General features: G+C 32.8%; 3 protein-coding genes across 3 annotated transcripts in view; 2 read left to right on the top strand and 1 right to left on the bottom strand.

The window, feature by feature from the left end:
* Nucleotides 1–18410: 18410 nt before the first annotated feature.
* On the bottom strand, nt 18411–53394 carry LOC143258549 (sodium-dependent transporter bedraggled-like). The gene is made up of 15 exons (XM_076517681.1): nt 53377–53394; nt 44122–44720; nt 40871–41002; nt 39879–40031; nt 39520–39586; nt 38232–38367; nt 37623–37754; nt 35688–35791; nt 34605–34723; nt 33604–33872; nt 33203–33334; nt 27990–28092; nt 25613–25731; nt 24195–24395; nt 18411–21836 (listed from the first exon to the last, which is right to left on the bottom strand). Exons 2-15 carry the CDS (start codon nt 44654–44656, stop codon nt 20451–20453), a joined length of 3588 nt encoding a protein of 1195 aa, XP_076373796.1. The 5' UTR covers nt 44657–44720; nt 53377–53394; the 3' UTR covers nt 18411–20450.
* A 21081-nt stretch (nt 53395–74475) lies between these two features.
* LOC143258548 (uncharacterized) lies at nt 74476–82717 on the top strand. The gene is made up of 3 exons (XM_076517680.1): nt 74476–74653; nt 75679–76207; nt 81021–82717. Exons 2-3 carry the CDS (start codon nt 76151–76153, stop codon nt 81450–81452), a joined length of 489 nt encoding a protein of 162 aa, XP_076373795.1. The 5' UTR covers nt 74476–74653; nt 75679–76150; the 3' UTR covers nt 81453–82717.
* A 47647-nt stretch (nt 82718–130364) lies between these two features.
* LOC143258547 (uncharacterized) overlaps nt 130365–136912 on the top strand; it is a 6800-nt gene continuing 252 nt past the window's right edge. The window contains exons 1-2 of the mRNA XM_076517679.1: nt 130365–130648; nt 134548–136912. The exon at nt 134548–136912 is cut by the window's right edge and continues 252 nt beyond it. Coding sequence (XP_076373794.1) covers nt 134557–135096 — 540 coding nt within the window. The 5' untranslated portion in view covers nt 130365–130648; nt 134548–134556 and the 3' untranslated portion in view covers nt 135097–136912. The remainder of the gene's footprint in view (nt 130649–134547) is intronic.

The following is a 136912-nucleotide window of genomic DNA, read 5'->3' as shown; positions in this document are numbered from 1 at the left end:
TATGTAATTTTCATATCCATCGTAACATCGTAACATACTTTAGAAAAAATTATAGCTTTCTGAAGCGTATGCTACTGAAGAATTTTCAACAAAAATAAACGAAACTCTTGTTTCGTACGACTTACCTAGTTTTAAATAAATACATACTTAAAGCAATTATTGTCAATACGCAGAAACATTATAATGATGTATAGAGAATCGTATGTTCTAGTTGTGTGGATGTCTTGAAGTAAAGAATCTAATAAATAAAATTCCCTCTTCCATGAAAGTATTCACCAAAAAGACTTATTTAACACTTATCGGACGCATATTCGGATATTTCTATTGAGAAGCATCGTAAGTATCATGGTATGCTGTTCGTATTATTGTTCCTTGTAAACCCATGGCACTCCACGATGGCTTCTTAGCCTAAATATCGGCGCCACAACTGCAAGCTGACTTCTTTATACGATGGTGGACACGAAAAATGGACGGCTAGCCACTAGTTTTATTGGATAATTCTTCATCTTCGAATCGACACCCCAGAGGGTGCCAGCATGTTTCTTATAGGAGAGAAATGGCAAATCGAATGAACTAGTGACAGATGTGCCGAATTTCAGTCACCAGCTCTCTAAAGGGTATGAATATTTTGTAATGCTTTCAGAGTCTTAGTGTATCGTAATTTTGAGTTTAACAAAAACAAACCTATCACGCTTAATGACGCCTCGATGAACTATGATATCTTTGATTTACACCAGTGGCTTACAGTTATCCATGATGGTACACACGGCTATCGTTATTTTAAAGGCAAGTCATATGCAAGTGAGTTCATTCTCGAAAAATAAATATATTTAATCTCGGCTGATAATATAACAAAACAACCAAAAACGTTAGAAGTAGTTTTTTTTTAAGAACCACGTCTTTATAGTAAATTACAATTTGTTTGTTCTGATTTGTTCAAAATTTACTATCTTGTTTGTTTTTAATCACAAAGCTACACAATGTGTTATCTGTACTATACCTAACACGGATATCTAACCGCTATTTTTAGCGTTTGTTAGTCTCCAAGGGTGCCGATGAGCCACTAAAAGCTTATCTTGCCTCTAAGGTTTGTATTCTCAGGCATATTGGTGAATCTTGGTGTTCTGGTAATCATCGTATGGGAATTAAATATTCGAATTTCTTTAAGTTCCAGTCATTTAAAATAAAATTTAGCATTCGAAAGTTAAATAAAGATTTGTTATTCGAAAATGGTTCCAAATGCATCGTGAATGAACTGTATTACTCTTAATTAAGAGAAACAAGTAACTTCCATTTTCCCAAACTTTTTCATTTGTTGTTCATATCGTGGAAATATGAGCTTCACAAAAACTGATACGTCAGTATTTTAAATGCTTAAAGGTTGTATTTTATTATTCTAAATTTCTTTTAAAATAAAAGTTATAAGTACATTGGGGGCGTATTGTTATCTCCATTCATATTTCTGTGTTGTATTATGTGTAAAATATCCTTTGAAAATTATGTTAAAATGATTTTATGTAAATGCCTAAGGTCATTACCCCCTAAGAAATCTAGTCTTCTTGTCACCATTCCCTGACAGTTTAAAACTGGTTTTAGTGTCTTTTTTTTCATATCAAGTTCCTTTGGATTTTCTGCTAGTGTGTCAGATCTGATTTTAGTGTGAACATCATGCAAGTTTCCAGTACAAGGCGAGGACCCCCAGAGTTGAGCTAATTTTGTGAGCTATAAAGTTTCGCTATCGAGGAGAGTCAGCAAATATACCGCCATTCGTTATCTTTGTAAGTCAGCTGCCAAAAAATTGAACATAGTGAGGAAAAGCATTGGACCGCACACAAGCATTTCTTTGTAGCGAGATATCTGTCATGTGCCTCCCTGACTTTAGAAGCCTCACATAGCTTTATTCTCCGTACATAGCCACTGGGATATCGTTCTAATTGAATAGAATTTCATTAATCATGAACAGCCCCAGTTTGTCGAACGCATGATGAATTCCGAATCTCTTGAGACAGATCATCCGTTAGGCAACCATAGTCAAAGACATTGGCTACTTGTGTATTCTCTAACTACAGTAATGTTACTTATCTCGGGCTAGTCCTTATCAACCAAACTAAATGACCTCTTTATTTGGTAGTAATTGACAATAACGATGCGAAAGTTTTAATGAAATGCTTATATCAAAACTAGACATCACAAGGTGTTGCCTATATAATTTGTTGATGCGAAAATTATATATATCTTTTGCTTGTATTGGACAACCAAATACATATCACACGTTGGTCGTGTAATTATGTATTTCATCTCAACTGGTCATGAAATATTATGAACCCTTAATACCTATTAGGGTCTAAATGTCACACAACTTGTAACCGTACCAGTGTTTTTAAAAAGTAGAAAAGCAAAAGAAATCAACGAAGATAAGTTAAAATGCAATTATTAAGAACTGAATGTTGTTTTCTTATGCATTTTTCTTGTATCTAACTAGAAGAATTTTGTTTGCTTGCGCTAACTAGGATATTTGTCAAATTCTCAGTTCATATACTTCCTTTTTCTTGACAGAGTGTAAACTAACTTGAAACTTGTCGTTTTTGAGTTTCGAATCACTTTTTTTTACAAACTGTCAAGACAAGTTTAAATTTATACTTTAGTCTATCCGTAATTCTTTTATGAATAGGACTCAGCAGATAGACCGATGTGGCTTTGTTATAACAGAACATACATACAAGAAAGCACTCATTTACACAACCGCCTTCAAACATGTGGTTAACTATCGGTCAGTTACTTATTTCTTTCTTTGTGAATCTGACGATTTTACTCTACATTGTGCTTTCTCTATCCATTCCAGCCGTTTTTAACGCATATGATTTCGGTAAATATTACTTTTCACTATCTTCAAATGGAGCCTTCTGCAATTCTAGTATAATGGCAAGTTGAAGTTGCTGAGTTGAAATGTTACTGCGCGAGATAACTAAGAATAGTTGAAAAGGTGAAAAATGACGAAAAGTAACTGTAAATGAATTTATTTAAACTAGTATAGTTATTTCACTAAATATACTGAGCCTTTGTAAACAATACGTTGTGAAACAAACAAGAAATAAAGTTGAATAATAAAATTACGAGTTACTATACCTTCCCCAATCACTTCTGTTAATTTTTCAGCATCAGAATGTTCACTGAAGCATTCTCACATTCACATGAACCAAATTGAACTTGGATCCACATAATTCTGTCCAGAGTGTACATAGTAGATTAGGCACTTGAACAATTGGGTTGCGTTATTTTCTGATTATTGAAGTTACCTCCTCACGCTGTAGCGAATGTGGAATGTGACTGGCTGGTCTATACTGGGTTTTGTATGGCAACGTAATATTCAGCAATACTTCTTTCATCAGCCATTAGATATCCTTTCTGTCGCTGAGCAACAGCCGTTTATTTTAGGGGTATGCTTGTCTCGGTTTTTATGCTTTTCTCAAACTTACCTGGTTGTTGTTTCCGTACTAATATATTAGCATTCAACTTTTATATCAATAATATGCTCTATCTGTTTGTTTGTTTTTTTGGAACAAAGTCACATGGAGCCATCTGTTTTGCCCACCGCGAGGAATTGGCTACCAGATCTTAACACTACAAGTTCTTAAACGTATTTCTATCTCACTTGAAAATTAATACAATACGATAATATATCCTAAGTTTTAATGTATTGTATTTGAAACCTCTTTCTCAATATTTGCTTTTAGTGACTTACTATGTTAGACATTATTTATATTGTCGAAAACAAAAAGTTTTAATATGATACACCACATGGCCCAAAGTAAGAGAACATCCCTTCTAATTAGTGGGTTCGGCTATTTCATCCACACACATTGTTAACAAGTGCATAAAATCAAGCATACAGCCATGCAATCTCCAAAGACAAACATTGGCAGTAGAATGGGTCGTACTGAAGAGCTCAGTGACTTTCAACATGGCACTGACACAGGTTGCCATCTTCCCAACAAGTCAGTTCATCAAATTTTTGCCTTGCTATAGCTGCTCCGGTCAACTGTAAGTGCTGCTATTGTGAAGTTGGAACATTCAGGAGCAACTACAGCTCAGCCACAAAGTAGTAGGCCACACAAGCTCACAGAACAGGACCGCTGAGTGCTGAAGGGTGTAGCGCATAAAAATCGTCTGTCCACAGTTGCAACACTCACTACCGAATTCCAAACTACCTCTGGAAGCAGCGTCAGCACAAAAACTGTTCGTCGGGAGCTTCATGAAATGGTTTTCGTGGTCGAGCAGCCGCACACAAGCCTAAGATCACCATGCACAATGCCAAGGTCGGCAGGAATAGTGTCAAGCACACAACCACTGGACTCTGGAGCAGTGGAAACGTTTTCTCTGAGGTGACGAATCACGCTTCACTATCTGGCAGTCTGACGGACAAATCTGGGTTTGGTGTCAATCCCACTAATAACAACTTAGATTTAAATGTATCTTATAGAAACGTAGAACTTGTATTTTGCCCTACTTGTATGGTCTCAAGACTGTTTAAACAAAACGAATTTGCTATAAAATGAATTTAACATGTCTGCCGTTTTCTGTCATCGTTTAATAGCTTGATAATTTAAATAAACAGCTTAAGTTTGTTATTCGATGAAATAGACAGGACCAGTCTTGTGTTGTCTGCGGAAAAATAATCTGCATAAGATTGTTTAGACTATTACAATATACATGAAATCTGAAACATCTGATAAATATAATAATAATTTTGTATGGGAATAGACAAAAAATAAAGTACTATAACGATTTTTCAACAAAATTACAAAAACATTAAGAGCATCCAAAGTTTAAGAATTCATAACACCCTATGTGTGTTAGAAAGCTTAGAGTAGGTCATTCAATTAATCATTTTATCTCTCTGTAATGTATCATCAACTCCCTTGAATGAAGAAAAAACAAAACATATAAATTACTCATTAATTGCGTTACAAATTTAGTTCCCGAACAACCGTCCTAGACCGACCAACTCTATGTTTTCCGGTTTCTCTACAATCCTATTCAATATGACCATCTATTGATCTCCTAACATAGAGAAGCAGACTCTGATCTATTTTTCAGCACACGTGCTAAGCATTTCCTTTTTTTAATCCTCTCTAGTATGTCCCGATTTCTTTCAACAAGGAAAATCTCAAATGTTTCCTTTCCTTATCCATGCAGGAACCCGATCAAGAATGTCTGCTATTATTAGACTTAAAGAGAAAAACATAACGTCACGTTATTGCATAATGTTCATTTAAAAACATTAATGCATTGAACTAATAATAAGTGTGTTTCTGTTTTCAGAAAGCAAAGCTACATCGAGCTATCTGCTGAGTCCACCGAGGAAAATAATAATAAAATTTAGCGTAATAGAAACAAGAAGTTGTATCTCCTGGCTTGTCTTCACTTCAAGATCTTAGAAATATACGTTCACATTTACTGTGAACAAAATATATATCACAAAATCAAGTCAATCCCATTCCTACATGATGCATAAATGTTGGAACTGAACTATGGTATTAATGCGAATACCACACGAATGAGACACACCCTTTCTCGATAAGTTGCCAGTCCATCGCAGAATGATCTTAGGTACCTATTATACAACTAGGTATAATGGAGTGAGACATAATCCTTCTCGATAGGACTTTAAGTTAAATATAATGTGGTGAACGTTTTCTTATTTGGTTTGTTAATAAGCGCATTTAAGTAATTGAGCCTAATAAGGTAGAAAATTGTGTACTGACCTATTACAAAATAAGAACAGAAGTTTATTTATGCTCATTCTGATGACGTTTTTGAGACTGAATGCGTACAGTTTGAAATAATATTGAATGTAATTAAAATCAATTTTAAAATTTTGTATGAAACTGTGTTATCTGCCCTTATTTATATATTTAAATACACCAGCCGATGTATCCGTTCAACTTATACAGAAGACATAGAAGTCTCGTTAGTGATATGAGAGTGGCAGATCAAATAATGATTACCATATTTCTTCCTTGCAAGGCGTTAAGTTTAGGGACAATCAGTCTGGAGGTTCTCTAGTTATAAGCAGTCAAACCGGAAGATATTTCTCAAATAATGGCATATTATCAAATTGTAGTAGTAATTTTGAGCCGTTATGCGAAGATGTTAGATATTTTGTTAATGCTGGAAAGAAAAAAAAACTTTCTAAGCTTAGAATAGAATCAGGCCATCTATATTGAGAAAGTAGTGATCTAAAATGGTTTGCTTCCTTAACCACAATGAGTAAGACAATAAATGGTTTCTAGCCAAACTGAAATACAATATCGTTAATTTAAAAAAAAAATAAGAGTTTAAGAAGTGTTCAAAATATAACCAAATGCCAAGCTCTGATTGTAATTTTGCAGTGTATGCGGTGATTGAAGTTGTAGATATTTTGATTACGTACACTATTTTGAACAAAGTTGTGGTTTTGTTCGGCTGTAAGCAATAATGTAGTTTCACTGTAAACAATGAATAATTTCCCAAGCATAATTTTGGATAAGATTACGGCTTCAAAGAGAAAGTTTTTCAAAAAAAGCACCTGTTAGAGCATCACTATACTTAAGAGTCTGTTGACAAGTAGGAATTGGTCATCAACAGTCATGTTGCTTACATCTACATGTACGTAGAGAGAAAGAGAGATTTGGTAACAATAAAAGCTCACAATTATTAGACTATTAATTTAATATCCTCTCACCTCCGAGAGAAGAATATTCAACTTAAAATCTCAGAATAATTAATATAACCCCCTACCTCATATAAAGCACATGCCAGAAATAGGAGAGTCTCTCTGTCGTTGAAATATTTGTTACGTCGTTGTCATCACAGAAAACAAAAATGTAGCGTTTTTAAAACCAGGGTATACATCCTGTAATACTCATTGTTTATTACCAATTAGATGCTGTGACTATGTAATATCTGTTTCACAAAACCTGAATAAAACAATTACTTAAACAAAACTCCTATAAAGTAAAAAAAAAAAAAAGATCAAACGGACTGTGACATTCGGTCAGTTGGAATATAAAACACCCAAGAAAAGACCAACTACAAGTAATGTAGTTTACAATATATATATACGCATCGATAAATTATTCAGTCTACCACATGTCTGGAAAGTTAAGTTTAATCTCCTATGAATCTTTTTTATGTAGAAAAATTTCGTCTGTTTATATAAAACGTTAAAAGGTCATTAAAACAAAATCTATCGCTGTTTGTTGCAATTCAAGACAAAATGTTACAACGAATCGTAAATACATTATAAATTATCTGTATACATCTACACTTAACCAAGCACATCTTCTCTCTCTTATGAAACGGTGTCTCCATGTATTTTTGTACTTTTAATACTTTTAACCTAATTGTATTTACTCGGGTTTCACGGTCTCGTTTTTAACACATGTTTTACAGAAAGTAACGATCTCCTTTAGCATCTGGACCCATTTAAAATAAACACCTACATCTGTTCAGTTCTTCCTGTAGAAACTTACCAATCCTCAGTAAATTCACGGATTATGTTACAAACGCTGCCCTCAAACCCACAAGGAATGGTACTCTCCTATTTACACAATATCCATTTCTGGAGTCCGATATTTGTTCTGCTGAAGAGGTCAATGAACCAGAGTAAAAAGAGTTTGCCTTTAAATAGCAATATTAATTTCATCTTGTAAGTATACAAATTATTTTTTTTATAATTTGCTATCCCACTCGTAACAACACTTGTTTTATTTTTGTTATATTAATAGTACAGTTTGTTTGTTTCCCTAGAACATTAATGTTGCGTGATATGTACGTTATAACCTATTTTAAGGACTAATGTTTCGAGAGTGAGATTTTTAAAGTGATGATATTTTTGCCTCTTTATTCACAGTTTTTTCCAAAACTTCTTGGTTTAGTTGATGGAATTTGAAAATATTTAGCCACGTTTATATTTGAAATTATTCCAGCTAAGATTTGGTTTGCAAAATTCCTTTAATTTTATAACTATCAGAACTTACTCTACACGTTTTCACCAAATATCTACATGTAATCAAATAGCAACAGATAATTTGTTATTTTATCTGAACTATGGACTTCTTTAGTAAATATGATTTCTGACATAAAACTTTTGAAACTTATATTTTTTGTATCAGTAATGGAAATTTTAAATAAACAGTTATTCCTTATAATGACTTGCAAAAAAAAACCAATTAACACCAAACACGTTGTATCGTACTATACCAATATGTTTATAATTTTCCTCTTTTACATTTTCTATAGTCGTAAGATCTTTAAAGTGAGCACAGAACATTACTTACGTGTCTAATTGTCATCTATGCTTTAATTTTTTCTGGGTTATAAATGCATAAAATCTTCCCAAACGAATATCTCCATGGATGCTTGACTATCCTGCTGTGTTAATTTATAGTTTCTCAATGTTAGTAACAATCGAAGAAATTACTATTTTTCAAAAATCTTGTTGTGGTAGTGCACTTTTTCTGTATACATATAAATGTAGAGCTGCTTCTTTCTCATTATTTCTACTCTACTGGCATACATTTTCCAATTAATAGGTATCAGTCGAAGAACTGATTGGTTTTTAACAACAATCCTGCTACAAGCACTTTCTAATGTTACTTTCTCACCAATATTATTATATTGACATACATTTTCCCATGGCTATGTATTAGTCGAAGAACTGACTGATTGTTAACTATCCAGTTGTATCACAAATACTTTATAAATATTACTTCAAACTGACTGTTTATGCGTTGATTATCTTAACTAAAATAGATACATACGAAGACAGTTTATAGCATTACTAACTAGTAGAGATGTAACGAGGAAGGATGATAAACAAGCAAACATTCCAAAATATGAAAAAATAAAGTAACAGATTATAATAATTTGCACAACTTTATAAGATATTTTACACAAAGGTTTGTGTTTTTCTTATAGCAAACCCACATAGGGTTATCTACTCAGCCCACCAAGGGGAATCGAACCGCTAATTTGAGCGTTGTAAATCCGGAGACATACCGCTGTACTAGCGGTGAGCTATATAAAAGTAGAGAAATGTGTAATACGTTAGTTCTGGTTAATATAATAAACAAGGCGATTAACCTTGTTAGCCTCCATCCCACTAATCCTCAAACATTTCTCCCTTCGCCAGACTTTCTGGTTTCTCTTGCTTCAACAGTGCTTCCTGCTCATAAGAAAAAACAAAAGATATAATGTATTATTTCTGGTCTCTCTTTGTGCATGGAGCACATTCTACACTCCAGCTGTTGAATATCCAATATTCTTGCTAATAACGAACATTTTAGATACCCATTTAAATATCGGGTAACACAAGTCCAATAGCGACGTTCTATTAAGAAGATAACCAAAAATTTTAATGGAAAGTCGTCTTACCTTCGATAACCTATTACTGAAAATGTAACTACATAAGCACGGTTATTGCTTTATAGTTAATTGGTTCAAATACCTAATCTCAAACAAATTATTTCGTAAATTTAGACCACACCTAAGTTTAAATTTTTCTTGTTGTTCCTCTAATTATAGGTAAATGATGATATGTAAGTCAGTGTTGGAGTATTGTAATATGCTAAGTTTCAAGAACCTCCAAACAAGAGGAAAACTTTACTCTAAAGGTGAGAACATACCCATTATGATGTAAATGAAAAATAAACCTCGCATACAAATTCCAATTTGTGACAAATGCTCTGTTGGTGACAAATGTTCAAAAATTAACTTACTTTAAATTAGATAGGAAATATATTATTAGATGTGTGGTATATTAATACCTAAAATGCATATACGAGTTGAGTGAAATATTTAAGAGAGGGTATTATATGACAAAACTAAAATTCAATAAAGCTTATTCTGTCATTACTTTATAATTGTATTCCATCGCTTATTGATCCACCATTACATAGAAATACGGTGTCTTCTCTTTGTGAAATGAGAAAAAATAATATAATTTTAATTGTAAGTTTGAGTTTCGTTAATTTGGCACCGAAACACTGCAGACTAACTAGGCCAGAGCCAACGTGCGTAGGAGAAAAGGGTCAAACTACCATACTAATATTCTAGAAAGCCTAAAAGTTTTTTTTTTCTGAATTTCGTACAAAGCTACTCGAGGGCTATCTGTGCTAGCCGTCCCTAATTTAGCAGTGTAAGACTAGAGGGAAAGCAGCTAGTCATCACCACCCACCGCCAACTCTTTGGCTACTCTTTCACTAACAAATCGTGGGATTACCCGTCACATTATAACGCTCCCACGGCTGATAGGGCGAGCATGTTTGGCGCGACGGGGATGCGAACTCGCGACCCTCAGATTACGAGTCGTACGCCTTAACACGCTTGGCCATACCGGGCCATAAAAGGTTTATTATCATCTGATTACTTCTTAATAAGCGCTTGATTTTTTTTTGCTCTCTTAAGTTTCGAGTACTTTCGTTTTACAATGTTTATTTAGGCTAAAGCTAATAACTTATTTTTTTTATGTATAAAATTGTTTTTACAATATTTTTGAAAAGGACCCTGCTTCTCTCTCTGTATTTCTGGCTACACCCCTACCAGAAACTGATATTCCGAAAAGTAAGCTTTGTGACAAGTAACTAAAACTACCAGATAAAATATATTTCGTTGTTTAAACCAGTAGTAGTAGAATTCAGTCTAATAACTCATAATGAAAGCAAAGAAGAATATGTCAAAATATGTCAACCTAACTATATCTGTCGTACTTATGCCGACAAGGCTTTTCGTCAACACTGAGAAACGTATTGTCATAATGTAATGTTTGTTTTATTGTTTAATAGAGTAGTAGCTGTGTTGGAATTTTAAGATGTAATTATTATTTTGGATTATATAGATAAGAGTGGGATTACTTGGTTATTCGTGCCAAAGATACCATTAGTGAGAGATATATTTATCGTAGATTTTATTTATTTTACTTGTTATTAATTTGTACTTTAATTTCTAGCTATTTTTAATACCATGTACATATGTATCTTTCGAAATGTAACATCTACATGTGCTTTCCGGAACTGTATGTTTATGCTAGCTCTCTTATTTCAGATGAAATCACCCGTTTGTTGGTTTTTCATCTTAATTACTTGTGAATCTAACTAAGTTCTAATTTTACTTTTTTAAAACTATACTGCTTTACTTTAAAAAAATTAAATATTTAAATAGTTGTACACTTTCAATCTGAAAATAAACAACGTTTTGAATAATTCTATGTGCTTTAACAAAAGGTAGCTACTAAAGACTCAAATAACAAATAATAATAGTTAAATAATTGTTTATAAAGTCCATAGTGGCGTAGCTGTATGTCTACGGACTTATGTGGCTAAAAGCCAGGTTGAGATATTCGTAGTGGGCAAAGTACAGATTGTGCTTTGTAACAAAAATATTTAGAAATTATAATTACATGTTTTTGTTTCATTCCTTTTGAAGACTGCAAATGAAGAATTATTTTCAAACAGTATTTTTAAAAACAGTAAGAGCTTCAAATGAAAACAAGTTTATGTACTAGCCCTGAATAGGCTACAAAGGCAAAATGGAGGCTCAAATGAAAGTTCTCTTATAGTGGTCTGAAGTGTAAAGGTCTCTTTTTCTTTTAAGTTTACTAACACAAATATAGCAAAACGCGCCTCAATGACATTTATAACCTAAATGTAATCACGCAGTTACTGATGTAAAACAACCATACAGGAAAGTAGCGACGCAATGACTCTGTACAATAAACTATACAAGAAAATAGCAACACCTTGACTCCTGAAAGAAAAGTATATTGGAAACCAATACACTCTTACCGAAGAAAAATAATAATTGTACGTGAATGTAACAACACAGTGATAATTAAATGAAACCTAACAGAAAAAAAGCAACATATATAACCCATAAAAGATAACTATACAGGAATTTAACAGCACTGTCACTAGTCATGGATAAATAACTGTTAAAAGACTCCCAAAAGAAATATTCAGAAAGTCACAAATATAAATGTGTCTCAAACTAAAAACACACTAACTCAAAGATACCTTCACAGAAAATAAAACAATTATACAAGGAAAATAGTTAAATGAAAGTAACAGTATAGTTACTTATTAGAAAAAATTATATAGGAAAGTAATAACACATCACACTTGAAATGCAAGAAATTAAGAACACATCTACTCCTAAAAATAATGAGTTAGTAAAATAGAAACACAGTTATTACCGAAAAATAACTACATTGGGGAAGCTGGAACACAGCTACAATTGAAATATATTTATACAACAAACTAAGAAAACTGTTTCTTCACAACTAAAACTATTTAAGAAAGCAACAAGTTAGTAACTCCTGAAACATACTTATACAAGAAAATTCTGTTCTAATGACTCTTTTAAAAACAACCATTCAATAGATTACAAACACTGTGTGTTGTGAAATTAATCTATTCAAAAAGTTAACAAAAGTGTGTTTCCTGAAAGGTAACTCTTTAAGAAAATAACAGTATAATATCACCGAAAATATATTTTACAGGAAATTTAAAAGACAGTGATTCCCAACGATAACCATTAAGTAAAGTAAATTTGATAAGTCCTTAATAAACGTAATACTGCAAAGACTGCTAAAAGAAAGCTATGTTGAAATATAATAATAGAATTAAACCTAAAATATAATTTCTACAAGAAACATAAAAATGCAGTGATTCCTGAATGACAACTATTTAAAGCTTAATAGGACTTAAAGTTCTGAAAGTTACCTATTCAAAAATACAACAAATTTGTGACTTTTAAAAGACAATTATAAAGGAAAGTTTATAAAGGAAAGTAAAAATACAGTTACACCTTAAAGGTAAAAATGTAAAAATACAGTTGATTCTTAAAGATAACTAACTAGGAAAGTAACAACACAGTGATTACTGAAAGACAATCAGTCAAGAAAACAACAACACAGAGACTCAATACAGACAACTGTAAAGTAAAATAACAACAGGTTAGCTATTGAAATGTAGCAACACAGTTACATTTAAGATATAACTACAATAGAAATTAAAACTAAAGTTAGTTACTACTGAAAGAGAGCTGTACAGAAAAGTAAGGTTACAGTTATACCTAAAAGACATCTCAATAACTCCATGAATATAATGGAAAAAATATCATAATTTCTAAAAGATAATTATTTAGGAAGACTATTAAACAGTGTCTTCTCAAGTACGTTTCAACAGAAAGACTTCCCAAAAACAATATTAGAGGAAGTTAAACACATTTAACCTCCAAATATAAATAATACAGAAACTTAATAACACATAGAAGTAGGAATGCAATTACTCATGACAGACAGCTGTTTATAAAGATAGGTGCAGAGTACATTTTGAGAGTAAAACTGCACAAAAATGTGACTAGTGAGTCTTGAAAGATAACTATTCAGTAAAAACAAACAACAGAGTAGCTCATCAAATAAATTTCTTCAGGAAACTAACAACATAGGCACACATAATAAATAACTACTGTTGAAATTTGCAGAACTATTGTGCTTGAAAAGTAACTATTCAAAAAAGCAACAGCAATTTACCTTCGAATTATATTTATACAGGAAACATTCCTGAAAGATACCTTTCACAGGAAAATAACAACTCTCTGGCTCATGAAAGACGATTACTCAGAACAAAACAGTGCTATTACTCCGAAAAGGTAATAATTCGGGAAGGTAACAACACACTGGTCTTTCAAAAAAACAAAAAAATAAACAATTAAGAAAACTAACAACAAAGAGAATACTGAAACATAAGAAAACAAAAAAGTCATAACACAGTTATAACTGTTTATTAACTTTAGGGTATTGTGTTACATAATAGTGGCAACACAATGTTTCTTGAAAAATAACTACACATTTAAGTACAAAACACTGTCTGCTGAAAGGCAATCCATGAGAAAGGTAATGCACAGTGGCTTCTGAAATTTAAATATATCATACTAAAATGATCTCTTGCTTGAATGTTGATGAAAAACCTTTTTATTACCAAAGAGCAACTCCCAACGTTGCGGAATTTTTATCCTGTGTGCATCTAAATTTACAATAGGGGTCACAATTTTACCGTTTCGTCTCCGTTTCCCGTGAGGGAGAACTTTATTTTTAAACATTCGCAGGATGCATATACGACGTCATGAATACATCACACGCACATCTAAGGTACTATAATAATACTATCTGTTGTATGTCCATGCAAATACTTCACAGGGTGTAAATGGATCTGTATCAAAATTGGTGTGGAGGTTCATTAGCATTAGATCCATGGGGAAATACACAAAACATTGCAATTGTGCATCTTGCGGTTTTCTGTTTTTATGGGTGTTTTTTTTTTATTTTATATAAAGGAAACAACTTTTCATGTCCTAAGATAACCTTTCATTAATCACGAATTTATATCACTTCCGTGCATAGTACGGGTACCCCAGTTAGTATGAAATACCTATTTGGGAAAGTTACAAAACAGTGACTTCTGAAGTATAGCTTTCGGGAAAGTAGCAATTCAGTCACTCCTGAGAGAAAACTATTCAGTAAAGTAACAACATACTAACTCTTAGAATATAACCAATCATAAAATCAACAACAAATTAATTTCTTAAAGGAAGCTATATAATGAAGTAAGCATACAGTGATTTAAAATCAAAACCATTCAGAAATGTAAGAACCTAAATATTTCTAACAGACAACTATACAGGAAATATTACAACACAGCTAAGCCTGTAAAATAAATATACAGTAAGTAGGAACACAAGGACTTCTGAAACATATTCATTTAAGAAGAAAACAACACTGCTATTGCTCAAATATAAGTATTTAAAAAAGGCAATAACGCATTTAAATCTGAAATACAACTGTGTAGAAAATCTAAAACACAAACATAAATATAAACATATTTGAAAATTACAACACAATTAATTCTAAAAATTTCAAAAAGGTTACTGATAAATGATAGTTATACTAGAAAGTAATAAGAAGTGACTCATAAAAGGAAACTATAAAGGAAGTTACTCATAAAATGAAACTATAAAGAAAGTTACTAGTGAAGAATTACAATGCATGAAAGCAATGACATGATTGCAATACAAACAAACAAAACTATACAGGAAATGTATAACATAGTAGCTCCAGAAGGAAAAAGTATGGCAAACTAACAACATATTTATACCTGATATATATGTATACATGAAAATAAGAACATAGTTATTTCTAAAAGATAAATTTATAGGAAAGTAACAACTCATTAACTCCTGAAAGATAACCATACAAACATAATACCACTGTGACTTTTAGAAGATAATTATTCAAGAAAGAATAACAGAGAGAGTCTGAAGGACAATTATAAATGAAACACATTAACTTGTGAATGATAACTGTGCACGAAATGAAAATACAGTTGTTCCTAAAATATAATTATTCATTAAAGTTGCAACACAGTGGCTTCTGAAATACAAGTAAATGGAAAAGTATCAATAGTGATTCCTAAATGTTATTTATTCAGAAAAGTGACAACAAAGTGACTCCTATCCAGAAAATTAGCAACATAGTGACTCTTGAGAGCTAACAACATAGTCACTCCAAAATGTTAAGAACAAAGAAATTCCTGAAAAATGGCTGTTCAAGAAATTAACAAACTTGTAACTCATGCAAGACAATCTTTCAGAAAAGGCACAGCACAATGGCTACAAAAAATAATTAAACAGGAAAATAACAGCTCAATGACTCCAGAAAAATACGTAAGTTATAACACAGTAACTTATGAAATACAAATTTTCAAAAAAGTCTTAACACAGTGACACGAAACAAAACAAACACAAAAATTACAGTACGGTCGTCACTTCTGAAAAATAACTATACAATGATGTAAGAATACAGTTATACATGCGATATATTCATACAAAAAAGTTAGAAGACAGCTACTTCTAAAAGATAATTGTTCCGGAAAGCACCAAACTGTGACTCCTAAAAGATAACAGTACAAAAAATTAAAACACTGTGACTTTTAGCCAACGACTATTTAAAAAAGTAACAACACATTTATATCTGAAAGTTAAATACAAATAAAATTAACAACATAGTTCAGAAAAATAACAACATGGTGGTTGCTGAAATATCACTGGTTATATACATTACAACCCAAAGACTCCGGAATGATAATTGTACAGGAAAGTAGCAATAAAAAGACTCCTTAAAAGATAACTATGTAAGAAAGTACTAAAGGTAAGCATTCTGAAAGATAATTACAAAAAACGTAACAACACAAATGTCTCCTGAAAGGAAATTAACAACACAGTTACTTCTGTGATATAACTTTTTTTACCTAAAATGAGTTTCATCATCAGAAAATAATAAGTAAACTCATTAGATATTTCTTACTTTCCATTCATCTAAAACAATTTTTGTTTACTTTCTAAAGAAGGTATTTTTGTAAACCTACATATATGGATTATGAAAATATTCCAACTATGCACAAGACAAGAAAAAATGTCAAATTTTATTTATCTGTTGTTTTTTCCTTCTGAAAATATCTTAACAGAGGATAATTTGATAGGTGTTTGTAGGTCCTTTCTGAATTAAATAATCTTTTTAGTAGTTCCCATGTGTAAATATTCCAATATTACAACTTACGGTGCTGAATTAAATAAAAGCTACGGAATCTTGTTCTTTTGAAATCAGAATGATTTTACTGGTACGGAACACAAGACTTGCATTACTTAAAAGTCAATTACTAAAAGTCAGGTGAAAGATACTCCAAAAGATACCTAGTTTAATTAATTTGAAAACTGCTTACATGTTCAGAAACAATGTTAACTTTTATAATAAAAATTGTAGTTTATCTAATGTTTACAATATGTTTCAAAATACAAACTAGATTTACTAAAAATCGTAATCATTACCTGTACTGTTATTTCATTAAAAGATATGGAGCATAATCGAATAAGGGTACAAAAGCTATATAGAGTGTTAAAAAAACTGTAAAAAATAACAATAAAATATATTTTGTAAGAAGAGGATTTCTGTTGACATATCGGTATAACACTTTTTTAATCATATACCTTGAAATCGAAATGTTCTAGGTATGTGAGAAAAAACTTAGGCAAATATCCAAAATATTTTTCACTGTTTTATATTGCTAATTTAGTAAACATAGTATTCACTAAATCCACTTAAAAATACCATCAATAATGGACTGAAAACTAAAATAAAAACATCTGAAGATATTAATTAATAAGGTTTACTTGCAAATGAATCTGATATGTATTTTCAAAACATCGAGAGGATATAAAAATATTTTACTTCTAAAAATAAGATCACAATGCTCCAGTGTAATCTATTGATGACAGTGTCCTTTATGTAAAAACCGTCACCTCAGTTAGATAATTTGGTTAGTGTAATCCGCTAATGGTTTGGTTTGTTTTAAATTTGGCGCAAAGATACACGAGGTGTATCTACTCTAGCTGTCCCTAATTTTGCAGCGTAAGAGTAGAGGGAAGACAGGTAGCTAGTCACCGCCACTTACTCTTGAGATACATTGTTTTTAACCAACAAATAGTGGGATTGAATGTAACAATATAACGCACCCACAGTTGAAATGCCAAGAATGTCTGGTGGGACAAGGATTCAAACCCGCAACCCTCAGATAGCAATTCAAGTGCCCTAACCACCAGGCTATTTTGGGCCTAATCTACTAATAACAGTGTTCTATTTGTGGAAGATGTGACTTCAGTTAGACGATTCGTTTAGTGTTATCTACTGATGACAGTTCTTCATGTGTAGAAACGGTTATCTCATCTAGACAGTTCAGTGTTTCTACGAGTGTACAAAATAACGTAGTAATGCTGGAAACAAAGGATCGCCCAGTACAACATGCAGTTACAGCCTGTGATCAAATGGCAGCTAACGAACAATTCAACATCGTTGGTAAAGCCAGTAAAGAAAGAGAAATGAGGTTTTAAGATTCTCTGGCAATAAATTAAACTACTAGTTTAACTAACAAACCGCTGAGAATATTACATTAAACTCTCTTTCTAATTGGGTTAATATATATTTAGTGTTATAGATTTGTTTTTATTATGTAAATGTATGATATATTTTATAATAGACTTTACTATAACCTACCTTCTACATTACGTAAATCATTATTATATTTCAGGTAATTTTAAAATGAATTACACAGTTAATCTTTTTGCAATTTGGATAAAAAAGAAAGATTTGTTTGCTTGTTATTACGCAAAAAGCTACACAAATGGCTATTTGTGCTCTGCCCACCACAGGTATCGAAACCCGGTTTTTAGCAGACATAACATTGGGTCGCTTAGTGGCGAAAAAGGAAAGCTAAAATACGATTATTGAATAAGTAGCAAAAAATAAGTAATCAAAGTAAAAGTTTTAACCAATAACTTTATGTGTTTTGCTTACATATGTCAATAGATAATATCTTTCTAAATTAGTTTCTTTTACTGTCCTTAAGTCCACGATGATAACTCTCAGAAGTTATTAAAACACATATATCGACAGGAAAAACTAAGTACGTTGAATATTAATTCTGTTATAAGCAACCTTCTCAATTTCTAGAGAATTGCAAAAGTATTTTTACCCAAACGAACAGTGCTATTTAAAGCGTAAAAAGAAGCACTTGAATACAGGCAAACCTTTTTCTTATCTTTCAAAAATGAGCAACAAGTGAAATATGTTTTTTCACGTTACTGGTTTAGTAAAGATAAGCTAGATATGTCTATGTGTGATCTAGTGGTGAATGTATAAGCATTCTCTTCTCAACTGTGATATGTACAAATATTTAGAAAGAGAGAAATGAGTATGTTATATTAAAATAATTTTAAATATCCAACTCAGCATTTTACGTAAACCAACATAATTGACGTAAAGTCTTGGTGGAACAGCACTTACCTAAAGTACATTATAACACTATTTGGATTGTGATAATAAGAGATTCGAAATTTTCAAGACTGAGATATCCCTTATACTTACTGACATTGGAAAACAAAGGGATATGAATCAACTTATTCCACCAATGCCATCAGATTGAGACCTGCAACAATTCGTATCTTAGACGTGGTAAGCGAAATGCGACCTTTTATATAACACCTAAGAGTCCACCAAGCAAACGTCAGTGATAAAACTGTCCAAGTGTCCCAGGCAACAATAAACATAAACCAAAAGGATTTTCATCTGGAAAAGCGACATACGTTACGTTATAAGTTCTACGACATTCAATTCAACCATCTCATATGCCAAATAGTTAAAGATTGAAAATGATATTCATGCTATTCCACATGAAGACATACCAGTCAATTAGCCTATGTAGTTGTTTATTGGCGACTAGGCTGCTTAAACGGGCGTTGAGAGGCATTTGTCCTCCTACACCAGATGGGTTGATGAAAGAAACAAACAAGAACTAGTGGTGTGCTTTCGACGCGACAACTTTATGACGGTGCCTTTTGTAATATGATTACACAGTAGGAATATTGTCAAGATGCACGACCATCAAATAGAACATGACCGGGTATGGCGACTTGAACTGTAACGAGTTAGTGCGCCTCCAAAATCATTTTAGTATAATACACTCAAATAGTGTTATTTTAAAATATTCACGATATTTCTAGGCTATCTTAGTAAAATTCTAATTTCTTTCTTTATAAAATATCATGCATACGATATTTCTCACCTATGGATAAGTATGTTGAACACAAGCAGTCAATTGTTAATAATTCAACTAAATTCAATTCACATAATATTTGATTAGTTGAGAGTAAATATGCTCTTTCACAAATGTCAAGGGCTGTCATCACATCACTTCTTCCAAGCTTAGTAAAGCATTTCCTTTCAGATAGATAGATATTGATGTTGATTTTGTTCATTTCTTCAACTGAGCTTCGTAAGAAATAGATTCTGCTTTTAAGTAGTCATAATATTCAATTTAGAATTTAAAGGAAGTTTGATATTCTGCAGAGGAAGATGTTCTAACAAAGAAATGATTTATTATGATTAATAAAAGACTTGGGCATAAAAACTTTATATTATGACCATATTCATGTTAGTGAAAGTAGATTTTTGTGTTGAAGTTCCAATGTAACAAGTTATCATGAGTACAAAAAAAATTTCTGATAAGGAAGTGGATTGATCTTTAGTAACTGCTGGTGATGAGTGGCTTCGATTTAAGAATATTATTGCTATCCAACAAGTTGCAGGAAAACAGGAAGCGAATACTTTGAACTCGGTTTCAATTTAAAGTTGAGGCTAAAAAACAACAACAGTAAGTCATATTATGTTTGAAAAAGAAGGAATTTCTTATGAAAACATATTGTTCTGTAGTAACAACTAGCAACGAATTACTTCAATTTAGGACTCTTCTCTTTATCAGACCGCTTGCAGGAAATTAGGAAGTAGGTACTTCAAAGTCGGTTTAGTTTTCAAGTTGAGGTTCAAAGAAAACAAGGCCTGCTGTAGAATAAAAATCTTCTTCTGCCGAAAATTTCGGTTGTTCTGTGGTCGTCGCTATAGATGAATGGCTCCGGTTTAGAGATATCTTCAGCATCTGATCAGTTGCGAAAGAATAGGTAGTCGTTTCGGATAAGGTATGAGTTTCAGGACAAGGCTCTGTAAAATGATTTTCTGAAGAAAAAATGGATTGTTGTCTGATAGTCTCTAATAATGAATGACTTCGATTCAGAAATTTCCTCACCATTTGACCAGTTGTAGATGAATAGGTAGACGCTTTGGAGAATTTGTGATTTGCAAGATGAGGTTTCGTGAAAGAAGGACTTTGTGCTAAAAAAGCATATTGTTCTCTAGGGACAGCTAGTGATGAATGTCTTTGATTTAAGCGTACTTCCCTCATCCGAACAGTTGTAGGAGAATAGAAAGTGGGCGCTTTGTAGTCGATTTGGTCTTCAGGTTGAGGTTCAAAAGAAACAAGATCCACTGTAGAACAAAAATTATCTTTTTCTGAAAACATGAATTGTTCTTTGGTCGTCGCTGGAGATGAATGGCTTCGATTTATTGATATCCCCAGCATCCGATCAGTTACGGAAGAGTAGGTAGATGTTTTAGAATCTTTATTATTTTCATGATAAGGCTCTGTGAAAGCAAGCCTTTCTCGGAAAGAAATGGGTATTTCTGTCTCAGCTCCTGAAGACGAATGACTTCGATTTAAAATCTTAACAATCTTTTGAGCAGTTGCAGAAGAATAGGAAAACACTTTTGAGTTAGCGTGGGGTTTTAATTGAAGCTTGTAGGTAGTAAATTCTTGGGTGGAAGACAAAGATGGCTCCCTTTCTGCTAACGGAATTGTGTAAGCTGTTGATGATTGACTTCGATTTAAAAACTTTGCTAGCTTCTTTACAGTGGCAGAAGGACAGGAAGCAGATGCTTTTAAGTCAGTGTGAGATGCCGGTTGCGGTTCACAAGAAACAAGTGATGTTTGATCTTGTTTTAAAACATTCCCCATCATCCTGTTGGTTGTAAAAGAATAACAAGGAGATGTTTTACTACTGTTATCGTTTTCCAGGTAAGGATTAAATGAAACAAGTCCTACGACAGAATACAAATTATTTTCAGTTGAAGAATATCTCTGTACTGGGGTAGTTGATATCGACGAATCATTTTGATTTATAAACCTTGCCATGATACGGGCAGTGGCAGTAGAATAGGATGGAGGTGGTGTATATTTTGGTGGAGGATCTTCCTCATAAGCTGAGTTGTTTATTCCTGTGGTTAAAGTATCGTTGGTAACATCCTCTGAAGTAATGCTTACTAAGGTAAATGCAGGACAGCACCACGACTGGACTATCTGTAACAGAATACAAATACGAAAATCTGTATGATTATAACTATTGCATCTCACACAAATTGTTCTTCTAATTGATAATTTCTTTCTATTACACTATGTACCACAAATTTTGTTCCTGGATAATATGTGTTATTTCTTAATTGCTTGTTGTAAATATTCAGAAAATGGCCATTATTCTCTTCAAACTTTGCTATTGTGACCTGGATAATGAAATTTAGAAATTAACCTTTTTTTATGTAAAAATGTACATTTTCATTTACATAAGGTATAAATAAAACAACATATGAATCAAGATTTACAATTATTTATACTAAAGTTTTACAAAAATGCTTACAAGTGAGTAGTTTTTCGAGATTTGTGACTGTAATGTAAATCACTTTCACGTATCAGCCCCCAAATAGAGTCTCCCATTATGTTTTTATTATACGCTTTCAGGTCACCAAAGCAAAGTTTGAAGAGAAAAATATGTCTTTTCCATTTACTTTAGCCATAAGCAATTGGGAAACAACACTTTCTGCCCAGGAACAAGAAAAGGTAAAAATTTTGTTACATAGTGTTATCAATAAAATAAGAGACTTGTCTAATACCCATCGCTAATAATCCCTAAATGACACACCTAGAAACCTCTATCGAGACATTACTTATCATAGTATTGAAAATACTATAGTAAAATAAAAGTTTCAGCTTATATAATACAAATGGCAATTTCTTCTATTTCGAATTGAATGACGAAATAATATGCAAGAAAAAAAAAACGAAAGATAAATCATGAAGAATTTGTAATGAATTCTCAAAATTAGTGTTTATTTGAAGGACTATTAGCGAGTTACTGTACGCTAATAAGCGTATTCGGTTTTCACTAAACGCTAGAAATAATTGTTTTCAAGAATTGTTAGTAAACGTTCAAAATTACTGTTTTTCTTAACTGGCTAAACTTAGAAAAACTGTCATTGAAAAATTATTTGTTACCATTCAAAATATTTGCGTTTATGTAGTTCATTAAATTCTCAGAACAGCTGTTGCCGAAGAGTTGTTATGAACGTTCAGAATGATTGTATATATGTCGAGTTTGAGTAAACTCTTACAGTAGTTGTTAGCAGGAATTAAGAATTAATTTGTTTTCTTTCATTCCAGAGAAACTATTTATCTTTTTTTAATAATGAAATACTTTGCCTTAAACTTCTATACGTATTTTTCTTCTTATTTATTATCCAAATGTCCGTTTTTATACCTCTATTGACATTTTTCAAAGTGAAAGATCGAATTTATAATGCTCATTTGTGGTATAGTGAGTAATGAGTTCTCGTTGGATCACCGACCATCTAAATAAAAGACCATTTTCATTCAAACTTGTCAAGTTCTATAAGTAACTTCTGACATTTAGTTAACTTCAGAAAGCAACAGTGAATGAAACATAATTTAATATAATGTGTTTTGCAAGAAATAAAAAATAACTTATAAATGAGCATAGAGTATGTCTACTAAAAAGACAAACCTTTGTGCTAAATGATAATCGATGGTAATGCTTTCGAAGGTATAACACAAGAGATGTGATGTAATGTCCGCCACCGACACTTGAATAATGAATAGGCATAAATAGTAAGTGTGAAACTTTCTTCAAAGTGTTTCAAAATAAATAAATAAATTTCAAAAAATCTCTAGAAAAAAACACTTGAATTTAATGTTTATTATTCGTTGCTTGAGATTTTATTAGAGTATTCAGAATGATAGTTTAGTTTGGTTTTTTTTTAATTTCACGCAAAGCTACTCGAGAGCTATCTGTGCTAGCCGTCCCTAATTTTGAAGTGTAAGACTAGGGGGAAGGTAGCTAGTCATCACCACCCATCGCCAACTCTTGGGCTACTCTTTTACCAACGAATAGTGGGATTGACCGTAACATTATAACGCCCCCAGGGCTGAAAGGGCGAGCATGTTTGGCGCGACGGGGATGCGAATCCGCGACCCTCGGATTACGAGTTGAACGCCTTAACCCACCTGGCCATGCCGGGCTATGATAATTTATTTATATATATATATATATATATATTCAAGTAAACTTTCAGAATGGTTAGATTATTATTTTTATTAGATAATTAGTTTAGATTATTATGGTATTTAAATTCTCAGACTTTCTAGACATAATTTTAAGTAAATAAGTACTTCACATGAACGTTGAATAATTCTGGTTTATGTAATATTTATATTGAACTTCAAAATGGGTTTGTTGCTGAAATTTTATATTAGAATGATTTTGTACAGTAACTACTCAGAATAGCGATATGTATATGGTATTATTTATAGTGAACACTTATATTATTTTAGTTTATTTAAAATTGAGAGACAATCACTCGGACCTACCTCATGAAATGGTTGTGGAAAGAAAATCCTCACATAATGAATCCCCTGAATCATGGTTGTTCCAACTATGATCAACAGGGGTATTACTTGTATCAGCAGAGATAACTTTCTTAACCAGGGCGCCCAGTAGTCATAATTATCTGCGAAATCAGTCCACATGTATGCTGAATATCCGGTTTTCCAGAAAGAAACCGACAGAATCTTGAAATGTATAATTGGACAGTTAATACAGTTACCATTGAAATTGTCTTTATGAAGTTTTGTGTGTACATTATAATAACTCATTTTCTCTTGCCTTTAGAAAAGAAAAAAAAAAGCCGTAATAGGTTTGATATAATGCGATGAAAACCAAGATTAAAACGTTAATTTCATTGCTTATCTATTATATTATTACTTTATAGGAATATATAAACACTAATACTAATTAAATATCTCTAGTATGTTTCAAGTTTAAAAATGTATAAATAGAGCGAAACATTGATTAGAACGTCATTAATAGATACAGTATGAGCTAAATGACTATTATGGTAAACATTATAGGCCAAATGTAATAATTAGTATATTGGTCTGTGGGAAACGCGTACAACACGTCCGTATTTCAATATCTAGAAACGAGTTGATAGTCCATTTTAGAATATTAGTATATTCATTGTCATAAACTACAGATTACAGATACTTATCAGGATATTATTAATCTTTATATTAAAGTGATATCACTGTCTTTCATAGATCAAGCTACGTCTTTCTTTGAACACACTATGCTGTTAGACATTATTTGTTATAAATTAAGTAACCTATACACTACCCGTCCATTTTTGAACTGTGAGTTTAATTATAAACAAGTAATAAATGATTGAATTTAGTGTTCAACTGATAATATATATTATTTCTTAAAACATTCCTCAAAATAATTTCGATGCTTTAACCCTATTTAACACTTTTGCTAAGCTCTTCACCACCATTCAATTCTCAACCAATTCTAGTCAATATACTTAGTACTTGATACGTTTATGCCATTTAATCACATCTCTTATATTTGAATAGCCTTTATAATTAAAATATATTTTACAAAAAGTTAAAAACTTATTTTTTTCTTTTATTTTCTTGTTTTATTGCAGTCTGTAAGAAATAAACTAAAAAAAATGAAAATCTTTGTACTGTTAAAATCTGTATGATGTAGCATGAAAAAAGGTTCAGTATAACGTTAACATGATATGATATCGATTGAAATACAATTCTGCAATGAAATGATACACTGGTATTCTTCGAAAACTTACATAGCCATCAGAACGCTGGCGTGACTTTTAAGGAACATACTGACATCATAGGGAAACAATATGTAGATAATTTTCACAATCCCATTGATGTCAAAATAATATTGTAAACAAATACGTTTGAAACTATCTATGCTAACCTACCACGTATGTGACGGGTAGAACAACATTCCATTGCAACTTCAAAAATGGAAGTAACCATACATAATTAGACTGTTTCCTGGTAACCATAGTAATTAGTTTATCAGTTCCAAAGAAACGACCTGCAAAAAAAAAGAAGAAGAAGAAGACGCTATTATATTATTTGTGCAATGTAGAAGAAAAATGAGTATTTTTAAACCTAGGGTCTGTGTAATGGAAATTTTATTACAGTAAACTAATGTAGTCATTGTGACAACGCACAAGTGTGATAAACAGATATTATTAGTATGAATATAACAAGAATAATTCCTGTTTCTCATATACAAGAATATACAACTTCTTGTGGACAAAATGTGCTAGTTCATTTCTTCTCGTATTATTATACTAGAAGAATTACTTCACCTGGAATCACGCGCTTCTTTCACACAGTCTCAGTGCATGCGATGAGCTGCAACACGATTTTATTAGTGGCGCTAGAAATGCGACGCTGCTGCCACCCCAATGTAAATAATTTTACTATGCCTTATTCGAAGAGAAGATTGATGTAGCTAAGTATTTTTTTATTATACAAAGTGGTTCTAAAATGTGTTATTTTATTTTACAAGTTTTATTTTTCTTTAAAGCAAAGTGGGATTTTAATTTCTGCACAAGCATAAGCCATTGTCATACAGTAACCCAGCTTTAAAATATCGATTGAAATAACATATAACATCAATTTGGAATCAAAGCTCGTTAATCATCCCAAGATATTATTTTAATTTATTATTTTTCATTTTATAAGCATTAGCTTTTGATTTTACTATAGTAAAACAACTGTTATTAACTCCACTCAGTTTAAACAATAACACGTGTCAACTTAAATTTGCCACAAACACCACTCTCCTCTAAAAATACACTAGGGAGTGGCTTAACGAGATTTCATTAATCAAAAGACGTGTATGGAGAAAGTGGAAGCTTCAAGCATGTTAAACATGATGTTACATTTTAAACAAAATTAATTATACAACAGTACTTTAAGTCAAGGACTAGTGTTTCTTTATTGACTAAGAAAGGTATACTAAATTACCTATTTGTTGTTATTTTCATTAATTGTATTAGTTAGACTGTTTCTTATATTGAATGTTTATACTGTTTAATTTAGTTTTTATTATTATAATTTTACTACAGAGATTTTTTTTCATTGTTAGTTTAAAATATGTATTTAAAATTTACTTAAATTTCCTAGGCTGGCCGAATCTCGCAAGATATTACTGGAAGTACGGTCAAAAATATCAATAACAACAAAGGAAGGCAACTATTTTTTAAGTAGGAAAGTAATAAAAAATATATTCAATTAGCTATGCTAATTGCCAGGTTAAATTTTATTTCGTTCTAAGTGCATCACTTGCTGTGATTGGAAATGAGCATTAAACCTATGAGGAATGTTTTAGAAACCAGTGAAAAGTTAACTTTACTGTATAGCATCTCTTTGAGGCATACCACCAAGCAAAACACCATTAATAAGTATACTTTACTGCACATTGATATTAGTATTATTAATCTATACAGAAAATCTGTTTGACGATCATATTTCAGGCATAGTGCCACTGATGAACACACTCAAACATAGTATTATTAACGAGCATACTCTAAGCATCTTACCATTGATGAGCATGTTTCAAGCATAGGATCATTAATAATTACTCTTCCATAGTAAAACCATTACAAGCACACTTCAAGCATAGTGCCCTTGATAATTATAATCAAGCATAACACCATTGACAACTAAACTTCAAGTATAACACTATTGATTAACGCACTTCAATGAAGATCACTGTTTCAGCAAAGTATCAATGATGAAGACACTTCAAGAATAATATCAAAATAGCATGATTTATTGAAGATCACAGAGGGACAGTTTATAAGAATTCTTATATTCTTTGGCAACTGAAAAACCAGCTTGATCGACATGGCTATTCCAAGTAACTCTTAGCAAAGAAAAACATGTAATGTTGAATATGTTACAAATAACGTTAAATCTACAACTTCATCTCCAGCAAATATGATTAAAATAATAAATGTACGTCAGTCGTGGAGAGTGAATCACCTTAGATACATTAAACTATATCATTCATTTGATAGGATATTATAATCAAAACTAACAAACTTCATCAAGGTAAATTGTGAATATTGACGCTCTACCAGCATTAATGAGAACAGTCATCATAAGAAGTTTTAATAAATTAGAATGTACCATAAAATAAAACGACACGCAGAGAAAAATCAAACCAATAAAAATAATTAAGTACGATTACAATCAAAATACATAAATATTGATTACTTGCATGTCTTTGTATGCACTAATTAAAAAACGCGCATTATAAAATTTATTTTTACTCACCTCTAACAAACAATATTGCTATTAGCATAATTAAGTATACGATAGATATACACCAGAGTGATCCAATGCAGTAATCCAAATAAAATAAAATGAAAATACCAATCTGAAATAAAAAAAGATTTTTTTCAATAACATTCATATTATATGATACAATACCATCACCTTATCCACAAAAAAAATTTTAATCAACCTTTCATGCATTCTTTCTTATAGGTAAATTTCTATAGGGAGTTACCTTATATATCGAGAGATTAAATTAGTCAATAAATGATTTTTTTATTTAGTTTTGAAAAATTAACGTTGTAAAAACACCGAGTAGCAAAATTAAATTAAAGAAAAAACAGAATCCATAAAGACAGATGTATACAGATAAGTGATGTCGAGAAAACCCACTTGTAGAGAAATATATATGCAAAAACGGCTCGTTTGGGTTGAGAAAATATTTTACATAGAAGAGTGAACAACGTTTCGACCTTCTTCGGTCATCGTCAGGTTCACAAAGAAAGAGGTAACTGACCGGAAGCTGACCACATGTTTGAAAGGGGTTGTGTAACTAAGTGTCGGAACGTAGAGGGCGATGTTAGATATTTGAATATATAATTTTATTTATTTTATTATATTAATATAGGTATAAAGGCGTTCCCTTATATTGGTTTATTTTGGGTTTAAGTTGTTGTATAAGTAAGGCTTCTTTAATTTTGCGTTTGTTTATGTTTGTTTCTTTATTTAGTATTTGAGTGTTTTCTATGGTTATATTGTGTTTATTTGACTTGCAGTGTTCGAAAACGTGTGAAGGTGACTTTTTATGTTCTTTGAATCTGGTTTCCATTTTTCTACTTGTTTCTCCAATATAGAAGTCGTGGCAGTTATCACATTGTATTTTATAAATAATGATGGTGTGGTGTTTGTCAGTGTAGTTTTTACATAGTATAGACCTCAGTTTTGTGCCTGGTTTTTGAATAAATTTGGTATTAACTGGAATGTCATATTTTGTTACTAGTTTTTGCCAAATGTTGGTTATTTGTCTGCTGATGTCAGGAATATATGGTATACAGCAGTATATGGTTTCGTGATTTTTTGATTCGTGAGATATATTTACTTTTGTTTGTTGATTTTGCTTTCTGTCTAGGTGTGTGCGTATAATGTTTTCTACGGTTTGTGGAGGAAACTTATTGATGTTGATGAAGTATTGTTTTATTTTGTCTAATTCATCGTTAATTTTATCTGGTGAGCATAGTTTTATGGCTCTGTTTATTTGGTTTCTTCGTATGTTGAGTTTTTGTTTTGTTTCATGTACTGAGTCCCAAGGAATGTATGGTCCAGTATGGGTGATTTTTCGGTGGATTTCTGTTTTAAATTGTGTGTCGGTTCTTGTAATTTTGAGGTTAAGAAATGATATTTGATTGCTTTCTTCTTGTTCACATGTGAAGTTAATGTTGGGATGTATAGAGTTAATGTGATTGAAAAAATTAAGTATGTGTTCTGTAGATTTGAATCCCGCAACCGTGTCATCTACACATCTGTACCAGTATAGTGGTGGATGTAATGCTGTTTATATGCAAAAACGGCTCGTTTGGGCTGAGAAAACACTTTACTTTCGCTCTTCTATGTAAAGTGTTTTCTCAGCCCAAACGAGCCGTTTTTGCATATAAATTTCTGTTCGCTCTTCTATGTAAAGTGTTTTCTCAGCCCAAACGAGCCGTTTTTGCATATAAATTTCTCAACAAGTGGGTTTCTCGTCATCACTGATGTAATGCTGTGTTAATTACTTGTGTTTCAACTTGTGTTATAAAAATATTGGCTAGAACTGGTAATACTGGGTTGCCCATGCTTAAGCCATTTGTTTGTATATAGTTTTGGTTGTTTAACATGAAGTTTGTCTTTATCGTGGTGAATTCTATGAGGGTTGCTAATTGGTTACTGGGAATGTCTGTAGTTGGGTTAGGGTCTCGGATATAGAGTTCTAAGGCTATCTTGCAGGCTTCAGTGATTGGAACTTCTGTAAAGAGGGATATAACATCGAAACTGGCCATTAAGGCTTTATGATTAAGATGATTTAGATTAGACTTGAAATTAAAAGAGTCTTTGATGAATGAGCTGGCTGATGTTACATATTTGGAGAATGCCCATGCTATGTATTTACCAAGATTGTAATTAAACGATTCATATGTGGGCATTATTGGTCGTAATGGACAATCTGGTTTATGAGGCTTGGGAATGCCGTATATTTGTGGTGTGCGTGAATCGGTTTTACGTGGGTAGGAATAAAGTGTTTGTGAAATTGTGTTGGCTTTTCTCATTTGTAGTAGTAATTTGTTCAGTTGTGTCTCTTGTGTCTTTGTTGGATTTGTGTGTATTGGTTTAAATTTGTTCGTGTCTGATAGGATGTTCTTCATTTTTTGGATGTATTCATTCTTGTTCATTATGATTATAGCGTTATCTTTATCTGCTTTTAGAATTTTTATGTTTTTGTCTTGTTTTAGGTTTTTAATGGAATTAATGTCTCTTTTTGTAAGGTTGTTTCTTAGTTTTCTGTTTTGTGAAATTATGTTGATGGTTTTGTGAGAAAAATTCTTTGAAAAAATCGTTTAAGATGTTGTTTTTAGGTGTTTCTGGAAAATATAAATTTGTAATTTTACCTGGGAAGTTTGGTTGTTGGATGTCAATAAAATTATCTAAGTTGTCTTCTTTCTGGTGGTTGTTTTTGGTTGTTTCTTTGTTTTTGTTTTCTGTAGAAAGTATCACAAGTCTCCTGGCTAGATCTTCTAAACATGTTTTGATTTCTATGGTTGGAATGTACCTAGGTGCTATTGCGAAGTTGAGTCCTTTGTTAAGTAGATGTATCTCGTCTGTGTTTAATTGTCGGTCGGATCTGTTAATTATGAGGTTATCAACGGTTTGTCATGTTGATGTCTTTTCTGTTGTTTGTATCTTAGTTTTTCTAGTTTTTTGTTGTAGCAGATCTTTTTGTCTCTGTCGTTCTTAGTATTGATTTGGTTTATGTTTCGTTGTATAAGTCCGTAAATCTCTGGTTTAATGTAGCATGCCAGTTGATGGTCTAGGTTCATTTTTTTTTGTAAGTCATGTAGTTCTTTGTATTTTGTGTTCAATATGGCTTTAAGTAATTTTTTCTGTAAATTTTGAATAATGTTTGTGTATTTATTAAAATTTTTTGAAAGTTTTACATTTACAAAATTAGGTGTTAGTTGTTCCTTTCTACATTGTTGAATAAAATAGATGTCATTTCTTCTATTGATAATTCGTTTGTTTAAATTTCTTAGTTTCTTAACGATCGTGTGAGCGTGTACTGTTAATAGTGGTGTACGGTATGCTAGTTCAGACATAATGGTAACAGGTAAGTACAAATACACTGAGAATAACACAAAGACTTACACTTCTCGTACAATCGCCGTGATGAAATAATAATCTGAGAAAAACACTGAGGTCTATACTATATAAAAACTACACTGACAAACACCACACCAACATTATTTATAAAATACAATGTGATAACTGCCACGACTTCTATATTAGAAAAACAAGTAGAAAAATGGAAACCAGATTCAAAGAACATAAAAAGTCACCTTCACACGTTTTCGAACACTGCAAGTCAAATAAACACAACATAACCATAGAAAACACTCAAATACTAAATAAAGAAACAAACATAAACAAACGCAAAATTAAAGAAGCCTTACTTATACAACAACTTAAACCCAAAATAAACCAATACAAAGGAACACCTTTATACCTATATTAATAAATATAATCAAACATCTAAGCACGCTCTCTACGTTCCGACACTCAGTTGCACAACCCCTTTCAAACATGTGGTCAGCTTCCGGTCAGTTACCTCTTTCTTTGTGAACCTGACGATGACCGAAGAAGGTCGAAACGTTGTTCGCTCTTCTATGTAAAATATTTTCTCAACCCAAACGAGCCGTTTTTGCATATATAGATGTATACAGAATTGAGGATGATCGCATTATTCCACAATATGTTAGTTTTCTGATTCCTGCTATTTAGTTTGAAATCACTTCACTCCCAAGTATATTCTATCAATAAATATTAGGCCTGGCATGGCCAGGTGGGTCAAGGTGTTCGACTCGTAATCTGAGAATCGCAGGTTCGATTTTCCGTCGCATCAAAGATGCTTGCCCTTTCAGCCGTAGGGGCGTTATTATGTTACGGTCAATCCAACTATTCGTTGGTAAAAGAGTAGCCCAAGAGTTGGTGGTGTGTGATGATGACTAGCTGCCTTCCCTTTAGTCTTACACTGCTAAATTAGGAACGGCTAGCGCAAATAGCACCCGTGTGGCTTTGCGAGAACTTTAAAAGCAAATCAATAAATATTAATGCAAATATTATTCTATTTTCATTGCTAGTTTCTGGTGATTTTATAACAGTTACTGATAATATGTTATTGTTATTTTTTTATAGACAATAATGCAATAAAGTTTTCTCTTTTTTCATTTTAGAGATATAATTATAAATATAATACTTGCAAGCTAATGCTATCATTAAAAAATACAGATTTGAAAAAAAAACATTGTCATTATTAACGAGATTTTGTTTTCTATCAACGGAGGCTAATACTAAGGTCGCTTCCCTTTACAATATTATTCTAAAAGAGAAATTATTGTATTTCCTACTATTTACAGCGGGCCAAAATCTACAGAAGAAATAGGATTTTAAATACACGAAGGTGGCAAAGTAACAACATTAACAAAATGTATCTGAATTAAAGGAAACTTTATTAATCATTACTATAACTTGAATTATTCGATACTTATTTCTAAAATGTTATTTCAAAACAATAAAATATTTATGAATTAATACATTTCATGAGAGAACCCTGTAGAGGCTGAAGAAAAGCTAACTAACTATCCTGTTTCAGCTATTATATTCATCTGAAGAGGGATAAAAAAATATGTCTCAATTATTTACCTGGACAGATAGTTTCTACCTTAGAACGTGCCTGGTTCCGTGGATTTCTCTATTATCGGCTTAAAGAGAGTTGTTGAAGTTGGTCAGTGATGCAGTTTTTGAATTCTCATAACGACATATGTTATTGGGAGTTGATTTTCAGCATTTAATAATGTGTGCTAAAGATTTGTTAAATTAAAAAAAAATCTTCTTTTTGAAGCTAATGTTGTATTGATATTTCATAGAACTTCTTCTAGTTCACAAAGACAACAGAATTGGTTACGTACCGTACTGGTCATGGGCAAACCCAACAATAAACCAGCTACACAAGCTATGAAGGTAATAATCGTCTGCCGTCTACGCAAGATCGTTGGTTTAATGCTTATGATTGACTCTACCACTAAAAACCAAAGAGGGACCTGAAAGAAAAGGATTATTGATAGGCACGTTTTTAACATAGAAACAAAGTAGTTTTCTCAAAGTTCTTTGATTAAAATATTGACTATGATGACGAATGCAGGTTACACAAGTGCACTAAAAATTACATTTGTTGATTGTGAAGCCTATATTTGATAACTTATTAAACAGTTTTCAAAAAAAAATTATCTAAAATTGATAAACATTCAATATTAAAAAGAAAAATCAATAAAATTAATTAAAATACATAAAAGTTATCAAAATATCTTACAAGTTGAGCAAAACCGAAGAAAATCATCATGAAAAAGAAGCAAATGGACCACACAGAAGAGATAGCACGGACACCCTGAACTTTCAAAGTTGCTGGTAAAATTTCAGTAGCAATCCGAAGAACCTGGTAACCACTGACAACTGATTGATTGTTTGACGACGGAAACATATCACCAATAACTAAATTTATTGGAGATACATTCGCCATGTTCTTCTGGAATACGGTTGAAGGTTCGAGACACTTTACTGTCTCTTCTGCCTCTGAAAGAACTAAATATGTTTTAAAGGTAAAGGTTTGTTTGTTATTAAGATTAAACTTTCAAAATTGGCTTCTGTGCTCTACCTCACTGGTATGGAAATCCGATTTTAGTGTAATAAGCCTTTAGATGTACTGCTGAGCTACTGGGGAGGGAATTAAAAGGAAAAAAGGAAAACAATTATTTACTTATGAACTGCGTTAAGCATATTGTGATACGGACTAGGTTAAACATAATGAGGTTCAAGCTGAGTTAAAAATATTAAGGTGCAGACAAGGTTAAGCAAATTGAGATATAGACTAGGTTAATCATTTTGAAAATATATTCATGCAAAACTTGGCATATATATACATAAAGCTCAAAGTTATTTTAGGTTAAATGTCATAATGTATAAAAATTATCTTTCTTAACTGTTTTTACCCCAAAATACGCATTAGTGATATTTTGACTATATCATAATTATTGTAAGTCAACCAGACAACATCAGACCAGTTACATTACCCCACCCTTGTTCCTAACTGGAATAGAAAGAAAACTTGTTGAATTACACAAATGAGAAAAGGAATTCCGATATTATAATGACATGAATTATAATACGTTAATAATTACTTTCGTTACTACAACGCTAGTACTTGATAGAGAAAAAACACGTCTTAAATGAATAGTTTACTTTGTATTTATTAATAATGATTGTTTATAAAATCATGTTTCATACAAATACCTTAAAGAAACCTTTTATACTTACCGTAAGAAGACAATACATACGTCATATTTCGAGCAGATATAGCTTTGATTGCACAAACAATGAAGAAGGACGACATAATAAGCGTTAATGTTCCTGCTATCCCCACAACCAGTACGATCCTGAGAATAATTTTATTTCTAAATATTCATCTACGTATCTACGCACAATCAATTTCATAATATTCCACAAATACAGGCTTTTCTACCGACAAATGATAAACTTAAGACTATTTGTTTAAAGGCAACCTACAAAACAGAACTTATCTGAGCTCATTAGAACTTCACTAGCGTACTGGAAAAAAAAAAAAAAAAACATAAGGAGGAATTTCGAAAACATTTCATATTGCAAGGTCTTATTAATTTCAAAACTTCCTAAAAACTTTCTTGATCCTCTATTAGAAGACTTTTAAAAGAGATGTTTATTTTGAACGAGCTCTCTTTTAAAGTGAGTTGATTTAATCCAGTCTGAGAGTTTCCTCTCTTTCCCCAAAGAAGAAAGTGATCCCTTGTTTTTGGTGTTTTCTTAAGATTTTTCAAAAACGTTTTCTACACCAACATACTTTGATCCTGAGAGCCTACATACAAAATTTTAAATCGACTTATCAAAAGGTGTAGAAAAAGCTCAAAACCAATTAAACATAGATACATACATGTATATAACTTACTATTACTGTGTACATATCCAATATTCGACTATTTACAGATTGAATAATATTTGCTGTACTTAACTTACATTTTCCTTCCCCTGTCTTACCACGAGGATAAAAGTGAGTTAATTCTTTCCATTTTCAGTGAATATGCCTTAAATTTGAATTCTAAATACACGGAAAATGTGGTTATTAGCTTTTGAGTAATTACTTAAACCTGAATTAATTTCGTAGTGGACTTATACTCCTAAGAAAAGTGTAATTAGCTCAGCTAAATACAATATTAAATACAACATTACAAAAAAAAAACATATACACAGATATTCTATTAACATGGATAAAAACATGGATAATTCTAAAAGTTTGTATTTTTAAAGAATAAACAAACTTCCATTAAATTCAACTAATAAGGAAGAAAATATGTTTTTAATGCTTACTTTGTGATGTTTGTTGTAATTTTGTTGTGACTACAAAGCTGTAAAACCACACCGCCATACAGAACCCACGTGAGAAATACCTCTCTGGAGGCCAGTTGCCAAGACTGAAAGTAATGTTACAAAAAATAACTATACAATAGACACTCAAAATCTCAGTGCTGTCGAAACAGAGACGTTTGCAGAAACTAAAGACAACAACTGAAATAGGTAGCACAATTTATTTCGGGTTAAAGCATGTTCCCATTTTAACGGTAAGAACCTCATTACGTGAAGTTATCGTAATTTTCTAAAAGCCAATAAAACAAATTATTTTGCAACCCAGGTGACAACTCATCCTATTTAACTGGAAAAACTAGTGAAAAACCGTTAAAAATAAAACTGTTATTATTAAAACAATTATTCCAATGGAAAAATAAACTATTTCTAATCAAAAGAGTTCTGACACGGTATAGCTTAGCAAACGATTTTACGTTTTATTGCATGTGATACGACAGGTGTTTGTTTGAGTCTTGTAGATTAAAAGATGAGGTCACAAAATGCTACATCAGCAAGAAAATGGGTAAGTGCAGTGCTCTTCCGGCTTTTAATGGTATATGAAACTGAGTGTTATCTAAGAGGAGTATTAGTAACGGATTATTTTACTGACCAGGTTCTCAAAGACACCGATTATTGGAATTATCACAATGACAATCGAAATGGAATAATTGTACCTACAATTGAAAAAAAAATGTGGTCACTCATAATAAATCGAGATAAAGACATTTCGATAGGTTTCTGAAGTGTAACAAATGACCAGAAAGCTCTATATTCGATTGAATTATTTGCGTTGTGGTTTCATTAGTTTCACCTGATTTGAATGGCTACATTTTCACCAATGTTAATAATGTAAACAATGCCAAGAACAAGTTTTATACTCTTTATTTATTTCTTGTACCTTAATATGCATATTGTTTTATACTGTACATTGTAAGCGTAGAAATGCAGTATATCTGAACACTACATTGAAATCAGTTTTAAAAAACTTCAAAAAGGAAAACGACAAACAATGTTTGTCCAAGAGTTGTATTAGATCCGATTAAAATATTTTATATCTTCCAACTACTTGACTTGTTACACGCTTTTGAAAATGATCAATTTATCTAGTTCCTGCCGGAAAAAAATTTGTAATTTGAATTTAAATGTTATATTAAAGACAACATCCACGTAGAAATTACAGAATTGTGTACTTAATCTCTGGAAAATTGTGGTGAAAGTCTAATTGATTTCTCGTCTAAACAACTTCAAACCTTAATAGATTTTTGGGTGGTTCTGCTAGATGCGTATGTATTAAGTTTATGATTTTTTCAAATTAATACCAAGATGATTTTTAGACAAATACAGAATATATGTTTATCCGAAACGTTCAGTATAAATGAAACGTTGTTTTCTATCTTTATTTTTATACTTTTCTGTTGTTGTTCTTGTCAAATCTAGAAATGTGGCAATTATGATAATTATTATACTTATTTGTCAGAAAATATTTCGGCAGATGTACTTAAATACATTTTGTATATTGGTTCTAATTTTTATAGTTTATGATATATCTCCCTACGACTCAGTGATAAATATGAGGATTTGACACTAAATATCGAGGTGTGATCCTTGTTATGGCCAGTGCACAGATAGAAGGTTCGCTATTAAAACAGTCTTTTATGTAGTATCTGAAATAGGTTTGTATTATTCTACATTTTTCTAATCTAGATAATATTTATGTGTTTCTTTTTCAATATTATTATTGCAATATTTGTATTTATTATCGGTGTAATTAATAAATCTTGTATTGAAAGAGATGAAAAAATTATTATAAAAATAAAAGTTTCTACTTATGTAGATTATTTCTATCTTTAAAGATAATTCCAAATTATTTCTCAAAACATGCAGAAAGCATAAACATACAACTGAGTCGCTAAGTATTGCTTTCCAGTCGGCGTAAAAAATGTCTGACACACCATTCCCCCATTCCTCCATCATTCTCGAAGCCATCAAAATCAGTAGAGGAACAGGAATAACAACAAAGGCGTAAGCTAACTGTAAGAAAGAAATGAATTCGTTTTAGAAATAAACTACTTTTTGTAATTAAGGCAATGTACAGTTTATCAATGCATATTTTCTTAAAACTATATATGTTTACATTTGAGCATAATAAAAATATTTCATTTTCTATGTGTGTATTTCCACATATAGGTAAACGAAAAGAGAGTAAAAAATGTAAATAGCAATATAAACCATCTCTTTATGTTCTTATAGTTTTGTTACAAATTTTTTATAGTATCAGTTAATTTTCTCAAGCAAAATATTTTCAAATTCAAAAATACAAAAATACTAGTTATTTTTATATTGCTTAATAAAATATATCCAAATTGATATCAGTTTATTTCATTTAACAGTTACCAATTTTCTACACATCCTTTAATATTATATGAATAATTCTCATTACCATAAACGTATATAACCTAACACTAGAGGGTGCTAAAGAAACACGCTCAAAGCAGGTAACAAACTAACCTTTCCATACAAACGAAGTCCTTGACTTAATGAAGCGAAGACCAGAAGCCAGATGATAGCCAAATTAAGAGTTATCTCAAACTTAATTTCTGCCCTATCACTTTCATTTCCTACATTTCTTGCTAAAACGCGACCACTGTAAAAAAGGTTAATAGTATTTAAAAGGATTTATAGCATGTTCTCCTTTATATTTATACTAATTGATTTCTCATTATCATGAATGATATATTGGTAAATAATTTTCCCCAACTGGCTAGTAGTTAGTTTTTGAAACAAAATTTTAACTATTTACAAAAAAAAATCTATATCTTAATGCATATGGCAGAAAACTTAACACCGTAAAGGCACGGAAGAAATCTGCGATTTGACTAGAGAATATTTAGGAAACATACACCTCAACAAGAAGTGCCTGAAATCTATAAAGTTTCATAAAGAAACGCTTCGAAATAACTGACCCTTGTTCCGGTGCTTATAGAAAAGAAACCTCAAATTAATCTTAAGACTCCTTAAACACCTTAATGTAAGATATTATTATTACTTTTTAAACACAGTGTATTTACTTCTTCACTAATGGTTTACCATTAATTAGTGAAATAATGATTTGTATAGATGCGAGACAGCATAATGAGTATTAGAACTTGTTAAATATTTAACATAAAATACTATAATAATCTAAAATATGTAATTATCTCTTCAACTCAACTTATTTTTATAAACGTTAAACTGTACAGTCTTATTACACGCAAAATAAGACGTGAAAAGTAGTCTCTTTCCAGTAAATTTAAGCAGTCTTGAATGAGTTATAATAAAATGCCTAATGTATAAAGCCTTCTTACTATTTAAAGAAGATTAACGTAACCTACAATGGAGATCAGAGGTCATAACATGTCTCTCTACATTATTGCAAAAGATCAAATAAAATAGATCTTGTAAAACGTTTGAATTTCACTGTAAATTAAATGTAATTGATCTTACGTTTCTCTAATCACATTGCACATTTTATGAAAATATCCTGTGATGCTCCAATTACACTGAATGTGAAATGAAATAGATCTTGTAACGCTTAAATCAATCTATAAATATTCAGTTCCTGATCCTGAAATGCCTTAACATATACATTTTATCGTTGAAGAGACTTTAACCGTAAACTTGTATATTAATTTACTAAATAATTTTAAAAAGTAGTGTGATCGAGAAAAATATTGGTTCATAGGCTTATTTTTCTCATTAGCTTTAGAACAATATTACATCTTTTCAACAAGTTACTTAAACATAGGATAATCCTTACTGGAAGTAATTTGGCACTGACCATCCGAAATAGCCAGATGAAGTCTTATTACGACTCTCCAAACAATCTGAAATAAACAAAAAATGACATAAAAATTCATTAGCAGTTATTTAAGGTTTTCTATTGAAGGTTTTGCATATATTGAGGCAACTCGATAGGATAAAAACGTATTCTAATTAAGGAAATGCTTTCGGTAGTATTATCTATCATTGAATATTTTACGTTAACGGTCACACTAAGTATTTTACTTTATATACTAACACTTTAAGTAAATATTTTAACGTTACGCCATTACGCGTTGGGTTAAAGAAGTATATATTAAATAGAGCCATTAAAATATGTTGTTTCAAAGATCTTACACTGAGCACCAAATTTTGGATTACACTGTCCCCATCTGTACGTTTCTCGAGTAGTGACGAATGAATCCTTAAAGAACAGGAACAGCCAACTTATTGGCACAGACGTATAAACACCTAATACGACGTACACGTACACCAAAGCTACACCTACTCCTGAAACACAAAAGGAATAAAATGTTATTAACTAAGAGACTTGGATCGATATTATTTTGCTAAATTAATAATATAAATAACAAGATATTTTTATTTAAGTTTTGTTAAAAGTTAACGAAGTCTTAGAACAAATTATTTTATATTTAACTGATTCAGAAAGTGCAATTAAAGATAAGATCTTAGATTTAATATGACAGTGCACTGAATTTTTCTGTACCTGAAAATAGTGTTATTGTTTAAGTGTTCAAAAAAACCACAGTAGTAGTGATATGTTATCAATTATTCTCCTAGCAAGCCTATGAAATAATAACAACTCTTCGCACGCATCAGCTATTTCTTTAGTAGCTCTTTGTTTTTCTTACTAAGCAAGTTGAAGGCCTGTTATCCCAAGCTCTTGGTATAAGTTAGTTGTCTTTAAAATGACACTGAAAGCGCACATTAAATACTGGATCATAAAAAGGTCAAATCTGAGATATATATAAAATGTTTGTCATTCAACCTCTTAAAGTGTCTTACATAACGTTATCACCTGAAGTATATTCGTTAAAGCATTGTACTTAATGACCCAATGATGGCAGATACTAGATGATATTTTGTAACAATTAATCAAAATTGTGTTACTCTTTAATGACATAAATATAATTACCAATGTAAAAACTATTTAACTGAATGGAATACTAGAACATTTTTGAGAAATTTATTATTTGTCGTTGTTGAATAAGCTTATATGCGTCACAAGGTACCTCTCCTTGGCTCTTGAGAGAAGTGGAGTTCAGAGTGACAGTTGATGCACACAATTAAAATATACACATAGATGTCGTGATAAGTCAGATAAGTACCTTTGAAGGCTGGAGATATATACCACATGTCTGTTATTCCAGATCCTAGGTATTGACCTACCGCCGATTGAAGGTACATGAACGGAAAACCAAACATACATGTTAAGATGATGAACTCGACAATGAAACATGCTAGAAAACAAAAGAAAGAAAATATCATGTATTACCGATTATTATTCGTTGGAAAACTTATTGTTAAATGACAATTATAATGTTATTTTCCTTGGAATGCTGTAACAAACTACATTAATTAGCTGTATAGTTGCAGTAGTTAAATATCGATTTAGAAAGAGATACAACACCATTTTTGTGATCAACTTTGTTATTTCAATCAGCAAACGTACGTTAATGATTTAAATCCTAAAAAGGTATAACTCTATTTTGGGTTGCTTTGCCCCAGTTTTAGTCCCTTTATAGTTGTTTATGCAATAGCATAGTAAATTAAATTTGCAAGTTCTATATATTTCATTAATTTCTTTATTAATCTTTACTCTTTATATTATCATGTACAAGCTCTTCGGCAAACGAAAACAATACACGCGATGATCAATGTGATGATATCCAAAAACAATTTTTTTCACACAGATTTATAGATACCGAATGCAATTAATGTTAGGTTTTTACGAAGTACATCTGCTTGAAGCATAAAAGTTGACGACTCTTCGGTTTCTGTTTTGATGAACCAAATCTTTACCCATTCTTACGCTCCAAGCATGTGTCGGTCATAAAAACCTCAGATCCAGCATTGACTTCATCATATCATACGACTTTATATTCTAATAACATTTTTTGTTATAAATAATTAGTAGATACGTTTTAGTACCTTAACTTTGTATGCGAGCATGCCTGAAAAACAACATATTTTATCAAACATAAATTGAAGATAAAACAAATTTGAAAATTATTACGGTTTTTGTTATAATAGATTTTCTCCTTACGTTTGCTCCCAGTGGCTCAGCGGTATGACTGTAAGCTCATACTGCTAGAAACCTGGTTTCAATACCCGTAGTAGGCACAGCAGAAATAGCCCATTGTATAGCTCTGTGCTTAAGTCCAATTAAGCTATATTTACATTAATTTTTATTTAACTTTTTAATATATTCTAGCAAAAAATGTTTAGAATGACCACCAAAACTTAAAAGAAGTGTTTGAAGTTTGTATATTTATTTATCCAAACCATAATAAAATGTTATTATAAACCATAATAATACTTCGTTATTATGTTTGAGGTCCACCTGAAAATTCTCTAAAAAACAGTTGGGTCCATGTTTCAGTTGTACTGAACATGTTAACAATATTTAGTTTCTCTAAGTATCACCAACTTTGTTCCAAATAAATAATTAATTTTAAGAAGTTCTGAGTTAAATTGAAGGAGTGTGTGTGTGTGTGTTCTTAAAGCAAAGCTACATCGGGCTATCTGCTGAGTCCACCGATAGGAATCGAAGCACTGATTTTCGTGTTGTAAATCCGTCGACTTATTGCTGTACCAGAGAGGGACTAGCGAAAAGAGAATTTGAATGTTTATCAGAAACAGGTGTTAATCGTTCACCATAAAGAAGACCAGGAATTTGATAGGAAGAGAGAGATTAATATAAACAGACATAGAACCTAAAGTTTCATCAGGAGTAACATCTAATTTGGGATTTAATCAGAGACAAGACTTTGAGTTTCGCATTAATATAGATCGTAGAGATTTTTAATCTTCATTAGGTTCAGGGTGATAAATGCCATAAAAGACCTGAAACTGAACAATAATATTACGATCTCCAGGACACACCTAATTACTAACTTAAATAATCCCCAACTAGTACAGCGGTACGTCTACGGATTTGCAACGCTAAAATCAGGGGCTCGATTCCTCTCGATTGGCTTAGCAGATAGCCCAATGTGGCTTTGCTATGAGAAAAACACATAAACAAACCAGTATATATATATATATATATAATATATATATAAAAAGGGACTAAACACAGGAAATGATTAGAAACATTTATGTTATTGAAAATTTGTATTCAATTTTATCATACTGGAAAGATACGGAATAAGAAAGATAAATTGACTAGACGACATAATTTAAGTATTATTTATAAGCAAAATCAATCAATATGTTATCAACCTCAAATAGGAGTTACTTACGGACATTAATTAAGTAGACTGTATTTTAGTGATAAGAATTATAATTATTTGTAGGTTCTTAAAAAATCGGTAAATGAAGCGTTGGTTCTACGCGATAAAATAAAAAACTACTTATTAGATTAAGTTTACCGTTATTTAAGATTTCAGTATAAAAGTAGATATTCTATAGTTATTTCTTCCAGATTTATTAAGTATTAACTTATTTTGGTTGCAATATGTTCACCCCACAGTATATTTTCTTAGCACATGTACCCTTGGACTATTTCATATAACGTTATGTGTGCTACACCCTTAGCCAATGAGAAAAGTATAACAAAGAAAGGAGAGAAGAGTTTGTTTTGTTTGTTTTTTGAATTTCGCACAAAGCTACTCGAGGGCTATCTGTGCTAGCCGTCCCTAATTTAGCAGTATAAGACTAGAGGGAAGGCAGCTAGTCATCACCGCCCACCGCCAACTCTTGGGCTACTCTTTTACCAACGAATAGTGGGATTGACAGATACATTATAACGCCCCCATGGCTGAAAGGGCGAGCATGTTTGACGCGACTGGGATGCAAACCCGTGATCCTCAGATTACGAGTCGCACGCCTTAACACGCTTGGCCATGCCGGGCCAGGAGAGAAGAGAAATGGAATATGAACTCGCAGACAAACTCTTGATAAAATAAAATAAAATATATGCAGTCTTTTGTTTCTTGTTTGTTTATTGTTGTTTTTTCTCTTTGATTTTACTTAAATATTCTTTCTTTTAAGCGCAATGTACAGTCCTGTGACGATTTACGTTGAAAAAGGATTTCCCCTATATTTTAAGTATATACCTGTTTATGTTCACTGTTTTAAACAACATTGATGTTTCCGTATTTGCAGTTTTTTCCCTCAAGTAAATAAATTGTTTTAGGTTTTATTTGAATCAGTTTTTCTAAAAATTCATTTCTTTCGTTCAAATGACCTAGTATCACGTTTAAATATTTTACCTTCTTTCTATCCCTGTATCAGGACTGAACGTATGATATGATCTTGAATATTTATTTTTCTGTTTAGTTCAATTATTTGAAGACGTAAAAAATATAGCTGAATGAACTTAAAAACTACGTAAAACTCAAAATTCGATACAGACCTTTGTACACATAAACAAGTAGTGAAAATCTGCTGATATTGTATATTCCTATAACACAGCTGAAACAAGCGAAAATCGCAGACCTATCAGCAGCCCATGTTCCACGTGAAGACCTCAAAAGTTCATTTTCACTTAAAGTGTTACTTGGACCCAATGCTATTGGAACTTCGATCGACAAACTTCTATCTTGTTGCTGGTCACTGTCACTTGTTTCACTAGTTGTGGAGGTATTCTGAGTTCTGTGATCACGATTAATAGCCAAAGATGAGGTCTGTTGAAAGGGTGCGCTCTCGAAAGAAGCACTCTGTGCTACTCTATGACAAGAAGACGATAATACTTCAGTTCCCACTCCAAACTGTGTTGTGTTCTGAGCGGTTGATGTTGCAGGATCTAGTTGTTCTTGGGACGAAAGGACTTCCCCATTCACTCGAGGGTTAACCATGGTTGATGTGTTCGGAGCAATTGAAGAGTCACGAAAGATGAAGAATGATTTAGGCATATTTTGTAGAGCCCCTCTAATAATGTCCCATCTCATCTTCAAGTAATTTAAATTCTTGTTTGAAATTATCTCTTTAATGTAGTTAACTGTAACTTTAAAGCTATAAAAAGAATAAAATAAAGTAATTTAAATAAAGTAGACCCACATAGTCGGTCAGTGTTCAATACAAATAGTATAACTATTAAACTTTCATTTCAAGTCGATTAAATAAACATTTTATATTAAATCTAAAACAAAAACATCATTGTTGCATTGTATGGCATTGTGTTTGATCAAAGTTACATAATTGAGTAGACGTAAATTGAAAGACCTGCCGAAATATATTTCTCTGCTTTATTTTTAACTTTGGCTTAACTCTAAATCAAGTGTATTTGAACACAACTACATTATTGCAGAATCGACTTCAGAGAATTAATGTGAATGCATGTAACTCGAAGAACAATATAAAATGTTTTGTAATCTAAAATTATTAAATCAGTTTTACTTATCATAATTCTTCAAAATTAAGAACAACTAGCTACAAATGCATAACTATAATAAAACTAATTTATGAACATTAGTAAACCTACAAGCTAAAGTTGGATGTCCGTGATGACGAGAAAACCCACTTGTAGAAAAAAATGTAAAAACATGTATGGATACAGAAAATTTGTATGTAGAGGAACGAACAACGTTTCGACCTTCTTCGGTCATCGTCAGGTTCACAAAGAAAGAAAGAGGTAACTGACCGATATAAAAGTCGTGACAGTTATCACATTGTATTTTATAAATAATGTTGGTGTGGTGTTTGTCAATGTATTTTTTACACAGTATAGACCTTAGTTTTGTGCCTGGTTCTTGAATAAATTTGGTATTAACTGGAATGTCATATTTTGTTAGTAGTTTTTGCCAAGTGTTGGTTATTTTTCTGCTGATGTCGGGAATATATGGTATGCAACAGTATATGGTTTCGTGATTTTTTAACAAGTTTCCTCCACGACCCGTAGAATACATGATACGCACACACCTAGACAAAAAGCAAAATCAACTAACAAAAGTAAATATACCCCACGATTTAAAAAAATAAATACATAAATAAAGTTGGATGTCTTTACTGCAAAAAAGTTACCAGGAATTTTTCTTTTCCTTTGTAACCTCATTAGAACAATTAGGTTTAGCACTGAGATGCTTGTAGCGCAAATTTTGGACTGTAACGTTTTAACTTCATATGTAATGGAAAGGTTACTTGAAAATCTTAAAAATCATATCCAGCCTCGTTATCTACTATTCTGTTAGACAGTTTCAAAGAAAAATGTCACTGAGAATCTATTGTAACTTAGCGAGTGGAACAATATTTCGAAAATTAAGATACACCAAACTCACATCCTTACCATCATCTACATAACTGGTAACTTCTTTAAATAATGAAAGATATTAGTGAGGCAATATTTCCCTCTCTCTCTCTTGTATGGGTATTTGGGTATTGGTGTTTGTATACCCAGGAGGGTCAGGTTTAGTTAACCTCTTCCTCCTCAATATTTTCCCTAATGTTTGTTGTTGTTTTTTTTTAAATTTCGGGCGTGTTTGGTGTGACGAGGATTTGAACCGGCCACTGTCAGCTTAAGAGTAGAGCTGGCCATGCCGGGCCGGAATAGTCGTCTTTGTCCTTCCAAAAATTTATAGTTTCGTAAATTAAAATATTCTATAGTTTATCTTAAAATAAACTCGTTCGATTTATTAAATTTATTCTCAGCTTTAGTGAGAGAGTATTTTTCAAATATTTCCTTTCAACATAATTTGTGGCGGACAATTTAAATATATAAATGTGTTATCCTGAAATAAAAAAAAAGAAATTTCGATAACAAAGCAAACTTACTCAAAAATAAATCAACTGAGAATATGTAATTAATAACTTTCTAATGCAAGTATAGCTGCATTACTACTGATGTATTGAAAAACCTATTGGATAAAGTTTAAAATTTTGTTGTTTTTTTCAGAAAAACAGCGACACTTTTTTTTGTACGATAAGGAGTGTTTACGAGAAAGATGCAATTACTAAATTGAACGTTTTGTAAATAAATTAAATAATTTTACTGTAGGTCTGATATGAAACCATATATTTTTATCATTCCATAGTATGTATTATTATTTTCGAGATGTACGTCATACGTATTCGATATAAAAGAATATCAGAATTGTAAAATGGTGATGTCTGCTATATCTGTAGCATAAATATATTTATTCGTGCACTTTTGAAACAAAAACAACTGAAACAAATAAAACAAAACAATAAATATTTTAAGATTTGTTATGTTTAGATGTTGATGTTTTATAAATGGATAGAGAAAACAAAACAATCGTCTCTTTTAAAGTCTTTGTCTTTCAATAGATAGACAATTAATCTATATTTTGGAAGCACCATGAAACATAATACTTTATTCAGAACTATTACCTTTAAAATGTTAAACATTAACAGTGTAAAAAACAAAAACATAATGAAAAATTTAGTTTGCCACTAAACTCCCCCCTACCATCTTTCACTGTAATTTCTTTGGAAGCATTAAAAAAGGGGAAAGGTACGTAATATTGCGTGTTAGTTGGAAAACATCCATTTAGTTACTATTAGCAATCTTCCTATAAAAATATATCTAAGTATGTAAATATCTTGTAAAGTGTGGTAAAATATCTTTTAAGCATAAGTATATATGGTTATTTTCTGTTATTTCCTTATAGTGATTTTGCTTAATAAGACTAACATAATGCCTTTGCCAGGACCTACGACGAGACAAAGAAAAAACGCCTGTCTGTTTCAAAGTGCTCCTAGTACCCCAGGCATTTTCAAACCTAAGATAGTTATGGTAACTCTATAATATTACAGTCTTGAAATAGCGAGCTCTGAATCAAAAAATTACCAGAAAGTGGTAGAAACAACCTTTCAATATACTACTTATGAATCTGCCTGAAGGAATATTATCCTAGTTATATAACAAACATTTTATATGTAGTGCAACGGATCTTGGGCAGGTAAACAGATCCGAAGCAATTGTTAATATATATATATATATATATATATATATGCACTACTTACTATTAAAACAAAATATCTTACTCAAAAGGCACTGCTTGGTGATTAGGGTGTTTCAATTGCAACCTGCACGTCGTAAGTTCATATCTCCCGTCACCAAATATGCTCGCTCTTTCTGCGGTGGGAACATTATTATGTGAAAATCAATCATACTATTTAAGGGTAAAATAATAGTCCAGTAATTGTATATGGGTATTTATTTAGTTGTTTTTAGAATTTTGCCCAAAGATACACGAAGACTATCTGCGCTAGCCGTCCCTAACTTATCAGCGTAAGACCAGAGGGAAGGCAGTAAGTCGTCACCACCCATCGCTACTTCTTGGGCTATTCTTTTACCACCGAATAGTGGTATTGACAGGTCATCTTATAACACCCCCACTGCTGAAAAGGCGAACATGTTTTGTGACGGAAATTCGAACCTGCAATCCACAGATTGTGAGTCGAGCGCCCTAACCACCAGGCCATGTCACATGCACGAACTTCCAAACAAAGCCTGAAACGATTTACAGAAAAATATCCAGAAGTTGGTCGTTTCCATTGGCTAATGATTCGGTGTCAGAAACCATGGAATCCCTTTTTAAGGAAGAATTAACAGTAGACTTTAGAAAAACTTACTGCATTGATAACAAAATGATCACTAAATTTTATTTTACATTTGTAAAATATATATATTTATACATATTTAACCTTATGTAAACTTAAAACACTAAAACCTTCAACTAACAAAGTATGTAAACATTTTAAAACAGGTAAATAATGTGCCATGCAGAAACACGTTACACATTCATCAGCCTTTAGTGTATATTATTTCACACTTATAATGTAATGCCTAAATTGTTTTAGATTCCCAAATTACATAATATACCACAAATTACAGGTTTATTGCCCATTTTAAAAAGATACAACAAATAGTTTGTTAATTTTAATTAGTAATGGTTTTAAAGTACTTAAAGAGCACTCCATATTAATTCAGCTCGCAGCTTTGTATGTATGATCATCTAAATACCTCCCACAGTCTTGGAACTACCAGGACCAAAGTTGGCAGGCAGACTTGGGGATCATTCGGTGGATGTATTTATCTTTATGGTACTAAGGAATATGACAATACCACAAAAGGTCGCTTTGACATAATAGGTGCCTAAGAGTACATTTTTAGGATCAATGGGACCATAAATATGACATCAAATTTTGTATTCCTGGCCTATCTCGTGGCCCTGGGGCCATCATTATTACCCTTGTAAATATCTCACTACATCTTTCTTCCAGTTACGTTTTGGAGCTAGCAGAACTAAACACAGGAAGTGAACTTGGAGTACTTATACTTACGGTACAGTCCACTATATCAAAGAGACTAATGACCCCTCGATGATGGGAGTTTAAAAGTAGGTTTTCATAGTCGCTGAGCCTGAATATGCCATCACACAATTTGTGTTGCTGACCCCTTCCCTTAGGACAGCAGAAGCGCCATGTTTGAAAATATGACGTATTTCAGAAACAGACTCTGCACACGTGCTATTGTACTGCAAGTGGTTTTCTTAACGATTAGTGATTTTCCACTGGTTCTTAGACCCCCTCGCGGTTAGCTGTAGAAGTAACTGGAGATAGTGAACCATCTCGATGGGTACACTGGGGCCTTTATGAATCGCGAAGGGACCTTTGAACTCCGGAACAAACCATGGATACTTTAAACAAATCCTGTAACATTATGAAAGAGAAAACTGGTAGCAATTCATTCACTAATGTAGAAAAGTGAAAGTTTTGCAGCTAAACAAACAGAAACTTTTGATTTTAGTAATATTTGAACTAGTCTTCGTATTGATTACGTGAACAATACCTTTCAACAACAATTTCAGTATATTTTAGTAATTCTGGTAAATGAATGTCATGCGGTAATAACACAGGGTATTTCTTTGACACTAAAAAACTTCCCATTGTTTCACATTAAACGAATTTTTTGTACTCTATATATTTCTTATGTAACACCACATTTGTGAAATATGTTCAACATATCTCCCAACAAGTACTAGTAATGTCCATGGGACAACTTACAAGTTGCAAATTTATATTTATTCGAACTTGAATTTTCATAAATAGTACATCAGTCGCATTAGTTTTGTATATAGTACGGAGTTACGCCATCACTAAAGTTAATTTATTTGTGCTTATTACTTAATTATCGCATCTATCATTGCTGTTCCTTCATTTTCAAATTATTACTATTATTAGGCCTTCTCCAATTTAATCACATTTACTTTTCGGCTCACTAAAAGTTTTAATTTATTTATTTCTCCCTGTTACTCGCTTCACGTGTTTCATTAAATTGCAGAGGATATTTAATGTCGAAGTAGTTGTGTTAGACACAACTTACAGTATATTATTTTAGTTTTATAAAACCTTTAACTTAATAACCATTAGTTTTCTTCTGTACTTTCTGTACTCTCCTGCTATCCGAATTATAGCTGAATGCACCACATTGGTTATTGTCATGGAGTGTGAATCTGGAATCTGCGATTCCATTTTTTGCGTCGCATTACCGCAAAACGAAAGCGTGTTTCTCACCTTACTGTAGTGGGCACTTTTTCAGGATGACGGTCGAATCTCAATATTTGGTGAAACAAGAGCTGACCGCGTGTATTGCCAACTAGTTGCTTTCACATTGATCTGTCAAGCCAAAATCACGTACAGCTGTGTAAATAACCATGGAAAAGGTTTGCACCAATATCCGATAATAAAAAAACAAACATTCTTTAATGTTACTTTCATCAATATTAAAATATCATACAATCACGAAACTCTTGCTTATTGTATGATACCGAAAAAAAAACGTTTTTATTGCGCGATGTAATAAATGTAATGAACTTAGCGAAATGCTTATCCTGTGTGCGTGCAATAGGATTCACAAGTTTCCCGTTTCGCCTCCGTTTCCCGTCACGGAGAACTTTATTTTTCTTCATTCAAATATACAGAAAAAATTGGGCAACTAAATTTGCTATGCTTAGTGGAGCAAAACGAAGGCAAAGAGATCACGAAGAGGTCACATGCAGCTTCAACGTTTACAGAGAATTTGACATGTTTTTGTGATTGGACAAGAAAAAAAGAAGACTTCTACAGAGATTACTATATAAGGCTGCAAATATCTTATACCCACCATGCATTATCATCGCTACCAACTACTGGCACCCCAAGTGAGAACTAGCGCCACGGGTAATCGATTAGTTTATTTTATGATTTTCGTTTTTCATTATGAAGATTACTTTGCATTTTCAGCTGTGCATGTGTTAGCTTATACTAATATAAATCCACTGAACTGGTCGAATCTTGTGAGATGTTATTAGATTTACGATCAAGAACATTAGTCACAGCAAGAGTAAGCAAATAATGATACAACGCATTCCAAGGTTTACAAGCACGAGCATAAGAATGGGATATTTAATTAGCTTTTCCAATTACAAGCTTGATGGCTAGTTTTGATTTAAGTAGGTAGCTTGATTTGATAGTAAGCTGATATTAATTGAAGTTGACAACTTGTAATAAATTCTTTAAAACGTAAGATGAAAATTAAGAATTTAATTTTCAAAGGTTTTTTATTTCAGTAAGATAATTACATTTTATATTTCTCTTGGACTTTAAAATAAAACAACGGTTTTAAGTTATTTCAAAACTATTATTTTTCACTTTTCACAAAACTAATAATCTTAACTACTCTGTACCACCGACAAAAAATATTATTATGAATACCTGACTGAAAAATTAACTTCTTAACTACGTCTCACCAAACATAGTCGCCCTTTCAGCAGTGGAGTCAATCAATTATTCGTTGATAAAAGAGTAACCCAATAGTTGTCGGGGAGAGGGGTAATAACTAGCTGCCTTCCATCTACTTTTTCACTGCTAAATTAGGGACGGCTAGCGCCAACTCTTGGGCTACTCTTTTACTAACGAATAGCAGGATTGCCCGTCACATTATAACACCCCCATGGCTGAAAGGGCAAGCATATTTGGTGCAACCGGCATTCGAACCCGCGACCCGCAGATTACCAGTCGAACGTCTTGACCCACCTGACCATGCCGGGCCAACAATTTATGTCTAAGAAGTAAAATGTAGGCTTTCACATAAAAAAAAACAACACAATACCTGAAACTGTTCAAAATAATCACCCATCTCCAGCCCTTTATTAATGCACCTAATTTGAACCACATGACAAGTGGATTAAACAATTCATATGAATATCAAATACTAATTGGGAGTTAAATAACTTATTAATAATCCATCAACTTCTTAAACATATTGGAAACTTTGAATAGAAAATAAAACACTAAATCTCCAGAATGATTGTAGCTTTTCATTAACACTCCTACGAAAAGACGTTTCTAGTCCTGATTTCTCCAAGCCCGTTCCCCTGGCTGTGGTTTCGCTAGATAGTAGATAGGGACAGTGGAAATCTCGTTAATCCATTCATTAATGGATTTAAATGGCAATTTCATTTAAATACAAAATTATTAGCCTAATATTAATAACCTTTCAAGTTGCTCTGGGGCCAATTAGGCCCCACTTTTCGTAGGAGTGTTAAAGAAAAAAGAAGACATCAAACTTTATGACTTTTGAACCATTATTCATATATTACAGATGATACATTCGTTGATGGAATATTTAAACAAACACATCTGTTACATAAACAAAAACTAAAAAGTGCCCCTCCTAGAACATGATTGCTGCAACTTCTTACGACACCACCTGACGCCCTTCCCCACGTGTTTTACGCTTGGTATTCTGCATAATTTGTTTATTTAAGTTGCATGTTTATATGTATATATTCGTTGTATAAATGCTTTTTACATTTGGAGCTCAGTAACACGAAAAAAATTAAATGGTTTGGTTTTGGAATTTCGCACAAAGCTACTCGAGGACTATCTGTGCTAGCCGTCTCTAATTTAGCAGTGTAAGACTAGAGGGAAGGCAGCTAGTCATCACTACCCACCGCCAACTCTTGGGCTACTCTTTTACTAACGAATAGTGGGATTGACCGTCACATTATAACACCCCCACGGCTGGAAGGGCGAGCATGTTTAGCGCGACGCGGGCGCGAACCCACACCCCTCGGAGTACGAGTCGCACGCCTTACGCGCTTGGCCATGCCAGCCCCCCCCCAAAAAAAAAGTAAATACAAAATCGTCGCTAATCAGCCAATCTCTTCAACAGTACAAGAATAATCTTGTTCTCGGCTCGTTTTTACTAAGTCTGAATTTGTTGTTGTTGTTGGTCACTATTTTTAACATTAACATGTTCATGCTGTATTTTGTTTAACATGTATTAAATATAATACAGTGTGATTGGAAGTTTCAAGTAACTAAACGTCAAAGAAAGAAACCTCTCATTAACAATTTAACAACATTATTCCGATCTGTTTGAATGAGACATGAAGAAAAACATTATCGAAAGCTCGAAAAGGGATATAAATGAACCACTGAATTCACGGACACAAAACAAAAAGTTATAACTTACGATTATTTACGGTCACGTGTTCTTCAATATAACAATACACACACACTAGTTACACTGAATAGACTGTTAGTTAAAAATACTTATCACAGATACAGTGAATAGGCTATTGAATAAAAACATATTTAAACCCTGTTGTAACAACTATCAAAGATGTCTACAGTACTCAAGAATAGACATATAAATACATACAACCATCGCACGTGATCTCTGGTAGGTACATATCTTGAATATGTAGGTTACAAAATAAACTTGTTATGAAAATGACTTGCAGGAACTGATTCCCAGGTAAGACCAGTGTATGAATAGACCAAGCAGAACCAAACAAGAAAAATAATGCTAATGTAACGATGACATTGACTTTCTAGGTTTTGGCACTTCTACCTTTCTAATATTTTTTTAGTACTGCTTTTGAAATTTAACATGATAAAGCTGGACATAGTTATGCATTGCACTACACTGAATGTATATCATTTTAGTCTATCATTTGATGGCGGTTAGAAATTGCAATCGTGTCTACTCGCCTTTCTCCTCTTTCTGTTACTACATATGTGTGGTCAAAATTTCTCTCAAAGCAAATATTTTATTCAACTTTTGTTATTGTTGATAAACACGAACGGTCAATGTCTTGGAAGAGTTTACAAATGATCTTTCCTTAGTCACTGTGACATCTGCTAGACGTGTGCCCATTACAGTACCTCTTTTAAACTCAGCAATGTCTTTGCTTTTCCTCGTTTCTGTTAAACCATTTGAAAATGTGTTTGTCCAAGGCATTTACAGTGTTGCAGATAATCTGACAAGTAGTTTTAACATAAATGCAGATATAATACTAATTCCAATTATGTCAGTATATTCACAGAGAACCAAGTATTTTTCTCATTCAAGATGTACTTTATAGCATCTGTATAGTAGCGTTATTAGAAATTCAAATATTTTACTCACTCACTCACTTTTATATGGATATTGTAAGTTGTCTGAATGGCAATGATAACACATGTCAATACAAATGTATTTTACTCCAGATATTCTATCAGTTTAACAATGTGCAATGGATTTACTATTATATATTTATTTTAATAACTATGTTTGTTTTACTTAACTATAAGCTCCTCAGTGGCTTATCGGTATGTCTGCGGATTTGCAACGCTAATAACTGGGTTTCGATACCCGTGGTGGACAGAGCACAGATAGCCTATTGTGTAGCTTTGTGCTTAATTCAAAACAACAACAATAACTTAAATATATATTTAGAAATGCATACAACTTATACTGTTAAGTGTGTATTGCGAAATTCCCACCTGGTCACTAAATTTGTAAAATAGTTTCGAATGTAAGAATCAATAATGTACTGTATGGATATCTAAATACCAGTGATTACCAATATTGTTGCCAACTGAACTTTCGAGAACTTCGATAAATGATTATAATAGGTAACCACTGCAACACACGGAGAGACAGTATAGATTGTTGATTTGCTACAGTTGGTATACTATAAACCTCTGAAGTTATAACTGTGATTAACACTTATTAATCGGGAAACTACAGATATTTGACCAGAAATATTTATAGATTTCAAACCTTACAAACCATCTAACTTCAGTGTATTGCTATCATACGTTACTATTTCTACGAAAACATTAGATAACTGCAGTGGTGAAAAACTCGTGTAAAGAGCTAGCTAGCTACCGTTAAGTGAACTGTACCGGTATGATCTCAAAATTAATTTCCTCATCGTGAACCATCGATAAAATATTTAGTTCTAGACTAAATAGAAGACTGAGTCCTGTCTGCAAGTTTGTAAAACTTTTGTATATAAATTAGTATTTCTAATAGCCGTTATTATAAACTGTATAATTGTTTTTATATTAAAATATATTTATATTAAGAAAGAAAACTGTTTGTATCAATTTCGTTGGCAAATATCACAAATTTGAAACATCTCGACAATACAAATGACAATTTAGCTCAGTTTCAGGCTATTTGAAATCGTGGTACGTAACGCAATAAATACGTAACTCGTCCGAGATAAATTATAAAGCGAAAAGTAATAAATGTCAAAGTATAGCACTTTACTCATTTAAAATATTGTACCGTATGTGAGTATACAAGTATCCTACTTATTCAAGGTATTATATATTATCTGAATAGTAATATTACTCAGGTACAGGTATTATACTTGCTTAAATAATTATAGTATGTGTATGATAATTTCACACAAAGCCAAAACTCATTTTTCCACAGAATATACTGTGCTTAGGAATTTGTGCTTTGGTCTCTTAATCAAAAGGTTGCGAGTTAGAGATTTGCTCACATAATGTCGCTAGGTCTTTGGACAAGATGCTTTTACCCAGCTTTTTATTTGGTATCAACGACTAATTGAGAATTAGCGTACGATAAACTAGCATCACATCAAGGCAGAATCTGTTCCCAGGGTTAACTTACGATGAATTGGCATTCTATCCAGAGAGAATGTATAATCAGAGTTAATCTCTGATGAACGGGTATTCCATACAAGCAGGATGTGTCACCAGAGATAACGTATGATGAAGTGGCATCCATCCAGTAAGAATGTATCACCATCTCATCCGCTGGTACATTTTACAATAAAAACTATGTTGCAAGACTATTGTCAAAATACACGCCTGTCATGCAGAACATTATCGGATGTGATGTCATACCCTGTATTGACGTGGTGAGGTTTTAAAACCGTTTTAAGATAACGTTCTCAAACTCTCACAACTATTGAATTCGAAGAGAACTGAATATGAATGAGAATTTTCAAAACGAGCATAAGTTTTTCTAGAAAATGCAGTAATTTAAATCTTATGATTAAGTTTAATGATCAATATTCATCATTGCAACACGTCCATACTGCATCTTAGAAGTAACCATCTTGTTATATATTGTTGTTATGTATAAGCATAAATAGCTTTATTGTTCTATAAAAATAAACGTTTTATGCAATTATGTAACAAAATCCATATCTCTGTTGTCATTTTGTCTAATACTCGTGCGAATAAAAATAGACATGTGATTGGAATCACCTGAACAAGGAGGTTCTAGAAAATAAGCTCTGAAAGTACATAAAAATAGACATGTGATTGGAATCACCTGAACAAGGAGGTTCTAGAAAATAAGCTCTGAAAGTACATAAAAATAGACATGTGATTGGAATCACCTGAACAAGGAGGTTCTAGAAAATAAGCTCTGAAAGTACATAAAAATAGACATGTGATTGGAATCACCTGAACAAGGAGGTTCTAGAAAATAAGCTCTGAAAGTACATAAAAATAGACATGTGATTGGAATCACCTGAACAAGGAGGTTCTAGAAAATAAGCTCTGAAAGTACATAAAAATAGATAGTTAGTACAAGAAACTAGTGCAGCATAAAATAATCAGCTAGAATATAGATTTCTTGTTTTCACAACAATCACCCTGTATAAAAATCTTAAATTAAAATTAGTCATTTCCGTATGTAGGACCTAATTTGAAATAGCCAACTCACACAATTAATCTAGCTAAAAAACACAAGTAATAAAGATGGGTTGAATTAAAACATGTACAATTCCTCAGTTTAAACGTATCACAGATTCAGGCTTCAATCTCACTAAAGATATTCTTTAATATTATTTAAGGTAAAATTTACATAAATACAAGTATTCTACTAACTCAAAATATATAACGTTCGTAATGTACTGTTAACTAGACATTCTTCTTATTTATGTTGTCTTCTAATATCTGTATGGTAATGTTAACACAGTCCAAGTTTTCTACTTACTCGAAATAATTTCTAATGTACATACAATAACGTTAACACAGCTACAAGTATTTTACTCACTTTAAATATTGTCTAAAATATGAAAACATATTGTAACGTTAAAATACTTTTTTCACTGCTATTCTACTTTAATTTAATATAACTTTCCTACTAATCTGTACTTCGTATAATGTAAACTCTAGAGCTTAAGTTATGAACAAAATGTGCCATAGCATAATATACATTTGGAATTAATTCTAGGATGACTCAGACTAAACTGATCCACGTAGACATGTATGTTATTAAATATAAACATTCATATGTGTGTGTGCATATACACACACACACACACACACATATATATATATACTAGTCTTATTTTATAAGAACGACTTTTATATGCTAATACAGTGGACTGCAAATATGACTGGTAGCGTTCCTGAGCAACATGTTTAGCATCAATATTTTCATTTCACGGCAAATTCCGAGTAAGAATATTCTTTACACAGAAATTGTCAAACAATACAGAGAAAAGTGACACAGTTCTTAAACGGAAATATTGAATGTTCTAGAGAAAATTTAAAAATCTGAATAGAAGACTGTTTAAAACAGGAATGGCCTATGACACCACACCCTAAATCAACCTGGATTAAAATTGTCTATGGTTAGAAGAGAATATCCTCAAACCAGAAAAGCAATTTTGCCATGAGGCTGGACTTATATTTTAAGCCTGATCTTGGGAACTGACATTCACGCATAGTAGAGGGTATAAAAAAAGGCTGACAGGACATATAGTCCAAGAAGTTTTTAGAATGATAATCAGAATGAGCATAATTTTAATACAATAAATTGTGAATGAAACTAGCAACTAAAATTGCTTACATAAGAGTAAAATTTAAGAATGATCACGATGAGTTAAACGAGATTAACGAATATAAAAAGAAATGTAGGATCGTGAAATTTTCGAATTTCGTGTAAAGTTACACAAGGCTATCTGAGCTAGTCTTCCCTAATTTACCAGTGAAATATTATAGGAAAGACAGTTAGTCATTACCACCCATCTCCAATCCTTGGACAACTCTTTTACCAAGAAACAGTAAGATTGATTGTAACTTCTAGGTTGCGAGTCGAACTCCCTATCCACCTAATTATGCCAAACCAATGAAAAAAGAACAACAAAAACAAAAGTGACAATTTCTATAGATTTTCATAGTTAAAAACCTTGTTTGTAAGAGGTGATACATAACCATAAAATTTAATGCCAGAGAATCAACATAAAACACATGTTTTAACAAGGGAACAGTTAAAGTTTGTTACAAAAGTTTTCAGTTATTTTTAAGTAAGGAGAATAAATACTTCCTGGAAAGTATTTCGTCATTCTTTAAACCATTATCTTGATCCACTATTAAACGTCTAAAACCAGAACAATCCAGTTTGTACTACTTCAGTGCAAAAGTTTGTAACTAGGAAACTTTCGACGTAAGAACATTGGTACAATAATTGCGTAAACTGCACTCTAGAAAAGCTATTTTGTTACTTTATAGCATCGATAAATTTGACAGCAGTGCCATCTCTTAAGAGCTTATATAAATACAATATGTATATCTAAATACTCGTGTGGAATAGGCCTATAATATTACGCGCATAAATAATTTAAATTATCTTCACTCGAAAAAATCCATACATTAATTTCATGTTTAAATCATTTATGTTTAATGTTGAAATGAATCTCATTTGCGATTTTAGCTTCTTTTCTAAAAAAAAGATTTATGTGATAAACATACAGTTATTTATTTATTCATAGATTACACCGTGTAACACAAATTTTGTTCCTGGATAGTATGTGTTATTTTTTAAATGAGTACAAAAAATGGCCATTATTTCAAACTTTGCTTTTGTGACCTGGATAATGAAATTTAGAAATTAATCTATTTTCTATGTAAAAACGGGCAAATGTTCACATTTTCATTTACATTAGGTCTGAATAAAACAACATATGAATCAAGATTTACATGTATTTATACTAAATTTATACAAAAATGTTTAGAAGTGAGTAGTTTTTCGAGATATGCGACTATAATTTAAATCACTTTCACGTATCAGCTCCCAAATATAGTCTCCCATCATGTTTTCGTTATACGATCCTTGGTAGCGGCGCTCAAAGTCCAGTATATCTTTGTGGTAGTGCTCGCCTCGCTCCTCTGAGTATGCTCCCATGTTCTCCTGAATTTATAAAGATGAACATCAAGGATATGGACTTTCAGGGATATCCTGCAGCCCATTTTGCCGTAGTTCTTTACCAGAGCCTCAACCACTTCCACCTAATTTTTGGCCTTGTGATTGCCCAAGAAGCCACAAACCACTGCAACAAAGCTGCCCCAAGCTTTTTCCTTCCTACTGAGCTTCTTGGGGGAATTCTGTGCTTTAAGATTTTCTTTATTTGGAGTCCAACGAGGGGCACCAGCTTTAATCTTTGCCTTAGACAGCTTAGGGAAAAAGTCTCGAAGGTACTTGAAGGCTGCAGACTCCTTATCAAGAGCTGTGACAAATTGTTTCATGAGGCCCGATTTTATGTGCAATGGTGGGAACAACACCTTCTGGAGGTCTATTAGTGATTCACACTTGACATTGTGCCTCCTCACAGAGAATTCGGTCCATTGTGGCCAGTGCTTCCTGATGTAGTGTACTGCGGTGTCCCTGCTGTCCCAAAGGATAAGATAAAAGGGAAACTTGTAAAGCATCCTTGGAGACCCATTAGGAATGCCACTATTTTGAAGTCTCAAATAACTTTCCAGCCAGATTCATCATACTTTAAGGGTTCTATCAGGGTCTTGACGCTGTTGTATTTCTCTTTCACATAGTACTTTTTCGTTCTTGTCTTGATAAATTGGCCACATACATAGCAGAATGCATCTGGAAAATAACTGCAGCTTCTTGACGCCATCTCTGATAAAATCAGATAGGTCTAACCCTTGTGCAAATTAATTGAAACAAGACGGAAAATTACGATATTTTCAATTTTTTGCGTTTTATTTCTGAGAATCCAAAAATTACTCACAAATTAATACATGATATGACCGCCTTTATTTTTCAGAAGATCATTAATCTGCTATGGCATCGAGTCCACGAGTTGACTGCAATCTTTACTAATTTTTGGATCACGGTACCACACCTCAATTATGGCCTCAATTAGCTTATTTTTCCTAGTATAGTCTTTTCCCCCGAAGTTTTTCTTTACAAATCGCCCAAAGATTTTCAATAGGATTTAAGTCCGGAGAGTTTCCAGGCCAGTCAAGCACTTTTATTTGCGTTGTAGTCATAAAATTTTCCACAAGTTTCGATGTGTAGCACGGAGCCAGATCTTGCTGAAAAATGCCAGATCCATCTGGAAATCTCTTTTGCAATTCTGGAACGACTCTTCTTTGCAATACTTCGATGTATTATGGTCTTTGCATCATACCTTCTACGATATGTAAGCCTCCGACGCCGTAGTAGCTGAAAAAGCCCCAAAATATCTTCTTCAAAGGATGTTTTACGAACTGATTAATGTGAGATTCTCGAAGTTTCTCACCTGAAGATCTGGGAGCATGCAGACTTTTTTTACCCTGTACGAAGAGATGAGTCTCGTCACTGAATAACACATTCCTCCATTCTTCTTGCGTCTAGTTCTTGTATTTCAAACCCCATTGATACCGTTTTTTTTTCATTGGGTTGGTAAGAAGTTGTTTTATGACTGGTCTCCTCACCCTTCTAACGCAATTTCGAATGACGTAATATTCTTCAAAATTTCGTCATATATCCCAAAAACTGATCGACCGTACTGCAAAACACAGCTAATGACGCCGTTTGTGTGAAAAAATGACTATTAAAGGAAACCAGCGGGTCCAGCGAGCCTTCACCGGCCGCCATGCTGAAAATATTGTAAAATGACCATTTGTTTCAATTAATTTGCACAAGGGTGTATGTGTTGACTTAGGTAGCTAGAACTAAACTGAAGTGGTGAGTGGTGAACCCCTGAATATATATTACTATGGAAAGTTCTAGAAAATTCTTGTAAAGTTCTACACCATTCTAGAAAGTTCTTGAAAATTTTTGAAGTTCAAAAAACTTCTCTATCAGCTACTCAGCACTGAATTTACCTGGAATGTCCCGGAAAATGGATAAATTTAAAAATTTCATTACCCAAGTCACAAAAGCAAAGTTTGAAGAGAAAAATAGATCTTTTCCATTTACTTTAGGCGTAAACAGCTGCGAAATAACACTTTCTGTAAAAATTTTGTCACACAGTGTTATAAATAATTGTTAGTACTCGCTCAAAGCTAACATAAAAAATAAAAGTTAATTGACACGTTTTTATATTTTTGTTATTTAATAAAATAAATTAAAAGCTATAAAATAAATACACATGTATCCGAAAAGATGTTAATATTCGAAAGGAACTACATATTGAGCACGATAGTTTTCACCCTAGTTTACAATTTATTAATTTTTAAACCATTTTGGGGCCCGGCATGGCCAGGTGGGTTAAGGCGTGCGACTCGTAATCCGAGGGTGGTGGTGGGTGGTGATGACTAGCTGCCTTCCCTCTAGTCTTATACTGCTAAATTAGGGACGGCTAGCGCAGATATATCGCCCTCAAGTAGCTTTGCACGAAATTCAAAAAACAAAAAAAAAACAATCAAACCCTTTTGGTATATATTAATTTAATAATAATCAAGAATTAAGAAAAATAAACAATATGATGTGATAAGAAAATTATATTAATCTATCTTAAACTTTAAAACCTAAATTAACTTGCTTTTGAGTGTTTAAGGCACTCGTCTCGTAATCCGAGGGTCTCGGGTTCGAATATCCGTCGCATCAAAGATGCTTACCCTATCAGCCGTGGGGCGTTATAATGTGCAGCCAATCATACTATTCGTTGGTAAAAGAGTAGCCCAAGAGTTGGTGGTAAGTGGTGATGACTAGCTCTAGTCTTACACTGCTAAATTAGGGACGGCTAACGCAGATAGTACTCGAGTAGCTTTGTGCAAAATTCAAACCAAACCAAACTCGCTTTTGACATGATTTTTCAAAGTGTATCTGTAAGTTACTGTTTTTCATATCTCTTAGATTTTTATTAATTTTATAATTAGACATTTCACTCTTTTTTAATTTAGGTTTTTTTCAACAAATGAAATTAGATTCCTGAAAAACAATTATACAAAAAATGCCATTAAATCATGAATAATGCATGAATCAGGCACCTGGATTTTTTTTCAACATGAATGGTACCTTCGGCGCATCTGATTAAATTCTTAGGTCAGAAGTATATTCGTAGATCCACGGCTCGGGTCTTATTAAAGAGAAATTAATAATAAATCACGCAGTATACTTTAAGGCCGGGGTTCATTATGAGAATAACAGCTAAATTTTACTATGCTATTGAAATAAGACAATGAACTGGCAGTAGATACTGTTGAATATGTGTCTTTCTTCTAATTTATAAGTTAAAAATGAGGGGCAACTAATGCAAGTAGCCTTTGTGGGAATATTTGAAACAAACAATTAATAAAAAGCTTTCTACTGGGTACAGACAAACAAATAGCATTATACACTGCTGGCCAAAATCTTAAGGCCAATGAATATAAAGAAAAATTATGCATTTTGCGTCGTTAGAGTCAACCACTTATTTGAGTAGAGCTTGGAAAGATGAAAATAAGAAAAGGGAAAACAAAAATAAAAAACTGTTCTGGTATTTTTAGTCTTTACGACATGAGCTATGTTAGCTTCAAATATAAATCAACGTTATCCTCACATTTAAATCAAAATAATACCCTTGAACGCTTAATGTGAAGTTTTAAGTGTTTGTTTTAGTCTCTGAGCTTCACATACTTGTAACGGAGGAGAAAAATTAATTCATTATTCTTTGACCTTATTATTTGTTTCTTATAGATAGCAGAGCTTCAATAAGTTAAGTACTGCTTGTTGTATTTTCAAGAAAAAGTTCTAAAGAAGATACTGTGAATACTGATAACTGTAGTGAAGGTTAACAAGTGAGAAGCAAAACAGAAACCCTGAGCCACAATTAAGCAGGGAAATTCCCAGATTCCCTTACCTGTTATACAGGATACACCTACATATCTAGATCAGTTAATTTTTAAAACTAGAGCAATTGGTTTAACTTATCCCTCATATTGTTTCAAATAACGCTTCACAGCTGTGTTTCAGCTATTGTACAGATAAAGTGTTTTCCATGAACTAAACGATTTTTGTACAGAGAAATAATTTATGCTTTGTTGGTCGTTCTCAAAATTGATAAGGGTTTAGTTTTCTTATAAAAGTTGCTCAGCTGATAGAAAACGTTTAATAAACTCAGCTCATAAATTAATAGCTTGCTTTACATGCTAGTTTATTGTTATTCCTTTGCAGAGAATGACTAAATAATGGTGCAAGGATGGTAAATAATGAGAAAAAAAACGGAAAAAACTCGACATTTATTCTGACCAAACTGCCTGTTTCTTGCACCACTCTCGTGTACTTTTATTTTTCAAATATCTTACGTAGCTGCAAGAACAACTTACTTTTTTAAGTCATTTTTTCCTTATGTTTATTCTAATTCGATTGAGATATGCATTTTTATTGTAAGTATAGGTCCTTTAAAGTCCATTACATTATTTATTTTAAAAATTGTTTAGAAAACAAACTTGAGAATATATATCACAATTTCTAAGATTATTTCATATTTCCAAACACTTGCATTTAGTGTTCTTTCATTAATCAGAAGGTACAGTTCAGGGATGTAAACCTTAAATGACAGAAAGCCTCTGTTATTCCCAATAGTTGCTTTTATTTTCAACTGATGAATTATAATGAGTATTTGGCAGGCACATAATCGTTAGCAGAAGTCCTTTGCCGTTCTTTTTTGTTTGTTTGTTTTGGAATTTCGCACAAAGCTACTCGAGGGCTATCTGTGCTAGCCGTCCCTAATTTAGCAGTGTAAGACTAAAGGGAAGGCAGCTAGTCATCACCACCCACCGCCAACTCTTGGGCTACTCTTTTACCAACGAAAAGTGGGATTGACCGTCACATTATAACGCCCCCACGGCTGGGAGGGCGAGCATGTTTAGCGCGACGCGGGCGCGAACCCGCGACCCTCGGATTACGAGTCGCGCGCCTTACGCGCTTGGCCATGCCGGGCCCTTGCCGTTCTAAATATGATTATATTCATCTTCCATTGACTAACTAGAAGATACTGTTGAGGCTGACACTTCTAAGTTGAAAAAAAATCTGTACTTCCTGTTAGTTGCATTTCTTCTCCAAAAGTTATAGAGATGTACTTCTCTGAATGCCTTCACAATTATCAGCCCAGTATTAAATGATTCATTAAATAGTAAACTTTTAAAAGTGAAAGTTTTATACAATCTCAATTAACTTTGACAGTGGCACCACTGGTTACTAGTAGATACGGAACTATCTCAAGATCTCATGCGTCATTGGTGATGCAAGATAGCCTAGTAACTTTCGTATCAAATATTTAGCGGCTAAATCTCGAACGAAATAAAACATGACGTCATAGCTAAAATTTGTCCAAATTTGAAACATTGTGATGCAATTAGATGCAGTATCAGTTGTTTTAATTTCAAAGTATATTTATATGAAGTATAATTATATTTATGACAATTATAATTGGTAATTGCTAGGTTAGGTTAGATTCGTTGTTGTTTAATTAGACAAACTTGGTACCAATGAATTATACGTCGTCATACGCCCGCATGACGTCATCTTTCATATTGTTTCCCTTCGTTCAAAATTTAGACTCATGTCAGATCTGGCTTAATATATTGTTATTTGACTTAAAATTTTTGTTAAAGAATTGTAAAAATAATAGGCTACTCTCTTCCTTTAGAAAGGTCCGGCATGGTCAGGTGGTTAAGGCACTCGACTAGTAATCTGAGGATCGCGGATTCGAATCCTCATCACACCAAACGTGTTCGTCCTTTCAGCCATGGGAGCGTTATAATGTGACGGTTAATCTCACTATTCGTTGATAAAAGAGCAGGCTAAGAATTGGCCTTCCCTGCCTTCCATCTTAGTCTTACACTGCTAAATTAGGGATGGCTGGCGCAGATAGCCCACAAGAAGCTTTGCGCGAAATTATAAACAAACCAAACAAACCAATCCCTTAGAAAAATGTATTATCCTAGCGGCCTAGCCTTTTTTCCACATTTATTTATTTCTGACTTTGTTATGGCCGGCTCGGCATGGCCAAGCGTGTTAAGGCGTGCGACTCGTAATCTGAGGGTCGAGGGTTCGCATCCCGGTCGCGCCAAACATGCTCGCCCTTTCAACCGTGGAGGCGTTACAATGTGACGATCAATCTCACTATTCGTTGGTAAAAGAGTAGCCCAAGGGTTGGCGGTGGGTGGTGATGACTAGCTGCCTTCCCTCTAGTCTTACACTGCTAAATTAGGGACGGCTAGCACAGATAGCTCTCGAGTAGCTTTGTGCGAAATTGAAAAAAACAAACAAATTGTTTTGGCAACACTGATCTCAGGTTACATAGTCATTGTATGACGATAAAACTCAAGTGCTTGAACGAGTTTTCATTAAGAAGCTATTTCGTGTCCGTGAAAATACTTTTGAAGTGCGAAAGATATAAGAATATGTTTTTAGACAAATTAATAATTAGTTGTCACCCTTATAACGGATAAGTGGCTAAATACCAGTAAGAAATCTGATACGAGTAAAAATCTTCCTAGGCCTAATACGATTTCATCGGTGTTATCGTCGTGTGCAAACACTTCAAGGCAGGAAGACTCAAGAAATACCGAAACAAGAAAGAAAAGAAAGTATGATGAAAGTTTTATTGAATATGGTTTTACATGGACAGGTAGTGAAGATGGACCTAATGAGTTGTGTATTGAATGTGGAACAGTGTTGAGTAACAGTAGTTTTCATCCAGCAAAGTTAAAACGGCATCTAGAAACCAAACACTCCCAATTAAAAATCCAACTTCCGAGTGTTTCAAAAGAGAGTGTTTGCAATCAAATACAAGGAAAGCTATATTTCGTTCGTTTGTCCATTAGGACAACAAATGTGCTCTTATTGCTTCATATCGTGTTAGTTACCATGTTGCAAAAGCAGGTGAAGTGGAGTTAATAAGACGAGTAAAAGTGAGTCCAACGTTTTCGCTTCAGATGGGTAGATCAACAGATGTTGCAGGTTATGTGTTGTTGCACGTGTTTGTTCGCTATGTTCACAAAGATAGTTTTGAAGAAGACATGCTAATTTGCAAACCTTTGCCTACTGAAACAACAGGAGAAGAAATATTTAAACTGATCGATTTATTTATGGAAGAACATGAGATTCAATGACAAGTATTTGCACTGAAGGGGTTGCAGCTATGATTGGAAAAAATTCAGGTGCAGTGACACGCATAAAAAACAAAACCTGGACATCGAAAGTATTCACTACTGTCTTCATTGTCATGCACTTGCAATGAAACGAATGCCAGAAGGCTTAAAAAAGGTATTGGGTAATGTCATAAAAATAGCTAATTTTATAAAACGAAGACCACTCGATGCGATTATCTTCAATTTATTCTGTGAGGACATGGGAAGTTTGCATAAAAATGTGCTGCTTCATACTGAAGTCCGATAGCTTTCACGAGGAAAAGTGCTTGCTCGGTTTTAGGAACTGCGTGAGGAGATAGGTTTCATTTTATCTGAGTGTCATTTTGAACCTGCATAGAAACTGGCCCGGCATGGTGAGATGGGTTAAGGCGTTCGAATCGTAATCTGAGGGTCGTGGGTTCGAATCCCCGCATCAAATATGCTCGCCTTTTCAGCCGTGGTTACGTTATAATGTTTCGGTCAATCCTACTATTCGTTGGTAAAAGAGTAGCCCAAGATTTGATGGTGGATGTTGATGACCAGCTGCCTTCCCTCTAGTCTTATACTGCTAAATTAGGGACGGCTAGCACAGATAGCCCTCGAGTAGCTTTGCGCGTAATTCAAAAACAAACAAAACAAAGCATACAAATTGAGGCACAAATTCTGGATACAGAGAGTGGCTTACCTTTCAAACATATTTGCCTATCTAAATGAAGTGAATGCTACAATGCAGGGTACCAGGGTAACGTATTTCAAAGCTCAGAGTAAAATGGAAGCGCTTCACCGTTAGCTAAAACATTGGGGTGAACATAAACTTATGGAAGAACTTGATTGCTTCGAAAATCTCAGGGATATTTTTACTTATGAATGACATTTCCTTAAGTGAAGTTGCAAAAGTTTCAGTCTTGCAGCACATATCTGATTTGTGTACAACTACTGAGGAGTACTTCCCTCCTCATTTAGAAAAATTACTGTGAATTCAAAATCCATTTGTTGACTCTGCAAATACCAGCGATTTGCCTCTGAAAAAGAAAGAACAGCTTATAGAAATTTCAACTGATTACACCCTAAAAACAAGATTTCAGCAGGAAGAAATTACACAATTTTGGATTCAAATGGCCATGGAATATTCTAAAATAAGTAACACAGCTTTGAAAATTTTGATGCGTTTTCCAACAACATATCTTTGTAAGAAATATTTTCACTGTATTGAGCTGCAAAGACCAAATTTAGAAACAGTCGAAGTATTGAAAATGATTTGCGCTTAAAAGTAACAACCACAACACTAAATACTGAACTGCTTTGTGAACAAAAGCAAGTCCATCGCAGCCATTAATAAATAAATAAGTACACTGTACTTTTACTGATATAAATTTTGCAAGCAACAATTTTTGAACAAGTAAGTAGAGGTAAAAAATTTGCTTTAAATATTGATATTTTGATAAATTTATATTCTAAAAGCTTGAAGTAAACTTTATCTGGTGCTAGTGACCGATTGTTTCTAATTTAGTGAATTTCTTATTGAAGCTCCAGAATGTTTTTTTCTGTCCGATGCGAAGTTTCGCAGGCTTAAAAAGTTTGGGAACCCCTGCTCTAAACTATTTCTAACACTTCAGCGTCCTTTATAAGATAAAGAGCCGAAGACTAAACATAGTGCACTAAAGTTGGGCTAACTAATATAATATATACAATGTAATTATGTCTTTAGACTTACATTCTGTATTTCTGTAAATCCAGCCTTAAACATCTTTTTCCCTGGCACTAGCAACAGAATGTCAAGGTCGTTTTCGTCCATAATAATGTTTAGGTTATTACCACTAAAATTATACTCGTAATTTAAATTGTAATGCACATGCAATACTTTCCATTTATTATCATTGAAGACCATCTGCCGTTTATTTGCCTAACTCACCAAATAATAGAAATCTTTCTGCAAAGTAGCAGCATCCTGCTCATAGCCACCAACATGTAAACCCTTAATGTCATCAACAAATTTAAATAATATATTGGCCATTCATTTACATATATCACTAGTGTGAACCAAAAACAGCAAAGGTCCTAACCCTGAGCTATGACGTATCTACTCATAACATTAATCCAGTTTGTCAACAATTTATGTCAACCCTCTGCTTTCATCCATCTAGCCAGTTCTATATCCAATAATCCAGCCTATTCCCTCGCCTATAGAGTGACAATAATTTTATGTGACACCTTGTCTGATAATCCAGATCGACACCCTTATTCTTATCCACATCAGCATTAGACTCTTCAAATAACGTAAAAAGATCAGTGTGGCAAGATTCCTCCATTCGCAAAACCATGAAAACTATCTAACACAATTTTAAGCTTTGTTAAATGACTTTGTAAACCCTCTTTTACTAGACTTTCCAAACCTTTTTTTAACCAGTGATTTAACTAAAATCCAGGATGAAAACCATTTATTCTTTCATTAAGGACACCAGCAAGAAAAAGAAAATTTTACAATTTGTATTACCTGGTGGTTCTTCAGTATTTCAGTATGTTATAGTAAATAACATCATTATATATAGTTTTGTCCTTGCTATAAATATTGCTTCAGGTGTCAGTAAAAAATTCACACAAAATTTAACACAAAGAAAGATAACATAATAACGTGATATAACATTTAGGAACAACATGGGAAATTTTTTTCTATCTTGGTTGTCCCATCAACTAAGCCAAACTAAAACTGTTAATAAATAAATTTAAAGAAATGTAAAACCATCCCTGATCATTCATATATCTATCAAGTTTCTTTTAAGCTCACTCAAATTCACATCAGAAGGCAAACCATTTCATAGGCCAGCAACCTTATTTGTAAAATGAAATTGTCTTAGCTGTACACGGTTTCTACCTTACCAAAATCTATATTAGTATCCCCTAGTTTATAATTCTCGCTGTTAAATATAAAAAATGTTGATACATCAACATTATTAGTTCCTTTTAGAATCTTAAACACTTCAGTCAGATCTTCTCTAACTTTTCTTTTATCAAGAGAAAACAATTTTGAGGGGTTGTCATATGAGGAGATATTAAGACCCTTAAAATTGTTTTTAACCATCCCAGGTGTAATTTTAGTAACCATTCTCCGAACCATTTCCAACCATTCAATGTCTTTCTCAAGGTAAACAGTTCAAAACTAAACTCAATACTCAAAATGTGGCCGAACCAGTAACCTATAGAATGAAATTATAACGTCTTTAGACTTGTAATCAATATTTCTGTAAATACAACCTAAAATTGTATTTGCCCTATGAATAGTAACAGCGCACTGCTTGGATGGCCTAAGAGGCTAATCAAGCATTGGACCAATATCTCTTTCTTTCATAATACTCTTAAAGTTATTCCCATTCAAATTATACTTTTAAGTCAAATTATGATAACTCACATGTAATATCTTGGATTTATCATAATTAAAACCCATCTGCCACTCACTTTCTCAACGTACTAAATGAGCTAAATCTTTTTGTAAAGCAGCAGTATTCCCTTCACAGCCAATAACATCCAAAATCTTGATATAATCAATAAATTTAAACAGTTTATTGACCTTTCCTTCATTTGTGTCTTTAATGTAAATCAAAACAAGCAATGGTCCTCAGATTGAGCCTTGAGTTACTCCACTTGTGACAAACATCCAGTTTAACTGAACTATATTTGTAACAACCATCTATTTTCTTCCATCCAGCCAATCGTCTATACAATTTACTAACTTATACCCCACCCTTAAAGAAATAAGTTTATTTACAAGTATTTTATGTGGCACTGTGTCAAATGCTTTCTGAAAATCCATATACACCAAATTAACATCCTTACCCTCTCCTACATATGTAATAATATTTTCAAAGCACGTCAAACGATTTGGTAGGCAAACATTTCTCTTAGTGAAACCAGGTTGACTATTTGATAAAATTCTAAACTTTGTTAAAATATTTTCTATCATACTTTCTGAAACTTTTCTTACAACTAATGTAATACTAATAAGCCTATAATTACTGGGACAACTGTTATTGCCTCCCTTGAAGATGGGAGTGACATTAACTAATTTCTAAACTTTCGCTATTTGTCTACTATTCAAGGACTTACAAAATATTGTGGCAAGTAACTCACATATCCAGTCCTTGACCTCCTTAAAAATCCTCGGGAAATATTATCTGGCCCATTAACCTTATTATTCTTTAAACTTTCCAATTTTATTTTAACAAGCTCCGAATTTGTGCAATTATGTAAGGAATATACTTGTTTTGAATATTGAAAAATATTTATTTAAAAATTTTCTTTATTTGCTCAGTGTTTCCAAATAATTCATTTGCCCAATTCATAACAGATAAATCTTGCAAGGAAATTGTTGTGGTTGACCCTTATTAAGCACAAAACTACCTGAAACCCACTTTCTAGCGGCATAAGTCCACAGACATTCCGCTGTGCCACTGGGAGGTAGGTAAGGAAATTGTTATTTGTTATTAAGCACAAAGCTACCTGAAACCAACTTTTTAGCAGTTTAAGTCCACAGATATTCTGCTGTGTCATTGGCGGTTAGGTAAAGAAATAATAATTCTGATCTTCTAAAGAATGATCTTATTGTTGAGGATACATACTATCTTTTACCTGATACAAATTATAGTTTACCTTTTTTTAGGAAAAACATTAGGCTTAGATATATCTGATTTACTTTTAAGATAAATTATGTACAGAAGTAACAAAACAGTATACATTCTGAAAATTCTATTCAGCCTTCAAAAGGGTGGATTAATGGGTGGAGACTGTTCAAAAATTATAATGCTTTGTTAAGGTATAACTTCTCAAATGTCAAGGTACGAGACAAAAAGCCATAAAAACTAGGATTATAATAAGACCAAATTCCTTATAATTAGCTTTAAATACTTTGGCAGCTTGCTTTTCATTATGAAGACGAAGGACTATATAATAACCAACACATTTCATTTAGTTAAGTGAATATGGAAGGCTTAAAATGCGTGGCTATGCCAAAATATTTTTGGTGAACAACTTTCACAACTTTAAATGAGACTAAAACAAGATAAAACTGTAAATTAGTGTAATGGTTTAATAAAAAACATTTTGAAATATCTCATCTACGCTACTACATGTAATATGATACGTTGAACGACAAGTCTGTTACGAAAATGAATGAGCATCAGTCACATGAATTAACTCTCAGTTAGGTAAGTCGAACTAAACCCACTGAAAAACTAACGTTCGTTGTAAACATTATAAGGGGAATAACATTTTGTTTAATATTTTCTACAAGCTGCTGTTTCAAAAATATTGGACGACTCCGTAATTTGCTAGAATGGTACATCTTCTACTTAAACATAAAAAAAATGGTTTAAGAAAATAATATAATGTTACTCTTCTACATAATATACTTCTAAACTGTTAGATATCCTGTCAAAAAATGTTTTAAGCTTGTTGTTGACAAGCAAATTTCGCAATGTACTTCTGCTGTAAAATCAACATTTCTGTGTTCTAATAAAACAATAAACATGGAGGCGCATTGTCTTCTGTTAAATACCTCCCAGAGTAGTTCTTCCAACCCCCATGTGCACGAGAAAAACATTAAGCTAAAAAACGAGAATATTTCAGACAGTCTTTGACCTCGAGAATATCGCAGTTGTATATTATCCATCTAAAGCTACTTATTCTGTGTCTGACGTCTACGAAATTAATGTCTATATTATCTGAAAATTCAATCAAACTTTAAGGATTCATTTTTATAGTTTTTAAATTTCTGCTGCATCTTTTAATATAGACAAATATTTAAATACGAAATAAAGTGGATAAGTAAAAATGAAACTCACTATTTAATTCAGATATTTTATTTTTTATTTATAAAAGAACCTCATTACCTGGAGAATCCTTATGGAATTTGACATGTTTATTTACAAGATTCTCACTACTTGACGTATCTCTAAACCATTTTATTTGCTAATATAGAAGAAACTCACTACTGAGTGTATTTAGAGAAAATTTTACTCATTTTCTTTTATGAAACTTACTTGATGATCTACCTTATTTACTTATCTACAGAAAGTTTTTTGCATCCTTACTTTATATTTAAAATAGGATGTTATTCGGTTCGTCTACATTTGATTTTTAAAAACACTAAGAAACGTCACTTCAATTTTCAAAAGTGACTGACGGATGTAACGTTGGCTCCAACAATGAATGATATGTGCTTCTTTTAGCTCTAAAGTACACATACTGCCACAAACGTTCGACTAATTGAAGTATGTGTGTCTAAAATAGTGATGTTTTTGTATTTATTACCACTTAATATTCACATACTAAAAAGTGTTTAAGATTTCTTGTATAAACTGTGTCTTCGTTTACTTCAGTTTTAAACGTTTGTCTTTTAAAGTTAATTTAACTGTAAGTGTGCATTTCTTTGCTTAGTATTCCATGTTAATGCTGGGTGATTTTAATATTTGTTAAAAGTTGTACTTTTCTTTGTTGCCATTAAACGTTGATATTTGATGTGTTTAATATGTTTTAAAATGTTGTAACTTCTCCTTAGTAAACTTCACCGTTAACATTCAATGTTTTCAACTTATGTCAAAGATATATACATATAAATATATAGATCGTAATTTTCCATACAACTTTACATAATGTTAGCAAACCTTATATTTCTTTTTCCTCCATCTCACGTTAATAATAAATATTCTACCTCCAAATATTGCCTTAAATTATCTTAGTGAAGACTCTCACCAGATGATATCAACTATTAGTGACTGTAAACAGAAAAACATGCTCAGACTAATTTTATTAAATATATTAACTTTCTATACAAATTTTCACACAATGAAAATAAATCACACATTCTTAAAGAAGTTCATTAGGACCAGAATTTTTGAGGTAGCTTGCTGTCCAATCTACGTTTTATTTCATCAAAACGAAAAAAAAAAAATTGATTAAACATACTTTAAATTGCTACTGTAAAATCAATTATGTTAACACAACAAGCTCAACTATCATTCATAAGGCGATAGGCCCGGCATGGCCAGGTGGGTTAAGGCGTGCGACTCGTAATCTGAGGGTCGCGGGTTCGCATCCCCATCGCGCCAAACATGCTCGCCCTTTCTACCGTGGAGGCGTTATAATGTGATGGTCAGTCCTACTTTTCGTTGGTAGAAGAGTAGCGCAAGAGTTGGCTGTGGGTGGTGATGACTAGCTGCCTTCCCTCTAGTCTTACACTGCTAAATTAGGGACGGCTAGCGCAGATAGCCCTCGAGTAGCTTTGCGCGAAATTCAAAAACAAACAAACATTAGGCAATATTGACCAAAATGTGAATTTCAAGCATAATAAACTCTTAAAAAAACATTGTGTGTCGGGCATATTTTTAAAAAAGGCACAAATCTATACTAAGTATATTAGACAAATGTATTAATTGATTACACTACGTAATATCAGATTTTTGACCAGTAGAAATTTTTTTTTATAATCTGAAATTGCTTAAAACCTTTTTATAGTCTACATTCACTATGGCTGGCTTCACCTGAGGTCTCTTAACAAATATACCAAAAATACTTTTATTTGTAGATTTACTTTTCACTTATTTACTTTTCCTACTTCAATTAGAGCTTTCAAAATCATTTATTGGATAAACGTCACAAATCGTTAGACCTATTTTGTAAAATTCAAAGAAATTCCGTATTTGAATAATTAAGAATAGCATATCGTAAGTATAAAGGTAAGGATATAATGAGTAACAATAGCTTGGGAAGTTATTACCTACAGTAAAAAGCAAAAACCCCTAAGAGCTTTGCAAGATGTATGGTATGTCAATATATATATTTATAAAAATACAAAACACAGGTGAGTGTTTGATCAAATGATTTGCTTTAGGGTGATATTTTCACAACGTAATTCACTACTTGAATGATAGTTTTCAGAAAAACAAAATATATCAGCATGAAAAATAATTTTTATTTAAAAGGTCGGTTGCTGTAAAGTCGCACAGTGTAGCAACACAGGAATCGAACATAAAATTTAAACGTTATAAGCATAAAGCTTGCTGTTGATGGTTTATTATATAAAAAAGGTAATAAAACTAATTTGTTATTTGATTTATGTTACAATAATACTCATTAGTCTGTTAACTACTAATAATAAACATGTAGGTACTTTTAAGCATGAATGGAAGAAAACCTGTAGAACAGATCCTACTAGTACAACGGAAAGTCTACGGATTTACAACCTCAAACATGAGGGGTTTGATTCCTATGGGAAGGCTTCTGTGATAGTCATATGTGACTTTGCTATAAGGAAAACACACAAACAAAACAGGAATAATATAAAGGTAAGGTTATCACGTGAAGTAAAAAATAAAAATTTTCATAACTGATATTTGACATACAGATTTCATGTCAGCTAAATATTAGTTATTGTATATAAACATTTTCAAATTGTAATCAGAGAAGTATATTCACTCAAAAAATTAAAGTATGTTTAAATCATTATTAATGTTTCCATGTGGTTTGCAAAACGATAATGTAAATTCAATAACTGTTAATTTAATGCCTGAAAATAAATCTGTGTATATAGCGTGATTAGGAATCCTATGAAATCATTATGGTGAAATGTTGGCTTAAAAATAAACTGTAATTCTATATAAACCAATAATTCATGTTTAATTTGCAATTATTACAACATTATCTAGTAAACACTTGCATTTTGTTATCTCTCTAAAACAAATTTTTCAAGTTTTTGAATATGTGATAATTTTTCATAGATAATGTTATTAAAACAAATTTAAGCCTACTTTTCATGTTTTAATTAGAATTTCAAATCATTCATTTGATATATGTCACAAATCATTAGACCTATTTTGTAAAATTCAAAGACAATAAACATTTGAATAATGTTTCATATATATTGTATATTACATTTAACATGCAAATGAGTTCTGATCGTAACTAAAGCACGAACACATGAATTACCAGCAGAAAACATCAGATGTATTATATGTATCACGGCACCACACAAATAAATAAGTTTATTAACTGTCAGACAGAAAAGAAGACTATAGGTTGATCATGTGTGATAAGTCCACATTAGCTGCCTGACGTGTACTAAAAATGTGTATTTAAAAGATTACGAAGATTTTGTTAATGACAACAGCTACGTACTGTCTAGAAACCATATTAAAATTAATAGTATTCAAACAGGATATTTAAAATAAGCTTCTAGCACTATGAAAGTTGTTATAAAAAACAAAATTTATTTAATAAATAAATTTACATGTGACTTATGGTGTACATCCCCTTTTCTCATTGTTACATTACTAAAATATATTGTTTTGTTTTTGCATTTCTTTTTACCAAGTTCCCCCACCAACGTCTGATCAAGTCATCAACAAAGCACTATACTGGCGCCCTCCGGTGGAAAGGTAATAAACATATTTCTGAAATATTGAAGTCTAAAATGTACATGATGGCCTGAGGAAATATTAAGGAGGCGCACAACTAAAATGAATTGTGAAGAATATTATCTTCGAAGATCGAGTCTGAGATCGTAATGCAACTCACGTAAGCTAAAAAGAGGTTAATGACGTGACCTCGTGAGGTTTAGGGTATAAAAACCCCTGGGAAAGACCCAGCGGCTGTATGCTTGATGGGGGTGGCATAAGCTTACGACCACTCAGTAAAGCACAAGCGAGTTTCTTTGCTAAGAGACCAGTAGACTGGATGTTTTGAAAGTACGCTGTGATGCTAAATGACTTGACTTATTCTCTATAAGCAGTTCTGTGGATCATCATTACGAGGATACAGAGCATCTGCCACGTACTTCATTAACCATGCTACTTTTTTCTGGAAACCTCTTATCATTCTCGAACACAAACATCTTCCACGGGGTAAGTGGTATTCTCGATTACCTCGTTTAATTTGAAATTTCTTATTGTATTCCTGGGAGTTATTCTATATTTTTATTTAAATAGACGGTTTTATCGTTGTTATCACGTTGACAAATTCAATTATATTTAATTTATACTTTCTTGCTTTCTGAAGCAATGTTACATACTTTGTATCATGTTTCTTAATGGTTTTATTAATTATTTTAACTTAATGATTTAAACTATGAAGAATAATAACAAATGAAATTAATTAAATTGTATATTCGAACATGAAACCAAGCCTAGTTCAGACACGTTTGAAAACCTTCCATAAGCCAAAATCACCTATTTCGGTGATACCTAATCTACTTTTTTAATACGTAAAATTGTAATTACGTCAATGGATAATTATATAATTTAAAGTACTTTAACTATCACGATTAACATCAGGAAACATTTTGCACATGTCAAAAATTTAAAAAGTGTTCTAATATATATCTATACCTTTTAATGTAAACTGCGCCATCAAACCCAAATTTACAAAGCTAAATAGAATAAAATGTTTTCTTTAACTGTGTGTTTGAAGAGTTTAGTATATATTTTCTATTTAACAACAGTAAAACTTTCGAAAGAAGACATAATGCAGGAAAGCATAAATTGTAAGCTTAATAATGATGTCACAGAAACAATAGATTTTGGTTTTAAAGGAATATCTACTCAGTAAGCCCCCCGCTTACTAGCAGTAAGTCTACGAACTTACAACGCTAAAATCAGGCGATCGATTCCTCTCGGTGGGTTCACCAGATAGACCGATGTGGCATTCCTATAAGAAAAACACACATCACTCAGTAAATGCCTTTATAAAGTAACAGCCCTGATATCTCTGCTACGTCAAATGGATTATTTACACAAAATAAACTAAGACTGGAAACCTTTTCATACCTCTTTTCTCTTTTCATTACCAAAGTTTCTTGGTATGAAAAATATATTTTGAAAATTCCTTAATTCGAATTTGTTATCATGATAACCTAAGAAATAAATTTTTAATATGCAGTTGTTGATGTTTTAATACAACCCCTTCGTTCGAAAGTTGCAGATTTCGTATTTTTATATACAAGGAGAAAATCATAACAAATTTGAAAGGGTATATATATATATATATATATATATATACATATATGTATGGATTTTATTAAATAAAATAATAATTATTTGGGGTTTACGAAACTTTTAGATACATGTTTTAGATGCTCGCCCTCCCAGCCGTGGGGGCGTTATAATGTGACGATCAATCCCACTATTCGTTGGTAAAAGAGTAGCCCAAGAGTTGGCGGTGGGTGGTGATGACTAGCTGCCTTCCCTCTAGTCTTACACTGCTAAATTAGGGACGGCTAGCACAGATAGCCCTCGAGTTGCTTTGTGCGAAACTCCAAAAAACAAACAAACAAACAATTTTAAAATCTAAACAGGCTGCTAAAAATCGATGCAACCAACCATATAGGTAAAAGAAGCATCACAAGTTTTATTTCATTCCGTTATAAAAGAAGAGTGGTTAGTATTAAAACATACTCGTCAGTCACAAAGAAATTTGAAATGAAATATAGTCTTAGAAAAGATGAAGTACCTATAACGATGTTTGTTGTATACACTTTAGTTTACATTTTTAATAACAAACAAAAGTAAAACATTACTATTAAATATATAGTGTGTTAAGGCGTACGACTCGCAATCCGAGGGTAACGGGTTCGAAACCCGTTCGCACCAAACATGCTCGCCCTTTCAGCTGTGGGGGCGTTATAATGTGACGGTCAATCTTACTATTCGTTGGTAAAAGAGTAGCCCAAGAGTTGGTGGTGGGTGGTGATGACTAGCTGCCTTCCCTCTAGTCTTACACTGCTAAATTAGGGACGGCTAGCACAGATATCCCTCGAGTAGCTTTGTGCGAAATTCAAAACAAACAAACAATTAAATATGTATATAACTCTTTCTGTGAAAGTAGAGGTTTTGCTTTGTTTGTTTGTTTATGAATTTAGCACGAAACTACACGAGGGCAACTGCGCTATCCGTTCCTAATTTAATAGTGTAAGACTAGAGGGAAGGCAACTATCTCACCATCTACCGCCAACTCTTGGCTACTCTTTTACTAAGGAATAGTGGGATTGACCGTAACATTATAACGCCGCCACGGCTGAAAGGGCGAACATGTATGGTGCAACGAAGTTTCGATCCCGCGACCCTCAGATTACGAATCGAGGGCTTTAACCACCTGGCCATGCCTGGCCCGTTTATACATTCATGTTTTTTTTAAACTAAACGTTCCACTATGAGCACTTATTCTTATCCTCATTTACAATGTTTCAAGTCCAAAATATCATTCACTTCACAGAGTTACTTATAAGAAGAAGTTCGTTATCACACCAAGCATTTTGAATTAGTTTCAAGCTATTGTTATTTAACTGTATATTTTAACCTTGTCATATGAGGTTTTCCCCGATGAACACACAGTAAATGGTTATTACTGTAGAAAATAAGTTATAATTAACAGCCTAGTAGTTTGGATTCGGTGATGAATTTCCGGTTGATTTTCCTCCGCCACTAAAATAAATGAATTTCCAAAACTGGCTGAAGAGAGTTAATAACACTTTCAATGTAGGTCGTTGATACGCCACTCCTTAGTTTCTAATTGAATGTGGAAATTACGTTCATAGTTAATCAGGGATATACAAATACTATTATTTACATTAATATAACTGTCTCACTTGCTTTTAGTAGACTTATTTATATATTATCAAATGTACTGGGAAAATGCTCCTATTTTAAAAGGGTGGAGGGGAGGCCATGTTTTGGCCCAAAGGTTTCATTCCAGTAGGAATGAACTCCGTCTTCGACTTAATCATTGCATGGCCTTATGTGCTACTAATACTTTAAAAAGACCACCACTGGTCTTGCAAAATAGGTTCGGTTATAATGAAACATGTAGGTTTATTCTTCTGTTCCTCGAATGCTGGGCGTAGCCTAGTCTTTTATATACAGGAATGTGGAACTAAAAGACCATGGTTCACGAGAAATTGCACTCGTCAATTTTAGGCAATGTGTGCGTTAAAAGATCTACAGCCAAAACCCACTATTTAGTTAGAGTAGACCAAAAACTGCTGGTGGATGCTGTTGGCTATCTGCCTACTCTCTAATTTATCAATTCAAAATTAAGGACGGCTAGCACATATAGCCATTGCGCATCTTTCCACAAATATCTAAAAAGAAAATTTCTGTCAAATAGTTTTAAAAAACACTCCACAGTGGTTTATCTAGAATCATGCCAGCTTTCTAAGCCATTAAGTTGTGCAGAAATAAATGTCGGAATTCTTACTAAAACATCTAGAAGCTGGATATTAAGTAACTATCGTTGGTTGTTTGGTTGGTTTAATCCATCGTTTGTCGCTTAATTAGCTGCTGTTTCAACTTTAAGTTGAAAGTTTCGAAACCCCAAAGGTAGCATGGAGAATAAGGACTTTCATCTGAGTTTCCTCTACGACTTCAAACTTGGACGTAAAGCTGCGGAAACTACAAGGAACATCAACCATGGATCTGTTGCTGAACGTACAAGTTTCGACATGGAGATGAAAGTCTTGAAGAGCACGAATGTTGTGGAAGGAAGCCATTCTTAGATGAAAACACATTAAGTGAAACAGTTGAAACAGATCCTCGCACAACAGTACGTGAACTTGCAAAAAAACTAGACACAAGCAAATCAAGTATTGCCAACCACCTGAGCGCGACCGGAAAAACGAGAAAGTTGGATAAGTGGATTATTGACAAAATCGATGTTATGAGACCTGTCAAGGATGAGGCTCCAAAAATTGAACGAAGTAGGAATCGAGGTTCTACCTCTTCCACTTTATTCTCCAGACCTTTCCCCTATAGATTTTTATTTTTCGAGCACTTTTGCAACTTTTTGAACAATAAATGCTTTCAAAACCAGTCAGCTGCAGAAGAAGTTTTCAAGGAGTTTATTCACCATAGAAACTCTGATTTCTACAACACAGGCATAAAGAGCATCGTTACATTTTGGCAAAATTTTGATGAGCAAATGGTGCTTACTTTGATTAAAGCATGTTCAACAACAATGGTTTGTATTTTTCCAAACTATGCAGTTCAAAAACGATATTTATTTCTCGACAACCTAAAAGAAAAAGAACATTCCAAATGTTACTAATTTTAAATCTATATTATACGTTGCATATGACATGGTGTTGAACATTAAACAGAATATTAAAACAAGAAAAGGCGCTGGATTCAATTAAATACAACTAAAAAAACAGTTCTTAACACTCAGTCAAGTACAGGATTACGGATATAATGGCATATGTTTCTTTCTACATCACGTTTTATAGTTTGTACTGGTCAAATATTGATTAATTGTGACATATAAAAAACATTTCACATTAGCATGTCCAGTGACCGTCTTTTCTTTTCTAGCTCATTATCCACAGCGCTTTTTGAATTGGATACATGATATTCTGAATTTCTCTCCAAGCAGAATCCTCTCTCTAACTAGCTTGTTGTCTATAATAGTTGTTTGCCTACATTAACCTCACATAACAGTACAACATGAGACGGGTCCAATTTTAGTTTTAAGTATATTGTCTGCAAGCTTTTGCTGTGATGATAAATTCACACATTTTATAAAAATCTTGCTTTCCCTATAATAAAATTTTTGAAACACCAAACTACTGATGTATATGTTACAATTTGAGTTTTTTGCATCAACTGTATTTCTGCTAGTATCTTACAATTTTGTCACTAGTATACTTTTATTCACTCTATTTCTTTACAGATAATTTTTATTCCTATTGTGAATCTTTTGTGGATTCAGTTCGTGACGTCAGCGTTTGACGGATATGGCCAAGAAATCCCTATTCCTGCAGGTGTAAAGTCGAATTACATGATTAGAAATCACCTCGGTTTTGGAACATATAAGTATGGCTACGATACAGGATCTGGACCGAATCAGTCCTTCAGACAAGAAGAGAGAGCAGAGAATGGTACAGTCCGGGGAAGGTGGGGCTATGTGGATTCATATGGTATGCTCAGGGTGACGGAATATCTAGCAGATGCCACTGGGTATCACATTTTAAGACAGCGAATAATAAAACCAGAATTTGAAGTACCAGTAGTGAAACCACCCCAACCTGTCGAGAAACCACCTGGACCTTTCATTGGACCTCTCCCTCCATTTCTGTCTCGACCATCACCAGACGATATCTGACTTCATTTTTCTTCTTACTTATTATTGTTTTGCTATGGGGAGGTAGACTATAATGCTTAAAGTACGGGGATGGTGACACGTGTACCACGAAATACCAATTTCTTCAAATTTTTTACCCAAGTGAATAAAACTACCAATACTAATGTCATAAAACATAACACAAACTACCTTTTACAATAATTTGTAGGAATTCTTTTTTTATTGTTAAAAGCGTGTTTGTAACAAATTGATGTTGCATAGTAGTTATGACCAGCTTTATTGCCTTAACGAGATATTTGAATCTTATTTTTATCATAAAGTACCATAAATAATTTAATTAGATATTCGTGGAGATGTAAATTTTATTGTCTTGTAAACGGGTGTACAACAATGTTGTATAACAGAAGATAACAACTTCCAGAAACCCAGTGGTGTTGAATACAATATAATCGAAAGTTATACACTTAAAACATTACAACATGGTTTGATGTATAAGTGTGAGAGAGAAATAGTATATTTTATTGAATTTTTTATTTATTTTCTTTGTGTGAGGGTTGGGTGCAATTTTTGAGCAAATCATTTAGAAAAATTCCGTGGTCTTACATTAAATTTTACACGTTGAGTATTAGTATTTGCTGTTTCTTTGGACAAACTATTTAGCACAAGAATTTCTTACGTACTATTACTTGTTTTGAATATCAGCTTAAAATAATTTAAGTGGAAAATAAGAGTGAGTCTAAAAATAACCTTCTTGTAAACCAGCTCTTTGTGTCTAATAACAAAAACAATGGAGACTTTTATGATATAGATTTCTAATTTTAGCTACCCAGTATTATTTTCCAACTCCATCATTAAGCATATTACTTGTTCGAACATTCAAAATGTTTTTCATTTTTCATTCTTTTCTGTCACCTGAATAAAAAGAATTGTTTGGTTGCCACGGTCGAATAAATTATAATTAAATCTAATTCCCAGAAAGCCAACAAAATAGGAAGATACAGACAACACAAAGGTAGTAAAATAAATCAATAAAAAGGTGTTAAAAGAAGATACAGGGTAAGACGTTGTAGCAGAAAATGCTTAAATGAAAAAGGAAAATAATGTTTAACTTCTTGTACAATTGCTAGACGTTTATTTCTGAATTGGCAGTTTATGTATTTACATAATTTATTTTCAATAATTTTGGTGTTGAAGAACAAAACTGAACGCATCTAACTTGTTTTATATAAAAGTAAGAGTATTTTCATTTGCATTTATTGTTAAAATAAACTTGTCACAAACATTAAGGAATGCGTGTACTAGTGTTGATTAAGGAAATGTATAAAATGTTATTAGTATGCTGTTTTTAGATGTAATCCTTATAATAATTATCTACTTACTGAATTTCATTAAAATCATTAAGTATTACTCTACCAGAGGGTAACACGCTGTAGGTAGGATAATGGTGACAGTCAGTCCCAATATTCAACTGAGAGTAGCCGCCTCAGGAGTTTCCGAGAGATTGCCTTCCTTCTGTTCCGTAATTCAACTTACGTACGACAATGGCTGAAACATAATGATCTTAGACTTCATCTATCCGTTTAGCTCATTGTGTGCATAAGTTATAGTTCAGGTGATCAAACAAACAAACCTGCCTGCATGATTCTATTTTTTCTTTCTTTTTTCTAACAATTGTAAAATAATAATAATAATAGCTGGTGGTTAAAAATACTAAATTATTTTCATAAGCATTTGTTTTGACAGCATCCTATAGTTTTGCAAATAAAATAAATATTCTTCTGAGTGATATGTTCTTATATATTCATTTAAGGACTCAATTTAAAAAAGGAAGAATAACATGAGTCGTTATTATGATTTGAAGAGTTCTTCAAGATATAAGAAGAAAAGAAACAATTTCAATACCATTAACAGAACAATCTTTAGGATCTCTAAGTTAAGAAAACATTATTGCGTAGATCTATTTTCAAAAACTTCAAATATCCTTTAGGTGTAAAACATACAAAAAAGACGTCAAACGAGCAAACGGTTCAATCAAATTCTTCTGAGAGAATAACTGATTCTTTGGAATTAAGTGCAAATCGATACAATGGACTATCTATGCTCTTCTCACCACGGGTATTGAAATTCGGTTTCTAGAGGGGTGAGCCTGCAGACATAACGCTATGCGAGTAATATAATGGGGGAGTACTTCTGGAAGAAAAAAAGCTATGTAAAAAAGCCCTTAGTAGTATTTTATCACATATCTGATTTAGTTCAGACAGCTCGATGATGGTGTGGATTTTGACACCTACTATAATTCAACGAGATGATAAAGAAAAGTGGGCATGAAATGCTTGTCAACAGTCTCTGTTAATTTGTAATGATATTTGTATATAAGTATACAAGTAGTTGAGGCTACAAGAAAATACACTTTAAATACTTAATCAATTTTCAAAATTATAGAATTAAAATATGAAAGAAAGACAATTGTGCGTGTCAGAATAACAAAAACTTCATTTATTCAGGACCATGGTTTCGCTAGGAAAGGCTTCATCAAGTGTAAACTGTAATTATAGAGTTTCGTCAAGTACTGACGGTTTCAATTATCAATCTTGAAAGTGTTAGTCAAGTTGTAAACAGAAAATTTAAAAACTAAATTTGCGCTTGATGATAGCAATATTAACAAATAATTCTACATGGGTTGCTTTTCAGTTTGATTTTACAAAAAAAAAATTAAAAAAAGTAAACACCTTTATTTGTTATTATGAGGATTTGTTATGTTTCTTACCTTGTATTCCCACTAAAACGTCTGCTTTTTATCGATTGCTTTCACTTTTACATAACTAATTGCTGGATACCTTTTGTATACAGTCTCTTCACAACTGGTTACTGTTATAGTGGATATCACTTGCTAATTACCTGAAAATTCCAAAGAAAACCCCTTTGTAGATAAAGTTTGAATTAATTTAGCTTGTATGTTTAGACAAAAAACTGTTTATGAATTATTTGTGACGATATACATGTATAAAGAAGTTCTCATATTAAACGGCAAATTAAAAGGTTTATAATTGGAGAAAAAGTCTTCAGAGTTGAACGAAACACATCCTATCAGATTATATTTAGAAATACCTCATATCACCAACCTACAAGTAAGAGATTTTGAAATTATGCATCTGAATGCATTAAAATCAATTTGGAAATCAGAAATCCATTTCAGAAAAACTGATGGATATATTATTTTAACTTTTTTGTATTTTCATACAGCTTGGTTTTTATACACTTTACGTTTCAATATTTCCTAATGTCTCTAATAGCTTATTACTATCATTGTTCTCGAAAATCTTGTAATTATACTGTTTCTGTGGACATCGTCGGTATTAATATATATAGAAAAGTCATTTACCCAGCCACATTTTAGTAAATATACCTTGAATATCTAAACCTCCTGTTTTTCTTTCTATTGAAGCTTTTCTCTATAGCCGTCATTACATTATATATTTGTAAAACACTGTGGTATCTCATTCTACTAAACGATTTTACTTCTTTTTCAATAATTCCAGTTGTCACAAAATTGTCACTTTCAGCTCTTTCTTACTCGTTTAAATCACGGGGAGCGAGAATTCCCTTATTCAAAGTACGCCTTTTATTTGTGCGAAAGTTCCCCGGTTTCATGAAAACAACAAGAATCAAGGTTAAATTCCTTGTTCTACAGAATTTGTGTCGTGCGTTAAAAAGGTTGCCTATGTCACGACTAGGAGATCTCTAAGGGCAAGAAGGCAGATATTGAAGAACGTGGGCGGAACTTTGGGACATAATAGTAATGGGAATGTAAGCCTTTGTGTCACATGTGTTTCATACTATTTGCTCGTTAAAAACACTGAATAATAGATAGATAAAAGCTGTGTTGAAAAACTGATAAGCACTTATTAGAAAATGTATTACCTCTTTATTGTAGTAAATAGCCCGGCATGGCCAGATGGACAGGGTGCTTGTCTCCCAATCTGAAGGTCGCTGGTTTGACTTGTCCCACAAAACTTGCTTGCTGTTTCAGCTGTGAGTTCGTTATAATGTATGTCAATTCTACTATTTGTTAGTAAAAGAGTAACACAGGAGTTGGGGTGGGTGGTGAATAACAGCTGCCTTTTCTCTAGTCTTTTACTACTAAATTAGGGACGGCTAGCGCAGTTAGCCCTCGTGTAGCTTTACGCAAAATTCAGAAACAAACAAACCCTCATTGTAGTAATATTTGACAGCGATGTTAGAAAAACAACTCCAACTCCAATTGAATTTCAGTGCTTATAGCATTTGTTAATACCTGATAGGTCTACTAAGAACTTTTTCTGATGTCCTAATTGGTAGAGAATACCGTGAATCTTAGGATCTGCTAGTTGAGAGGAGTGAACTTTTATAATCTGAGATATCTTCTAGAAACTGACAGTAGATGTTCTAATATCATTTAAAGGACGATAAGACAATTACTATTAAAAGATGGTAATATCTCGTGTAACAATCTGTTTGGTAAAACAATCTTCTAACAGCTGCTAGTAGATGCTAACAGATCACCTTGTAGTTGTTAATGCAAGATCTAACAACTGCTAATATTTGTCTTCAAATATTTTTTCACATCTATTTGGTGTCTCCAAATAACTCAGCTGCCCATTTCACAACAGATAATTCTTGTCACATTCATTTAGAATTTGCTTTTATAAGTTTGTAACCAAGATATCGTTACTCCTTATCTCCATATTCAGTAAAACATCGAACCTAATGGATCAACAATTACTTGCACCTAGATGTTCCCCAATTTCTATCCTCTTAATCATTTCCATACTTAAAGTTAATAATAAATCTAAAATAGCATTGTTTATAGTAGGTTCCTTAACGAATTAGTGAAGAAAGCCATCCTGAACAAATACTAAATAAAGAAACAAACATAAACAAACGCAAAATTAAAGAAGCCTTACTTATACAACAACTTAAACCCAAAATAAACCAACATAAAGAAACGCCTTTATACCTATATTAATATATAAAATAAATAAATTATATATTTAAACATCTAACACCGCCCTCTACATTCCGACACTCAGTTACACAACCCCTTCCAAACTTGTGGTCAGCTTCCGGTTAGTTACCTCTTTCTTTGTGAACCTGACGATGACCGAAGAAGGTCGAAACGTTGTTCGCTCTTCTATGTAAAATATATTCTCAACCCAAACGAGCCGTTTTTGCATATATATTTCTCTAAAAGTGGGTTTTCTCGACATCACTGTTCTCCCTTATGGTTTGACTTTAGCATTTCCCAATCAATATGTCTAAAATTAAAATTACCCATAACTATGATATGATTAGCAGCTGAAATCTTAATCTCACTGTAATATTTCTCACAAATTTCGTCAATATCATTTGGTGGTCTGTAACAAATTTCCACTAAAAATGTTTTCCATTTAGAACCGTTAATATAAATCCAAATTGAATCAGTCTATATCTAGAATCGTTAATATCCTCAATTTCATCAGGATGTAATTCATATTTTACATATAATAATCCTCCACATTTTTAGAACTCAATTCCTTTTAAATATACTATATTTCAAAGAAACTTTTGTCTGTCATCAGTATCATCTATATATAACCATGTTTCAGTTATTCCCATTATATCAAAATCCTCCAACGTTACCAATGCTCCATAGTCATCTATTTTATTTCTTACACTTCTAGCATTCAAATACCAACAATTAAACCTATCATTACAACTACTTCTCTACTCATTTCATAAGCTAAATTTTCTTTCACCTCTTATTCTTTTTGCGTTTAGTTTTACCTGGCCCTCACCACTGTCGAGTCCTAGTTTAAAACTTCCCTTACAGCTGAGTTAGTACTTTAGCAAACAAGCTAGCCCTTATCTTATTTAACCTTTATCCCACTGAATCGATCCCAAAAGTTCAATCAGTTTATCTCCTCAACCTAAGCCTAGAATTTAGTCCTAGTGGCCTACTTATAACTTCATCCCCATAGTTAATTCTAGTCAGGGATACTGACAAAAATTAAGTTATGTCCTTTTTCATTAGGTGCCTTTATCACCCCTTTAAACTTATTAATTAGCACTCCTACCTAAATTTCGCTACATCATTAGCCCCTACATGCACCACAAAAAACTGAATCTCTGCTAGCCCCTTTATTACTTTCCTGCAGTGTCAATTATATCCTCTACCCGTGCCCGTGGGTAGTATAATCTGATTATTTTCTCCCTACTTACCCCACAGACTAGTCTGTCCACATGCCTTATCAAGGAACCACTTATATGTATAACCTCCTTACCATCCACATACTTTAAGACTCTTTTGTTTTTCTTCCCTTCAATAGTTCCTCATCTGCAGAAGCAAATGGCTGCAATTTATTGCTCAACAGAATAGGACCATTCTATCTAAATTCACTACTTTTTTACTCCAATAGTACTCTTCTAATTTTTATAATTAACTGATGTATCGCTTGCATATAAAGGCTTAAGTTCCTCCTGAAATCCTGCTACCATTTCCCACAGTCTACACTTCTCTTTATCTACTGCCTCTACTTTAGTTAATATAGCCTCCAACCTACAAATCCTACATAACAATTTCATATCTTCATTACTAGCTTCCTTACAAGTATATGCCAGTCTCGAGATCCAAAATAAAACCCATTCATTACATCCATTACACCTAAGAAACTATGAAAGCTTAACTCTTTCACTAGTTTTAATCATTGTATTTATACTTATAACCTCAAAATAAATATTTTAAACCAAATACCGGTAACTTATTGTTAACACTGTTATTATTAAGCCTAACATTTAAGAACCAATAACATTATTTTTATCACTGCTTTGTTTTAACACTAAAATTTAATTATATAGAACTTAGAAATAGAACTTAATAATTCATTAGAACTAACAACATACGTGATGTTAATAAAGAAAATGTACTTAGCCTGATTTATAACCTACATTTAAGCTATAAGAATTTTAATTTAAAATACCATGAGACAATATTACTTTTAGATTGTATTTATTAAATAAAACTACATATCTACCATTTTTTACGATTTATCAACACGGTACGTTGATATATACCTGTAACTAAAGTGCCGTTACACGTATTAAGCCTGTATAACATAGTAGTCAAATTTACACCACTAATTTCTAAGTTAAAACTTTTACTGTTTAATTTTTATTTATCAAAATTATTATTGGGTTATTAAATCCAACTTACTATAAATTATATTATAAATATTAAAGAACTTTCAGAAATCTATAACAGTTCAACTTATTAATGTCCTCTCCTTTAGTCGCGGCCCGGCATAACCAGGTGGGTTAAGGCGTGCGACTCGTAATCTGAGGGTCACGGGTTCGCATCTCCGTCGCACCAAACATGCTCGCCTTTTCAGCCGTGGGGGCGTTATAATGCTAAGGTCAATCCCATTATTCTTTGGCAAAAGAGTAGCCCAATAGTTGGCGGTGGGTGTTGATGACTAGCTGCCTTCCCTCTAGTCTTACACTGCTAAATTAGGGACGGCTAGCACAGATAGCCCTCGAGTAGCTTTGCGCGAAATTCAAAAAACAAACAAATCACGCACTCAACTCTTCGTGTACGGATCGTCATGTAGTTGTTAAAGGAATATTTATCAACTGTTGTAGGTACCTGACTAACTGTCTTGTAGCAACTGCTAATAATTGTTAATGGAGGTTCGAGCAACTGCTAGTAGATGTTTGGCAGATCGTCTTGTAGTTGTTAATGGAAGATCTAACAACTGCTAGTAGATGTTTGACGTATCGTCTTGTAGTTGTTAATGGAAGATCGAGCAACTGCTAGTAGATGTTTGACGGATCGTCTTGTAGTTGTTAATAGAAGATCTAACAACTGCTAGTAGATGAGAGGTTTTCTTAAAACAGTGAGAGACTGTTTATTCGTACTCATTCACAGGGTTTTTAATCTCTCGTTTTCTAAAACCTAACGTCATCCAATGATTAATGATTCAAGCTCTCATTCCCTTAAAAAATCTATTTCTGGGACCATATTCTGTGTAATTAGTCATTCAATCAATGAAACCGGTTGATTTTATGTTGTTTGATTGTAACTCATTCTTAAGAGCATCTGACGTCAAATTACACTTCTTACTGAGCCTTAGTTACTAAACTAGTGAGACATGTTGTAATGGACTTATTTAGTCATTAAATTCCTCTTTTCTAATTGCCCAGATATTAGGACCTTCTGTGATTTAATCAATTAATCATTCAACGCTTGCCTTACTATAAAAAAATATAGAAACAGTTTGGTTACGTAATCATACCTTTTCGTTAAAATAATTGTTTGAGATTGATACTTATAGTAAAGTTGTTTATTGTTCTTTTATATTATAAAAGATAGTGTTTAACACATAGATCATACGCATGTTGTTAAATATCTTCTTTAAAAGTTCACGTAAAAAGACGAATTGTTTTCTCATTTAAAGATGTAGTTCCTCTCTGGTACAGTGGTAAATCTACGGATTTACAGCGCTACAATCAGTGGTTCGTTCCCCTTGGTGGATTCAGAAAATAGCCCGATGTGACTTTGATTTAAGAAAACATATATAGTTGTAAACTAAATACAAAATGTCAGTAAAAATATGTACAAATGTTTTCGTGAAGTAACTAAAACATAACGTCTAGGTTATTACTGCTCGAAGGAATGTTGTAGTTTGTTTGTTTTTTAAGCACAAAGCTACAGGTTAGTTTTTGTCCACGGTAGAGAATCGAGCCTTGGATTTTAACATTAGAAATCTACGAACTTACCCCGATCCTCCGGTGAGACAATAGAAAGAAAGTAATTTATACCTTTTAAAAAATCTTATTATGAAGTTAAAGAGCATTTACCATGCTTTAGAATTTGAATTGTTAATGCATTTCTAATGCTTTCTCTCGTTGTGTTAAAGTAATGTTATTTAGGCATCATTTATTAACATATATAGTGATTTTCTAACAATTTTTGAGCATTTCATTTCTTTCATATGTTATTGGTTATATACGTAATATTTTAACACTAATTTCATACGTTAAATTACTTCGGATTATTACATAATTTGCCGACAGGTTTCACTCTTTATTCTGATTCAGGTAATTAATTACATCCTGCCTGGAGTCATATATAAAAGGTTGCTCGATGTTCCCATGAACAGAATATCCAGAAATGTAATTAATGAAGTCCACGCATGATCACAAATTTAAAACTAGGTTGAGAAGTTTTATTCTTAGTCCATTTATAACACAGACACCTGTCGGGAGAAACAGCCATTTTTCCTTTGTGGGGGGGTTGAACTTTAGCTTGAGGCTGAACTTTGCTATATTCGTGCATTCCTCTCGGTGTTCACTTTCCCACGCCCTTTATTCTCCCATTTAGCCAGTCGTAAAACCGGCATAATGACCTCGTACAAAAACAACAACCTACGTTACGAAAAGCTCAACTTCTTCCCGGAGGAATGTGAGCGGTTTAAATGATATAAAAAAATATTTAACCTTTCAAATAACACCTACAAACCTGGCTCTGTCCTGTAACGCACTTTGTACTCAAAAACACAGGGAGAGCTGAAACGTCAAGTGCACTAGATAAAATCACTTTATCTTCTCTGTTACCTATATAGAGTTACGGGAAATATTTGCACGAAGACACTGTTATGTCGTGTACATAAATCCACATTGTACTTTTAATGTCGTACAACTGAACATAATATGATTAGCGATTTCTCAACACAAATTATTTGTCACATACATTTTCATGGCGAAAATTTTGAAATGCAAAAATATTCAAGGAATCATTTTCTTTAAATTTCTAATAATTTTGCATAATTATGAAGGAACAGAAAAACAACACAATTTATGTGTATCTTAACGTATTTGTGAGTTTTCATATAAGAAGTAATCGGTACATATCCTGTATGTTCTTACTTCTCACATTCTTTCTATATCATCCTGCAACTTATTATTTCCTAGCTGTCTTGAATGATTTTATTTCATATCTATATTACCAGTACGCATTTTATATATTATTTTGCAAATTAACTTCTTACTTTCCGGTAGTCTTGGGTGATTTTACTTCCTATACATCACATCAGTACACATTTGAATGATTTTACTTTATTTTGAATAACTTGCAATTTCTTATTTCTTGATTATTCTGGTTCTACAGCTTCTCTCAATAAATACTGCAAGCTCTTATTTACTGTTCTTTTCATTCCAGCTCTTCCTTACTTTCCAGCTTCCTTACTGTCTTTTCACTTCCACTATCCTGAACGTTCTTATTTCCGTACTTTCTAGTTGTTCTCGATCTTATTAAATATTTTCCACGTAATTACTTCCTAAATAAACTGCAAATGATCATATATTTCACTTTCCTCAACGTTCAAGCTGCCCTGAACGTGGTAAGTATGTATTTAAATATCATACCTATTTTCACTTGCTACAAATCTTGAGCATTACTATTTCTTAACTTTTTAATCAGTTCTTACTTTTTCGCTATCCTGCTTGTATGTTCTTACTTCCTGTCTGTCTTTCATATTAATATTTTCCAGTTATCATGCATATTCTTAATATACAGCTGATCTGTTCCTATTTTTTATTTTCCTGTTCTTCGAGTTATTAATTCCCTGTAATCATAAGGTTTATTTTTATTTTTTACTTGTCTTCTACGTTCTCAACATATATTCTTAAACTTCAGCGCAAAAAGTTTATTCGTATTTACCCCCAGTAACCCAACGGTATGTCTGCGGACTTACATAGCTAGAAACCGGGTTTCAATATCCGTGGTGAGCAGAGCACAGATAACCATTGTGTATTCGGATTACTATATTTTATCTGTAACGTATAAGGATTTTTATTTTAATATAAAAACTTATGCATGTTAGTTTAGGCTTAATTGTTTGAATGAGATTGGAAATTTGAAATTACACTTCTTCTGTTTCTATAGTTGTAGTTAGGTGTTACACATTTTTACACACAGCTATAATTTAACGAAATGAACACGTAATTGTTTCTTATAATTAACACAGTTCATTGAATATGAAATGAGTTTCGTACAGCTATCTTGTGAAATATTGCTGATGTGTTTCATTCCAACACCTACCAAGGTTCTCTTCATAACTGTTGATACGTTATCGGCCATTCATCTTCTTGTGCAGAAGATGGAGGTTGGTTTGTTTCCTTGTTTTGACGTCAAGAGTGATCAGACTGTTCGCTCTTGTGCCTTTCTTCAGATCAATTGATCTATCTAATTAACTTCCTGTTTAACTATGTGCCTCTTTTTTTGTCTATTCATCCATCCATAAATTGTTCCGTCTAGCTTTCTGTCCATCTTGGTGTAAGTTTTGTTTATATAATAATTTGTTTCAATGCAAAGTGAAAATCCGAAGTCTTACGAAAGAGGGTTAGAACGTATAAACAAAATCTTTCCTCCACAATTGCCCCCCGCTAGTACAGCGGTATGTTTTCGGATTTACAACGCTAAGATCAGGGGCTCGATTAATCTCGGTGGGCTCAGCAGATAGCCCGATGTGGCTTTGCTATAAGAAAACACATACCTCCACAACTGAAGCTTTTTTCTAGAATATTGTGATTAGAGCTTACGTAGTTTGAAACTACAGTTCTATGGTTATCAAGACATAAAAAGTGTAAAAATATATTCAATATTAGGATTTTTATCGTCTGGATACTACTATGGCTACAGTTACAAATTCGTATTCTATTCATTATCAATTGACCATTTGTTTTCGCACAGTCAGTTTAAACTGACTTCATATACGATATGAATGTTTAATATGTTCAGTATTACTTTAATAGTTCATTACCATTGTTATCCCAACAAAATAGCATGTTTTGTCACTTTCAATTTCATTACCCTAAAAACCTGTTTGATATTATACCAAATCAGTTGCTTATCTATATCGATATAGAGATCTGTAGAGAACAAAATAATTCAAACCAAAAAACGTGATGAAGAACAAAAATGGGTTTAAAATACATCAGATAAATCAATGTAAAAACAGTTATTGAATTTCATAATTTTCTAAAACATTTATTTGCGAAGTTTTTTTTCTTTATTCATCCTCTTCGAAAACATAGTTACATGATGCTGTTGCTGTTTCTTCTTGTTGTTCACCTACGTAGCATTTAACATTTAATTTTTCAAGGTTTTCACAAATGCGTGCTGAAGATTATGGTGTATAATAAATACAACAATAACAGTCGTGTTTTTTTTCGTTCACTAAGGAACTGTTGCAAAATCAGACAACATGCAAGACTCACGTGTAGATCGTAATTAAACCTGTAAATGTAAGAAAAGTTTTTTTTCTGTTGCATCATTTTTTAGTGCTACTTGACGATTTGTAAAGAGCGAGAAGGTTTCGTGAACTGAAGGTGCGGGAAACGCGACAGGATAGAGAGTTCCCAACTACTCGACATGAACATCGTGGAAGGAACTTGTGCTACTTTCCCATCATGGTTAATGTCAAGTCAACGTTAACACATAATTATTCGGGTGTTCATCCTCACGATCTCGATGGCAGCGCAGGCTTTGAGTTTTTAACACAGTTTATTTACCCTTAGAGATCTTAATGGTTAGATAGTACAGATAAATGGGTACATGAGACATGAGGGATCATATCAAAAGGCACATTCCAGCATTTTCTCTTGAACAGTATCTCAGTAGTACAGATGACGTGACGTATAAGGAATCACAAAAGGCGTTGTGTTTGAACATTTATTCTTGCTTGAAACTTTTACGATTAGTTAGTACAGATGGCATGATTGGTAAGTGATCGTACCACAGGCTAGAAATATAAGTGTCTAGTTATTGCAGATAGCGTGATTGATGAGAGTCAATCATGTGTACATACACTCAAAAACTTTCGACATGCTAAGTTACTCTTTTTGTAAAAGGAAAAACAACCAAAGTATTTTTACTATTATTAGAAAATAATAATACACACAGAAATGGAGTTCACACTGAGTGACGAATTTATTTTTAGCTCATAACATAAATGAAATATATCTTATTAAAAATACACAGTTTCACATAATTATAAAATATTAAAACCACTTTAGAAAAATGAACTAAACCTAGATGACATTAAGGACATTGACCAACGTAAAATTCTTCTGAAAATAATTTTAGTTTTGGTACATTGAAACTTTACAGGTCACGTTCAATAATAATACGAAGTGTCTTAAAAGTTGATCGTAAATTTGATCTTCAACAAACTGTGTTTCCAAAATAAGACACAAACAGCTCAACTCAGTCTGCTGACGTGCCCATCAAGACACTGAAAGTTAACATGTTGCACATCAAAACCCAACAGATCAAGGAAAACACAAAAACAATAAATCTTTGCAACAACTATGTTTGACAGGCTTGATACCACGTGCGCAAGTAAGCAACAGCGAAATGCACGAATGTAAACTGCAATATGTATATTAATCAAAACAAGATTAAATTTCATGGCATTAAATGCAACTTATATAGGAACTTCAAGTAAAGATAATTTTTCTTAATATACTAATATAAGGTTTAAAAGATGTACTGTAGCATTATTTATTACAATAAATATATATATATACAAACTACTATAATGCAATCAAAAGATAATATGAACTTGCAATAAAGTACATATGATAAGGCAAACTACTGTTATTAAATAATATCAGTCACCCATTTCTAGTTATCTTCATACAAATCAGGCATCTACTTATCAATCTTGTAACTTGAAATGTAAATTATTTGTCATTTACTCTACATATATTAAATACAGTTATTCCAAGTAATCTTGTCCCACTTGTAGTTTGGTTTGGTTTTTGGAATTTCGCACAAAGCTACTCGAGGGCTATCTGTGCTAGCCATCCCTAATTTAGCAGTGTAAGACTAGAGGGAAGGCAGCTAGTCATCACCACCCACCGCCAACTCTTGGGCTACTCTTTTACCAACGAATAGTGGGATTGACCGTCACATTATAACGCCCCCACGGCTGGGAGGGCGAGCATGTTTGGCGCGACTCGGGCGTGAACCCGCGACCCTCAGATTACGAAGCGCACGCCTTAACGCGCTAGGCCATGCCAGGCCCATCCCAGTTGTAATAAATAAGTATTCCAAACTGTTTACGAACAGTGAATAAACCTCAAACAAACCATAAGAAAAATCATATTTACCTCATCACAGTATAATATTGCAAATTCTTCACAAATATCCTAGTGTGATGTAACTGGAATGTTAAACGCCTTCTTAACCAACAGTACAGTTGTGTACTGGTTGAATAATTATTCATAACACAAGTAGAGGACTGATATCTTTATTCTGAGTTGCTGAAACCATAAGTTACCTGCTCTAAGACTCGTTCGGGTGTCTGCACTCGCAACTGACTGTTGCGTCAATGTGCTAGACAGTCGGTGAGATGCATTCTTCTTGCAGAAAGGCACAAAGTATCTTTACTACAAAGGTGCCGAGGGCATAATCAATGGACTAACGATGTGTTATTCTAGCAAATTATTCAAATATCCCTCAGCATCCAGATAAATGGCGTATATTCGTTTGGAGAGAACCTAGGATCAATCCTAGAATATTATGCATATGAAAGAACTGAAAGGAGGGTACGGGAAGGGATAATCTTTGGTAGATGTACTGATCGTATCATATAGATCACGTCCTAAAATCTCTGTACTATTATGTTGATATATTTGGACCTAGATTCAGTGTAATTTGTGCTAACGCCTGCTTCCTCCACGCTAAACTGGTTAACGAAAAAGACAAAGTTAGTTAAGATTATGGATTTGATTATACCTTCATCAGACTTCTGTTCTGTTTCCTGAGAATGCTATAGGTATAAGCTTCACAGCTCAGTAAATAAGTTCGAACAATAAAGTTGACTTAGAAACAGTTCATTCAGCGAATTTGTCAAGAATATCTGATGAAATTGTCAATACCCTGGTTTTAAGCTTATTGTAAGACTATCTTTCTTGTTGATCGCACTCTGTGTTGAAATGAAATGTTATGAACTATAAAGATACAAAAACATTAACGTTCTTTCGCAAATGTAGGCTAAACGAATAATCATTTGCACTTGTCATCGCAATATAGAATGTCAGATACTTTAACTGCATAAAAATGTAATGAGGAATATACACTAGATTATAACAATGGCTTTGCTATATGCCTTAAGTAAAATATTATGCATTTCATTTATACTTTAATTACTTCTTTTTTAGTATAAATCAAGCGTTTTTTGCTATGTACTTGAAAATATCTGTGCCTGAAAGTTCATATCTTATCGCATCAGTGAAAGTATTTCAAAACAAAAGTATCATAGGAAAGTTATGTAAACTTTCATTTGCACATTCTCCCTATAATGACCCTAATTTAGCAGTGTAAAACTAGAGGGAATACATCTTGTCATCACCACCCACTACCAACTATTGGACTACTGTTTTACCAATGAACAGTGGAATTGACCGTCACACTTTAAAGACGCCACGGCTGAAAGAGCAAGCACATTTGGTATGATGAAGATTCGAACCCGGACCTCGAATTACGAGTCGAGTGCCTTAACTACCTGGTCATGCCGGGCCTTTTGACTACTGGAAGTTCGCGGACATAACGTTGTGCCACCGTGGGATTGCAGCTATATCAGGCGTCACTAAACACAGTGCTTTCAGTGTAAGCAAACAAAATAAAACATATAATACACTGAGATAAACTCATATAAGTAACACTGCGTTATGATTCAAGCCATAAATCTTTGATTCTTGTTATTTTATTCTCATTTTTATTTTCGGATGTATGTTGAATTTCATTTAATGTGGTGATAGAGGTTGAACATGGTTAGGAAACACTCCACTCATAATCTGAGGGTCGCGAGTTCGAGCCCCTGTCATATCAAACATGCTTGCCTTTTAGCCTTGGGAGCGTTATAATGTTGCGCTCAATCCCATTGTTCATTAGTAAAGGAGTAGCTCAAGATTTTGCGGTAGATGGTGATGATTAGCTGCCTTCCCTCTAGTTTTAAACTGCTAAATTAGGGACGGCTAGCGCAGATAGCCCTCGTGCAGTTTTGCGCGAAAGTCAAAAACAAACACTCGACAAAGGTAATTTAATATTGTTGAGGGTCAAATATTCAGTTGTTTAAGACCAACTCTCACTGATTTGTTTTATCGAGCGTTTTTATCACTAAAGCGCATGCGCAACATTTTCACCTGCGCAGAGTGTCATTACCAATGGCGAGAAAGGACTAAAGTATCCCTAGTTTTCTAAAAACTTGGCCTCATTGAAACCCTGTCTGTTGTACATATACAAAGGTTAAAGTTTGAAGGTCTTTCAGACCCGCCTACCAAGGTTGATTGATATGCGGAGCCCTTCCTAAAAACCCAAGAAACAACTTCAATACTAATAAAGTAAATTAAATAAGTAATGAAACAAATTTTCAAATGTTATATTTTATTGTTCACTCTAGCATCATCCTAGAAAATTTTGTGAAGAAAAACATTGTTTGAAATAAAATATAAAATAAATTAAACGTTTACGCCATGAGAATAATTATATATTTTAGTATTAAGAGCTGTGATGGTAAAATTTTGTTAAATATATACCACAATATTCAGTAATAAAATATTAAAGAGACTTATTTTTTAACTTAGGAATTGGTTTTGAGCCCAAGTTACTATAAAATAACTCCATAAAAAAGTAGATATGTATACGAAAAGCAGGATACCTTTCATAATATATATACAAAAATTGAGATACGTAAAATATATAATTTCGTGGTAATAAAAGGCAACGAGAATAATTTAGAGATATAAAATAAAATATAAAATGTAAAGATGAGGGCAGAAACTAAGAGAATCTCCTAGGGGATGAGAGGTGACCGACCCAACGATGGGAGATCAAAGGTTTGGCTATAGACGGTGATTTATTCGCCAATTATAATCGCAAACCTCACCTAAGTCAACTTAGTCCCCTAGTGAGAGAAAGTTAAGAACCAGTACAAAAACTGCTATACACTGCAGAACTTCGCCCCGAGATAAACCTTAGTATTGGCTGACATAAGTAGTTTGTCTGCATTGTATCTGTTTACCATATTCAGTATGATATCTTGCTGAACATTAGTTCATTTCCATATACATATGTTGCTCTAAATCTTCTAAATATTTCTTTACAACCTTAATAACCTTACCCTTACTTATCTCGTAAATGTTGTTTACAATTAGATCACAGAAAGTCTCGCTGAAAAAAAAATGGAAACACTTTTCTACTGTTTTATTTCAAAATTTGTTTTTGATGTTTGCGCAAAGCTACTCGAGGGCTATCTGCGCTAGCCGTCCCTAATTTAGCAGCGTAAGACTAGAGGGAAGGCAGCTAGTCATCACCGCACACTGCCAACTCTTGGGTTACTCTTTTACAAACGAATAGTGGGATTGACCATCACATTATAGCGCTCCCACGGCTGAAAGGGCGAGCATGTTTGATGTAACAGGGATTCGAACCCACGACCTTTGGATTACGAGTCGAGTGCCTTAACCACACGGCCATGGCGGGCCATATTTCTAATTCCTTATCTGTTATTGTTTAATTTTGTTTTTATTTCTTTATACTTTATAATAATTCGTTTCCGTTAGGTTTGTTATGTTTCTCCTATAACTAAAACTATGCAATTTATGCATGTTTATCTTCTAATTCTGTAGAATATACATCTTATTGTAAAAACGAGAAATGATTGTTAGATAATTTTTTTTCACCCACTTTGCAAGTGGATTTTTTATAAATATTTCAAAATAGGAATATGTTTTATAGTTTATCAAAGAAATAAGATATTCCTTGATCCTGAAATTGTACGGAAAGAAATCGAATGACAAGTGCATGATAATATGTTATTTAAAGCTTAATAAAAGTAATGCATACATAAGTAAAATTAAACAATGCGTTTAGTGTACATTTAAGACCGTGTAACAAAAATATGCGATGACGGGAAGACACCATTTCGCTACAATAATGAAGTCTTCTTTCCACGTCCTTGACTTACCTCCCCCGTCTTAAAATTAACACATCAGTTCGCAAGACTGTTGAAAGTTAAAACGAAAGAAAATAAAATACTTTCCTTCGTTTTGCGACTTCGCAATAAAACCTACACTTCGTACACTTCCGGTGATATGACAAAGGTTTTGTTTTGAGGCTTACTAAAACTTCTGAATGCAAATAATAAAAAACATCTGACTGAGTTTTTGTAATTATATAATTAAGATTATCTGTTCTATAACAAAAATACATGTAATTAAAGATATTTAGATGAACAGATCCCGAACTAGTGGATACCACACCAACAATATCTAAGATCAAATTTTGGTTTCAGTTCTTCCTGAAGATGACAATATATTAAAAGCCGAGAGTTATGGTGTAAACTAATTAGTAATTACTATCAATTAAAAATAACAAACAAATATTAGCTAATTACAAACTTTGCTGATCATCTACTCATTACGACAATGATCTATTCTTAGTTTGTCGGATATGAAACTTTCAACTGAACAGTAACTTTTAAGATCTCAAGAGTGATGTGATGGAAAGTTCTTATATGATCTATTTACGTTTTATATAGTGCTAATTAAACTTATCCTGTGTATATACTATACTATCTATACAGTTATTTGATATCAAAGCTGTGTGACTGCACTAAGTAAAAAAAAAAAATATCACATCCTCTCAGGATAGTACTACTCAACAAGGAGAAAATAAGATGAACAGCATACTAGGCAAGATAACAATGTTTTGTTGTTGTTATTGTTTTTTTAATGATGTAGCACATAATGAAATTGGAACGTTAGTATGACAATAAACTTGAAGTTTGTACTAATAGTACAATATAATACCAAATTAAGCTAGTGCTATTCACGATATTTTTGATGTACCAAGGATTACACAGTGTGTTTACAAGGTAAAATAATGCTCTACTTGGCCCTTTCATAAAATTGTCTGAAAACTTTGACATTTCAGTGGAAGATATTTGTTAGCAATAACGCCTATCATTCAACCCTGATGAATCGTTCCCAACACACCAGAAAATTTTATCAATCTTATTTGGTTAGTAGAGTACACAAAACTACTGCTGCACTTTCTGCTAGGAGATCTAGTGCATAATTGTTTTATTCTATCAGCAATTTACCTTTTATGGAAATTCAGTAGCTAGCAAAGTCCTATGTATTTTGATGACAAACACATCGTTTTTTATTTATATCAACATAAATATGCATATATAGAAATCTAAACAATATATTTTTGTTATGTACAGATATACTCTAATTTACATTAACTTCTACATCTAGCACATCCCTCCTCTAGTCTGCTAGGGCGTTGTTCGGTTGTTATCGTGCCGAACTATCAATTTGAGATTCCGTGGCTCGCGCCCCGTTACTACAGCAAAGAAATCCTGCTTCACATTTTGAAGCCTTGCGTGCATTATACGAGTTACGGTAAAATTCCTATTTTCAATTAGAGTAGCCCATAATTTGGCAGTAGGTGGTGTTGACAAGTTGCCATCCTTTTATACCAGTGCATTTCAATATTCTCCAATATTAACCACCCTCCTAAGTTTTCACAACAGTTCGTTTACATCAGTTCGAAAAAAAAACAAAAATAATAAATTAAAATGCAAAACTCTTTACCATGACTTAAATATACATTAAACTAAAACTAGAATGAATACAATATAAAATAAATGTATTTATCAAACTACAAGTAGAATAGTTGTTTGTTTTTAACAAAGAACAAAAAAAATTACACAATGGACTATCTGTGTTCTGCCCACCACTTGTATCAAAACCCGATTTCTAGCGTTGTAAGTCCGCAAACATACAGCTGCACCACTAGAAGGCGTAAAAAAGAATAAAAATAACTAAGGACGTTTTTGCTTTTGAACTCGTGTAATCGATAATACTCGTTCACCTTGATTCTGATCACACTAGCCCCTGAAGGAACCATTCTCCCAATTGAGAAATACCACCCTAATACATCATTTCAAAGTTAGAACCGCCAGAGAAGATAGCGTTCAAGTAGCTTTCAGCAGTATTCAACAAAAAAACTACTTTTAGTAGAAATATTGCTTTTAAAAAGTCCCATGTTTGGAGGGCCATATTTCCATGATTAAAAAAATACAAGTAAATTTTCTGAAAACATCCTTTATATACTATATTTACCTGTATTTAGTATATATGCCCAAGACTCAAACGGTATTAAGTAATAAATCAATTTTTAGAAGGTGGCCAAAACATGTAAAAAATAAACTGTCATTTCATGCTTATCGGCTGTTAATTCTAAACTTGATACCTATACTGCTGGTAACCATCAAAAGAGTGAAAACGCATTAGAAAAGTTACCCTGCATTATATTCAACTATTTTAATACAATGAATATTTAATTTGAAAATATATAACATAATAAACAAGTACGTAAAATAATAATTCAAAAGTTGTTTGATTTTTTATTTGTAATTAAGCACAAAGCTACATAATGAGTTATCTGTGTCCTGCACCCCATCGCAACCCAGTTGCTAGCGGTGGGAGACCATAGACACACCGTTGTGCTACTGTGGCGCAGTTAAAATATATCGCCTGATAGATAGAACAAGTCTTGAAGACAAATATTTTGTTACACAAAGTAATAAAAGTTAATACTCAGAATAATAAACGTAAAAACTACTAAATATGTACTTTCTCATTTAGAAATCAGTGCCTAAAATACACTGATGTAACTAATCATTAAGAGGCAAATAATTGGTATAGAAAATACATACGTTTCACCAGTTTTTTTGTGATTTATATCTTATATTTATCGGAAAGCTATCTATCGCCGTATCACATTTTTTACTACTGACTGTCCCCCACTGGTACAATGGTAACTCTACGGATTTACAACGCTAAAATCAGTGGTTCGATTCCTCTCGGTGGACTCAACAGATAGCCCGATGTAGCTTTTCTTTAAGAAAACAAACAATACTACTGACCAGATAGAAGTCAGACACTAAATAGTGCCAAACTATACGATAAGAAAATAACTATCACTCTTTATACAAAAACAGCTTAAGATGTGGGAACTATTTTGTAATATGACTTGGAATCAAATCATGCTCAGGATAACCAATCCGCTCCACATTTCGCCAAACATAATTTGAAAACTGGACCTTAGCGTTTTGGTATTGACTATAAATGAAAGATTCGTTGTATTTAGATTCTACGCTTTATCATCCACTTTGTACAGCTTAAACCCCCTAATAAAATGCAATATCATAACAATTTCTATAAATTTAATTACTTTGCTGTGATAAAAATGTTTAAATACTTTGATCTTCTTCCCATTTTATCATTTATATTTGTTTCACTTTGGTTGGTAGGATCATAGAATTTACGTAATCATTTTTAAGGATTACGAATAAGATTGTGTTGTTCTGTCAGGGCTAAAACATTGTCAATACACGGGTTGCATTCGATATATTAAAAATATTTTAGAGTCTAAACGCGTCATAGCAATCCGTGTCGCCACGTCCAATCATATTACATCTAGCAACCGGATAGCATAGTCTTTATTACAAAAAAAATTGCAATAAAGCTGTGATGTTCAAAGTAACACCTGTTCTTTCTCTGGACAACGCTAAAACCAGGCGTTCGAATCCCCTCGGTGGATTCAGCAGGTAGCCAAATGTGGCTTTGCTATAAGAAAATGCACACGAACGCCCAACTTTAAATTTCTTCTGAACTGGTGTGTTTATTTCGTTTTACCTTGTTTGTTTTTTTATTTTTACCAAAAATGTACTTGTATTTAATATAGAGCACTTTAGACAGTTTAAACAGTTTTAGCGCCGGCATGGCCTGGTGGTTAAGGCACTCGACTCGTAACCTGCGGGTTCTAATCTCCGTCACTCCAAACATGCTCGCCCTCTCAGCGATGGTGGCGTTATACTGTGAAGGTCAATCCCACTTTTCGTTGGTAAAAGAGTAGCCCAAGAGTTAGCGGTGAGTGGTGATGACTAGCTGTCTTCCCTCTAGTCTTACACTGCTAAATTAGGGACGGCTAGCACAGATAGCCCTCGAGTAGCTTTGTGCGAATTTCAAAAACAAAACAAACAAACAAAACCTAATTTATTCTTCCTGTGTCAAAAACTGTCTCCAACAACGACTGGTAAAGTTGGTTGTAGTTGCTCTTAATGTGACTTTTATACAGAGTTATTGTTGAATCATAATTGTGATCTACTTGATGATTATTTGACGAACTTCAGGGTAAAATTTATACATACGATAGCACTTATATAGTGTACACTTCATTCATTATACAGGGTGTCCCAAAAGTCTGAAACCATAGGGAAAACACACTTAAAGTTAAAAAATATATTTGTAATGTCAATTTTACATATTTCAGAGAAGGAAGTACCATAATGACACAGAAAAACCAAGAATTAATGTATAGTTCTTAATGGTATGAAATTTGAATCTATAATAACAAGAGGGCGTGTTTGTGTGTCTGTGTGTGTATGACCGCCAGAACTCCAAAAGAAAACACCTACAAGCCTGAAATTTTTCACATATAAGGTGTGAAACTTGGTACTTTTACTTATCTACATGTGTGCACAGCAAAATCACCTAGAAAAGAAGTGGTTCCTTATAGTACAAATACAAATCATAAACATCAGACAAGAACGTAGGTATGTGGGTGCATGCGCATGCAAATCCCTTTAATGAGGCAAACTAGCGAAAACTACATAGAAAATAGCCCCCGCCAGTACAGCGGTAAGTCTACAGATTTACGACGCTAAAATCCAGGGTTCGATTCCCCTCGTTGGGCTCAGCAGATAGCTCGATGTGGCTTTGCTATGAGAAAAACACAAACACGCACATATACAATAAATGTTTTCTTATATAACAACTTCTCATATATAGAAAAGCCAGTGCATTTTGGTAAAAATGCGTTCCAACAATGGCTTTGATTTCATATTGCTTATCAACAAATATATATATATATAAATAGTGTGTGTGTGCGTGTGTACTGTATTGTCCGAAAGTGTTAAGACAAGAAAACTTTTTGTCATTCTTTTAATTTTATTGGATAAATTCTTCCATGCCATTACAGAAAGTAAATTTCAGAACGATGGTACCAATTGAATGAGTTAAGGTGAGAATAATTATGATTCTTTGGAATTCCCATAGACTTGTACCAAGGAAATGTCATAAGGGCTTGAATGAACATACTAATCAAATTTAGGAACTGAAATGACTGTCACGAAACCACATACAGTGTCTTAACTGTATAGAATGGAGCTAGCATATGGTGCCGGTATGTGCTAAAAGAAATAAATTTAATAGCACTCCATAAATATCCCTTGATAAAAACTGTATTTAACACTACATGTTAGGTTTCTGTGGAATGCCGTAGTTTGAAAAAAAACGTAGAAAATTGTCAGTAGAGCAGAAAGTTTGCATAAAATTTTTGTGTGATGCTGGTTGGACTCTCCGACAAAGTTCTGATCCACAAACACTGTCAAGTACACTCTAGATCGAGATACCAACACAAAGTGGAAAATAGGAAAAGAGGAAGGACACCTAAGCTCAATGATACTGATGTTTCATTTTCGTTCGCTTGAAACTGGGACTCCCATAAATTTTCATATTCAACAGAATGCATACCAATTGACTATAAAATAAGTAACAACCGTAATAAAATATCCCAAACTGATTTATTCCTATTTTTTTTAAGTTAAACAAACTAATATTACCAACACTTTGATACCAAACTGATTTATTCCTGTTTTTTAATTTAAACAAACTGATATCGTTTGTTTGTTTGTTTGTTTTGGAATTTCGCACAAAGCTACTCGAGGGATATCTGTGCTAGCCGTCCCTAATTTAGCAGTGTAAGACTAGAGGGAAGGCAGCTAGTCATCATCACCCACCGCCAACTCTTGGGCTACTCTGTTGCCAACGAAAAGTGGGATTGACCGTCACATTATAACGCCCCCACGGCTTAAAGGGCGAACATGTTTGGCGCGACGGGGATGCGAACCCGCGACCCTCAGATTACGAGTCGCCCGCATTAACACGCTTGGCCATGCCGGGCCTCAAACTAATATTACCAACACTTTGATATAGATGATCAGTGCTAGAATACAGGAAGTAGTTCAAATATTTTTTGGAAAACACATAATAACTTTAGGAACTGTTATTTTATAAGTTCAGTATTTCAAAGGGAAAATTCTGTATTTCATCTGGTAGACTTTGAAGATAACGTCAAAGAATGTCCGGTATTTTATATGGCGACCTTTACCTTTGAATTTAACGCCACGGAAGGATCAATGCTGCATCTGGCGATTTCTGCTTTTGAAAATAACTTAAGAAAAGTATGATATTTTATCTAAGGAAATTCACCTTTGAAGATGACGCCAAGAAAAGTATGAATCTCATGTAGTGGATTTTAGTGGCGCATATGTAGATGGATCAGTTTAGGGTGTTACCCTAATGACCATCTTATTTAACTCAGTCCCAAGTAATGAATGATCCTCATATGAAATATATAAATATATATTAATATACAAATATATTATGATAATGTATAATATTAATAATACTATATATGTATATAGTTAATATGTTTTGTGTTCAAACCGAATACTCTTGGGACCTAGAAATCTATCTGATACACATTTTCAACTCGTGAAAAGTCCATCGATGAATAGTAATTTTTAAGGACATTAATGGCTAAACAGTAAAGTTCTTCGTATCCTCACACACATCATCACTGTAACTTACTTGTTGATTTGTTTATTTTTAGCACAAATATACATAGTGGGATATCTGTGTTATGCTCACAACAGATATTCACCTGGGGAAGGGAAATTATAAAAGTGGTGTAAAACCTTATCATTTGATTTTAGTAGTTAAAGAATTGAAAGTGGTGCATTTGAATAGCTGTCTTTCCTCTTGTCTTTAAGAAAGAAGTAAGGGAGAGTCAATGTAAGTAGTCTTTGCATCAACATCTGAAATAAAACTGGTGGAAAACTATCCAAACTAATTCAATAATATTCTAAGTTTTAAAAGTAACGTTAGTTATTTAATGTTTGGATTAGATTATAGACTAAACAAAATGGAAATTTCCTAAATATTTTGAATTGTAATTTTACTGTCCTTATAATGAAAATAATATACATCAACTAACCTATGTTGCATAACTGATGTGTTGCTAATGGTGAGTTTTCTTTTGATACAATCTTTTGTCTTCTTTCTTTCGTATTCATTGTGCATGAGACATTAGTCTTCACTTTTTATACAGCCCAGTATTTGGAGAAGGTTTGCTGTACATGTATGTTCTTCTTCAAAGAGTTAAACAAACCCTTTTATTATATCTGCACAGATTACAGTGCATCTTCAAAATACTGTTAAAATGTTTTTCATGTTTGTGTAGACACAGTAAAAAAAAACAAACAGAAAGCTAAATTAACCATGAAATATTGTTCATGCTATGTTCTTTTAGCGTGAAACGAAAAATCTCAAATAAAGCTTTAATAACACATATAATAATATTATATATAGATGTGAGAACAAAATCGGCCTTTTTTGAGCAGAATTACGAATATAACACTTTACTTACAGTTATCTTAATTTTTATATACATATCTTCCGCAGGTTAGACAAACTTTATCTTTACAAGTGTCTCCTCCTTTAAGATTAGTCCCCAATGGCACAGCAGTGTGGCTGAAGACCGCTAGAAGCCGGGTTTCGATACCTGTGATGGTTAGAGCACAGATAGCCTTTTGTGTAGCTTTGTGCTTAATACCAAACAACAACTGCACGCGCAGACAGAAACGAGTGAACTGAAGACAAGACTGTTCAGGCGTGTTCTATCGTTATTTACGAACAGTTTACTTGAAGGTTCGTGACCAACTTAATAAATTGGATGTATATTAACCTTGGATTGTGATTAACTGTTTCTTAATCAAAGTTAGCTTCTGTTCACTAGAAACTAAACCATTCACCTTGGTAACGTGTCAGTTTCAAACACAACAATAACTTGCAAAGAATAAACCATCAATTACAAGATATTCACAAATCTTAACATAATGCAGATCCTCATATCAGGTTCCGTTGTTGAAAATTGCATACAAAAGATATTTAACAATAATAAGAACAGTGTCCATGAGTAGATAGAACCGTATACAAACAAAAAATATCAGGAAAAACATTATCTGAAAAAATTTAATGAAGAGCAACTTTAACCCATACTTTTAGTAAGGGCATTCAAGCTTTTAGTTCAATGTGTGAAGGAAACAAAAACGTTATCTACAATTCTATTTTATCATAATATTGTCTACACTTCAACCTAACAACAATAAAATCCAACACATAGGGTGCTTAGCATTTCCACTTAGATAGGAAGAGTTAATGAAAACAAACTTATGATTAGAACTTAAAAATACTTATACATTCAGATAAGTCTTCCAACAATGGACTCATTTATAGTCATTGGGAAAGTCAAAGAATAAAAAAAAATCGTATTTATTGAGTAATTTAAAAAAACATTCAACTGTAACTAGTAAAATAACTTTAAGATAGGTAACATGAAATACCACAGAACGTGATTTGTTTTAGTCACGTAACGAGAAAGACAGATATAAATTTTCTTTTGCAAAAGCCTGATATGAGCTGCTATTTCTAACAATTTCATGATCTAATATTGATGTTTAGTGTTGTAGAAATTATTTATAATTTTCATTATAAAGAATGTTGGCGCTTGTTTGTAAATAGGAAAGAAAACTGACAAATTTAATAAGCATAGCTCTACATTAACTAGAAAATTTGCTTACGTTATCTTCAGTCAGGTAATTTCTTTGTCTTTTATTGTTTCTTGTTTATCTATAAATATCCATGGTTAAATACCTATAGTTTTTCAACTAATAAGCGTTTGTCATAACTATAGCTTCCTGAGGCTTATAGTATACTAACTGTAGCAAATCAACAATATATATACTTTCTCCGCCTTTTATAATCATCAGGCAAGTTTCTCGAAATTTAGGTTGGCAGCAATACTAGCAATCGTTAATATTTTACATACACACATAGTACATTATTGATTTTTACGTTCGAGAATATTATGTAAATTCAGAGAACAGGCGGGAGTTTTGCAATATACATTTAAGAATATAAGTTACACGTATTTCTAGAAACATATTTAGCTAAAACATCGATATTAAAATAAATATATAATAGTAAATCAATTGCAATATAAACTTACTCATAAAATTTCCTGAATAATTGTTACACACCAAATACTTTTATTTTTTTACATTTGAAACCATTTAACACATGACAAAATTTCGCTCTTCTTTTCAAGTCTCTCATCAAGTACAACACTAAAGAATAAACAATTACATCACATAAAATAAAAACCAAAAGCTAATGTCTTCGACTCATGTTCATATTTCAACGCAAGTCACACGTTCACAAGCATCATAGGAAGACACTTATTCTTCGAGACTGGATAGCTTGTTATCCAGAGAAATTTAACTTATTCTGCCTCATCGTTGTGCAAGTTTTTATTATTGTATTTTCCTCCGTCTCTCAAAGATTGTATTTTCTATTCGCTTAACGTTATAATTTACATAAATAAATAATGAACACAATGAAGATATGTTACCTTTCTAGAAAAGTGATGAAGTAACTCATGAGAACGAGAAACCTACTTGAAGTAAAAATGTATTCTAAAGAGGGCTTGTATAGATATTAGAACTTTAGTTAAAATAGAGTAGAGAACAACGTTTCAACCTTCCAGCCGTTTTTAGAATACATTCTTTCTAACATTTCCAGTCAGATATTAAATATAATATATGTAGCGTTATAAACAAAGTTATGTTTGATTTAAAATGGAATTGCCTCTTCCTGGAACTTAATTATTAAATATAGAAAAATAATAACTCACAAAAAGAGTTGTAAGTGTAGTATAACTATAAGTATCAAAAAATACAAATTCAATTGAACTGAAAAAACCAAGAAAATTAATTATATTACAACAGATTTGAAAGAAAAATGATCAAATATTCTAGTAATGACAATACAAAAATAATAATGAGCTACAACTTTAATAATAATAATAACAACTAACTTTCTTGTTCGCCAGTTCTTCTGTCTAATGAGCAGCATAATTCGAAAATAAATAAGACAAAGTAGTGTGGAATATAAATTAACATGTACCATAGTATTGAAGTTCTTATCCTGATTTTCGCGTGCTGTGACAACCAATACAAGTTGATTACAATCACAGTTCACCAACACAATAATCTATTTCACACTGAAAAGCTATTGTTGAAACAGCTGCTACTATAAATTACGTGTAATCCACTGTTATTTCTGTAATATCCCACCCGATCTGAAAAGCATGAGTGTTGTGCGAAAGCTTCGTCGACACGATGTAATTGACATAAATACAAACAATTTTTACTTTCACTCAGAAAAAAAACATTTAAGTGAAAACATATACGTAATATTCTTCTGTACAGATATATGATACAATAAAACAAAAATAAGGAGGTGTGTTTTCTTATAGCAAAACTACACACGAAGCTCTGTCTACCGAGAGGAAACGATCCCCTTATTATAGCATCATAAATCTGACACTTACTGCTGTCCAACTGAGGGTAAATTATGTAAGCTTGTGACACTGAATATATCGTCAAACACGTAAATGAAAGTAGTATTCTACAAAACTCTTAGAACAAGAAAGATATTTAAGTCTTTTCAGTCCCTTAGAAATTCTAGGTTTTGTAAATATATTTTTCAGTCTGAACAATATCCTTTATCATGGTATACTTTTCGATATAATCATAGCTAGCACTTCTATAGTGCAACTATAAGACGAAACTTTAATATTATACCACGTTTGTACATTTGTCAACAGTTTTTGTTTACTGTAAACTTATACGTTTTCCCTCCATTTGAGAAGTGTTTCTGCGCTTTAAGAGTTTGATAGCCGTTTTTTCGTTTTTATTTTTTAAACATTGCTTTGTTGGCAGAATCATACCCTTGGGGCTCGGCATAGCACCAAAACATGAGCAGGTGGTTAAGGCGTTCGACTCGTAATGTGAGGGTCGCGTGTTCGAATCCCCATCACACTAAAAATGCTCGCCCTTGCAGCTGTGTGGGCGTTATAAAGAGACGGTCAATCTTACTATTCGTTGGTAAAAGAGTAGCTCAATAGTTAGTGGTGGGTGTTGATGACAAGCTGCCTTCTCTCTAGTCTTACACTGCTCATTTAGGGACGGCTAGCTCAGATATCTCTTGTGTAGCCTTGCGCAGAAAAGAAACACACCATTGGAAATGTAACGAAACGAAATCTTGGCAGGGGTTTAGTTTAGAGAGAGAGAAGTCTGAGGAATTACCTCCCAAACAGGGGTGTTGAGAAACGTTGTAGTTCCTCTTCGGCCCCGCTCGTGGAAGTTTATTTATCTCTACGTGGGAGTTTTCCTGTATTTTAATTTGGTTTCTTTGAGGCAATGAAGTGAGGTGGGGCAGTATGAAAATGTCGGGTGAGGACGCTGAGCGAGACAAAGGCCCCAAAAAGGAAGTGGACAAGTCCGGAGCCCGCTGGCAAAAAATAAGCAAGACGCAGACCAACTACACATCACTCAGTGGAACGTACCGTGATCAGGGCCTCCGAGTGGCTAGGATCTATAAATCCAAGTGCCTCAGAATTTGTTGTGGGGGAAAACAGGGGTGCCCCGAGAAAACCTACTTTCACAATACAGGCGCCGAATGTCCTACCTGTCATGTGCCCTTGGATTTCGTATTTACCTTCACCTTTTTTTGCAAACCTGACGATGACCGAAAAAAGGTCGAAACGTTGTTCGCTTCTCTACATAAAAATTTTCTCAACCCAAACTAGCCGTTTTTACATATATATTTTTATCTACAGGTAGGTTTTCTAGTCATCAATGATTATTATTTCATCACCGCGATTGTACGAGAAGTGTAAGTCTTTGTGTTTTTTTTATATATTTGTACTTGTCTATGTGGTTACATTATATCTGAACTAACATACCTTACACCACTATTAACAGTACACGCTCATACGATCGTAAAGAAACTAAGAAACTTAAACAAAAGAATTATCAATAGAAGAAATGACATCTATTTCATTCATCAATGTAGAAAGGAACAACTAACCCCTAACTTTCTAAAAGTAAAACTATCAAAAAATTTTAATCAGTGCACAAACATTATCCAAAATTTACAGAAAAAACTACTTAAAACTATGTTGAACACGAAATACAAAGAACTAGATGACTTACAAAAACAAAAAATGAACCTAGACCATCAACTGACATGTTGCATTAAACCAAAGATTTACGGACTTATACAACGAAACATCAAACAAATCAACACTAGGAACGACAAGGACGAAAAAGATCTGCCACAACAAAAAACTAGAAGAACTAAGATGCAAACAACAGAAAAGACAACACGACAAACCGTTGACTAACCTCATAATTAACAGATCCGACCGACAATAAAACACCGACGAGATACATCTACTAAACAAAGGACTCAACTTCGCAATAGCACCTAGGTAACATTCCAACCTTAGAAATTAAAATTTGTTTAGAAAACCTAGCCAGGAGACTTGTGATACTTTTCACAGAAAACAAAAACAAGAAAACAACCAACAAAAAGAAGACAAATTCGACAATTTTATTGACATCCAATAGCCAAACTTCCAAGAAAAAATTAAAAATTAATATTTCCAGAAACACTTAAAAACAACATCTTAAACGATTTTTTCAAAGAATTCTCTCACAAATCCATCAACATAATTTCACAAAACAGACATTAATTCCATTAAAAACCTAAAACGAGACAAAAACATAAAAATTCTAAAAGCAGGTAAAGGAAACGCTATAGTCATAATGAACACGAATGAATACATCCAAAAAATGAAGAACATCCTATCAAACACAAACAAATTTAAACCAATAGACACAAATCCAACAAAGACACACGAGACACAACTAAACAAAATACTACTAAAAATGAAAAAAGCCAACACAATTTCACAAACACTTTATTCCTACCTATGTAAAACCGACTCACGCACACCACAAATATACGGCATCCCCAAACCTCATAAACCAGATTGTCCATTACGACCAATAATGCCCACATATGAATCGTTTAATTACAATCTTGGTAAATACATAGCATGGGCATTCTCCAAATATGTAACATCAGCCAACTCATTCATCAAAGACTCTTTTAATTTCAAGTCTAATCTTAATCAAATTAATCACAAAGCTTTAATGGCCAGTTTCGATGTTATAACCCTCTTTACAGAAGTTCCAACCATTGAAGCCTGCAAGATAGCCTTAAAACTCTATTTCCGAGACCCTAAACTTCATATTCAACAACCACAACTATATACAAACAAATGGCCTAAGCGTGGGCAACCCAGTATCACCAGTTTTAGCCAATATTTTTATGGCACAAATTGAAACACAAGCAATTAACACAGCATTACATCCACCACCATACTGGTACAAATATGGTACAGATTGCTGGATTCATATCTTCAGAACACACTTAATTTTTTCAATCACATTAACTCTATACATCCCAACATTAACTTCACATGTAAACAGGAAGAAACCAATCAAATATCATTTCTTAACCTCAAAATTACAACAACCGATACACAATTTAAAACAGAAATCCACCAAAAAATCACCCATACTGAACTATACATTCCTTGGGACTCAGCACATGAAACAAAACAAAAACTCAACACACTAAGAAACCAAATAAACACAGCCATAAAATTATGCTCGCCAGATAAAGTTAATGACGAATTAGGCAAAATAAAATAATACTTCATCAGCATCAACAAGTTTCCTCCACAAACCGCAGAAAACATTATGCGTACACACCTAGACAAAAAGCAAAACCAACCAACTAAAGTAAGTATATTCCATGAATTTAAAAAATCACGAAATCATATACTGCTGTATACCATATATTTGCGACATCAGCAGAAAAATAACCAATATTTGACAAAAACTAGTAACAAAATATGACATTACAGTTAATACCAAATTTATTCAAAAACCAGGCACAAAATTGAGGTCTATTCTGTGTAAAAACTACACTGACAAACACCACACCAACATTATTTATAAAATACAATGTAATAACTGCCACGACTTCTGTATTGGAGAAACAAGTAGAAAAATGGAAACCAGATTCAAAGAACATAAAATTCACCTTCACACGTTTTCGAACACTGCAAGTCAAATAAACACAACATAACCATAGAAAACACTCAAATACTAAATAAAGAAACAAACATAAACAAACGCAAAATTAAAGAAGCCTTACTTATACAATAACTCAAGCCCAAAATAAACCAATACAAAGGAACACCTTTATACCTATATTAATAAATATAATCAAACATCTAAGCACGCTCTCTACATTCCTACACTCAGTTACACAACCACCTTCAAATATGTGGTCAGCTATCGGTCAGTTACCTCTTTATTTCTTTCTTTGTGAACCTGACGATGACCGAAGAAGGTCGAAACGTTGTTCGTTCCTCTATATAAAAAATTTCTCAACCCAAACCAGCCGTTTTTACATATATATTTTTCTCTACAAGTGGGTTTTCTCGTCATCACTGATAACCAAGCATAATATTTCTTGAGTTCCATCGTGGTGAATGTACATGTTGTCGCTAACTGTTATCAGATTATATTGTGTGATGAAGTCGTTGAGTACGTTGCTTGCCGTTGCTATATGTTGTTCTGTAGTGAAAGCCCTCGTGTTTAAAGGTAAGATGGCCCGATGATCACTGTTCGTGAGTTCTAATTAATTACGTGTCGCAATATATTTGGAGCAGGTAAAGTGGACGGAGATATATATACAACTAGCACGGAGAAAAATATATATTAAAAACATTTGAAAATGTATTAATTTCACGGGAATTAAAAGTAAGTGTTGAACATGGACATATCCTTCCTTTTTAGTTACAGAATTGGCTACGCATAAGTGAAACGTTTTACTATAAGAATAGGATTTTACGAATGTGAATTTAAGCATCATGATCTGTCGGTAACTGATCAGCAAGACTGTTTACTAGCTTAAATAACAAATATGTAGATGTATAGGTAAAATGTGAATAGATAGCATTAGAGACATTTTGATTTTCACTTTTCTATTAAACCTAATTAAACTGATTAATTTAATAGCAATATTGTTAAATGTAACTATTTAAGTTAATATTATACCCAAGTGATAAAAATTAGAGATATATATTTTCATTTGTTGTTAAACACAAGATTACATAATTAGTTATCTGTGCTGTTCCCATCATGGGTATCGAACCCTGTGTGTTTATGTTTAGTTTTATAAGTCAGCTGAGCTTAAAGATTCTATGTACATAACAATTACTGTTATTTCTCTGTCTAGTAGAGCTCGATTGTTACGATATGCATATTTTCAATAAGTTTGTTTAGCCTTTTTCACTGTAAAACCAGGAGTTCGATTCCCCTCAGTGGATTCAGCAGATAGCCCAATGTGGCTTTGCTATAAGAAAACACACACACTATTTCACTGACCAACTCGATAAACTTTGGTTTTTGGAAAATATACAGGGCAGGACATTAAGCTTAGAAACGATTTTGACCTTTCATGTTAGCTAAAACAGATAACACTTTCGTTTGAATGTGATTCACGATTTTACTAAAAGAGGAGGGTGATCAATATGGAAAAAAATTAATGAAAACAAAAGTTGAACACAATAATTATGATACATTGTTGTCATTTGTGTGGCAAAATGTTTCAAACTGTACATAATCATATATTTTTTACATACATGTAATGCTTACCATGCTTTAACTATAGATTCTGTGTGCCACTGAATTCAAAGTATGTAAACGTAATTTTTTCATTTTACATAGTGATATAAAACACAAAAAATTGCTCACAGTATTTGACGGGACATTTCAGTTAATATACAATTCTTGCATACTTACCACTCAATATTATGCCCGAGATACAGCAAACGGGTCAAAAGTTGAGACTTTTTCAGTCGGTTTAGAATAATTTTTCAAAATGAAGAATATATTAAATTTTACTTTTATTACCTACTTAGACATTAACATGTTAAATATATGAGATTTACAAAGGATAGTAACACAATTAATTTTTATCTGTATACTGTTGATAATTTCGGTCACAAATTCTTTAGTTTACGTATCTACAAACTTTTGATCACATGTTGTAATTGTTCATTGATGCTTGAGTGTAAAGTCACAAACTCTAAATAAGACAATTATTACACACACTCAAACATTTATTAAAAAAAGTAATAAAAAATCTCAGACTTAAGTATCACACATTCTGAAACAATTGTCAACAAAACTTCAACATACACTAATATACTATTTACGAAATCATCTAAGTTTGTAGATTACTGACTTATGCGTGCTTAACTTAGTATTTTATGATAAATTACACCTCATGAATGTTAGTTTCTAACAAGTCTCCATTTATATTTCTTGAATCGGAAATGTTTTTCTTCATAGTACTACGATCTTTTTCTGTAGATAAATCCACACACACACATTTAACAAACATATAAAAACATTTATTAACAAAACTTCAACACACACAAATATACTATAAACATCTTAGTTCATAAAATATCAGTTTTTATACCACTTTTGTATATTATACTCAAATTACTACTTCACTGCTAAGCGTGACGTTATGGTTACAGGAAGTGGAACCATGGTACCATGACAGGCGTATATGACAGAGGAAATTGTCCAGAGAGCGTGTTGCTAGGCTCCATGACAGGAAGAAGTTATCCAGAAAGTGCCACCAGATGACGCATTCTTATGATGTAGATCAACATAACAGTACAGTAACACAATCATAAGAATTGTAATTTAATTTAATTTCATAACCATATGTTAACAGTTTCGCTCTAAGTAAATACTTAAATACAACTTGCAAAGGCTGAGAGTCCCGTAGGGCTATATACAGGTCTCAACATATGTTTTTGTTTAATTTACACATTTATTTTTATTACATGTCTTTTACAAAGGTGGGTAATGTTACTAAAGGTTGTATACAAATTTCAACTTACATATACCTGCGCACTTTTTGCAAAAATGTTTCTACATTTCCGTAGGACAGCATGGAGATTTGAACGTCTTATCTTATTTTTCATTTACTTATGTTTCTATAAAACGATAACGTCATCTGGTTGATAAGCTCCGAACTGACAATAATCTATTACTGAAGTGTATGTTTTGTATTTTGTATTTTAATGTAAAATATACATAAAATATTGGGAATTTAAAAACTTGGAAATATTGATCTTAAAAAAATAAGGAAACCAGGTTAGAGATACTGCAGACATTATTTACTCAAATTACATGCTTATATAATATTAAATTACTAATTATTAATTTATCTTATTTGCTTGCTTTTTATGCTAAACTGTGGCTAAAGGATTGCTTGATATAGCGGATAACTTTACATAATGTGAAGATAATAAACAAAGCTGGTAGCTGGCTGATACGGTTTATGATGCTGTAACTACTGGCTATTTATTCACATTAATGCGAAATGTAAAATGCTAAGCTAGAGATTGTCATGGAGATTTGTTTAAGCGTATAGTAAGCATTTATAACGTAACTGAATTATCTATATGTAAGGCATAGCAATGGGAAAATATGTGCCTTGACTAAGACGTAACCCCCACTTTAACGAACATAAACTTTTTACCAGTAGAAAAACATACTTTTCACATAAAACATGTACATGTAAAACAACACTTTAAGTAAACCTTCTCCTATTTTCAAATTAATTAGTCTACGAATGTGTGTAGTTAAAGTTACTATTATGTGTTTTGTTTTTATTTACTCCTTCACTTTATACATAAAGAATTGACTTTCTAAAGACACTATTTGTATAATGTATAAAGCACTGAGTATCTACATGTTACAGTCGTCTAATATTCATCTATTACTGGCTAGTAATTCCTATTTCACTCTATACTTGAGCTTTTAAAAGGAACACCAAATATTTGTTATAAAGCTAACTTCAATGGTTAACGATAACATCGTTAGCACGGAAATAATAGTGTTTGATAGCTTATGTACAATACTGAAAAACAGATCGACTTTTCAATACCCCTAACTACTTTCAGAGTATATTATATTATATATATGATACAAAAGGTTTAAGTACAGTGTACCAAGCCGTATTTGTTGCAGGCTGGCAAGAGAATACCAAAAAATCAAGAATTACAAACCGGTCATTTTGAGCAAGTTTTCTTTTTCTTGTAAGAATAACGTGTGTGCACTTTTTGAATTTTGATGTGTACAGCCTTAGCAGTCAACAGTAAATGTTTGAAAGTATTATTTCAACTGAAACTTTACTGTTTTGCTATTCCTGTTATGAACCACTTTCGTGATTAATGATAACTTAAAGTATTTTAATGACGTACTTTCCGTTTACATGTCAAACACCTGATATATTGGGTTATTACATTTCCTACTTAATTGCAAAGTACATTACCAATCTGAAAATACCAGTATCTCCTTAACATACTATAATAATATGTTTTCAAAGTGCTATTTATTGTTTCCTTTATCTACAAATACTTCTAAAGAATGAGTATCAGTACTTCGCTATAATTTGAATCACACAGAATAAAAATACAAAAATCAAACAAAACAATGAGAATTAAAATTATAACCACACTTCTTAACTCTTCATATAATTCTTAAAACTTATGATGTTTCAGCTATCGTCAAGGTTCTGAGACATGAATGTGTATTCATTCATTCATACCATTCCTGGTTATTTGTTGGGTGCAAAAACATTACATACAACACCAGATAAATTTATTTTTATATAAGCTCTTAAGCCACCCACTAGCACAGCGGTACGTATGCAGACTTACAACACTAGAAACTGTGTTTCTATACGTGTGGTAGATAGAGTACAGCTATCCCATTGTGTAGCTTTGTGTTTAATTCAAACTACTTAAATAAACTTTGCTTTTGATTAAATAGGAGAGAGCTATTAAAACTGTAAATTAAGATATTTTAGAAGCTAATTTAAGCTAGTAAGACCACATACAAAATCGTGTTTAGCTACTTTTTCGTTTCTCTTTGCAACACTACTCAAACAACTAAAAATTATATTTAAATATTTCATCCTCCTTTGATTTATAATTAATAGTTTTTAAGTAAGACTTCTACGGCAGGTACAGTTGTAACATACCATAGCTGTTAAAAATTGTAACGAAACCTTACTGTAATATCTTATATTTGTTATTGAACATTGCTGAGTTTAACGAAATGTGTTTGTTAGTCGATGTTTTCACACACTATGTACTTACAAGCATATCAACCACGAAACAGTATCATACATCACCGGAGAAATAGAATAATGCCACTGTTAATCCATCTGAAACCTCTAGTTTAAAATCCATGTTTAAATTAATTATAAACTATAGTTTATAAGCTAGACACTCATCACTTATAATAAGATTATTGTGCTATCACTTAATCAGTCAGGACCACATGTTTCCATTTTCATCTGACTTAAAAATATTTTAAGCACAAATGACCTTTACCACTCTTATTCAACCACTGATCCCCAACATCAACTACCAACTTTATGCACATTCTAACTATAAGCAATTATTAAGTACGTCCGAAAAAATTCGTTTCTTTCATCTACCATTACCACCCACATAAATTTTACTGATTTCTCAAATTTAGCAACACTCTAAACACATGTGACCGTAAACAAAACCAATTAAAACTTACCATTTATATTAATTATGAATAAGGTCATTTAACAACTTGGCATTATTTCATGCGGAGGTACAACTTACCGCGTATAAAGGTTTGTTTAGAGCGTGTTAGTTACAATAGACCTAATTGGTGGTGGTTGGGAGTTATACTAATTAATTTAGATAACTGGATGGGACCCTTCATACTAGTATAATTCGGTTACTGGGCCACTAATTAGTGCCTTTCTATCATAATGGGAGCTGGAATGCGAACTTCAAGAGGTAAGTTTATTTAACATACTTACCGTCAGTGGTAGTACCTTATTTTTAAGTTAATTTTCTTCTGCAAGCAGTGAAGGGTGTTATAGATGTTGGACATTGTGGACTTGAGCACCATCATCTAGCTCTCCTAATTTCTATTTCTATACCTTTAATTTTAATTTCTATTGCTATTTTTTTACTTTATTTTATTTCCTTATGTAAGACTAGCAAATGAATGTTAAGACTGATAGACGGTGTATCCCCACCGCATTGTGGATCCTACCTCCGCATTCACCTCCAAAGCCTGTGTACATATTATATCGCACATTACAGTTTGTACCTTGGAATCCTTTAAATTTGTGCAGCGTTTTTATTTTTGTTTAGACTTGTTTTTGGTTATTAAAAACTGATATTATGTAACAGTAATTAGGAAGCCGGCTGCGACTGCAAAATGGCGGCCAAGAGGAAAAGTGGTCGCACGATATGTGATCATGGGCGAATAGTTCCAGAGAGTACCACCATGGAGCGAATAGCTGCAAAATGAACTCTTAAAAGAAGAATAGTTCCAAAGTATACTACCAGGAACCGGATAATTCCTTATCATTTAAGCCATGAGATATTTTATTTTTACTGAGTTACCACTACATAATTTAATTTTTTTACGTTAATAAATCCAAATATTCGCACAATCAAATCCCCTTAGTGGCACATTGATATATATGCGGACTTACAATGCTAGCAACTGGCTTTTGATCCTAGTGGTGAGCAGAGAATAGCTACTACATTGTGAACTTGTGTTTTTAATTAGAAACAAGCACAATCAAGATATACATTTAACATATTGTTGATTGATACAGAACATTATCTTCACTGCCAATTTTAAATTAATGTGTTCATCTATAAAGATTTGCAAAGTTTACTTTATAGGTAAAATAAGAAAAGGTAATTTTGAGATTTTAGAGATTATTGAAGCACGTATATGGGATGAAACTGGAAAGGAGCAGTGTAGTTCACTACAACAGTCACATATCAATTTGCACAAATTTAAAATTATATCACTTTTAATTTAAACAAATTCGAGAAGATCCGGATTTCATATCGTGCATAAATTAAGCATTGTATATAATGTGAAGGGGACCTGTGTTGTATTCTGGTGCACGTGTATACATAAAGAGAGTGAAGTAAAGTAAAACAGTTGCAGTATTCTAGACACAAAACCTTGAATGCAATCAGCCTACTTTACCTACGTACATAATTTTAGACTTGAAATGTTGGAGAATCGCCTCAAGGAATTTCTGCTGTTTATGTCAACTTGTTTGCCCCAAACTTCTATAAGTCTATGTGATTATGGTTTTCTAAAATTATATCTGTTGTTCCCCTAAAGAGGGCCGATGATCATCTGTTTTAACTATTCGCACAACTTACGGTAATGTATTGTCTGTCAGTTAATCTTTTGACTCTAAGATGGCCCGGCATGGCCAGGTAGGTTAGGACACTCGACTCGTAATCCGAGGGTCGCGGATTCGAATCCCCGTCATACCAAACATGCTTGCCCTTTCAGCCGTGGGGGCGTTATAATGTGACGGTAAATCCCACTATTCGTTGGTAAAAGAGTAGCCCAAGACTTGGCGGTGGGTAGTGATGACTAGTTGCCTTCTCTCTAGTCTTATGCTGCTAAATTCGGGACGGCTAGCGCAGATAGCCCTCGAGTAGCTTTGCGCGAAATTCAAAAAACGAACAACTCTAAGATGACGTCATATAAGGGAAACCTAATGTTGCAACTCGGATACTTTAGAATATATCACAACGTGTCATATGAACTTTAAAAGTAACGAACTAAAATATTTGTTAATCTTAATTTTGATTTTATTAACTCTTGAAATAAAACACTTTCGAGGACCCTATGCAAGTGGATCTACTATCAGATTTAAACTATTAAAACAAAATGATTTCAAAAAGTTTAAATTACTTCGGTTGTGTAATAAGTTATATGGTTGTTTAGATAAAATTATTAATTTTCTACAAATGTCCAGACAAGATAAACTACATTTCCTTAACAAAATATGCGAAATTTTATGTTTATGATTACATTTAGTGATACACCCATGTGACGAATACCAATGATTCCATATCAAAAGCACAAATAAATTTCCAGTTATATACTATGACGCAATGAGCTCAATAGATGGCGCTAAAATTTCTTTAACGTTTAGAAAATGGAAAACTCGAAAGGAAAGCGAAAAACCTTAATTTATGTTTTATAACTATAATTTTCTATAAATAAGAGAATATTACAATATATGGCGTTATAGTAATTATTATAAAAACATTCATAACTAGATATATGCAATAGATTTAGAAATCGAGAAGGGACAGTGGAGACATGTATTCCCAATTATGCCTCTCTCTTGTGTATAACTATCATGGAAAGTTGCCGTTTCAGTTTTGAATTCAATGGTTATGGTTAATATGTCAAATAAGGTGTCCCCCATCGTCGGCACCCTCCAACTCCAAATATGTTCTGTTGCCTGTGACTTCCGGGAAGAAGAAGAAGTGAAATAATTCAAGCAACAAATATTTAACTATTTCTATAAACAAATTTCTTGATTAAAATTTAAATTATATTTCGACATTATAAAGTATTTCTTCTATATGTCATATAATCCACGACGAATTCATCATTCCAGTAAATTGCTTTATGGCTTAATATTTTATCGATTTTTTTATTTTCTTGGAATGTAAAGTGTTACTCAGTGTTATTTTTATAGTTAGTTCTATACTGGGTAGAGAATAAGGTCCAATTTATTCTATCAGTAACACAAATACTGAATATCTTCAAATAATTTCTTAATCTAATACTCTGATACACATTAAATACCTACTGTCGTTAACAAGAAAATAAAGTTTCATAAATCATCTATTAAAACACTTATATAATTCAAAATTTGCATAATACATTTTAGGTAAACAATAATATCGTTCACATAATACGTATAAACATTTACATAAATTCAATATACAAATACAAGCAAAATGTCTTATTATTGTCATAAGTTTGCTTATCAAACGTAGTCCCCGCTGTTACAGCGATAAATCTATGGATTTACAACACTAAAATTAGGGATTCTATTCCTCTTGGCGGAATCAGCATATAGGCAGGTTTAGCTTTGCTATGAGAAAAAACAGACACTTACCAAACGTTATCATAAATGGTACAGACTGCGTTTAATGAAGATAATAAGGTGGGTTTATGTTTCAGCATGGACAAATGGTTAAGGCGCTCGCTTTCTAATCTGATGGTCGCGGGTTCAAATCTCCGTCGTACCAAACATGCTCGCCTTGTCAGCGGTGGGGGTGTTATAATATGACAGCTAGTTCCACTATTTGTTGGTAAAAAGTTACCACCGCCCTCTAAAATTAGCAATGTGTGGTGATGACTTGGGACGGCTAACGTAGATAGCCCTCGTGGAGCTTTGTACAAAATTCAAAACAAACCAGTACTTCAGAAAATATTTTGATTAGTTATCATAAACTTTAAACATTCTTTCTGAACAGAAATGTCTTCCCCTGTGAAATTGAAAGCGTGATAAAATCCCCTACAGTGACTGATTAAAAACAAAAATTAAGGCTACACAAATATGTTGCTGCAAAAATCGCGACCTCGTGTGACCGCATTTTATTCAAAAAAGTTGGTGTTAAGTCAGATAACAACCTGAAATATTGTTGTCTAAACTAAAATCAATTTACATGCATAAAGATAAAACATTACACTGTAAGCAGAATTCTCAACAGGAACGCTATATTTTAAAGCAGGTATCTATCTATTCACATGGATTTGCTCACAGATATTTATTTATGTAACCTTGAATCCCTGTTATATTTCACCTTTTTCTAAAAGTTTGTATGAAGAAAAAAAGGAATGAAATATGTTTTAATTCTGTTGTTGTTGTAAATTGCTATGGATATATTTAATTTTATTATAAGGCTTAACTATAATCACTGAACTACAGATAAATACATATGCTAATTTTGACAATATAAATGCAATTATAAGATAAAAAGGCATATACAATGTTTTATTTATGATTCTCACATATCGTCCACATTCCCTAACATAATATTACAAAACTTTTATTCTTGCTTAACATGACAATATTGTGTTACTTAGTTTGTTTTCACGCGTGAATTTCTAACGACGTAGGGCTCATGTTATTCCAAAATAACCCAAAAGTTCAGTGCAGTGTGATTTCACAACAACCTTTAACACGAAAACGAAGTTTTAAATCTTGATATTAATTAAATCTTATGAGTTACTAAAAAGAAAAGAAGACGTAGCAAATGCAAACAGCTCCAATGACCATAAGTTTCTAGATGTAAAAATATAGTTACTTTCAGAGCAGAAGTTCGTTTGAAACCACAATTGTTTTCCCAGTAATTTATATAGGTTATAATGTTTCGACTAAATACAAAATGACGTTTTATTTAAAGTACATGACAAATGTTCTTTCTTTGGCTCAGAAAGCTTATTTTTTCATGAGTAGAAAATGGGGTTGGAAATAGCCTATAGAAACCGGTTTATGGAGAGTGAGTGCTGTTTCACGTGCTCGGTCTATAGTCTTTAACTGGAGATGATGCATAGATATAATGTACAAAAAAATTCCTCTATTAGAGACTCTGGCTACATAGCCAGTTAGATGTAAATATTTCACTGTTATATAAGGTTTAAAATAGTATGATATACCATAATTATAAGATTTCAAATCATATATTTGTAAAATACTTGAACCTTACTCGCCACCTAGCGTCCTTTGATTACAATTATAGAAAAATAATTCAACATAATGCAAGATATTATAATTTTTTTTTTTTGATTTGCAAATAATTAGTACATTTGGACACGTATTACACATTTTTTGTTTAAGTTTTTAGGTAATTTGTTATTAGTGTATATTCTTTTTTAGAAATATACGAATAGTCTAATTGGAGGAAATCTAATCGAATTCTGGGCCCTGTACACTCAGTCCTCAAAAATAAATAACTTCGAACGATAAGGAAAAATTACGTATTTTTATGAAAATAAAGTGTAATTTGTTTTTCTACGTCATTCCACAACCATTTTATAACTTGAAGCCATGTTAGCCTGAAAAATTTGATCAAGCATCAACGCCAAAGTTATTAAATTTTTATCATATATGAATCTTTAATTTAACCTCAGGAGCAACCATATTATGTTAGTTTGTTTTTGAATTTCGCCCAAAGCTACTCGAAAGCTATCTGCGCTAGCCGTCCCTAATTTATCAGCGTAAGACTAGAGAGAAAGCAACTAGTCATCACCACCCACAGCCAACTCTTGGATTACTCTTTTGCTAACGAATAATGGTACTGACCGTCACATTATAACGCCTCCACGGCTGAAAAGGCAAGCATGTTTGGTATGACGGGGATTCGAATCCGCGACCCTCGGATTACGAATTGGGTGCCTTAACCACCTGTCCATGCGGGGCTTATTAAAGAGCTAGTTGTCCCTAATTTTACTGTGATAAATTAAAGGAAAAACAGCTAGGTAAAAGCGTACATGAATAACTCATCAGCCGCTTGTGTCTGACTTATCAGTGGGGTTTCACCTTCATCTCTATAATACAACCACTACCTCCAAGTGCAGATCGCGATTTATTATTTTCGGTTCCATGATAGATCAGTGATGAGTTTACATACTTAAAATGTTGAAATCTGAGGTTAGAATCTCTGTGATGAAACAGTCCAGCCAGCCTATTGTGTCGCTTTGCTCCAACAAAATAAAACAATTTATTTATTTATTGTAACAGAACACGGACAATGGAATTACAGATCCATAATCTGACATGCTAGCCATTAGACCACAATCAAATTATATTCTGAGCTAGTGATGATATAAAGCTAAGCAACTGAAAAACGGAGACTTTTCTAATAGTGTTAATCTTTATCCTCTCGATCTCATGCGTTATAAAAACTTTTTATGCATTTCGTACGTATTTAATAATGTCAGCAATTAGAAAGGTTTTAATGTTAGACTATTTATGTGCTTTAAGCAATTTATTTTAAAAATCTGAAAAAAAACATTTTCGCTACTATATTTGTGTACTTAGTCAATGGTAAACACAAATAACCGAAGTTAAACACTTTATTAAACGATCTAAAAAGTGTGTGGATAAGAATAACAATATAATAATTATAATAAATAATAATGTAACTTCAATGAAGGTCTTAGAAATACAAATCTAACTAATTTAAAAATTGATATATTCTGAAGCATTCAGCGCACAGTTATAGAGCGCTCATCACTGACTATTGAAAATCAAAATTAGATTTTAAATACACAAGCAAAGATATACATATGTCAGTCTATTTCATTATCACTCAGGTTGTGTTCATATTAAATATAATTTTCAAAGACAAAAATATACAAAAACCAGTGTATTTCAACAAGACACCCGATGTATGTTAAATACGTAAAAGCAGCCTTTCGACAAACGTTCCAATTTTTGTATAGATTCTGATAAAGTTTCCCTTTCTCTTCAAGTGCTGTACCTGGGGTTATCTACACAACCACGAAGTTTAATTGTATGGAAGTGTAACCTGACCTGTATTTTTGTTGTTGTTTTCTTTGACATACGTGGCGAGTTCAGTTTGGTCACTACAAATATTTTTATTAGGTTTTATTGTGTCAACTTAGTATAAAAATTTTACACTAAGCTTTTGGAAAGCGGATAATAATATCATCCTAAGCCGAGCTTTTAAATAAAAAATATTATTTCTGACAGCGAATGTGGCAAGATAGTTTTAGTACAAAATGCTGAAAGGTGGAAGTTTGAAATGTTTATATAAAAAAAAAGAGGATAAAGGAAAGGTTTTCTGATCTTACGTTACCGTTTCTATAAGCTTTACATCCTATGTACGTCTCAGAATTATTGAAACGCGAAATCTATCTTATTAATTTTCTGAATGTCCACATACGTAGAAAGATACTATATGTGTGCACCACATATACATTTCAAGAAAATGTGGAAAAACAATATTGTACGATTTTTAATATCAAAAATATAATGCTCGGTATGGCCAGATGGTTAAGGCATTCGCTCGAAATCTGAAGATAGGAGGTTCGAATCCCCGTCTCACCAAACATGCTCTCTCTTTCAGCCGTGGACACGTTGTAATGTCACTGTTTGTTAGTAAAAGAATAGCCTAAGAGTTGGCAGTTGGCGGTGATGACTAGCTGCCTTCCATCTAGTTTGGCACTCTAAATTAGGGATGACTAACGCAGTTAGTCCTCATGTAGCTTTGCGCGAAATTCAAAAACAAACAAAAACAGAATTTTACGTCAAATATTAAAAACATTTCAAGTAGCAAGTTTAGCATTTACTCGCAAGGATGAACCTATCTGTTTTGCCAACATACAAATTTTTATGAAAATAAAAACAGTGTTAAAAACGTTTTGCTAGGGGTATTTATTCTCGTCTCTTTCACTCACTAAATACACATGTAATAATTAATATTGTACAAAATGGCCTCTTTAAATCTACAAAAAACATTCGTTGTTGTTTGCTCATTTATTATTAAAATCAAGTATGGTGTTTCTTTATATATGTTTCGATGTATTTAAAAGTTAGTTAATAAAACCTAAAAGTGCTACTGAACAAAATATCAAACGTTTCTTTACAATATTTAAAATATCAAAACCATAAATATACTATATTGATATTCTTAAAGAATTTAAGCTTTTAAGGAAGAATTAACAACTGTAAGAAAATAAGTCATCAATAATTTTCTGTTTAAAAGGTTGAAATTTATGTTATTAAAATAATTTAATTACAAAGAAATACAATTTCTAATGAAGTCTAATATAGAATTAAACTTCATATTTTTGTTGCTTTTAGGCCTAACCATTTCATTTAGATTTCATACATGAGAGAAATTGCGTTATTGTGAATTATTTAAACTAATCTTCAGTATTGTTCCATTTCAGATAAGCTTTAATCATCTCAAAATATAATAATGGTGGAATGATTATACTAAGATGTCACACTGACAAAGATGTATGTACAACCCCCGACCCTAGTAACAGCGGTAAGTCTGAAGGGTTATAGCTCTAAACACTATATTTGAATACCCTTATTGTGCACAGCAGAGATAGCCTATTGTGTAATTTGTTTGGCATAACTACAAAACAAAGGAAGTATGCACACAATAATTTAATGCTCTTTGTAGTAAGAAGAACAGGTGAAAACTTACTCAGTTGGTTTGACTTTGTGTCAGTCTTTGAACAAAGGCTTATGAAAATAGAACGAGTTTGCAGTTTTAGATTCTGAAGATATGTCGAGCTGTTCGCGTTCAAAACTAGTATCAGATATGTTAATTACAAATTTCTCGTAAATCTTTAACTGCGCCTACTAAATAATATTGCGAATTTACAAGACCCTATCGATTGACCGTATAACAATCTTGATAATATAAACAATTATGGGTAATTATAGTAATGTTTTAAATGTATTTAACCAATAATAAAAGCTATACTGTTGTATTAATACGGTTATGTCAAATAAACAATATAAATCATACTTGATCAAGGCATATGATAATTTGTCATGTATGCAAAGAGGGGTTCCATCACAGGATTTGGGTTTACATTCCATGACTGTACGTCATTGCACAGTTCCCTAGAATATTTATTTGTCTTAGATGTGCAATACTTTCTATTTTTAACAAAATGTGTTGCCAAAGGTACAACTATAGTCAGTTTCATATACCAAGTCGGTGAAATACATTAAGTAGTCCCGCCTTTACAAAGACCTATGTAAATAAAAATAACAATTTGTAGGACAGCTTGTTTAACATTCCCATATCCTTCCATGCTTCATTTCACTCTCTTAAAACAGGTAGGACGGCATAATAACACAGAATATCGTCTAAATAGTAAGCCCCGCCCGACTTTACGAAATTGGAATTTGTTTTTTAGGACATCAACTTTCTGGCGCAGAGCTGGAGCAACAACAGTTTTTGTTACAGCTGCAGGTTATAGAAAGTTACAGAACCGGACTTAAAATGTAGCAAATAAAGAAGTACGTGTATATTTTTTGCATACGATCCTTGTTTCGTATAGATCTGCAACAAACAATATCTAATGTATCTTAACGTAGTTTTACAGACGAATTTGAAACTTTTTAAAAAAACATCGTTTATTATTTATAATAATTTTACTGAAATTATCCACACATTGCAGTAAAACATAAGAAAAATAAATATAACATGTGCTCGAACTAAAAGGTAGTTTGTTATTTCGTTTAGCTCAAAACTACACAGAAGGCTACAGGCTCTCTATCCACCGTAGGGAATCGAGCTCCATATCTTTGGGTTCTAAGTCTGCAGGATTACCCCTAATCCGCTTGGAAACGAATTAGCAGAGAAATAACTTGTTGCATAAAGTTAAAATTTGTTAATGAAAATAGTACATCATGTGTATTGTAACTGAAATTATATCTTTTTATCTTGGATTTTTATAAAAACTATGACTTCACGAAAATAAATCATTTAGAACTGATACTACGCCAGAAATATGGAACAAAACTGACCCTATCAACTCCTTGACATTCGTATTTTACAAAATTCAGATAAGCAGAAAAATAGGTTTAGAAGTTCAAGTTTGTTTTGTACTTTAACACTTATTAAAGCATTTGATAGTTTATATTGTACACAATACAGGATCTCATTATGCATTAAAACATGTGAAGGTTGTCACATAACTTATTTCACACTTACCTCTTAAAGGGTTGTTTGTTGTTTTTTATCAAATACAAAATAAAATCTTGCGTTATTTATTTAATTCAAAAAGAAAATAAGAAAAAACGCTATTAAAGTATTGTTTTAAATACACATGAATATCATTCGTTTTCGGCTACTTTAATTAAAAATATGAAATATTAAATTATATATTTCAATTAAAGAAATCATTGATTCATTAATGACCTATTTGAAAATGTTTCTTAGTTACTGAAATACGTTTTGTTGTTATTATCCTTCTATTAACTGTAACAATATCTAATCTAGTTTTTTTTGTATTTGTTTCTGGAAAGACTCATATTTAGTCCTGAACTTTTAATAAAAGATTAGTTGAAAACATGTGTTAGTGAGAAAATATAAAATAAAAAGTTCCTTTGAAATAACTGTTTATTAAATTGTTCAAATAACCTAAACATCTGACTCATCGGTTGAGAGCTTATAACACTAAGATTTGAGTTCGATTCCTCCTCTTCACAACAAACTAAACGTTGGTATGGAAGAATTATTATTTTATTAAAAATATAAACATCCTAAAATAATGTTTGGTGTATATACTTAAATATGAATTTTATATTCAAAATTAAAACTTCGGATGAGTGTTAAATAAAACTTGTCTATACAATAATTTCCTCCAAGGCATAACAAGCAATTTAATGAAATTCATTTTATTTTGTCCTTATTTTTATTGAGGTAGAATGTTATTAAGTGAACCAAGAAATTACAAAATAATCTATTTCAGGATAGAACAGTTTGTTCTGATTCGTAATAAATGGTGGACAGTCATGTAAAAGAAAAAAAAAATTAAGAAACGTTACACATGCCTTTGTAATATTCTGTAAAGTTGAACGTGTATATGTAAAAAGTTACTTTGTAATAAACATATAGTTTATCAAAATGTGTTGATATCAAGAAAATAATCTCCACGCAGAAAGTATGGAAGTTGTTGCCAAACAGCACGAAGACTCTAAATCAGGTTCCTTTGTATATCTAGCTGTAAAGTAGAACTGGGGCTTCAACCTATAGCAAGCAAGATCAACCATGTGGTTCCATAGAAAGTGTAGCAGCCCACTAGTCAGTCTGTTTGTCAGGGGCTACTACTGGCCGAGCTGTAAGTCACTTGTTAAAGAAGACAGCTTCTGTTTTATAATATCCTTTCTTATCAGCTGGACGCGAGACTTGGACAATCAAAACAAAACACCCACTTGTGAAAAACTATTCAGTTCAGAAAAGTAAACTGTAATGTCAAATTAAACACTTGATTCGCCTTGGCTACAGCGGAACAGAGAAGGTAAGAAGTGTCTCGTTCAAATTACATTCTCATGGAACTTTCTTGCTAATTATTATTTCAAACTTTTTTTAAACATTTATCATTGCTTGCTTTCAATTTTTTTTTTCATCCAGTAAACTTCTTTCATCTCCTTTACAGTTGCGTTTGCTTTCCATTTCTTTTCTTTTAAATTAATTTTTTTCTCCGTTTATATAAAGTATTATATAATTTAGTGTTGAGAGTAAATAAGTGATCTTAAACAATTTATTTTGTTTTACTAAAGGAGTCACATCATGTTATTTTACTGTATTTCCATCTAAACAGGTATGATCAAATATCTTTCATGTTGCCCCCGCTAGTACAGCGGTATGTCTCCGGATTTACAACGCTAAAATCAGGGTTTCGATTCCCCTCGGTGGGCTGAGCAGATAGCCCGCTGTGGCTTTGCTATAAGAAAAACACATACTATTTCAAGTTACGAACAGTTCTGTAACTGTTGAAAAATATTATAGCACCAGCCACTGTTGTTTTTCTATCGAAACCAAAAGATGCCAAAACTGCATCAGGAACATTACCATGAAATTTCCCTTTTCTATTCGATGGCTTCTTATAATTCTCTTCACTATTTTTTTTTCTTTTGCAATTAAAATGCTGTACACATTTTGAATTATAAAGAAAATAAAAAAAATTAAGAGCTGGTTGTTAACGTTATGATACATCTTCTTTTTTTTTAAATAGTGCAAAAAATTAAAAAAATCGATCATTGGGTCAGCCATAAAGTTCCGGACTTACAATTTGTGCTAGCCGTCCCTAATTTAGCAGCGTAAAGCTGGAGGGAAGGCAGCTAGTCGTCACCACCCACCGCCAATTCTTGGGCTACTCTTTCAACAACGAATATTGGGATTGACCGTCATATTATAACGCTCCCACGGCTGAAAGGGCGAGCATGTTTGGTGCTCCCGGGATTCGAACCCGTGACCCTCGGATTACGAGTCGAACGCCTTAACAAGCGATGTAACTAAATGTGTACTAAAAAATACCCCCCTAGTACAGCGGTAAATCTACGGACTTACAACTTTAAAATCAGGACTTCGATTCCCCTCGGTGAGCTCAGCAGATAGCCCGACATGGCTTTGCTATAAGAAAACACAAGCACACACTAAAAAATAACGAGAGAAAAGAATACTAATTTCATTTAACAACTAAAACAGTTAAGTAAAAAAATATGTTTTCAATGTTAGATAGTTATGCATGAAAATACTAAGCTTAGCTTAGTAAATGCCCCTCGGAGGCTTAGTCGTGAAGATGAGGACTTGTAACACTAAAAATTATGTTTTGATACCCGTGGTGTTTAGAGAACAAATAGCACATTAAGTAGTTTTGTGGTTAAGAACAAACAAACGAAAACTTATCAAACTGTTCTTTAACTTTTAATTATACGTGTAAATTTAGAAATATCAATCTAATCATTTCAACACAATGTATGTTCTGTTCTGGAAATTAACCTAAGCTTTGCTATAATTTCTTTCGAAATTCTTGCATTTTGAAGCTGATTAGCTGTTTTAGACTTAATAATACTAGGAGAAAGACAATAAATACGCTGCCTCAATTTATGTGTCAAACTAACTATACTTTACCTATTGGTGGTATTGAAACCCGATTTTTAGCATGTAAGGCTCTTAGGCTTACAGCTGAGCCAAGGAGATGCCATGAGAAGAGAACAAAGGAATTCAACTGATCAGAACCTAATATCTTAATCACAGAACAATTGTATATATTTTATATACAATTTTATATTATAAAACAGAAAATTGTTGAAGTGTTATTGATTGAGTAGAATCCTTACCTCATTATTGGTTTAAAGGATCAAGATTACATTTGTATATAACATGAATGATGAGTTGTAAGCTTTTATTTTATAAGCCTCAGTCGTTCAGCACTTACTACACACTTGACAAAAACACTTACTTAAAACTACACAAGAAGTTTTGTCTCTAAAAACATTCAATGATGGAAATAAATTATGATATTCAAACTGTATTTATGTATAATATCTCATGATATATTACATGGTCGAAATTGATGTAGTGACTATCCTTACGGATCAAGTAGACCAACGACACAAAACAACCACCAACAACAACAAATTGCACAGAAAGTTCTAATCCAACTGATCCGTGCTGCTCGAACTCACGACCCAAAAAATACACCGGTGTGCTTTCTAAAGCATTTAATCCTTTCTACAAGAGACATAGGTAAATATTTCACTAGTCTCTCTCCAAACCTTTTTGTTCTTACTCAACAAACTCAGAGTCTGATAAAACGCATCAGTAAGCTTTCCAAACCTTCTGGTCCTCTGTACACCCGATAAAAGTTAAACTCTCTCCTCACTACTGAAACTCACAGCCAAAAATATATACATTGATGCGCTTTCCAAATCGTTTGGTTCTCTATGCACAATATAACAGTAGAATAAATACGCCATTACACTTTATCCTAACTATCTGGTCTTGTTCCCCAGCATGGCCAGGTGATTAAGGCGCTTCACTCGTAATCTGAGGGTCGCAGGTTCGAATTCCCATCACACCAAACGTACTCGTGCTTTCAGTGGCGGATGCGATATAATGTGACGGTTAATCTCACTATTCGTTGGTAAAAAAAAGTAGCCCAAGAGTTGACTGTGGGTGGTGATGACTAGCTGCCTTCTCTCTAATCTTAGGGAGTTTAGGGACGGCTAGCGAAGACGGCCCTCGTGTATTTTTGCGCGAAATTTTAAAACAAACAATTTGGACTTGCTACACGTTACCCAGCCAGAGAAAACACACCTCAAGAATCCAAACCATCCGCTAGTCACTACTCACGTCAGAACCAAAGACAACTTATTATTAGTCCTAGCTTACCACATTAAAGTAACCAGGAGAAACAAATCACAAGTATTTCAGACTCCCTGTCCTGACTTACTAAATTATATAAAATCTGTGATGAAAAAAAAACAACACTATAATAAGCCATCTAGTAACAGCTCGCTAGATACTACAGAATCTGGGTTAGAAATACAATACCATATTCTCCAAACCATTTAGTAGTTAGAAATACCTACTATTTTATTTATGATGAATTTCTATGCCTGTCTTAATAAATTGCTGTATTTAACATTTCTTTTTCAGTCATTTTCCACGTGTCACCTTTATTTTACTTTTACAACATTTAAGTCTAGTTTGTTATGTTTTTGTTTTCTTTTTTTACCATTTATAACACCTTACACGTTCTCGTTTCCGGCCGTATTATACCGGAAATAAAAGAAACTCAACAACGGAGGCCGAAACTTAACAACAGTTGAATGGGTATGCAAGGACAATTTTGATAAACTATATAGTTCTTTGTTATTCATATGTTATGTTACGTTAGTACTGCGTATGCATAGCCATAGAAAGTAGACTTTTGACCTCTGGTCTTCATTACAGGTTCGATAACCAAATTAAACACACTGCTGGACGCTCAGAAATGTCTGGTCATGATATTTAACTGTATTGTGATTCGATAAATATAAATAAAACACAAAAATATCATTACATGTAGAGAATATTAAATACTTGCGTAAATAATATATTTATATCAAAATACTTATCTCTCATCAAGTTTTAAAATGTCACGAGCTCTTATTTTGATAGAAGAGACTGTAAATGATTTTGTAAGGTAATGCGTGTGTTTTTTATAGCAAAGCCACATGTGGTTATCTGCTGAGTCCAACGAAGGGAATCGAACCCCTGATTTTAGCATTGTAAATCCCGAAGACTTACCGCTGTACTAGCGGGGGACGTAAGGTAATGCAATATCATGTTAACTTAGAAAATAATTAGTTTAATTGCAAACAATGACTTATTAAGTGGTTATAATGTATTTTTTCTTCCCCACACTAGGTTTTCCAAATGATTGTGTATCACGCGGTCGTGTTCCTTGTCTTCGTTTTTATTTACATTCCATTTTACCAAGTAATGGCTGGTCTATTGCGGATACCACCTGAAAAAGAAGTGGAAGAACTTGACCAGGTGACGTCACTCTCTTACCTTAGTGAGGTGAAAGCTCCCTACCTAAAGGATGAAAAAAAATCCGTACAGAGATTTCAACCAACTTCTAAGTTCGAGTTTCAGGAGAAGGAAAAACAAGAAATGAATAGCAACTATCTTTCTAAAATAAGTGGATCTTCTGAAATCCTCCTAAAGGAACTCATGAGCCACAATCATGAAAATACGACCACACATGGACGAAATTACAAATTGGGTTACAGCATCGACGACGGTCAGTTTAAGAAATTTCGGTATGAAGAGAAAACTCCAGACGGGCTAATTGTCGGAGAATTCGGCTTTCATCACGACAATGGGATTATTAGAGGAGTGCGTTACACCGCAGAAGCAGGAGTTCACCCTAAAATTTTATACGAATCATTGGTTAAATTTTTATCACTATGAAAACAAGAACAGAAAAAGGATGTAAAACTTGAAAAATGAAAATTGTTAATTAAACGTTAATGACGTTTACAACATTACAACAATTATAAGAACTAAATATAAAAATATCAAATGTTTCCTTCAGCTGCTTTTTTCAATTTATTTTTCTTAATTCAAAAAGCTCCTTATTATAATTATACGCACCATTGGACAAATAGTTGAAAATTGTAGTGTTCAGGTGAAGACATGACGCATCTTGGTATCGAGGTTAAAGTGTCTTCAGTAGAGACTAATCTAAAATATTGTGAGTTAATTAAAAGTTCCCACCCACTTTTGTGCCATGTTCTTTGGTTTTCTTTTTGTTTGGAGGGGATAGTGATATGTATAAAATATATCACTGAAAAACCAAGTTAAATTTAAACTTGCTATGTTAGAATGATAAATAAAACAGAATGCCATAGAAAGCAAAAGGGCATGGCATAGCCTAGCGCGTTAAGGCGTGCACTTAGTAATCTGAGGGTCGCGGGTTCGCGCCCGAGTCGTGCCAAAACATGCTCGCCCTCCCAGCCGTGGGAGCGTTATAATGTTACGGTCAATCACACTTTTCGTTGGTAAAAGAGTAGCCCAAGAGTGGGTGGTGATGACTAGCTGCCTTCCCTCTAGTCTTACACTGCTAAATTATGGACGGCTAGCGCAGATAACCCTCGAGTAGCTTTGTGCGAAATTCCAAACAAACTTAAAAAGCAAAAAATTACTAAACAAAATTAAAAATGGAAGATTTTATTCAATTGTTCAAGAACTTAATTGATTTCACTGAGCGTTGTATATATATATATATTATTTAAATATTTAACTTTAAGGATTATTAATGAATTGAGTTGACCTCCTGAAATAAGAGACCACAAGTCAGCTAAATGTATTTGTAGCGTAATATCATTCAATTTAATTTAGTAAAAACATCATTTTAAAAGGGAACTGGGAAAAATACTACTCAAAATAAGAATATTTTTATTGTTTATTTACTATGTAAGATGTATTATATATATTTATGTGAAGTAATATTTCAAGAGTTAAGCTGACAATATTTCAGTAAATGGTTCAGTAAAAGAATTCAGTTCTTCTAGTTGCGTTGTTAGTGACAGTAATTTAAAGCGAATAAGTTAAAACCACATATTAGCTAACCCCAAGTTCATAATTGTTAAAAAAACTACAACGTATTTGGATTATTCAAAAAATACCAAAGAACTGGCCTGGTAGTTAATGTGCTCGACTCGTAAAATAAAGGTCATGGGTTCGAATCAGGTCCGCCAAAAATACTCAGCATTTCTGCTGTGGGGATATTGTATAATGTAACGGCAAGTTGGTAAAAGAGTAGCCCAAAAAATGACGGTGGTTGTTGTAGACTAGCAGACTTCCCTGAACTCTATCACTTCTAAATTAGGAGCGATAATTCTCGTGTAGCTTTAAATGAAATTCAAACAAATGTTTTGCAGCATGTATTATTATTGCAAATTTTATACAACAGAGTCAATAATTTCAATCACGTGCAAATAAACTTACTTTTATGTGCAAAATGTACATAATAAATCTTCACCTTTAATTTTTCAGTTTTTCTTTTGTTATGTTGCAGTAATCGCTATTAGCCTTGGTTAGCCAGGCAGTATCAAGGAAACCGACTTCATGCTAGACAACTTAGTATCGCGTCTCTGTAGCTAATATATTGCGAATTTTATTGTATATTTGAGATCTAAATATTCTAACCTTAAACATTATTAAAAAACTTCTGAAGAGAAATGTATTTATAAAAATTCAAAATGTATTTAAAACAATAAAATTT

Source organism: Tachypleus tridentatus, chromosome 8 (assembly GCF_004210375.1).
Source record: "Tachypleus tridentatus isolate NWPU-2018 chromosome 8, ASM421037v1, whole genome shotgun sequence".
In the NCBI taxonomy this organism is placed as follows: domain Eukaryota; kingdom Metazoa; phylum Arthropoda; class Merostomata; order Xiphosura; family Limulidae; genus Tachypleus; species Tachypleus tridentatus.
Note: the sequence above shows the minus strand (reverse complement) of the source record. Positions and strands in the feature narration are given on the sequence as shown.

Excerpts from the sequence above, each read along its gene's own strand:
- LOC143258549 (XM_076517681.1), bottom strand. The coding sequence starts at position 44,656 with ATGAGATGGGACATTATTAGAGGGGCTCTACAAAATATGCCTAAATCA. Across the intron at positions 38,368-39,519 it reads TCAGTGCCAAATTACTTCCA|TGGTCGCGTTTTAGCAAGAA; the intron begins GTAAGGATTATC and ends CCTTTTTTACAG. Across the intron at positions 34,724-35,687 it reads ATTACAACAAACATCACAAA|GATCGTACTGGTTGTGGGGA; the intron begins GTAAGCATTAAA and ends AATTATTCTCAG.
- LOC143258548 (XM_076517680.1), top strand. The coding sequence starts at position 76,151 with ATGCTACTTTTTTCTGGAAACCTCTTATCATTCTCGAACACAAACATC. Across the intron at positions 76,208-81,020 it reads ACACAAACATCTTCCACGGG|ATAATTTTTATTCCTATTGT; the intron begins GTAAGTGGTATT and ends ATTTCTTTACAG.